The sequence below is a fragment of the Tauraco erythrolophus genome, chromosome 2 (assembly GCF_009769465.1).
Source record: "Tauraco erythrolophus isolate bTauEry1 chromosome 2, bTauEry1.pri, whole genome shotgun sequence".
Taxonomy (NCBI): Eukaryota; Metazoa; Chordata; class Aves; order Musophagiformes; family Musophagidae; genus Tauraco; species Tauraco erythrolophus.
The window spans coordinates 8,519,794-8,626,263 of NC_141466.1; the positions used below are offsets into that span (position 1 = coordinate 8,519,794).

General features: G+C 41.9%; 2 protein-coding genes across 2 annotated transcripts; one reads left to right on the forward strand and one right to left on the reverse strand.

Moving 5' to 3' along the window:
- Positions 1-8,896: 8,896 nt before the first annotated feature.
- On the forward strand, positions 8,897-10,745 carry CCN2 (cellular communication network factor 2). The gene is made up of 5 exons (XM_086632076.1): positions 8,897-8,947; positions 9,071-9,293; positions 9,408-9,659; positions 9,894-10,105; positions 10,449-10,745. The coding sequence occupies exons 1-5, from the start codon at positions 8,897-8,899 to the stop codon at positions 10,743-10,745; spliced, it is 1,035 nt and encodes a 344-aa protein (XP_086488202.1).
- Positions 10,746-33,286: 22,541 nt separating this feature from the next.
- ENPP1 (ectonucleotide pyrophosphatase/phosphodiesterase 1) lies at positions 33,287-94,462 on the reverse strand. The gene is made up of 25 exons (XM_086632077.1): positions 94,274-94,462; positions 75,498-75,570; positions 73,750-73,866; positions 71,415-71,540; positions 71,186-71,246; positions 66,136-66,233; positions 61,783-61,862; positions 60,275-60,394; positions 59,128-59,237; positions 57,093-57,158; positions 56,704-56,776; positions 54,191-54,299; positions 52,930-53,061; positions 51,344-51,375; positions 50,076-50,203; positions 48,928-48,997; positions 47,108-47,195; positions 43,826-44,001; positions 43,260-43,311; positions 40,728-40,882; positions 39,400-39,535; positions 38,156-38,236; positions 35,208-35,340; positions 34,323-34,479; positions 33,287-33,454 (listed from the first exon to the last, which is right to left on the reverse strand). The coding sequence occupies exons 1-25, from the start codon at positions 94,460-94,462 to the stop codon at positions 33,287-33,289; spliced, it is 2,730 nt and encodes a 909-aa protein (XP_086488203.1).
- Between the last annotated feature and the right edge of the window lie 12,008 nt (positions 94,463-106,470).

Consider the following 106,470-nt stretch of genomic DNA (forward strand, 5'->3'; position numbering starts at 1 on the left):
TTGTCCGGCATTAATATCTTGACACTGTACTTTGCAAAACCACTCTAACCAGGGTCCAGGCTTTTACATTCTTAGGTGCCTGCCTTTTTATTCTCTTCTTTTATAACACTTAGGCTTTATTACCAATTTCCTCAGCAAATGTTCCAGGAAAAAAGCTTTGACAAACCAAGCTGAAAGTGCTTTAGGAAGAGTGGGACAGAAGCACAGGTATCTTTAAAAGTGATTTATGTGACACTGTGAAACTGACTCTGGTCAGTGTTCTCCACATTTTTATTATTGCAAGAGTCCAGGTGAGTGCAATGAACTATGCCACAATCTTCAGTATGTTTCTTACTTTAATTCCTTCTACAACTCATGCATCATTGGAACTAAGGGAAAATTTCAAAGTTGCTCTGAATTTATTTTATTTTCTCTTTTTCTGTTTGCATTTTTACCTCCAGTTAACTCCCTGAACTTGTAACAACAGTCCCTAAGAAAAAAAAAAAAGAAACATGAGGTTTAGGCACAAGTTGGCCAAATGTATAAAAGTTCTTGCTATCTTAGATGTTTATTGTTGAACAAAACCAGCTTTACATTCCTCAAGACTTTCAATATACTTAACATAGTTCCATTCAAACCTAGATACATGACCTCCCAAAAGCATAAACAAATTCCTTATGTCTTATTTGGAAACTGGACCATCAATTCTCTTTTTTTGTGTGTATGTTAGGCACAAGATTGTGGAACAGGCATTGCATTTATCAATATACTATACACGAAGAATGTGGATTTCTCCCAGGTTCCTTCTGAAGATAGTTCAACAGTCCAGGAATCACAGATGTAAAAAAAGCACAGAAAAATTTCACCCAAAGAATCATTTTCCTTCCCATCCTTCTTTCGTGATTAAAATCAAAAGCAAAGATCTGCTTGCCATATTTTCCTTTGCATTCTCAAATAACACATTTAGCAAGCAATACACGGCGTTGTTATTTCTCCTGATAGGTTACAGAAACATAGATGTCATTTCTGCATTTCTTTTATTCTTCCTTTTTCATCACTTACTCTATCTCATTAGAGACCTGTGTACTCAGACCTGGAGGATTTTATAAAAGAAAGTGTGCCTGATTCACTCCTTTCGGCTGCTTTCCTGGTCGCTAAGTAGTTCCTGAAAATTACATCATTCTTTCACACAAAAACATTGACTAGGTTGTTCAATGATAAAACTCCCACACACAGACCCAAAAAGCAAGAAGCACGTAGTCGCTCCACCATGCCTGTTCCGAGCGCAGCGGGGCAAGGCAAAAAGCAGCCTGGCATCCGAAGGTGCTCAGGACAGGAGCACCCGGACTTCGCTGCAGACACATCTCCCCTCTTCTTCTGGCACACGAGTTCACCTGTGGTTGAACAGACCCGAGCGCTGTTTCTTGGTGGGGAGGTGGTGGGGAGGAAGCTGCCAAGCCCACCTCATCCTTGGCTGGTTCATTCACACCGCTCTCCTCACACCCCATTTCCTTCACTTCCTTCTGTGTCCTCGCCCCAACCCTTCCCACACAAACACACACGTGCACCTCTCTCTTCAGCTCTGTTTACGCTTTCCCACTCACCACCATGGCTGGTTGTCTCTGGATACAGGCTCTAACCCGGCATGTGCGTGGGAGCCTGACAGGAGGGATAAGTCACTTTCCACCCTGCAGTCATGCTGCACTAATCCAAAATCTCAGCCTGCTCCCTCTGCTCTCACACCTACCTCCCCACCTCTGCCCGCATCCCTCCTCCTCAGAACTGCTCCGCACCCATCGGCAAGGCAAGGCGGCTGACAGCCGCTGCAGACCACACACTGCAAGAGCAGCTGTGGTCAGACACGAGACCAGAGAGTAACTCCACAGCCAGGGCCAAAGCCTGAGGAACGCATCCCCTCATCCCCCCTCCTCATCCTTGCTGCATAGGACCCATAGACAGTCCAGCTATTCGTGCGTTAAGCAGACAGTGGATTTCACCAACGCTAGCAGTGCCCCAAGAACAACCCTTTCCTACCAGCAGTGCCCCAAGAACAACCCTTTCCTATCACGTTGGCAAACTTTCCTCACCGTGTCCTCTGCCTTGCAAAGATGCCTTGCCTCTGCCTAGCATTTTTTCTTTATTAGCAAATAGTCCTAACGTGGGAAAAGCCTTTCGTCAGACCGACAGGGATTTTGCAAGCACTGTACAACTCCCACATGTCATCTTCCCTCCTGAGGCAGGAAAACAATTCAGTCACATTGCCCTTACATCTGGACAGAAAAGCTGGTTGGAATGAATAAGAAAAACAGGGTGGTTTTGCGATGCAGTGAACCATTCAGCCTGTCCCAGCTGCAGAAACCTTACAGCTCCTTCCTCCAACCAGCCCTTTCATTCCTAGCACATCCACGCTTCTTTTGTGCCCATTCTTCTCCCCACAAGGGACTGGCCAGGGTAGGCACGTGGAATACAACGCTTTCATCGGTGGCTTCTTGGACAGCACGGTCCTTTCCAAACTTCTACTCCCCCCTGTGGCAGCTTGATGGCAAAAAAGAAATACAAAGCACGCTTCTCAAGTCATATACTCTACTGTCACTCTTTGCAAGTCATTTATGAAGAAAGAAAGAAAAAAAAAAAAGATATGTAAAGGCCTAGATGAGGTCTCACTAAATGTAAGACAGTAAAATAAAAAAGCTGTTCCTGGGGGAATCTGAAATTCAACACTGTATCCTGTGAGTGACATGAGGAGAAAGAAAACGATGTGGCTAGTTCATATATGCTTTTAAAACCCATCTGAAATTTTTGTATTACAAAGTTCCTAACTCACACTGGTTAGGACAGTTTTAGGATTTCCAAATACCTTGCAAATCTTAGGTAATGAAAAAAGGCAATTGATGAACTGTCTTTCCGTCCCATGTTGCAACTGAGTCTTAACTAACCATACAGATCTACTATGTTATTAAGGTTAGACTTTTCCACAAGATCCATCACAGGTAACTTCCTCACAAGAAATGCATCACAAATAACTTCATGGACTTGATCTGTATAAAGACCTCATTGTCCAAAATGGTCAAAACAAACACCTAGGTACAGTAAAAACTTAACTTTGATTTCTATTTAAAATCCTTTAATAAAAATGTTATAAATGGCATAATATGATCAGAAACACTTGCTGTTAGCGTAAGTCCTACCACTTTTACAACTTCATGCTTATTACTTAAAAGCCACTCATCACCAAGACATTTGTAGTAACATGGCTGTAAACTCTAGATTGGGGACCGTCGCCATTTAAAACAACTAATTTTCCTCAATTAGTTCCTGCAGGAAATAAAAATATCTTAGAAACGTCCCCACTTCCCTGACAATGCACCTTTCTTCGAGTATCTGCTCTTCTCGGCTCCGTGTGAAAAACAGTCCAACAGAGAATTTCCCACCGACACCGGAGAGATTAGCACTGTAAGATGGTCTCCAGACCTGGTCCGGTAGTTGCTAAATTTCACACACATCCGTGGGTCAATAAGGAAGCCACCTTGGCCATTGTAGGTTACATCCTAGTTTCCCCGTCTGCGTCAGTTGTACAGATGTATTTACACAGGCCACATACCACACATCACTTGCTGAAAAAACCGCCAGCCAAGCTGGCAACTGAACCACGGGGAACCATTTTCCTGAAAACCAAGCAATCTCTAAAATCATATGTTCATACATGGAGGTCATTGCGTTCCTTTGTAGGTCAGCTGATGCAGTGTGCTTATCAAGTCCTCCAGAGGCATTATAGACCCATACAATAACCCAATTCCTGCACTTTCTCAGGAAGGCCTGTGTAAACAGAAAAGCCCGTGCTACGTTATTCCAAGGTCAGTGAACTCGGGTTATATCAAAAAGGGGGCATTTCTACAGACAATTCTACAGACAGTGTTCTCTCTCTCTCCTCAGAGAAAATGCTCTATTCATCATTCCCTACCCTATCGGACAACATGGACAAATGTATCCTGCAAGATTCTCCACAGGGCTCTACTTCTCCACAGCAGCTACAACATAAACTAAGAGATCCCATAGTCCACAGCAGAGCAAACTGCATTTGTTAAGTCAAGTCCCTAATTTGGTCAAGTCTTAATTAAACATAGATGTCTATCAGCCCGGGGAAAAAAAAAAATGGAAAACATCAAAATTTACTCTGACAGCTCCTGAGAGAAGGGTGAAAACCTGAAAATAACACCACATGAATTTTAAAATAAGCAGATCCAATTCATTCCTCCCCGCATAAGCCATGACAGAGTGGGAGGAAGTGTTCCCCCAGCTGTTTTCCATGTGGTTCTGCTAAGAGATGGACCTCAAAGGATTTCTGGTGGATATTCTGAATCAAGTCCCTGGTCACATTTCCTCTCCAGCCAGTGACATTTTTTATGAATTGTTAACCATTTATAGGACAATTGTCAAAGGAGTGGGTAGGGACTCACTGCAGTCCTACACTAGTTAACTTACTACTGCAAGAGGTAGCAAACCTCAGTGAAATCTGAGAAATAAACAACTGGAAGTTCGTCCTTAGTCACCTTTGCGAGCTGTGGAAGGGCTGTGCGCTTCCCCACAAAAACCCAGAACATGGCCAAGCTCTGCACAGATGCAGTGAACGCTGTTCCCTACAGTGCTGATAAGACCTATGGCAATTTTTTCTGAATAAAACCAGATATACTCAACCTGAGGCTTGGAAGGTAAAGAACCTTGAACTTCATGCTACTTACAATCTCTCTTTCATACAAATAGTTTTACATATGCTCTGAATGCTCATTTAGATTATTCTACTTCCAGTAATCGCTTTGCTGCTTTAAGACCACACACATTGACAAAAAACTCCAGCTACTTTTTGAGAATGAAGCCAAGAGCTTAAAGCAGCATTCTCAGTGACTCTAGAAGTAACAAAATACTACATGTTAGAACATAAAGAACGTAATAGCAATGACTATAGAAGACAATAGAATTCAGATCTGCTAATGGGAATCACATCTGATGGTTTTGCTTTGCTCATACTGCTGAGTAGCTTTAGCTCACTGGACTTGGACTTCTCAAGTTCAAGTGCTTTGATGGCCAACAGTGCATTCAGTGAATCTGCCCAACTGATGCTAGCAGAGAATCTGACCCAGTATCTCGAGGAACTTGGACTAGGTCCACCAGTTCAGCAGCGAACATTTCCATAGGCCCTATGCCATCCACTGCACTGCTCAGCCTTCTTATTCTGGTTCGCTGTGGAGAAGGGCTAATGCCTCTCATTGGCAAGACCAGCTGACGTGAACTGTCACGGCTCCAAAGCAGAAGGCTTGTACCACGCACCTCTCTCCAACAAAGCAATACAAATGGCACAACGTGGATAACTTGCTTGACAGCTCCAGGGAAATGAAGTTTTCTGTTTCGCTTTGCCTTTGTTGATTCATGCGCTCACGTGTCCCTCCAGAAAAGGACGAGTAAAAGCCCAGCAAGTAGCCTACTTTAGAGAACATTCTATGCCTGTAGATACATAGAATAAGTTACCAGATGACTTCTAAGAACGACAAATACCAGGCAACCACATTCACGATGGAATAAATCTCTTTATTTATATTCTGTTTCTATTTCTGAGCTAGCAGAGTAAGCCTTGCTTGGAATTTGCATTTTAAGCAAAAGTCTACTAACGTAACTTTAACTAGACCTCTCAGGATTTTGAGATATATTTATTACAATTTTTAAGAAATATCCTGGTGAGCATTTTCGGAAAGGAACTAATTGGCTTACTAAACCTGAGGCAAGCCAGAAACGTCTGAAGCCAGCTGCAAGCCTATCATGAAGATAAACAGCTCAGGGTCCAGATGTCCATACATGGAAAGACTTCCTTTAAGACTGACAGTACTGTATGTGCATTGCGTATGGTTCTTGGATCAGATTCACATTCCTCGGGTATGTTTCTTTGGGAGCTTTTGATTTCCGCTTTGAGGGCTGGCTCAGACCTCCAATTGCTCTTATAAAAAAAATATCTGTGACTGAAAGTTGAAAATGTGCAAGATTCTTTCTTTAAGTACACAAACACTCCAAGTCTAGCCACTTTCCTGTAGTCTTGCCAGGTTTTCAGTATGTCTGATACCTGATCAAGTGACTTTTTGGGGGGAAGGAGGGAAAAAAAAAGAAGGAAAAACACAAGAGAGGAATGTAGCATATCCACACCTGTACATTTTACAAGACTTCACCAAAGGAACTATACCAACTGAAGCTGATGTAGACACACACATACCGTATATAGCTGTGTAAACAATCTGCAAGGCCAGTGTAGTGAATTCCTAGTTTCAGCAGAGAAAATATACTATCTTGAAAGCATGTGCTGTATAAACACCTGCATGGAAGTCAAAATTAGTGCATTTTAACCATTTTATGCATCAATGCCAAGATGTATGCTTCTCCAACCCATGAGATACTGCCATCAGGAAGGATAAGCTGCAGTGATTGGAGTCCAAGAACTGCCTTTGCTTCCAGGTTCCCTTCGTCCGTGTGCTCACATACACACGCACAGACGAGGCACCACCCGCTGAGTCACATCTAACAGCACAGAAACGAAAACGACCAAAAGGCAAACCTGATGGACTCCGATTCTGACCCACTTCCATGGGCTGGCACAACGGGTAATTCAGCGGGCTAATGCCCAATTCACAGCACTGCAAGACCAGAATTAGTTGTGAAGTCCAAATGCCTATTTAAGTCTTTTTTCTCAGGGCAGCAAGTGGATGGGGCTTGCTGTACTTGGCCCGCGGTGTGAGGACTTAGCACAGATTTATCCTTTAATTTTGGATTTCCTGGCTTTCTGGTGGTTTGTTACTTTTAAACATACTTTTTCTGTCAGTGAGATTCTTAGGTTTTGTTTAATAAAATTGTTTCTCTGAAAAAACCTCTTACATGGAAAGTTATAAAACATGTCTAGAGCCTCTCTCTCTCTGATGTTCTCCTACCATATTTAGGCATTTAAAAAAGGCATTCTGTTTACCTGGTTACATTTGCATTTTGGTATGCATGTCATACATAGTTTGGTACACATATTATTTACCCAGCACTGAGGCCATTGGAGTCCTTCAAGTAAATACAGATTTCAGGAGGTTTCATGGGTTTGGGAACATAAATTATTTACCATAAGTGTTCCTCTGGGTTATTTTTTTTCTTTCAGAGCCCATCTTACTTCTTTCAATGAAGAATTCCAAGCTGAAGAAATGACATCCAAATTATTTTACCAGCCAAAGTACAGTGCTGGCAGTATATAAATAACAGTTTTACAGTACAATATATCCTACTGGGGCTTTACATTAAAATGTTTCTTTTTCCCTCAAGAATCCTGTGCATACATATTGCTGCATCATAGCATCTTAAGTATGCTTATACACGGAGGGACAGAAAGAAGGTGGGGTATGGCAGTGGGAGAAAGCCTACACGCAAAAGATGATATCTTTTAAGGTATCCATCAGATTTCAGTTTGCCTAATACGATGCATTAATTAAGCCAGTCTCTCTCATTAAACAGTAACATACTTCCGTAGGTCAAAAGCCAAGACACTGACATTCCGTGTGTTAAAGCAGAGGTCAAACATGACATCACTGAATATTCAAATGATATGTGGGGAGGTGGGGGAAGAATCGTCCTCCTGTTTGTTTGTTTGTTTTTTAAAAAAGAAAACCATAACAGTTATCTGCAATGATTAATATAAGTCACAATGCTTTGGTCTTGGATTCGGTCAAATACAAACCACAACGTTAAGGTTTTGGCCGAGGGTGGTGGCACGCCAGTCTCTTGTTGTAATCCCTGGGTGGACCATCAGCAAGATGAGGAAGCAGGGATGCGCGAGGAACGTGTTGCTCAGAAATGACAGCTGCACACAGGCAGTGGGAAAATAATAGCCACTTCTTCCACGCTTCAGACTCCGCTGTGCCAAATATTTCAGAGTAAATAGGCACTCTCTCTATTCATAGAGAGCATCTATTAGGGAAGGAACACATTACAAATATTCGCTATGATTCAGGGGTACACAGAGTCAATTTATACCCGGTAGCGTAATTATACCTTTTTTTGGTGGCACCAAAGCGCCGGGACCGTTCGCCACCGGGCACCCCGAGGCAAGGGCCCCACCGCCCGCCCGCCCGGCCCCGGGGAGCTCGGCGGGCTCGGGTCACCCCGAAACCACCCGCCTGCCGTCCGCTCCGCCCGGGGGGGGGGGGGACGGGACGACACACGAGGGGAGAGCGGGGAGAACAGAGGACGGGAAATAACGGATTCCCCCGGCCGCCCCTGGCAACCGCCTCGCCGGCCCCCTCGCCCCTTCCCGCCGGACCCGCCGCCCGCCTCGAAATAACGCGCTGCCGGGGGCTGGGGGGGGGGCGGCCGAGAGCCGCTGGCAGCGGAGGTGACTCACATTTGAAAAACATCGGGATGAAAAATAAAACGACGTGAGGAGGCGGGGGGTGTGCGTTGAGGGGGGGGGGGGGGGGGCGCAGACGGAGGAATGCGGGAGTCAGGGGTCAGGGCCGCTCCGGGGCGGCGGCGGCGGCGCGGGGCGGGGCGGGCGGCGCGGCGCGCAGGAATGCGCGGAATGTCGCTGTTTGTCCGCGGCCCCATTCAGCCCATTGGCGACGCCGCGCCGCCGCCGCCTATAAAGGGGCGCCCGCCCCGGCACTCCGCAGTCGCACAGCCGCTCTCCCGCCGGAGTCGCAAGGAGCGGAGCAGAGTAGAGCAGCCACCCGCCGGCCCAGCTCCCACCGCCACAGGCCCGTCCGCGCAGCGCCGTGGAGGAGAATCGCCCGGCAGGAACCTCACCTCGGCTCACCTCACCTCGCTCACTGCCCCTCCGCCGGGCAGCCTGACGCCGCTGCCTGCCTGCCTGACGCCGCGCCGCCCACAAGCCGACGACCGCCGCGGGATGGCCCCTGCCAGCCTCGCCGTAGCCCTTCTCCTCGCCCTCCTCAGCCTGGTAAGTGCCGCCGCCCGCGGCGCCGCCACCCCTGCCCCGGCCGGCGCGGTGCCCGCGGCGGCCCTGACGCCTCTCTCTCTCTCTCTCTCTCTCTCTCTCTCCCTCTCCCCCCGCGGCTTGCAGGAGGCGCAGGGCCAGGAGTGCAGCGGGCAGTGCCAGTGCGGCCCGGGGCCCGGCCCCACCTGCCCCGCCGGCGTCTCCCTGGTGCCCGACGGTTGCGGCTGCTGCCGCGTCTGTGCCAAGCAGCTGGGCGAGCTCTGCACGGAGCGCGACCCCTGCGACCACCACAAGGGACTCTTCTGCGACTTCGGCTCGCCCGCCAACCGCCGGATCGGCGTCTGCACCGGTGAGTGCGGGCCGGGGGTGCCGCCAGCCGCGGGGAACGGGGACGGGGTCCCGCCGGGCTGGGGAGAGGGGAAGCCGGGGCTGGGGCTCACCGCTCGCCTCCTGCCCCTCGCAGCTCGGGACGGCGCTCCGTGCGTCTTCGGCGGCATGGTGTACCGGAGCGGCGAGTCCTTCCAGAGCAGCTGCAAGTACCAGTGCACTTGCCTGGACGGGGCGGTGGGCTGCGTGCCCCTCTGCAGCATGGACGTCCGCCTGCCGAGCCCCGACTGCCCCTACCCGCGCCGAGTGAAGCTCCCTGGAAAGTGCTGCGAGGAGTGGGTCTGCGACGAGGCCAAGGAGCAGACCGCCGTGGGACCTGCTCTTGCTGGTGAGTGGGGGGTCCCTCCACGGACAGCAGCCTGGGGGGAAGGGACACCCTGCATGGAGGTTGAAGGTAGCGGGGTGAGTTGATGAAGGGCACGCTGGCAGCTGGAGTGCAGTAGTAAGTGATGCCACTCCAGAGTTAAATGTGGCTGCCTGAATTTCTCAGGAAAGCGAAGAGAGCCTCTGGCAGGGCACGAGGGCAGACGGTGGTCTTATCCTAGCTGTCTGTCCCCTGCAGCTTACAGACTGGAAGACACGTACGGTCCAGACCCAACGATGATGCGTGACAACTGCCTGGTGCAGACCACGGAATGGAGTGCTTGCTCCAAGACCTGTGGCATGGGCATCTCAACCAGAGTCACCAATGATAATGCCTTCTGCAGACTAGAGAAGCAGAGTAGGCTGTGCATGGTCAGACCTTGTGAAGCAGACCTGGAGGAGAACATCAAGGTAAATAGTCTCATCTTTATGTGTGGTCTACTAGGATGCTTCTATGGTCTACTAGGATGCTTCCATCCACTAGCAAAAACCTAGTGTCTTACCAAAAAATGTGCAGTTCTGACAGGCAGTTTCAAGTGACTTACCTTGAAATTTAAGTATTTTCTGCAGTGGTGACTAGTTCACAATTAAATGTCATTAATTTTCTCTAGTGCTCTATTATGGCAGTATAAGACACTCTTGCCTAATGAAAGCATAATAATGACTACTGTGTCTGCATGCCCTTAGCTTGCAAACTTAGAGCTATGTGAAAGCCTGCCTTCTAAACATTTTGTATTTGCTTATATCCTAACAGAAAGGCAAAAAATGCATTCGCACCCCCAAAATCTCCAAGCCCATCAAGTTTGAGCTCTCCGGCTGCACCAGCGTGAAGACCTACAGAGCTAAGTTCTGTGGTGTCTGCACTGATGGGCGCTGCTGCACACCCCACAGAACAGCCACCCTCCCCGTGGAGTTCAAGTGCCCTGATGGCGAGATCATGAAAAGGAAAATGATGTTCATCAAGACCTGCGCGTGCCACTACAACTGCCCTGGAGACAATGACATCTTTGAGTCTCTGTACTACAGAAAGATGTACGGAGACATGGCATAAAGCCAGAAGGAGACGCTAACTAGATTCTCAACTTGAACTGATTTGCATCTCATTTTGTAAACATGATTCAATAGCACAAGGTATTTAAATCTTTTTTTTTTTTTAATTTCAACAAACTGCTCCATGTGACTTAAGACGATTTTTCTACTGACCCCAAATGGTGGTTTGAAGAAGAAGGTAAAATGGACAGCGGGACCACGGCAAGACACAGCTTCAGAACACACTGTTCATGAGGTGGTGTGATGGGGGTTAAGGGAAATAGGCAGGAAAAGCAGATTCAAGCAAATGTTCCCTTAATGTGGTACATCGTGCTTCATCTAGTAGTGCAATTGGGAAGGAGACCGTTAGCATGTTTGCTGGCACTGGTTTAACGACAGCAGTAGCTGGAATGCAAACCCTTGCCCAGCAAAGTGCGAAGCAGAAGGTGTTCTGGTAGTCAGGACAGTGATGTTTCAGCTCTGACACTCTGATTCATATGGCTTGGTCAACAAGAATCAGAATCATGTCTATTAGACTGGACAGCTTGTGGCAGTTAATTTACCTGTAACAAGCTACTTTTTATTAATATTGTAAATACTATGTGTATATATATTTGTACAGTTATCTAAATTAATTTAAAGTTTTGTGCCTTTGTTTAATGCTTTGAAATTTCAATGATAGCCTTCTTTTTTGGAACAAGATAGGTAGGATTTAAAGCTTGTTTGACAATGCATTCAAAGCATGAAATAGATACTCTAGTGGAAATTGTTCTGATAGGGCCAAATGGTGAGTTGAGATCTAGATTGTTAGGGTCGAAGTGCCTATATCCTTACAAAGCATTCATCTAGCAAAATACATTTACTTTCACTTTATTGGACCAGTGGCTTTAAGAAAAAATGGCTCTTCTGTAGCTCATCAGTCTTTCCACTCGAGCATTTGTTTCTTTCTTTGACTATGGCTCTTTTTGGACAGTTTTTTTTGTGTTGAGAAGTGTGACCAAAAGTTACATGTTTGCACCTTTTTAGTTGAAAATAAAGTATTTATATTTTTTATATAAATGGCTTGGTATTTCATTTACCTTTAGTCTTTACTGTTACTTTACATATTCCTAAAGGGCTTGGCTTTGCATTAGATGAAAATCAAGTAATGCCTGATGGGATTTTTTGTCCGGAAACACATACACTTACGAATAAGCTAATGATTAATGGTTACTTATTCTGTTACTAGTGAACCAACTGTAGTTTGTTACTCTTCTGAACTTGGAACGGAGGGCAGGGTCAGGTGTGCTTTGCTGAGCCCAATATTGCATTAGAAAGTGCAACAGGTTCCTCATGCATCACATGTGGTGGCTGAAAATGAGCCAGCTGGTCACCATAGTATTCGACTCCTGCTATAATACTCCATGCAACATACTTAATTTCCTTGAAATGTTCCACTGGTTAAGATTTGTTTACAGCTAAGGCAAGGAAAATGGTTTTTAAAGTACCTGCCATGAAAGCGGCTCCTGACTTTAGAGTCAAATCCAGAAGTCCAAAATTTAGTAAAATTCTCAGTGAGGAGCTGATGAGTTGTATCATAAAAATCACAGAATAATAACAGGTTGGAAGGGATCTCTTAAGATCTTCTGATTTAACCTTCATGCAGACTAGGGCTAACTACTTGAATTTTCAAGACCTTTAGTGTGGAATAGTGGAGAGAGCACTGAGTTCAGGTGGCAAATACCTGGGTTATCTTCCTACTTGATGACTAGGGGCAAATCATTTTATGTGATAGTTCTGTCTGGAGAGTGTCCATTGATGTAAACTCTTGCAGGCTGACAGATCAGAAGCATTGTAAGAGCTACACATTTTGATAATGATCCAAACATTCTTCTCAGATAAACAAAAAACAGTGTAAGGACAGTTGTGAGCCACTTCCCTCATCCCCCTAAAGCTAAAATGAAAGCTTCAGTCCTGTGCTAGGTCCTACATTAATAACAGACTTTTTTTGTCCCTTTGTTAAGATGAGGGGGTTCTCTGAATTTAAAATTAACCTTTGCACTAGAAGCTTTAGTTCTTGTTTTCAGAAAAAACACGTACTCTTAAACAAGAATCCTTTTCAGGCAAACAAGTTCAATCTGGAATTTCCTGGTGGCGAAGGAGTGTTAGCTTACCAAAATGGCCATCCTTCCTGAGCACCTTCCAATCCCATTGGTTTCAGCTAGTATTAGTGGCAAATCAGTATAACACCAGCTTTGACTAATGATGGACATCAGAGCCCTATACTAATGGGAAGTCAATGGGAGTCTTGCCAGTGGCCTCACCAGGCTTTGCACAAGGCCATAGAAGCATTTCCCCTTCCTCTAAAAAATACGAGGAATTCTCCTGGCATGAGGAAGTGGCTTCCTGTGTCCCATATGAAATAGTTTTGGGTAGCCTCTGGCTCTTACGCTCCCTGAGACTCTCCAGTGTTTTTTCTCTTTTTTTTTTTTTTTTTTTTTTTTTTCAGGTTATGAATATGATGCAGCCATTCAGTTCCCCCTGGAAACACTTCAAACACTCATACAACCACAGGGCTGGTTGTCCGACCGCTGCTGTGGCTCCACCCCCAAATAACAAGAGAACTGTCATTTCTAGTTCCAGCAAGGACAGGACGTACACGGACTTCGTTCCTAGCCGTCACTGCAGAAGCTCTCAGGAGCAAAACAGAAAGAAGTGCAATATACCTGGCACGCTGGGTTTAATGTCCTTAAGAGATGGCATGTGTATGATGCTGCTCGAGCCCGTTCATTAATAACTCTGCCCTGCATTCTTTTACAAATTGATATCAGTCATTATAATGAGCGGCCATTCCGTCTAACATCGGCCTCTTGAGCCTCATGACCAGCACATGAGGTTCACTCAGGTTCTATTCCCAGTCCTCTGCGGTGTGGGATATACCTCAGACACTTCAGCAGCCCAGTGCTGTGGTCTCCTCCGGCACTGCCCACCAGCTATGCCTGGCATACAAGGCTGCAGGGCCAGAGAGCAGCAGCAGTGCTCCAGTTTAGGAAGGGCCTTCTTTAATTAGACACCCAAAAAGGGGCTCCCCCAAAACAGCTCGGGACCACGACCTATCGTCTGCCTGTAATGCAACAGTGCAGCTGCTTTGCCTGCCATCTGACAAATTATTGCATTGCTTCACAGGCTGGGGGAGAAGGACAGAAGAACACATGTAGTCTTCTGACAGAAGCATGCATTTTACGCTGTTTCACAGGTCTTAGGCCTCTGAAGTTTTTGTCTCTGAAGGTAAAGAAATTTAAATGCTTCGTTGTAAGGTCTCCTAGAGGCGTAGGTAGGCATCGTACTTTGTGTAAGACTTTCTTTCAAAGGTATCCTGGGAAAAAGGAACCCTTGTGTGGAATTTATGGCATCTGACATGATGGTTAAAATGTGGACCTTTCAACCATAAAGATGTTTCCTGATTTCGTTTTTTTGTGCTGAAGATGCATAGATGCAAGAATAAAAACTTCAGTTCAAAAGTCCAAAGTCACTTGCATGGGAGAGAACATTGGTTCACATTCCTTCCAAAATACCTTGTTTTGGAAGAAGTTTGCTTTTGGATGTTTGCATCCTCAGCAAATCCTATTGGGCAGGTTTGCTGCTGTTCTTTTAAGGTACTTTATTCGTGTATGAAAGTATATTCATTCAAATGACTAGTTTGGATCTTCAGCAATACTAATAATATAGTTAGTAAAGGACCACTGTAAAGTCAATACTCAATTAATAAGTGATACTCAATTAATCATTAAACAGGAATTCAAGGTGGCTGGAGACCAGAGTATCAAGTAGTTAGTGAAGTAACTCTAAGCCATCGTATTTCAGATTTTTGTACCACAACACTTTCTCATGGATTTGCAGCTTAGCTTTCTAACACAATACAGATGTGAACAAGAGACATGGATTATAGCCCTTTCATGTGAGATAGGTTCTACTCTCCAGATGGAAATTTGTCAGATTCCTCAGAGCTATGAAACATCCAAAAGACACCAGTTAAGAAACTCTTCAAGAATGAGCCACTTTTAATGATCCATAACCACACAGGAACAAGTAAGTCTTTGAACAGTATCCAGTTGTTTGTCTCACAAAGACGGGGACTCAGCTGAGAAAACTGACTTTTGGACACCACTGGAAACAGCATACTCTAACTAGATCATTTGTATTTTTTTTCGTGTAGCATAGCTTTTTCAGACATGGCACTTGAAGAAAGCAATCGTACCATTACACTGAAAAGGACATTAAATATAAGTATTTAATATTCTTACCTAATAAGTAATACTCTTACCTAAACATATAATAATTCAGCCATTCTGACTTTGCATCCTACCACCAAAAACCTAAGTTCTTTAAAAACGGTGCTTAAATGTGGCTTTAACTGATGTTATACTGTGCCTACACATGGAAGTAGTTAGCAAGGAGAAGTTCAGATGAAATACCAGCGTACGGCTTTGCCCAAAACCCGAGAAGAATCTGAGAGAGGAAGTAGCTCAGTTAACTTATTTTTCCTCTCATTTTCCACTTTTTTTCCTCCCTGCAGTTCCTTTGATTCATGCCCATAAATGGACATACCAAAAGCCACCACATTCTCACAGTGTTTTTCAGCCTGCCTGGAACCAGGAAATACCAGGAATTTCTTCAAGGAACCTGTTCCCAAACTGTACTAAAGCCTTCAACACATTTAGTGTACGAACGGAGTTTAGCAGCGTGACTAAGGTGCCATCTCCACTGCACGACCCAGCGTTGCTCCTGCATTAAATTAAGTTGTTCTCCAGTTGGAGAACAACTGTTTTCCAGTTGGAGAACAACTGCTTGCCGTCCTTACTGCTGGCCCTGCCCTTTTCAGATGTCCTCTGTGCCAGGCCAAGCCCACGCTCCCAGGGCAGTGAATATGGGGTGATTCCGAAAAGCGTCCCCAGAAACGCTGTCTGTGTATTGTGGCAGCATTCTTCAGCTCCTGCCTGTTATTGGGGCAGTGCCAAATGCAGGGGTATTTACAGTTGCTTAATGGTAAGTAAATCCAACCCTAATAGTGTAATAGTGTTTATGCTGTGAGGAACAAAGCATTTTACAGCCTGGCCAGCAGGACCAAAAGGTTGCTAACGCAGTACTGCAGTGTAAACACAATCCAGTGGTGCCTCCATTCATTACCCGGCCCCCTTAATTGGACCGCTGAAAGAAGTGCACAATCCAAAGAAACGTTTGTTGGTTTAAATTAGTCCTATTAAAAGCAGGTATTTAGCAGCTTTCAGCAGCTACGAAATATGTTTTCCTGCTCCTGTGCTAAATACTAAGAACCAGCTTTTCAGCCAGTTTTCAGGACTTAATGTCAGCCCAGCTAATTGACGTAGCAGCAGCCACACTGGTTTAGACCTCCTGTGGCCCGAAGACCTGAGGCTGCACACAGTTAGGGGAACTGCACCGGACTGTGTGCCTGGGAGGGCTCCCAGGAGGCTGCAGGCTGGTTCCTGTGACGTTTGCTGGGCAATAAGCACGTGGAGGAGTACAAATTGCACAGGAAAGTATTACCTACTAGGGAAGTGCTAAGCCGGTGTATCTGGTAAATTAACATGATGGACTAGAATTTAAAACAGATTTGAAATATTATTCCAGCTTTAGACAATGCAACATCTGAGGTGGTTAGATACAATCTTAATACACTGTGATATTTGTTAATTATGCTTTATTAATTACATATTTCCTAAGTCTTGCAATTAAAAAAAAAAAAAAAGAAGTCTTTATTCTTAACCAAAGAAGACATTTGATGTCTGCCTGTGATCTGGCACAACACCACGCTCTGAAGGAACTTGCTTTGCCCTAACGCTCAGTCTTTGGTTACACCACGTGCGCTGAGCCGTTCGCTGCTCCAAGGCCAGGGATGCCCCAGCTGACGTCTGTAAGAGCTCTCTGCCATCACGCAGCCCCAGGTGGACAGCCTGGCAGGAGGAGAGGATTGGTAAAAAAAAATGAAAACAGATCAGCTAAACGGATGACCATCCCTCTGGGGTTCAGCTTTACAGCCAACAAGAGCAAGACAGAAAGAAAATACTGTGTGAAGCTTCCACCTTCTTATCTGTGAATCAAGAGCAAGAGAGAAATGTGTATTTGATGAAAAGCATGAGAATAGTTGAGGACCACTACATGCTGTAAAGCCAGGAAGTAGAACTACACAGTCTTAATGAGAAAATACTTATTTTCGCAAATTTCCAATTTCTGCCACCCTAAGGAAGGTCAGTGTTAGAGTTCATTGATCTCAATGGAAAAGAGTATTTGTTTTGACTTAGTTTTCAAGAACACCATGTATGCAAAGGAGCAAACATGCAGACCAATGGAAATCCATAAAAAGTCTCATTTGGCCTTTTCCATTTATACATATTTTTCTAATTCTAGGTGTGTTCTGAAGTCAAAAAGTCCAAGGTCAATAAATTGATCAAGCTTCTGAAATCTAATGTGGTAGGAGTTCATGAAGAAGTCCAGCTTATCTTATCTTGGCGACTGGCACGAGTGTTTCTCAATGGGTTTTTCCCATCAGCATCCTAGCTGTAGTTGCCCACCTGGGAGGACTCTGCTCAACTGAGGATTTTCTTCTACATGTGACTCCAAAGGTTTTTATTAGATGGCATAGAAATTAGATGGCATAGAAATTAAATGTTTCTTTACTTCCACCGATCCTTCCAGCCACAGCTACATATCCGATAAGTAGCCACTTTGGAAAGCACTACATAGATCAGAAGATACCACAGCCAGTGATCCCAGATGAATCTCAGCATTGCTAATGCCTGTGAGAAGCCTCCTGGGATCAGCGTTGCAATGAAAGGCAACGTTTGGCTTTGCTTGCTCTGGTGTAGGCTCAGCATTGCTGCTCATGCTGATGTTCCATAGCACTAATAAACAGCATTGTAGAAGTGTCATTTTATTTTACAGTTATTTGATTAGATATGCAGTAAAATGCCGTTGGAGAAGAATTGGCAATGTTACCCGCCTTAACATCCGGAGTACCAGACTCTTAGAGCTAGTCAGCACAGGATACATCTAGTGTAAGGATATCCTGTAAGGTCTAACCTGGCACACACATACGCACACACATCCCCATCGTACCTTTCTCTATTATGTAGTTATTCTCAAGAGGATGCAGTTATAATATAAATGTGTTATCTTATATAATATTGCATTCTACAAACATTGAGTGTGGTCATCTTACCCTTTGGAAAACTGTATACAACTGAGATTTTTTTAGTTCTGGCTTTTCTGACTTCTTCAAATGTATCCTGAGCATGGCAAAGCTTGGGAGTACAGCCAGCCTTTAGAGTGCAAGGGCTTTCTGGTTCAAAACTTGTTTTCTGTATGAAGAATTAGTAGACTTTCTACATGCAGAAATCAAGCAAGGCTCTTCTATCCTTAAGAGCGCTTTAATTTCATATAGTTGAAAAACAACCATTTATGCAATGTTTTCTTTGGCTCTTGCATGGCATTCTTCACAGACCTTATCACAAAACAATTTAGAAACAATAGGTACATTTGCTAGCAACCACACACAGGCATACATGATGGCCCTCACAACAAAAATCAGAGCCAAACAAGCAACCGTAATGCTGGCTGATAAAATCTCCTTGTTCTGTATAGTGACTGCTGATTGTGAGAGCCAACAGGTTCTTGTTCCAAATAGCTAACAGTTTTGTCTCAGATCTCTCTATTATTTATTGGACTTCATTAAACCAGTCTTTGAACTATTTTGTACCCCATAGATCAGCACCAGGACAACTTGTGAGCTAATAGGATTGCACAGAAACAGCCTGTACTTTAGCCTGAAAATTAAAAATTGTGCACTGGCACCTGTATTTTGTCTATCTGCTCCTCCAAAACAAGGAGGAGGAAAAAGTCGATCTGCCATTTTATTTCATGAGTGCATTTAGATAAAAATTGCTTGTTTAACGAGGCAAATTGGGAGCATGTGGTTTCTTTCACACGATGTTGCTAATAGATGGCGTAGGATGCACGGCAGTATCTTCTCATATCTAACTTAACTGGTACTGAACCTGCACTGGACTAACAACTCCTGAAACAGCAAATACACCCCGTGCTGGGTGCTACCCGGGCCCTGTGGGGTCCCAGCCGGCGTACCCAGCTGCTGGCGGCTGCCGGACCGGAGCCGGCTCCCAGGGATGAAGCCGACCGGGCTCTTCCTCTGCATCACACTGACACCGCGTGGCTGCTCGGCCACCCTGAGCTCCGGCCGCAAACTTGGCCTCCCGAGAAACGGAGATAAACGAGTTCGTTGTGCTCTTTTTGGTGGCAGGTATTTCATTTCCCACCTGAAACAATGCGTGCTATTTTGACAAGAAGGGCGGCGTGAGCCAAGCATAGACTCGATTGGAACACAGGGAATCTTATTTTCTCCTAAAGTATTAAAGTAATAGCTACACAGGTCTGCCTGAGCATCATGTGTTACTTAGACATGTGTCTATAGGCTCTGCAAATCATTGTTAGGTATATTAAAGATGCAGAAAATAAACCATCCAAGCACGCAGTTAAGACTCCTCTGGAACCAGCTGCAAGTCACAGGATGAGGTCTCACTAATCCCCCGTCTCTCCTGCTTTGGGCTGCTGCCATGTCTTGGACTGGCAGCAGGCAGCAGAACAGGAGCCCCTTGCAGAGCCCCCCTGGGCATCCTCTGACTTCCCAGTGGCACCCATACTGAAGGAACAGATCACAATAATATCTCACGATATAGCACAATAATCGCCACCAGCAGGTACCTGGAAGAATCATCAGAAAGACAGGTTTATTTGTTAAAGGCAATAATAAACAAGAGTATATTTTAAATGTCTTGTTTTTTATCTTGGATGCTTAAAAACTGATCAACCCTTCAAGTTTCAAGTTTTAGGATGAACAGAGCTTGCTTCTCCTCCTTAGGTGGGTACAGATTCATACATAGGCTTTGAGGATCTGTCAGAAATCCACGAAATACTGTCTTATGTAATTGCACCTCTTTTTTTCCAGTTGACTAATGATGTTACAATAAGCCTTTGAGTTAAATTGTTGAAAGGGAAACTCATTTCCCTCCTGACTTCTTCAACATGCATAGACAGTGAGTCGCATTCATTTTCTGTAGGTTTGGTCTGATGAATAGGACCTCGAGCCTTACGCTCTGTGTCTCATCTGAACCTACTGTAAAAAACCTCTGATCCAGCTCCTTACTTGAGACCCATTTCTGTGAAATGGGTTTGGACATACAAACAGGCAAGAGGGCTGCTGTGCCTTGTCCTCCGGATCCTCTCTGCTGCAGCCATCTCCCCAGCCAAAGTGCGGAGCAGAGTCTGGTACACGGACACCTACATTACCTAGACTCAAAAAAGTGCTAAGAAATGCCAGGTGTTTGCTAGTCACATACACTTCCTTCATAAACAAACACTTATGGAGATTTTTCACAACCACTTGCTTGACTGACACCTTTATTCAACAGTAGTGATGGACTAGCCATTTTCAGCCTCTCAGAATCAGAGATCAGAGAATCAGATTTCAGAGAATCACCTGAGATTCACTTTCATTACTCTGCTCCCTGACAGCACTGTGCACCTCATCTTCTGCCTGAACAACAAAAAGAGGCTTTTTAGAGATAAATTTCCTCAACATCATCTTTCTCAGGTGAACAAATTTCAAAAAGAGATTTTCACAGATTTTTTTTGCCTCCAACGTCTTAACTAACCTGGCTGGAAATGCTCATTAAGACTCAGACCTGACACAGGATTCAGAGGTGTCACTGGGTCAGGCAAGAGTCAGAAAACACTCCTCACTCTCCTTGCTCCAGCTTTCTTCCTGGAAAGGCTTGTGGACAGCCCAGCTTTGTGCTCACCATCAGCCTGGTCCTAACTGTGTGGACAGTCCAGCTTTGTGCTCACCATCAGCCTGGTCCTAACTGAGCAAATTCTTCAACTTCTAAATCTCTCCCAAGAGTTTCATCCTGTTAACTACCTGTTCACAAGTAGTGCTCACAAGTTTCTGGTTTGAGAATTCAGTTTAGGCAAACATTTCCTGACATAGCTTGTTTTACATAGAAATCCCTCTACCCTCTTGTTTTCATGTTAAAGGTGGTGGCTCAGCCAAGCAGGTCTAAGAACATACTGAGGTTAACTTCTCTCCCAAGCACTATATTCCTCATGTAAGTATTTTATGTCGTGATTCAGCCTTAGCACAGCTGTTTTAGCTGTTTTCAGGATGACTTTGAAATTCTCATCATCCACATGAGGCCGCAGCTGGAATATTGTGTCCAGTTTTGGGCCCCTCGCTTTAAGAGAGATATTGAGCTCCTGGAGCGAGTCCAAAGAAGGGCGACTAAACTGGTCAAGGGGCTGGAAAATAAAACTTATGAGGAGTGGCTGAGGGAGTTGGGGCTGTTTAGCCTGGAGAAGAGGAGGCTGAGGGGAGACCTGATTACAGCCTACAAATACTTGAGAAAAGATGGTGGGGAGATAGGGGAAGGGCTCTTTACATTAGTTTTGGGTGATAGAACAAGAGGAAATGGGTACAAGCTTAGTCAAGGGAGATTCAGGTTGGATGTTAGGAAGTATTTCTTCTCTGAAAGGGTTGTCAGCCACTGGAATAGGCTGCCCAGGGAGGTGGTTGAGTCCCCATCCCTGGATGTGTTTAAGAATAGGGTGGATGATCTACTTAGCGATATGGTTTAATGGGGATTAGGGATGGTTGGACTCGATGATCTCTAAGGTCTTTTCCAACCTAGAAATCTATGAATCTATGAAAACCTCTTATACCATCAAAATCTGTCATAGATACTGTATGTCTGAGAAAACCATCTTCCAAAGAGAGGGCTAAAATCAATGCATGTTCTGTTTTTGAAGAAGGGGCTTTAGGGAGGCGTTTGCCCTCTATCAAGTCTCTAAAATTTGTCTTCATATGAATAGTGCAAAATATTTCCTTTTTACATATTTATCCAAGTCTTTTGGACAAAATCAGGCTTCTGGTTAATTGCTTTTTCCTTTTTAAAGAAGTTTTGTGATTGTTCTCAACTAATAGATCCATTCTTTCCAACTCCTAAAGCACTGCCCCTCTTTTGATGCCCTCTCAGTAATGGAACAGTTGCAACCTTGCTGAAATACTGTAGCTCTGTGATTTTTGTGGATTCTGATAATAAGCTCCGCATGCCATTTTCTTGTAGGTAGATCTTTTTCTTTTAATGCTTTGGATTCATTGTCATGTCATTGACACCAAAAAATGTCCATCTTTCATAAGCTTTATTTTCGAATGGATGATGCTTTGGCAAATTGTCATTGCAAAAGATTCATTCCGGATGTTGCAGGAAACTCCACGATTTCTGTATTCAAGGAGCTACATGTCGAGAAGCTACGTGTGTTGAATGCAGCTTTCATCAGATGCTGAATCTGAACAGCTGCCACCAACTTTTTTCCCAGAGCTACAGCTGTCTATGTCCTCACCTGACAAAGCTGTGGAGTCTGCAAGTCGTTTTAACACACACACCTGATAAGGACTTAGAGTCAGCTAGTGGGTACGTCTAACCAGTGGTGCCTTCTTCCTCAAGGTGTTTTCTGATCTTCCTAAGTTTGTTTGCTTTGTCCTTTAAACATACTGAGAAGCGTCCAGTAAAGTGAAAACCCTTCTCTCCTCCATGTGAACAGTGTATCAGTCCCAATCCTGTTCTCTGGAACCTGAGATCTGCAGCCAAGTTTGTTGACTTGATCAAAATGCAGTTTTTACCACCCAATCTGTTAGCTAACTTTCCTCTAAACTCACGAGTGTTCATTGCCATAACACCGCACCACCTCTTCCGTTTGAATTAAGCTATTTTGGCTGCAACATGTTCTCGTCTTGCAGTATATGGGGGAAAGCAGTCTGGGATCATGCTTTTGCTGGTTTTGTTTTCTCTTTTTTTTTGCAGAAAGCTATGGACAACCTGGTTTATATCAGGTAAGCTCCAAGATTATATCCATAACTGCAAGATATCCCAAGAACAGTAATGTCCCGCAGCGATGTAGTTGATACAGTCACACTGCATTTCTGCTTTGTTGGACCCAGCAGTGGGAGTTAACAGTGTGCATTTTATGTTATTTGAGCTCATTTGTACAAGGAAAGAAAAGTGTTAACATCTGCAGTGTAACCAGTTCCACCGGTGTGCCTGATACACAGGATATACAGTAATTTATATGACTAAAATGTTCCTCAGTCATAAAAAGTCATAGCATAACTTTCTTCTGCAAAAGATTTTTGGTTCTTTGGACCCCAGTAATTCAGTCTTCCCAGTGCTCTTGTCTCTGAAAATTGCGGTAGGAGTGTTAGCTTAATACGAGAATGTGAAGTATTTCATAAAAAGCTTAGGAAAGCTCATTCTTTTCCAGGTGGTTTGTCTGTATTTCTACTGTCCCAGGGCCATATTTCCTTAGAAAATGTACATTGATCAAACCAGGTCTTTTCCCAGTTATCTCAGATCAGACCAGAAGAGGGCCAGATATCACCAGCAAATGCAGCTGCATTCAGTATTTGTTCGAAGTCAAATGCATCTGTACATGATTATCAAACTCTGTACCTCCCTAAACAACTTATTTTGAACAGCAGAACCAAGTGTAACTCATTCCCTTCTTCAGTCTAAAGAGGCTAGGTGCAGTTTTAAACCTAGTTACAGCACTATAACAAAAAGTGTAATTAAAATTTTGTAGTGGACTTTGCCATCTTGTGCAGCCGGCAGGTACAAGATTTAAAAGTAAGTTCACCATCCTCAAGCAGCATGCTTTCTGCCACTTAGAAACCCAAAGCTCTGGTACAGATGCAGCATGGCATAGGCGTCCAGCACAGAGAGATATGAAGAGACATAAACGAATTCTCTCTCAAGCCCCAGGCAGAGGCTGGTGCTGAAGCTCCATTTTACTGAAGTGTCGTGAACGGAGAGTCCTATATCATCTAGACTGACTTTCAGCCATGTGTACGTGCCTTATGGACATGACTAAAGGGTACTTCTGTGGTCTTCTAATCAGAGGGAGATTGGTTAGGAGCTTTGGGGTGACTCGAAATATTTCCATCCTACTGAATTCATTTTGTTTCATCAGAGAAACTAAAACCAGAAAGGACTAAACCTGCAATAAAGGGCAACACAAATTTAACACATGTTGTGGCTGAAGAGGGATAGGATAATTTGTAATGGCATCCTCTAAAATCTGTTGCCAGGCTTCCGTAATTATTGCAAGTTTGTCCATGGTCTCCATAGCAGCCTTTCCCAAGGCTTGAGGCCAGTGTGGTGACTCACAGAGGTTCAGTGAGGGACTCGGACTCCTTTCCGAGGGAGTCTGAGACACAGGATGCCAAACCTGGACTGGTTTCCTGTAATACAGAGGTTCCCGAACTATGGTAGACGTACCACTGGTGGTACACAAGCCACCTCAGTGTGGTGGTCCAACACCTCCCAGACATTGCCGCAGGGTGTAAGAGGGTAAACAGGAGACGTTGCTGCTGCTGCCACTGGCAATGGTAGTACTCAAACAAAAATATTTGGAAACTTCTGCTTCGGTCGGTTGCTGGGCTTACACTCACTCTGTCCCTGAACTCCTCAGAAGGGTAAAAACAGTTTACCACAGCACAGCACTAAAAGAGCTGAGTACAGCCCTCACTGGGAGCCTGGGACGGTTTCTTGACCTCACTAGAGGTGCTGCTGTAGGTGCAGAACTTACAGTGCAGTGTAGGTGCAGTGACCCTACTGCAGGAGAGGTCCCTCAAGATGCTGTCACCCCTGGGTATCCACTCAAGTGGTAGAATGGGCAGCTGGTCCTGGCACAGGTACCTTCTCAGCAACAGGCTTGAGCATTGTGGCAGATCTTGGAAGAAGGGGGGTCAGAAATGGAATCTTTCCTCCCAGCTGAGCACCCTAACCACAGAGCCTCAGATTTAGGCTTTCTTTTATATTTTTTTTTGCCTTCTGGTCCCCATGAATCTCATTTTCCTGGAAAAGTGAGTGCCCTCCCATGCAGCAGAAGAATACTCCTCCCAGCTTGCCAAGCTTGGTTTATAACCTTGCATTTAAAGGGATAATTTTGTACTTGAATCTCCTCAGACCAAGGAAAGGCAGAAGCCCAGGCCACCCACTCTCCGGATGAGACAGGGCAGCCTCCAGCAGGTGCTGTCAGTGGACAGCTGCCGTGCACTGGGCTGGGCACTGGTTTAGTGGATGCTTGGTGTGTCGAGAACAGAGCTGCCAGAACAGGCAGTTAGATACTGCTTCTTTCTGTTAGAACACCGTGGATCCTGAGGTAAATATGAGCAAGAAATCTGTAACACATTAGTCAAGTGAATTACCTCGCAGTTACTGAGGGAGCAGCCAGTGATGTAAATCCATACCTTCAGAGGTGTTCAGGTGGCACAACTCCATGTGCTTTTTTTTCAGCAGCAAAACCATCCTAAGATGTTGTGACGAAAAGAGACTCAACTACAATGTCCAAGCAAATGGTTTATTAGGTTTGACTAACATAGAAGGATCTGCATTAACATCCTTTTGCAATTTAGATGTTTTTACAGGCCCTTCAGTAATAGTAACCAACTGACTGATACCTTCCAGGTAGGAGTACCATTTCTGGACAGTGGGTTTTTGGGCAATTCCCTCAGGGGGAGGAGTCCCTTTTCTGACCGATTCCAGGAGAAGGAAAGGACCCCGAACAATCATATCTTGGCTCGTACAAATCCGTTCAGCCTTTTTTACTGCTCGTATTAGTGATAACATACCCTTTTCCCAATCAGTACATTGTTGCTCTGTATCATTGAATGAATGAGAAGAGAATCCTAAAGGTCTGTCAGGGCCTACTGGTCCCCGTTGATATAATTTACAGCGGGAACCATGTTCACTGAATCCGCACTCAATTTGTATAGGATCCGTCTGATGTACACATAGTACACAGACCTAAAGTCTGATATACACATAGTTCTTGAATCAGTAAATTCAAGGCCTCCTCATGCTGAGAGGTCCATTGCCACTGGGCATTCATCTTAATTAAGTTGTATAAAGGACGAGCAACTATGGAAAATCCAGGGATATGTTTTCACTAATAACCTAAAGTTCCAAGTATCTGTTGTAGTTCTTTCTTATTGTCTGGAGTTTTACCAGCCTCTGTTTTACCCAGGTATCAGCTGGCACAGCTATGGCTCCTCCTGACCACCAAACACCTAGAAATTTAACCTCTTGGCTTGGTCCCTGACATTTAGCAGCAGGGACTTCCAATCCCAGTGAAGTCAGTGTGGTCCAAACCTTACTAGACACTTCTCCAACTGTCTCTCGGTTATCCCCGCCAATTAAGATATCATCAATATATTGATAAACATTTATCCCATCTGGGACTTCTATTTCCTTCAATATTTTTGCCAGTGCGTTATGGGCAATAGTGGGGGAGTGTTTGTATCCTTGGGGAAGTCGATTAAAGGTATATAGTATTCCTGCCCAAGTGAATGCAAATTGAGGTTTATCCTCCTCTTGAAGAGGAATCATAAAAAACATATCCTTAACATCCAATGTGGACATCCATCTATGATGTTCAGCTTGGATTTGGGTGACTAAGTCAGCGATGTTCGGAACAGCAGCTGTGAGTAGCATCGTATTACTATTAAGCCTCCTACAGTCCACTGTCAGTCGCCACCTACCGTCCGGTTTACGTACTGGCCACACCGGAGAATTGTAGGGCGAGTGTGTTCTAGTTACAATGCCACGGTCTTCCAAATCTTTGATAGCCTCTCTGATCCCTGCTTTAGCAGTGGCCGGTAAAGGATATTGATTAACCTTTGTTATTTTGGAGGGAGGTAACTTAATGGCTGCCTCAAGTACCCGAACCTCACATGGTGGGGCACCAAAGCTCCACACTGTCCCATCAGGCAGTTTCCAGACTTTCTGTGCTAGGACATCAAATCCTAGTATATTACTTCGATATGGACCGATGACCACCTTTATCTTAGTCATTCGGTCCTCCCCTGGAAGCCAAACACATACTGTGCTAATTGATCTGGTTTCAGGGACTCCAGGTACTCCTATTACACTTATTTTCTTCTGGGTGAGAGCCAATCCTAACCTTTTGGCTGTTTTTTTCAGTGATAACACTTATTTGAGCTCCAGTATCAATTAGAAAATGTACAGGTGTCCGTCTGGGTCCAGTGGCTAAAATAATACATGGATCAATACACTGGTTAGGCCATCCTAAGCTGAATATTATGCGAGTGGGTCGGCCTGAAATTCCCCCTGCACTTCCTAGTTTTTTAAATCCAACAAATCCTTCCTCAGGTCTGAGAAAGGGTTGGCAGGAGCAGAAGGTTTACTTTCCTGCATTTTGGCCATATCAGTACATTCCATAACCTTGCTAATAGGCCGCTCCAACAGGTTTATTATTGTACGAATATTCTCTGTGGATTGCCCATGTAACACTGACCGGGGTATTCCGAACACTAACGCCTTTCTCCACAGTTCGTTACCCTGGGAATTAAAACGAGGATTGGTTTGTCGAGGGGGATGGAGATTATTTTTTTCAACAAACCGTGCCTGTCGGACCGGGCATTGTGCATTTGAACCTTCCTCTAACCAGCCCATCTCTCTACCATAAATCATTATTTCTTGTAGTAGTTGTCCCCATGGTAAAACAGGCTGCTGCTGGTTGGGGTTGTGGGTATTATGATCAATTGCCTGTATAATCCTTTCCTTAATATTTCGCACATAAACTTTCAAGGCATCAGGGAGACCTCTAATCAATGGTTTAAGGTGGACCAGGTCAATCGGGACAGTAAGGGGAATGCCCTGCCCCCCGTGCTCGTACATGGCTTGTATACAGGCAGCCTTTTGTACCCATTCAGCCAGCTCGGATAATCCAGCTGTTTTAATAGTCAACGGTTCACCTCGCTCTTGAAAATCTAGTCCCCCTGCCCAATAGGCAATTCTGAGTGTCAAGAGTTTTCCCCACAGGACCTCAATCAAGGAATACACCAGGACCCCAATATCCCCTAGCTTCCTCCTCACTAAGCAAGGTTCCATCTCCTCCATGCAATGAAACACGCCATAAATATTCAGTTGCACTTTCCCCAGGCTTGTGTGAAAACGTCTCTTGCATTTTTGCAAGCTCAGGTCTGGACCACGGGGTGGTTCGAGTTGTGATTAATGTTCGATTTTTTCTGTCATTCAACTGCACCTCCGTTTTAATGAGGGGTCGAACTTCAGCATCTCTTGCTCCATCGAGTTCATTATTTGAGTTGCCCCAGATATCCCCATCCCAAGTATCAGGATCGGCACACATAACTAGATTTCTGACCTGGTCAGGAGTGGGAGTTGGAACATTTGATAACAACAAATTTAATTTTTCTTGTAATTTTCTGTTCCTTTCCCTTTCAGAATCCAATTCATCTTTCAAAAACATTTTTTCAACACGTAGGGTCTCAATTATTTTTCGTTCTGCCTCTAAAGCAGTTTTGGTCTCTTCAATTTCAGTTTCTAATGCACTGATTTTTTTGGCTTCAGCGAGAGCGGCGTCACCCCTTATCTTTGCTGTCTCAGATTTCAGTGCCTCCTCCTGTGCACAAGTTAGACATGCTCCAAAGACAGTGCACAGGATACCTTTGCCTTTCCCGTTTTTTGTTTTCTTTTGTACCTTCCTACACTGCTCTACCCATTCCACCACTTTTTCCTTACTTTTCCACAACCTCTTCGCCATTTGTTTGTCTGCAGGAGAAGGTTTACAACCATGTTTCTGCAATAGTTCCTCCATTGTATCCTGCCGACTACGCCAAATTAATGTGACGAAAAGAGACTCGACTACAAGGTCCAAGCAAACGGTTTGTTTGCACTGTGCTTACAGGTTTAACAGTAAGGTCCAAGATAACAATTTACTTGAACTGCACTTGCCGATTCCATACGCCACTATTGCAGGTTTTTATGGATACAATGGAGGAATGCACTATTGCAATTTAAAAGCAAGATATGCACTATTACAATACACTATCACGGCACACAAGAGAGTCACAGAACGCACTATTGCAGCACACAGAAGAGACGACACACAAGCGCACAGACTTAAAGCTGCTAAATAATCACTCACCCCTCCAGGTAAAGGCTCTCGATCCCAGGGAAGTTCCCTTGGCCGGCGTCCCGATCAAGGGGGGAAGAATCTCCTCACAGACCAGCTGTGTAGTTGGAGAAGCAGCTCCCGATTCCCAACCCAAATCATAGGGCTTTTATCCCCAGATTTACGTGACTGTGTAGGTGCCATGCCTGAGGGGGTCTTTGGGGGTGTGACAGGGAGTTTCCCCTTATCGATCGTCGGAATACACAAAGTTGTCTGAGTACACAAAGTTGTCGGCTGAAGCAGAAACCTTCCAGCTTCCCTTTACCTTATCTCAGGCAACTGGACAACGGTTGGATTGAGACTCAGGGCATATTCTTTGTTGAGGGATTTCAAGGCTCAAATCAAGTTTGGTTCTTTGTTTAATGCAGCACAGACTCATCAGACAACTCAGGGCTGAGCATCTACACAGCTCCTGTGGGTCGTCTCTGCCTCACGGCAATACAAAGCTGGGTTGCTGCTACAGCCCCCTGTGTCACCTGTGTGCTGGGCATTGCCGAGAAACTTGATTTGGATCTATGAGCCGGATGATCCATACAGATGTCCTCTGCCCCACTGCTCCTTCCTACCTCACCATCCCAGAGCCATCAGCTTCCCAGGAATGTTAAGGCTTACCTGCCCAAAATCATTTAATGACCCATTTGTTCCTTAAGTAACTAGCCCACCCCATTGCTTAACTCATCTCACAGTTAGACAGCCCATGCCTAAACCAGATGTCATACCTAAACATGAAAGTCACAAGGACTAGATTAGCTCTAGCCGCCCTGGAACAATGTCTGTGAAGGCTCCTACCGCACCCTTCCTCAGCCATCCTTTCCTTACCCTAAGCAAACATCTTTGCTTAGGAGATGGAGACTGGTCACCACCCTCCCTATATCAGCGGGCACCAGGTGCAGCCTATAGCATCTCCTGGTGCCTTCCCTGAAACTGCCTGGTGACATAAGACACTGCTACAACACGTCCAGATCAATGACCTTTAGTCCGCCCCTCCACTGTCTTTTTTACTTTCAAGACCAGACTACCCAACAGCTGACGTTAAGAAGCAGTTACATTGAATAGTGCTGACAGTCATGGGTCGGGGCAATCCCAAGTACATGCTGGGTGGAGAATGGATTGAGATCAACCCTGAGGAAAAGGACTTGGGAGTGCTGGTGGATGAGAAGCTCAACATGAGCCAGCAATATGCACTGGCAGCCCAGAAAGCCAACTGTGTCCTGGGCTGCATCCAAAGCAGCGTGGCCAGCAGGTCGAGGGAAGTGATTCTGCCCCTCTACTCTGCTCTCGTGAGACCTCACCTGGAATACTACGTTCAGCTCTGGAGTCCCCAACACAAGAAGGACATGGAGCTGCTGGAGCGGGTCCAGAGGAGGGCCACAAAGATGATCCGAGGCCTGGAACACCTCTGCTATGAAGACAGGCTGAGAGTTGGGGCTGTTCAGCCTGGAGAAGAGAAGGCTCCGGGGTGGTCTTATAGCAGCCTTCCAGTACTTAAAGGGGGCCTACAGGAAAGCTGGAGAGGGACTTTTTACAAGGGTGTGTAGTGATAGGACAAGGGGCAATGGATTTAAACTGAAAGAGGGGAGATTTCGATTAGATATAAGGAGGAAATTTTTTACATTGAGGGTGGTGAGGCAGTGGAACAGGTTGCCCAGAGAAGTTGTGGATGCCCCATCCCTGGAAGTGTTCAAGGTCAGGTTGGATGAGGCTTTGAGCAACCTGGTGTAGTGGAGGGTGTCCCTGCCCATGGTGGGGGGTCGGAACTAGATGGTCTTTAAGGTTGCTTCTAACCCAAGCCATTCTACGACTCATGTCACAACAATGTTGCTATGACACCTTCCAGTTTCACCTACTGAGGATGCTCAGTGGAGCTCTGATACTGTACATCAGCTGAAACAGAAAAATATTTTACATCTAGATAGACAAAGATGCATTTTTTTTTTTTCAGAATTATGAGTTTGATGGAGGATGTAGCATAATCCTTGGGACCCATCAGGCTTCAAAAAAACCTACAACCCAGTATCAGCTGTCCTGGGGTATTGCCAGCCACTGGATACCATGACTAGCACCAGCATTTATTCACAATGCTCCAACACCACCATTACAATTGTTGCTAAAAGACAAAGATCAAGAAATAAAGAAGCAAAACTATTTACACTAAGAGTAAACAAGGATAGCTCTGTTCCTTCTCAAGTTGACTTGTCAATTTCTGGCAAGGCCATGTCCCAAACCTCTCTTAGCCACTACCCTCATCTTGATGACCATAATAGCTTTCAAAGCCACTTTCCCTTCCAAAATCCTCCCTAGGTCACACCAGCAGTCACCTGCTCCCTAAAACCTATCCTGTTCTGTCTTTACCCACGAGCTAGGCTCGCCCTGCCTCTTAACTGAAACTGGCATTGCTTCACTTTCTGAAAACATTAACATCTCTGCTGTTTGCATTCAAAAGACAGTAACAGTTCTTAAAAAAAAAAAAGTAAGAAAATCTTGACCATCTTCCTTCCTACCTTCCCCATCCAATAATAAATGTAAATTCAACATTCCAGTTGGAGGAGGAGCTATATTCAACTCAAAGACCAGGGATTGAAGCAACCCTCTTCCTTCCCATCCCCTGCAAAAATGGTAAATAGTGCTCTCCGTCTGCACCAGTATTTAACTGGCCAGAGCACGTGGTACAGAAAGGGTCATGGACAGCATTCTGCTTCTGATGCTTTTATTGGTCACAGGCAATGTTACAAAGCAGTTACACTGAATAATGCTGTCACAGTCATACCGTAACGTGAGGTTGCTACAACACATTGAAATTTCACACAGTGAAACTACTTTAGGAGTAGAAACACAGTGAAACTACTTTAGGAGTGAAACTACTTTAGGAGACGACGATGCTTGTAACAGAAGATCAAGAAAATACATTTGGTTAAAAGGAAAAATGGTCCCGGGATTTCAGCCCGCTTAAACTGAAGTTAATGGAAAAGCTTCCACTGAGCTCAGCAGGCTTTGAATCCAGCTTCCAACATTCCCTGACCAAGATCTAAGGTAAAATGCCTCACTGCTCAGTCACAGGCTCTTCCTTCTTCTAACATACTGTGCGTGATGTATTTTCTTCTTTTTAAATGAGAAGAACATAAATGTGTAATAGACTACGCCAAACTTTATACATAACAGAGCCAATTTTGGCTCATCAGCTTTAGAGAGAGTGGCAGAATTACAAAGGTGACAGTGTGTGTACTGGAAAAGGAGGGAGTTCCTGCACTCCTGTGTGCCTGTAGCAGCTGTTTATGTAGTCTGAAAGTTTCCAAGAAAGCTCATTACATGCTTCTTCAGAATATGCATCTGGCATTGTCTGCGTTCAAGATGGGTAACTCATATGAGCTGGAATTTGGATGATGTAGCACTGAGAACAGCTACAAATGCAGCCACAATCTGGTCATTTGCTGCCAACAGACAACTGAACGGCCTGTGGGCATTTACTTCGGTGATGAGATGTGCCATTAGAGAAGATCATCTTACCATTCTAACTGAGGCAACAATCCCAGTGCAAAATTACCTTTTCTTGACAAAAGTGGGATTTCAAAACCACAGCTGAAAAAAAAAATCACGCACCAAATGGAGAAAGACATCTTTGCTTCAAGAAAGCAAAAGCTTGTCATCAAATGTAAGTTTAATTTGAAGTGAGATCACTATTTCTGGGAGCTCAGAGATCTTCCCGAATTAATTTATTCTGATTTGCAGCTGACTTCATGCATCCTACAGCTGCTCATTCTGAGAATGCATATACAACATGCAAATTGTGCATGAAATTCTCCTTCAGTGTTGGAGACACCAGAGGGCAGCAACATACCAAGGCTTGCCAGCTAACAGAACTTTAGCCAGCCATCTTTTCCATGTTGGGGAAGTTCCAGTTACCAGCCTTACTAACCTCGGCATAGCTTCTTGTGCCATAATGCTGCATTATTACTATGAGACCCAAAGCTCAGAACGTAATTCATGCTTCAAGGAAAACTGGAGTGAGAGGTGCTGTTGTTAATACTTCAACAGTCACTAAGAATGTAGTTATTTCCCAGAATTGTATTTACTAATTATCTATATTTTGGAAGCAGAATATTGATCGTAACCCACGCTTAATAAACTTCTCCCTCTCCAGTGCATATAAGAGAGAACATTTTTGTTTGTGTCTCAGACTATGATGACCAAATACTGTTAGCATTTAATAATGGACATGGTTCTACCACATTCAAGTGGGAATGACAGGAGCTGCCATGCTGTGTTATATACATAGTCCATCAGGAGTCCCTGAGATACAAATATGGCATCCACTCTCCTCCCTACTGGCATTTTGGTCAAGAGTTCTCAATAAATGTTCCAGCTTATTTAAAAAAAAGTTTCCATTAATTAAAAACAGTCTATTTACAAATCATTTGTGAAATGGACAACAACATTCCACAGGAAAAATCAGACCATTTCAAAAGTTGGTAAATATGTTTTTAACTGTAAAATCTCAGATACTGGCTGATTTCTGTCTTGATAGAAGCTGAGTCCAGTAAGTAATTCTATATCTCTAATCCGAGCTGCATGAAACTTCATTCTCTCTTCAACCCACATGGACTCAGACTTGCCGTCCTATTGGGACAGAGGAAGGAAAAAAAGGGTTTGTAAAACATTTTTTTTTTGACAAGCATTTAATCAATTAGCAAAAGACAATTTGATGTTTTATAAAGACAGAAAGCAGTAACTGATGGAAAACATCTAACAAAAAAACACAGAGAGCACTGAATTATAGTTATAAGCTCGCTTGAATTTAGTACTTGCTGTTACTTCCTCAAGCACACAGAACTTGTAGCTGCAGCAGTGGAAGTTGGCAATAATGGGGAACAGCAGCTGAGGTTCAGCATCTATCCACTACTTCCAAGATAAAACTATTTCCGAGAGCTGTGCCTGACCTGGGCAGTGATTTATGCAATTCTTCACTGTAGGATAGGTCTGCACACTTTTGACTCTTTGTTCCGGTTTATATGGAGTGCAGCTATGTGCATTCCCATCAGAGTGCCAAGGTACCTGAACTAGAAGCAACCAACGCTCTTCAGGAATGTCTGTGTCTTCTCCTTTTGGGTATGCGTTTGGCCTAGCCCTGACCTTGCTTTGTGGATGACTCGTCTTCTCCTAGAAGCCCTTTGTCCTTCTCAGCTATCGAACGGATATTCAACGCTACAGAAACGTACGTATCACATGGATTGCCTCAACATACTCTGACTCCATCCTGCTAGCTCTAAGTTTTGCTCTTTGAACAGGGAACTTCTATTTCCACGTTTGAGCGTATATACAGACTTTAACATATTCACAAAAATATCGTCTTCTCTCTCAAGATGATTATATAGACTGTACTGTTTTTACAGTCTTTACAGTCTTTTACTAGTTCATCACTGATATCCAAGCAAAACAAGCTCAAGCCTGACTTTGGATGTTTATGGGAATTGAATGGACTACTTACTGCACAGCTTTCACTGTTGTCTTCTCTGTGAGGTACAACAAAAGACAAGGCATCTAGAGACCCTTCACACTCCAGAGGGGTTTCAGAAGTATTTTTACAACTAGTCAGCACAATGAAGAAGTGAGTTGGAACTGGAACTTCTGAATTACTGGGGTGTCTGAAACACAAAAGATCTTTCTGTAAATCCACCAAATTGTACTTGCACAAGCAATGAGTGACAGCAATCAGCTATATTCTGGCATATGAATTTTAGCAATCTACCTATTTAGCCCAAAGAAAGCTTTGGCCTGCAAGGAAAATTCCAGATTACCATTTTGCAAATCAAGTTTGGTTTGTAGGCTGATCAAAGTAACAAGTTTGATGCGGTATAATAACAACAACCTGATTTATCACAAAAATGTGTAAGAATCCAGAGTAGATGGAGACTTCAGCCTGAGCCCAGAAAACCACCTGCCTGCTAGCTTGAACCAAGTTTGCCAGCTAGTATATTTGTACTCACAACTTCTTAGTGGAACACTGCAAGCTCAGGAAGTGTCAAACATGACACCAGGGATAAGCCCCTGCTTTGCCCACTCCTAGAGGCAAATGTCACAAAATCTCAAGTTAATGGATGTTCTTCCACATGCAACACGTTCTCTTATATTTCACCTTCAGCTTTTAGGTGCGTTTTCTCTTTGTGCTTATTGCTTATTCCTTAGCTTTACACCTCTGCATCTGCTTAAGGCCATTTGACTCTCTCTCTCTCTCTCGACCTATATATAGACCAATATAACCTGCCAAGGGCCCATCTCTGCAAGATGCTTTCCTTGATAATGATGATCATCATTATTCTTTGACCACTAAAGAAGGAAAGAAACAAAGGATTAGAATGTGAAAGGTTCCTACCTTTTCACCTTTTCTGGGGTATCACAGAGCCCATCAGAATCATAATCAAACACAGGACCACTGACTACATTGACACCGTTCCTGGCTGCAGCATATTTAGGTAGCAGGGACTGATGGAAGTAGTTCCATAACACTGAAACACAGTAATGGAAGTGGGAAACAATCTCCAAGACAGAAGCAGTTAATACAACTCTGCAGAGTTTTCAGTGGAGTATAAACAGACATGGTAAGTTAGGAAAATAATAAATTATGCAGGTGTTCACAGTTTTCAAAGGCTGCATCTAACTGAGCCGCAGCACGTCCTGCAGTATCTCCTGGCATTGTGGTTTCCGTCACTCTCAACACAAACCTTACTGAGACATAGTGATGCTGCTCCCTTGTAGCCTTGGGTTTCCTTCCTTAGAAACCAAAGCATGGAGAGGCAAGAGGAGGGAAGGTGAGAAAAGACCATGCCTGCCTGTGTCTTGCCTCACTATCAAGTTGGCCTGTCTAGCTTGTACACCCACACCTTTGAGCTGGGAAGTATCTTTAAGTCCTTCAGTTTAGACGTACCTGAAACATCTTACCGATATGCTATTTTTAATTACAGTTAAGAGTTGACCACTGTTTCATTACAAAACAGGACATCTCTTTTGTCCAAAGGAAGTGTCATAGTTATCCTTTTTCATGAGGAATATGCTTAATCTCTCTCAGCCAACCATCTCATGTTCTCTCTCACCCCAGAAAGCCCAGGTCTTCATATCTTTTCTACTAGAGACATGATTATTTTACTGTTTCCTTAGTGATTGAGACCCTAAATTCCTGCCTAGAAACTCCTCTGAGTTTGGGAGATATTCCTAAACCAGAAATGAATTTAACTCATATAATTATATATGGTTATCTATGTTCTCTAGAAGATATTCAGTATAAAACCCTGTTTAGGTAGCTCCTTTTCAAACTGGCAACCTGTCACAAGTACAGTCCTCCAGGGATCAATATTGGGCTCAACGCTGTTTAATATCTTCATAAGTGGGTCAGGGCAATCGCAAGCACAAGTACAGGCTGGGCGGAGAATGGATTGAGAGCAGCACAGAGGAAAAGGACTTGGGGTGTTGGTTGATGAGAAGCTCAACATGAGCCGGCAATGTGCGCTGGCAGCCCAGAAAGCCAACGGCATCCTGGGCTGCATCAAAGAAGCGTGGCCAGCAGATCGAGGGAGGTGATTCTGCCCCTCTACTCTGCTCTTGTGAGATCTCACCTGGAATACTGCGTTCAGCTCTGGAGTCCCCAGCACAAGAAGGACATGGAGCTGCTGGAGCGAGTCCAGAGGAGGGCCACGAAGATGATCCGAAGGCTGGAGCACCTCTGCTATGAAGACAGGCTGAGAGAGTTGGGGCTGTTCAGCCTGGAGAAGAGAAGGCTCCGGGGTGATCTTATTGCAGCCTTCCAGTACTTAAAGGGGGCCTACAGGAAAGCTGGAGAGGGGCTTTTTACAAGGGCATGTAGCAATAGGACAAGGGGCAATGGATTTAAACTGAAAGAGGGCAGATTTAGATTGGCTATAAGGAAGAAATTTTTCACTCTGAGGGTGGTGAGGCACTGGAACAGGTTGCCCAGAGAAGTTGTGGCTGCCCCATCCCTGGAAGTGTTCAAGGCCAGGTTGGATGAGGCTTTGGGCAGCCTGGTGTAGTGGAGGGTTTCCCTGCCCATGGCAGGGGAGTTGGAACTAGTTGATCTTTGAGGTCCCTTCCAACCCTAACCATTCTATGATTCTAAGCGATCTGGATGACAGGATCAAGCGCACCTTGATGAAGTTTCCTGATGATATCAAAGCGAGTGGGGAAGCGAATGCTTCAGAAGGGAGAGCCATCCTGCAAGAATATCTGGATAAGTTGGAAGAGTGGGCTAACAAGAATCTTATGAAGTTCAACAGAGACAAGTGTAAGGTCTTGCACCTGGGAAAACATAATCTAGGAGTGCAGCACAGGCTGAAAGCTACCCAGTTGGGAAACAGCTCTGTGGAAAGGGACCTGAGGGTCCTGGTGGACAACAAGCTCAATATAAGTGAACAGTGTGCTGCTGTGGCAAAGAAAGCCAACAGGATGCTGGGTTGCATCATCAGCAGAGATAAAGAAGCCATTGTCTCACTCTACTCAGCCCTTGTCAGGCCACAGCTGGAATACTGTGTTCAGTTTTTGTCACAGCTATACTAAAAAGATGTAGACAGGCTGGAGAGGGTCCAGAGAAGGGCTACAAAGATGATCAAAGGACTGGGAAGCCTGCCATACACGGAAAGGCTGAGAGAACTGGGTTTGTTCAGCCTTGAGAGAAGGCAGCTTATGGGAGACCTTATCACTATGTTCCAGTATTGAAAGGGTGGCTACAAAGAAGATGGAGACTCCCTTTTTACAAAGAGTCACACGGAAAAGATGAGGGGTAATGGGTACAACTCACTCCTGGGGAGATTCTGATTGGACGCAAGAGGAAAATTTTTCACAATGAGAATCATCAGCCATTGGCATAATCTCCCCAGGGAATTGGTAGATTCCCCAACATTGGACACTTAAGATTCAGCTGGACAAAGTGCTGGGCCATCTTGTCTAGGCCGTGCTTTTGCCAAGAAAGGTTGGACCAGATGATCCTTGAGGTCCCTTCCAACCTGGTATTCTACGATTGGTAGGAAAATGCAAACAAAAATGTCAGACACTAAATGGAGACACTTATACTCTGCTCCCATGTAATGAGCCAGTTGATTAGGAATCATAAGCTCACAATGGTGGGCCTTTTTCACAAAAGTGATAATCCTACTTCAAGGAACTTTGCACTGAGGTAAGATGCCCACAGTCTGGGGAGGTCTATTTTACAGAGGCAGCTGAACCACGGATCATCTGTATGGTTTGGAAGCAAGCAAAAAATCAGCAGTCTTTCAAGTCAAGTGTGCACACAAAACATGCACACAAATAAAATACCTTTAAAGGCAGGATACATTGGCACAATGTTGCTGGTAAGCAGGGCATCATAGTGAGGTTTCTTTGCATCTGTCATCAAATCTAAGACAAAAAAGCAATTCATTACTTGGACTTGTTACTTTAAACTTACATTTTCATGCTTCTAAAGACTAGTGTATTAACATTAAGGTGGAGCTGACCTAATTTCACTTTCCAAAGCTGATGCAGGTCTAAGTGCTGCTAACTTCAGTACATGCTGGATCCCATCCAAAATAAATAATCTTAGCAGCAGCAGTAATCGCACTTGTCAGGTAAACAGTGGACAAATTTTCAGGAGATTGAAAGTCTGTTCAGATATTTTTAAAATTGTGGGAAAGGGAACAAAATTCACTTCATTGAGTGTCACACCAACTGCAGAATCTAGGCATAAAAATAGGAGCTCTATTGGCACTTTTCACATTGTACTTGACGTGGCTGTTTACATAGCCTACTACTTGGTACTTTATGCAGTAAAGTCCATGTAAAACGATTCCAAATCAAGTCAGCAACAGTTTACAAACAATTTAACCACTTGTATATAGCCAAGTATTTTATAATATGTTTGAGAATCAGAGCTACACTCTTCAGACCAATGCTGAACTGCTTCACTAAAGACCACATAAGGCACACACCAGTATATTTCAAATAGAAAATAAACTTATCAAGGCAGTTTTTTTACTTAATGATACATCCTTCAATTTTGCTTTGGATAGTTCCAACTAACACCTTTTATACGAAGTGAATTTGCAATTTACTATCTTGCCAGACTTGACTCAAGGTTTACACGTTTTTTCTATGAGATGTCACTTTAGAAACCTGACAACTTCCAAAGCTTTTGGGCAGTACTAAACCACCTTGGACAATCCAACTGCTGAAGTGCCTAAAATGTTTTTCTTTCTCACATGCTGAAGTGAACTGCAACAATTCAGCAACTCCTGCTTCGAAGTCTGATTAGTCATCAGGAACAACTACAAAAGGCTACAGGCACTGGAACAGGTTTCCCAGAGAAGTTGTAGATGCCCATCCCTGGAAGTGCTCAAGGCCAGGTTGGATGAGGCTTTGGGCAACCTGGTGTAGTGGAGGGTTTCCCTGCCCATGGCAGGGGTGTTGGAACTAGATGATCTTTGAGGTCCCTTCCAACCCTAACCATTCCATGATTCTATGATTCTACTACGTTACAAATTATTTAAATCAGGTATGCTATACTATGAAGGCAATGTACTCACTTGGAGGAGAAAGGAATCCATAAGTTAGGCGAGGATGATTGTTGTAAAACAAACATGTCTGGTTATGATTAAAAGAAACACGAACATCCTTGTGTAAACAGCTGGAGATATCTTCTGTAGCAGAAACCCATTTGTCCTATTGAACAAGAAGAAAGTATCACTGGTAAAAGGGAGAGCTGACTTATAATAATGTCTAAGGGTGGGGGAACTGCAGAACTCTAAATATTTAGCTGCAACTGCCTTTAATGGTGTAAAGGGACTGAACTAAGATGTAAATATTGTTCCTGTTTTGTCAGTGGATAATAAGCCCTCCTGTCCATTTCATATGTTTTGGAAATAAAGCGAACAGAACTGCAGCATTTTGGTTGAGTTGAGAATAACTTCTTCCAAAAGAAAACCTAGAGGTGTCCACTAAAGATAGCCTGATCTACTGTAAACACACTTGTTCATTCAGGCTAGGAATCAGAGGCAGTCAGACGCGTTGTTAGCCACTTCTCTCCACTGGGCCACTTGTTACAGTAACTGGCTGCTTCATGTCACTAACCTCAAAATATTCAGGATAAAGCAAACCTCGCCAGAGTTTAATTAAATTTACTTAGAACAGTCACTATTTAAAGCCTATGATCCCCAGATAATCAAAGGAAAAAGCAACCTCTACTGTCCTAATTCCTTTTAAGCATTATGTGGCTTCTAAGTTTTCTCTGAATGGGAAAGGCCAACTTGAAAAAACCTTTCATTCTTAAGATCAGTGCTCTGCATGAACTTGTGCATCTTAGCATAGGGTTCAGGACAGCAAAGACCAGATTTATCTCCACCGACCTCTTCTTTCCCCTCCAATCAGGATGATCTTGTGAGAGAAGGACGGGTTCAGGGCATGAACAGTTCAAGATTGTCCAGAGATTATTTTTTCAAAGAGTCCTGCCACGTTACGGACGCTGCTTTAAGACCACGAAACCTGAGTTGAGACCTGACTTTAAGGACAGCACTGGCAGACTGCTACAGCAGACCTATGCTGCCAAGCAGGAAGGCAGCGCAGACTCAGAGTGTCTATATCAACGGCAATGGGCTCCTCACTTCCTGGTGGATCTGCTCGCTCTGGAGGCAAAACTGCAGCTCACTCTGAGAAACAGGAAGGAGCCAGAGCCAATCGTTATTAATATAGGAAAGTGAAGAAAAGCTCATACAAAATTACTCTTTTTATCTCATGTGGTTCTACTTAGTTCCCTGGGAGATAATATCACAAGCAGATCTAAGTAGCATTTGGGAACAACTGACATTGAAGCTTTTTGCCTTTCAAAGTCGCTTCTTACCTTTCTGCAGATACTTACATCTTTGTTAACAGTGTATGCGCTCCACAGAGACATCCTGTAGTCCTTGCTGTACCCACTCACGTAGCGGTAATGGTAAAGGAGGCAGTAATTATGTCTCTTCTGCAGAACCTTGGGCCGTCCGTAGGGCAAATTAAGTTTCTCTGTCTTCTTAACTGCAGCAAAAATAGTGCTTGTTACATTTCAGTCAATACTCGTTGTTCAGCATCTGCCTCTTTTATACACCTAAGGTCGCCCCAACTTCCAATTGCCAAACGAATAGAGAAGTCACGGTAACGGAACAAAAAAATAAATCCTTCTATATCAAAGGTATAGTTTCTATGCTAAGGCAATAAATTAAATAACAAAACCAGTATAAAACAATTGTTTAAACTTATACTGTACAAATTAAGTTTCTATTTAAAACAAAAACATGTTGCCATTTAAAACAGGAGATGGATCTAGGTTGCAAATTTAGTCTTTGTTGACTTCATGTTTCAATTCAAATACATAATGTGGAATCTGCTTCTACGTAACATTTAGATGGGACAGTAACCAGTTGTGGTGATGTGAAATCTGCCCAGGGGACTATTTCAGGAGAAACCACAGCGTCATATGTAAAAGTGACACTTAAAGAACTAAGAAATACAGAGATCTAAATAAAGAACACAGCGAAGTACTGGTTGGATTTTCAGATGTGCAAGGACTTGCTTTATGAGTGCGACAATCACAAAAACTTCCTCCTCCAACTCTCATGGACCACGTCTCTTTAGAAAGTTTGTATGCAGAGAAAGATACGTCCAAATGTTTTATGTATGATATTGCACAGGGGTTTTGGCAGACTCGTGCCTAAGGCATTGCCTGTTTATCGGCCAACTACTGCATCCAATGGAAGAGTGGAGAATTTCCTTTAAAACTGTATCATAAAGAAGTTATGTGTCATCAGCAGAGGGTAAGTGATTAGATAGAAGCTGAAAAGTAAAGCGGAGTTAGCAACAGAATTACTTTAGAGTTAATACCAATTATCTTAAAGAAAAAACAAAGAAGTAACAAAGCAGAGTCATAAGAAACATGTGCTCTTGCAATCACCTACTGCAGTCAAATGTCAGCGGAAAGTTTCAGTTTTTAAACCCTAAAGGTAGACTTCAATTTCATCAAAACATTGAATATTTAAATTTTTTGCCAAGTGGAAACAAAAAGAGTAAGTTTTGAGTTCTCTGATGTAAAATAAAAACTGAGGAAAACTAGCATATCATGAAAGTATTTTAAAATAACAAAAACATTACTTTGCTGTTGAAAATGAAAGTATTTTTAATCATTACATGACTGGAATTATAAAGAAGGCATCAAAGTATATTTTCTATTAAATAGGTCACTAACATTCACAAAATATGCAGAACTAGAATTTCAAGTTTTCACTAGGGAAAGAACTTGAGCAATGAATGCTGCAGGTTTTTTTCCACAGTAACTCCACAACACAGAAGAAAAATGTCAAGATTATGACATTTATTTCTCCACCCATGGAGGAAAAGACAAACAAGTCACTTTTTTTTTTTTTTCATGAAACTAAAAATGCAGTTAACAGTTTGTTCTTACACGTTACATTATAGTAACTGGATTTCATCTTGTTGCTTTCATGAGTGTTACAACACAGTTATTCTAAAAGGGTTCTGAGATGCACTTAAGAAGATGCTCTGTTTTTAGTGAAAAAGATTCAAGAAAGCTCTATCCACTCTTTGTGCCAGGACACACTACACAAATCAACAGAATCCTCAAATTAGACCTGTATAAGCAGCAAGTACTGGATCCTGCCTGTAACTGGCATTTAAGTCCAGTTCTTAAGAGTGAGCTACAGTGAGTTGTCACCAAATACAGTTTATTTGCATAAGAAACAAGGTTTTATGAACACACAAGGCAAGGTCTCTATCAGCCTATTTCTCTTTCTGACAGCCTAATCACCTTGATTTCAAATTTTAAGGTATTAGCACCAACAGCTACATTTTGACTTACCGTTTTCATTATTTACTTACTGTCTTACCTGCTTCATGCTCAAAATAGTTTATTTGGTTTTATGAGTCATAAGTATGTTTACAGACTTGCAAATTAAAGGTCAAACATGGCATGTTCATGTCCAAAGAATGGAAATAAACCATAAGTAAAACAAGCAACAGCTTAAGACTCTGTAAAGTGCCCCTTATGCTTCATGAAAAGTATGCTGCCATCGTAATGTCGGTATTTGCTGGGATTTCTTAACAGATACTTCCCCATACACCATGCTTATGCTTCCCATTCTGGAATGCTCATTAGTTCAGTGCTGGAGAATTCAAAAATAGCAGATAATATATGTGCCATAAAGACACATGTATAAGGATATACATTTATTAAAGAACAAATGGTTCAGTAGGGCTGTTTTTAAAAACCTCAGAATTATAGTCCCAGAGAATTTTTACCTCCTGTCTTGAGATTTGCTCAGAAGTTTAGACACCAAACACTACATTTTTAATAATTCTTACATTTTTGTCATAATTTTATATTACTATCTAAAGTTCTTACCTTGTACTTCAGTGAGATTTAAACGCTGATGAAAGTCCCTTATTGGCAAGTCCTATAATTACAAAACAAAACCAGTGAGATTCTACAAAGCATACTATGAACCACAACTACACTTAAAGTAGTAAATGTAACACCTGTCTTGCAAGTTATCGCTACACAGAACTCACTGACAGCCACTGGAGAGGGGCCATGGAGAATTTGCAGAAACAAACTGGTTTTGCCACAAGCAAATCTACAGCCTTGAAAAACCACAGCCCAAACACATAACACTCACAGAAGGGAAATTTCAACATAATTAAGTGAAGCAAGCAAGAAATTAATTCTTTCCCCATCAAAACTTGTTTCTGTGGCATCTTCCAGGCTCTTCAGAGCTGAATATGTCTTTACCTAAGCAAACTGCAAAAAACAAATGCACCCACTAACCCCAGGCAAGATTTGATTTTGAAATCAATAGTAGGGGACTGCAAAACTAGTGGGTAAAGATAAATGCTGGAGAATCCAGAGTTTCACTCTTTGAATACAACACAGATATCTGCCTCCACAACTTTAACCATTTCAGTACTTACTGCTGTCCTGCAGGAGCAACCAAGGCTCACTGAAAAAGCTCTTTGTCCCACCACAGAGCATTCAGAAGGGTGGCTTGTTTCTTTGGGATGGTGGGGGGTGTAAACAGGGTTCCTTAAAAGATGGTTTAGGCGTCCATGAGTTCCATTGTTTGGGGCTGGTTTCAAATCAAGTAAATCTATGAGAGAATTCAAATGATATTAACAGGATGAGAAAGACTAATTCACTGCTGCTTGTCTTGTGATTACAAGTATGAGTGAGTCTATAAAGCTGCACTGCTTGTTGCTCGTAACACCCAAAAGGGAAAGCAACGTAACCCTTTCAAAGGAAGCACACATGTTCTTAGCCAGGACTCAGGATGGTATTAGTGTGCTTGAAAAGAAGGACAGAACAAGCACAAAAAACGACAGAGGCTTACATCTGAGGGGAAGTGAACTTGCAGCATCCAAACTTGCAGCGGGGGACAATGGGAATCTCAAATACATGAAGCTAGTGAGCACATAACATTGAAGCTTTAGGGAATAAGTTTGAAGGCTTTTTGTTTTGTTGATTTTTTTTTTTTGGTGGTGGGTTTTTTTTTAATTATCTGAAAATTAAATACATAAGCTTCAGTTAACAAGCATCACTAAAGGGTAAAGCCATGAAAGAATCTAGACAGAACATAAGTTCTGCTTGTCACTTAGGTCTAAAATGTTAAGCTTCAAAATTATCAAAGTAGTCTAACCACAAAAACCATCTCTATCCCACAAACACCTGAATCTCTGCCATTAAAGTAACTCAAACAACTAAAAACTGCTTGCAACCAATGCTCAGAGAGACTTCAGATACCTTCAAAATATTGAATAGAACAAGTCCTACTTCATGCTTAATCCTTGCTAGCATTTACAGATTTGTTGTTCTTCCAATGAACTTATACTCAATTTATGAAATGTTTTCAAAACATAGCAGGTGATGAGACACACTTGTATCAAAAACTTTGGTATCTACATCACACACCTAGAGCACAAGAGTTCAGAGCCAAACTTCCCTTCCTACATGCAGGAACTGAACACATCTCTTCTTGCACTGTGCCACTCATATGATAAAGTAATTTCCTCCAGATGCAGCTGTTTTGCCTCAGAAAGAAGAATAAAACAACCCTTCTGATCCTAGCAGTCCCTGCTCCAATGAATACATCACACGAAGCAGTGAAAAATCAAATCAGAACCAGTTGTGGAACTCAGGTCCCCACTTCAACAACTAAAGTACATTGTTATGTTTCTATGATTTCAAGTGGAGCATCCAGGAATTCACAAAGCCCCAGAAATCCTTAAGTCTGGCAAACAGGAGTTGAAATTCCCTAATTCAGATAAGACAATTAGTTGTACATGTCTGGTGCTCATGCTTTAAGTGCTGAGATATTGGACAAATCAAAGACAGTATCTCTTCTTTGGCTGCACCTTGCAAGAAGGTGCAGTCAGGCACCTCCAAGAGAAACCCTAGAGCTCCAAACGACCAGTGAAAGAAGATGCCTTTATGCAGTCTAGAAAGCACCTAAGTCCTGGGCAACAAAAAGGATGAGTAAGTCACCTCACTTAATTTTCCATCTGAAAGTTAATGTGCTGCCTTTTGCACATCTTACGCTTCTAATTCTTTCAATACAGGATGGAGGAAATCTAGACCTCAATGACTTCACTTAAAACGTCTGGTCTGTCACTGGACTTGCTTCACTGAGATGCCAATAAGGACTCTATCCCTCCAATGCAGGATACATAGAACGGATCGGAGGGCACAAGAAGGTGGTTAAAGGTCAACCATGACATGAGAAGACAGCAATGCATACAAGGGTGAGAGATACAGCTCCTGACAATGGCCTGTTTCCTATTCCAGCAAGGAACTTAAACACGTGGTATAAATGTGGTATACCTGAATATTGCCACTGATCTCAAGCATGTGCAGTGCTCCCATGAAGTGTTTTCTGGATCAAACCCTTTGGTAGTACTTTGTCTCTCACAGAAGCAGATGTTAGAGCAAGTATAGATCCTGGCAAGAGAGAGGAGGAGGCAGGAAATAATGGAAAACAGGTGAAGACCTCAAGGAGAATAAATGAACAGGAAGTGGTAGAACTAGTGACAGACTTCTGGAGAAATCATGAAATACAGAACAAGGGAAAAGGGACAAAGGAACAAGGAGTCACAGTAACATTGTGTTTCAAAGATGGAAAAAAGCACGGCCACAAGGTGTCTAACTTTCAGAAAGAAACACCACTTCTCTGGTGCAGTGTAACGCATGGTGTCAGAAAATAAAGCGAAGAATATCTGTATATGGAGTGCGTGTCTGCGATCCTCAGATACAGAAGCAGACTGCATGGAACAGATACCAATCATGAATTATAGAGTGACACCAGAGAGGAATAAGAAATGGGAAACCAGACTTTTGCTGCTATGCAACTGACAAGGCAACTAGCTCTAGAGCGAGACTCCAAAGCCATGGGACTACAGACTAACAAGACAGTTGCAGTCCATAAAAAGACAAAAAAAAAAGTGCATTTGAAATAGCTGTCATATTAGACAATGAGAAAGGGCAGGGAAACATCCAAACTTAGTATTAAAAGATACAATACATAAATTGAACAAGTGACACATACAATGATGCCTTTGGGAGGCTGTTCATCATATAAATCAAGTAAACGAAAATTATAAAATCTAAATTTTATCTGAATTAAAAACCTATTTAAATCGAGTAACTAAAATTAAAAATACGGTAAAGGAAAACAACAAATAAGAAAACACATGACAAAATACAAGGAATTGTATTATAAAAAGCAGAGGGAGTGAGTGACTCAGGCTTTCTGGAAACGAGCTGCCTGGCAGCTGCACCCATACCCATTACCATGCTTGTTATTTATTGTTCTGCCCGGATAAGGATACGTGAGTGATTAATCTGATAAAATGTCCAGTTAGATATGACAGAGAAATATCCCTTCTTCTTGACAGTGGAGAGATGGCGAAGCAGTCAGTTTTAGTAGCAGTGAGTCAAAGCACCAGCTCAGGAGCAGCCAGAGACAAGTGGAAAGCAGAGATACAAGGTGGCTTGACTGGGAGATCCTAAATAGCCACTTGTCACTTAGGAGCTGGACCCTCCGCAGAAAAAAAATCAAACAGCTTTTTATTAGTGAAAATCAGCAGCAAGTCTTCAGGACAAAATTCTAAGGACACTTAAAAAACCTGTTATTAGAAGATTTACAATGCCCCAAAGGTATTATATTTAACTGAATAAATATGACCCCTATCAACTGTACTTACCACACATTAAATTATATACTTCAATGTTTTCAAATGGATCAACTTGAGTATGAAACTTGAATCCTGGTCCAAACCCAATAAAGATAGCCTAGGATTTACAGAGAAAAGTAAAGTGGAACTCTGTTTAAGACAAGTCGAAATGGAAAATATCTTCATACTCAGAGAGCATTTACTTCCAAGAACTTAATCTTTACTTTACCAACATAGTATGGATCAAGTCAAGAGCAAGTTTTTTCTTTAAAAAACTAAATGTATAAGAACAATTTTAAAAAGTAATGAAAGAGTATTAGAAAACCCGATTCTGTCTCGTTGCCTTTAAAAAGTTGCCTTCAGCCATTTATGAAGTCCCTTGCTCTTCCCTGCTTTTGAAGAAGTTAAATTCATTTTCTTGAATGCCTTAAGAAATTTAATGGAAATGTTGAGCCAAAACAACCATCACTTCTCACACCCTGTAAACGATTTGGAAGCTTTTAACTTAAGGCTGTAGGAACCTCGGTTGGTAGCAATGTTTTAAATGGTTTAAGCAACAGCAAGATCCCAGGCTTCTACGCCTGGTTTGCAGCTGTTCATTCTTCTTCCCGCACCACTTCCGGAGCTGTACTGGCACAAGCCATTGTGCAGCCATACAGCGAAACTGACCCAGGAACCCAGCCAGCTCAAAAAACTTTTATTTTCCTGCTGGCTCTTTTCCTTCTGGTTCAGCTCCTCGACCTACTTAACTCCACAGCCATGTGAAGCTTACGCTATCACAGAGCAGGGTTCGCTGCAGGAGTAAGAAATAGGAGGCAAGGGCAGCAAATATTCAAACTGAAGTGCTGAAAAACAGATTGCTTTTAAACTTGTCCTGAGATATTCGACTTATTTTTAATTAAACGAAACAGACTGCACCCATCTGTAGCATCAAGATATTGAATGAGTGATGAATGCTTTGCGCTCTGTATAGCATTTTCCTAGGTAAGATCTCAAACTCTTCACAAACAATGCAATTGTCTCAGATTTCATAGCCGTGTGGCAAAAATAGGGGCTAAAACCTCAACTCTAACGTCTTTTTTGAGATTAAAGCAGAAGGTAGGCTGTCATTCTGCAACTGTTGATACTAAAATCTCTAGGCTAATAATTTACTTAACAAGCTTAATTTGAACCAGATGAGGCAAGAACATACTGCTTCCATCCTGCTGAACTAGGTCCTTACACAGTATGACATTTATGCTGCTGTAACACTAACTACAAAAAAAAAATTATATCTGTTTTAAGATCAATCAAGGATGCTATGAACTAGTTGACAATTCCAAATCTGGCAAAAAGTTTGAATAGAGTCAACCTACTGAAAAAAATTTACACAGTCAAACTGTAGCAGAGAGAGAATACACTAAGCTGGCATCTGGCATGGTGTGGCCTTGCTGGTTGTAACCCATTACAAGGTACCCTATCAACACATTTTCCATCATCAAATTGGGGAAGAAAAGTAGGCCTGGAAGGGTAAACCAAGACAGGATTTGATGAGATTAGTTTTATCTTTTCCTGCTTTTGAATGTTACAACAAAACAACTCGGCACAACTTTATGCTCTTCCCAACACAGTGAACTCTCCAGGGTTAGTCCTGTTGGATTTTTGCTCAACTCTTGTGACAATAGAATCCCACCCTGTGTGGGTTACCCAGCATGTCACAGTAACAACCATAAAAATGCTTGATTTTTTTAATTGCAGACGGAACAGTGTCACAGATCTTAAAAAAAAGAACTAATCTCAACACCCAGCAAACACAACATTCAGAAATAGAAGGAGCTAAAAATAAGAGCTAGCATAAGTTTAAGTCTCACCTGCATACTGGGGAAGCGATTGTCTGAGCCATGGAATCCACCTTTGCAGCTTTTAATCTCAAGCTGTTTCCTAGTAAAAATTCACAGTTTATATAACTCACACTTTACAAATCATATCAGTATAAAATACATTCATCGATGCATTGTTTACTTCTCTATTTAAAGACTTTTAGAGGCTTGTCCATGGGAATAGAAAGTCTTTAAGCTCTGGAGGAGAATGCCTTTAAAATCAGAATGATAGTTTTCTCTGCAAACGTTATCCCTGTGGAATTCTCAAGAGTCCATCACAGTAATTTAAAGTCAAACATCAGATGACATATAAACAAGATGTTTGTTCTCAGAATAATAGATTTTCACTTCACTATCATTTGGGTAACAAAACTTTACAGTACTTAATATAAGTAATTTCTTAAGATATTTATTTGTTTTTTAATAAAAACTGTAAATTTGGAGCATTCAGCTGGTTATCTTAGTTTAATAAAAACAAGTCTCCAACATATGCCAGGTCCATACACACCATTTTAATGTGCACAGTTCTGGCAACCCAAACTTGATTTGCATGACTTGCACACGCATACAGTGTTATACAACAGGACTTACTGAATAGACAGACTGAAAAATCCTTGGAGTATCACAGAAGTGTTCAAAATTATATTATTATAGCAGATGCGACTATTCTGGGAGTTGTAAACCCATTGATCAGAACATGCAAGGTAATTAACAGTAGCGGGCTCAGTAAATTCAAGGTATGCCAGTCATAGAATCAGTCTTGAGCAATCCACTAAGTTATGCACATACTTAGCTGTCATGAATCACTTTGGAAATCCCTAAAGCATGCCAAGATGTGCTCAAGTATCTGACAAAGTGGACCTTAGTTTCTAACGCTCACATCACTAAGCCTGCCACTACCTGCATACTCAGCAGAGAGCGTATCTGTAGCTGCCAGTTCAGAAACGAGCCTCCTCAGGCCAGAAAAAAACTGTAGAGAAACACGTGCACTGCTTCTTTGCAACGTCTCTTTTCTATCACAAACAAGAATACCACGCTCCAATAGCTATCATTGAGCTCTAAGCATCTGGAAGAGAAAAGCTATGAGAAAACAAGAAATTATTTGCTATATAATCAAGTACTGAACAACTGTAACTTACCTAGCAAGCTGCCATTGGGAGTTTAAGTAAAAGTGCAATGGTTCAATCCGATCGTTATAGGAATAATGGAAACGCTTGGGTAGCAGCTGTTTCATATAAGCTTTGAAAGGCTGATTTGGTTCTATGCACTGAAATGTTTAAATTAAAAATAAAATGTACATTTCACCAAACTTTTGCTTATGTCATGCACAGTTCTTATAAAGCTCTTCTATTCCAAAGGGTCTTCAATAACTTCCACTAAGGACAACAGGACTCCATCAGGTTTGGAGTTATATGGTCTGGGACATAAATATTAATAACTATTTAAATAACAAATACTGACTGTTTTTGCACTTGATAATCATTAGAAGAATATTTATATCGCATTATGGACATAACTTACTCTTTTTTTCCTTACAGCCTACAATGGTACAGAAACAAACAATACTGCTTAGAATTAATAAAGAATTACCCTGAGACATGAACATCATGATACCTTCACAAGTGATATGAGACTATCCTGTGCAATAATTCTATAGCTCTCTAATACAGAAAGTAACAGACATTCAAAGAGTTTTTAGATTGGTCATTCAGGGACAACTAGATTTTTCCACCAACTAAAATCCATTAATGCTTAAAAAAACCAACCACAAACAACAACAAACAACCTAACAAAACACCCCTCTGCTGTAACACTGCAATTTTTGAATAGTGAAGTCATCTATACTAACAGCATAGCTCTCACCAACACTGGTGTCTGCACAACTAAGAGGCAAACAGATTATGGTGCAGGGATAAGAACAGAAGTCAGGTACAGAGCAGAAAAGCAAATTCCTTAAGCTGGAACTGATACAAAAAAATAATTAATTTATATCCTCTCTCAAAGCTGTTTATCAAAAAGGTGTGAGAAAGAAAATCTTATGCTTGTCCAGAAAATGGAGCTGAGCTTTACACTGACTTGGCCCTCAGCCAGCATGGTCCAGGTACACAAGTTCTTCAGTTAGAAAAGCAACATGATACAGTGCTAGATAAGAGTTAGTGAAAAGAAACAAAACCAAAACCTTAGTTAATGCACAACCACAGACAGCCATATGATACCTTACTCAACTTTGACCACCCCTTCCCCTGCATGGAACTACTCTTGTTGTTGTCAACTGTATAGCATATGGAAAGTTACTGATTCAAAGTCCAGATGCTATGCAAGCAGCCCAGCAAACAGCTGATGCAATGAAATGCCAGTAAATGCCAGTAGAAATTAAGCTAGAACAAACAGGTAAGATGACACTTACCGTGAGGTTTCTGACAATGCCTTCGTAATTAACTGGAAGAATCATATGTAAGAATTAGTCACCTAAGTTAAAAAAAAAAAAAAAAAAAGACGTAAAATGAAAGCATTCCCATCATGTAATATAATTACCTTTGTTTCAAAAAGTTCCTGGACATAAGAAATTAATTTTTCCACAATGAAAACCATAGGGAACAAAACAATCACTAAACTGTCAAGCTATTGCTTTTATGAAATTTTAGTTCAGTCTCTCCTCATCTTGCTTACTTATTTAAAGCTTTAAAATTTTAAAGTATATTAGCCACAGTTAGAAAGATAATCCAATAAGTAAGTTTTCACAAAAGAGGCAGTTGAATGCTGTGCTAATCAAGCTGGATTCTTCCTGCTTTCTAATTAACTTCTAAGGAAAAAGAAACAAATACAACAATCAGGACAGCAGTTTTATTTGGCAAAGCATCCTTAGAAAGGCAGCCAAGTGCAAGCTGGCTAAGGTTCAGATGCTTAGACTCAAGCCAAAAGGGACCATTACATCATTTAGTTTGACATCTTGTGTAACAGGCCCATTACATTTCACACAGTTATTCTGTCCGGAGTCTGATATCCAGTACTTGACTAAAGCACACAAAGGATTACACTGGCAAGGGAACCATTAATAATTCCTGCAGAGATACAGGTATATGCAGCCCTACTAAGACAGCTATACTACTTCATAAAAAACAGTGCACGTATCAAAAGCAGGAGATAATCTGCTTTTCTTCTTCCTGAATTTGTTTATCCAGGGAGAACCTGGAATGGCATTTAACTCCCATGTTCTCCAAGGAAACATTTAAACCAGTTTAGAATAGCATCAAGCAATGACGTAAACAGGACAAAGTCACTCGGGTTGAGGCCTACAAGTTATACAGGGCATGGAGAACAATAATCTAGATAGGAAAAAAAAAAACACACAACTATGAAACATGAAGAAAACACCTTCATTCAACATTAAAAAGTACCAAAAACTGCAGGCATTAAGTGTTCACCTAAAATGAGACTGCATAATGAATCAAAGTTTAAAACATTGATTCTTACTAAGTATCATCTTATTTATTTTTATTTGCAGTTTACTCAACTGCTGTCAGGCCATTTGGCCATTTTTTTAGTAACTAGGAAATATATTAATACCCATGAAATAATATGTAAAACATATTAACAATCTCACATTCTTTTAAGACAAAAATATTGCATGTTTATACATAAACTGGTAAATCAGGAAATGAGGTGAGACATGAGGGGGGGATTTTTGGGCTATGCTGAGCACCAAAGACCTGGTTCAAAGAAACGCCATTCTCAAAGCAAGAGAATGTGCAGCTGGTCACTCTGAGGCAGCTTGCAAAAGCAATCTGTAGGATTCAAACACACTTTCAGACCTGCAAACAGTCTTTAAAAGCACAGGTGTGCTACTCAGTACTTCCTCTTCATCATTATCCAGGTTGTCCCCAGTTGACCTTCACTCGAGTTTAGCAATGGAATATGTGGATCCTAAGTTTGTATTCATAAAGTATGAAAGCATATAACTGAGTAACAAAAATTAGTTTAGCAATTACATACAAGAGAAATACTCATCTGGAACATTATTAGGTCTTAGGCGAGCTGCAGGACCAGGCACTACTATGAAATCTTGAACATCATCCAGATAGCTGTTCAGATACGCTGTCTTTCTGCAGCTCCCTGCTTCCATCCCTGCAAAGGAAGTAAATTGTATTTCAAAATGCGAATATCAATGTAGAGTCGCCTTGCTGAGGAGACATGTAACTTAAATTGTAGAAGTCAGAAATGTAATTTCTCAGGTCTTTCTCAGCAATCCCAAGACATCTGATCCAAGGAAACAACAATACTTACGTGTGGAAGAAAATAAAACATTACATAGATACACACAATCAGCCATTTCCTCAGCCGAGAAAGACACTCCAATTGAGTAAAAAGGCAAATTTTGTTTTCTGAAGGGAAAGAAAACTTATGAGCCTAAGAACATGGTCAGACCAAATATTCACATAGCCCAATATCCTACCTAACAGTGTTCAGATGTCTAGAGAAATACCCAGAAACACAGCACTTATGGACTGATCTTTCTCCCGATGTTCCTTATCAGTTTCCAGAAGTCAAAGGAACTTCAAGTTGCATATTGCACTTGAAGTTTTACTTTTAATACTTCGTGACAGGTTTACCCTCCATTAATTTCATAAATATTTTTTAACCTGTATAGATATTTAGCTTGGATCATTCCTGGTGGCAATGAGTTCTGCAAGTCAGTTCTGTGCTGCATAGAAGTGTGCTTATATCTTATTTGTCAGGAAAAGCAGAAAAAAGTTACTGGTAAAATATACAACTTACTATAGAAAAACTATTACAGAAATAAATCAAAGTTTCATGTTCACAGCCTTCTAATAATGGATATGGGAACTGATAACTGAAGAAGATATGACTTGTATTTTCACTTCTTCAGCAAGTCACGAAGTATTGCTGTGTAGTGTAGTTAAAAGACAGAATAAAATGACATCTACTTTTTACAATTCACACTTTTTTATTCTATTTCTTTTATCATCTGGTAATGATCACAAGAGGAATGAGGAATAAAATATGAAAATTATTTAATCCCTCCCTATGTTCTCCACTCCTTGTCCCCCATAAAATAGTCTCATTCTCACCTACACTGGTTATCTATCAAAACATCTTGATATTATAAAAACATAATCTCTAGGTATTAGCTGCTTCGTTAACCTTGCCAGAAACATGAAAGTATAAATTCAGAATATTATTTTATAAAAACAGCTCTTCAAAATGGTGATATATTTTATAAAATCCAATTTACCATGATCTGATATAAAAATAATGTTCAGGCATTTATGCAAGTTCATTTGCTTGAGACCATCCATCAGCATCCCTACTATGTTGTCTACTCTCTGCAATGCCATAATGACCTGCAGGACGAAAACAAGAACGTAAAGTAAGTGTTCAATCACTTCAATTAAAAAACTAAATCTACTCACTATCCCTAGAAATAAATTTAACTGTAACAGTATATGCTAATAAAGAATAAGGAGCTCTTCTCATAGACCATTCAAGGCTAGACGCAGTCCTGTGCACCAGGGACCTAAACCAGTGCAGTAATCCCCAAACTCATGGCAGGGAACACACATAGGGCACACTGAGAAGACAGGAGACTTACAGCATTCTCAACACCCTGTTACACCTGCTTTTTGCTATTCCTACTTCTCTCAGTTGTACACCCTTTAGATGCATAGTCTTTACTTCTTCTGAGAACAGAAGTACACACCTGTACTGCTAAATCAAAATGGGAGCCTGCAGACTGCCTAGCACCTGCACTGCTCAGGGCTGCCTCCATCTACAGAAGACTGGCTATATCCACACTACACAACTCTTGGCCCCAAGTATTTCTGGGCCCCACACCGTAATTAAAACACAGCTATACATTCTTACCTGTTATTTCAGCTGAAGATGCTTAAAAAAACAAAACAAACATCCCACAAAAGAAAACCAACCCAGATTATAGTCAGTAAGGAAGGTTTTAAAGTATGGAATGGAGGATGTTTGTTGCATTACAAGGTGCACGACCAAGGACAACAGGGAATATCAAGGAGAGCAGATGCTGATGGAAAAATACTAGAGGACTGAAGAGAATAGAGGGAGCCAGGCCTGCAGCGCTCTTCCTCAAAATCCCTGTTGTAAGAGACCCTGGAACAAACTGTCCTTGAAATTGTGACTGGATATTAGTCTCAGAGGAAACTAGTTTAAAAGGGACCTTCTAGTAGCCTTCCAGTACCTAAAGGGGGCCTACAGAAAAGCTGGAGAGGGACTTTTTACAAGGGCGTGTAGTGATAGGACAAGGGGCAATGGATTTACGCTGAGAGGAGGAGGAGATTTAGATTAAATTGAAGGAAGAAATTCTTCCCTCTGAGGGTGGCAAGGCACTGGAAGAGGTTGCCCAGAGGAGTTGTGGATGCCCCATCCCTGGAGATGTTCAAGGCCAGGTTGGATGGGGCTTTGAGCAACCTGATGTAGGGGAAGGTGTCCCTGTCTGTGGTAGTAGGTTTGGAACTAGATGAGCTTTAAGGTCCCTTCCAACCCAAACCATTCTGTGATTCTATGAAAAAGTCAAAGAACAAGCTAAGAGTCTTAACACTGTTCATGATCAGGGGTCCGGTGTTCAAGCTCACTTGTGTAGGTACAGCTGCTGGGTCTACTTTTGAATACTTGCCAAGTAAACAAAACGAAGTATTTTTAAATCAAGTCATTCTGTTACCTCATTGACCTATTTGTATAAGCTATCTTGCTTTGTGTGAACAAAGATGAGAAGCTCCTGAGGAGATTACGTACAAACCCTCAGAGTCTTCCTCTCCAGGGCATTCCTGACATATAGAACTTCGGATCCACTTATTAACCAAAGAAAAGGATAACCAATTTAAACACATTCCCTGTACTGCAGTTCCAATTAGTTGTCTGCTACTTCACTGGGCACTTACATTCATCTTACAGCTCCTTACAGGAACAGTAACTGCTCATACCTCAAGAGAAATTGGCAATAGCTTTTTACTGTTGTCACCGCTGAGGTTAAATACCCAGTTAAGGCATCCAAACTTCCTGACCATTGAAGACAGGAGAGTTTTACAATGTCCCTGAATTTCCAAGGGCTTTTTCTTTTGTCTTTTTCACTTTGGTTTGTTAAAATGTAAAGCTATTTAGTACTTTTGAAAGCAGCAGCAGTCCCAAGGACTTATTTATACAATAGGTACACCACAGACTGTGATGGGGTGAATGTCCCTTTTATCACTCTCTTTCCAAGAAGACATAAAAATTTAATAGCAGGGAGATAAGACCAATATTCATTTAACCTTTGCACAGAGACTGGTGGAAAATGAATGATAATTATAACATGAATACCTAACCACCAAAACTTGGACTATTGTTATAAAAATGTCTGTTCTTGCTAAGTTGAAAGTATACAAACTTTCTGTCCCTCTCTCCTCCTCCTAAAATCAACACAAAGAACTGCTAGGAGCAGACAAACAACATACAAGACATATCCAAACACGCTTTGGCAATTTAGAAGTTATTGAAACAAAGAAAATAAAAATCAGACTTAGTAAACAGACTGTTTATTACATGCTTTGTATCAATGTCAATGATGGATGGGCTGTCTAGTCACAATTTTTTTTTTCCCCCCTAATAAGCATACTGAACATGGTCTTGGTTAATCTAAAGTGAATGATGGAAGTTTATTATAGAGTCAGAGCAAAGCTTCAAATAAAAAAAAAAGAAAGAAAAAGAGAAGAAAAAAAAAGAATAAACTACAAGACTACTTACTCCGCTGCTTACTGGTCCAAACTTATGGCCTGAGGAATCAGGTTCTTCTAAATACAGAGTGTAAAAGTGTGGTCTATATCAAACAGTACCAAAAATGTAATATTTTATATACACGTTGAGACAGTTTGAAGAGATTATATTATTTCAACAATGGGTATCAAATATTGGAAATAATGCTATCATTCAAAGGAAGGACACATAAAAGGGAAATAGATAAACGTAACTTAATTAAAAAAGATTTCAGTCATAGAAACAGGCTTGCATTAAATAATATTTTAACATTGTTAGAATAATGCGTAAGATGTTGTTTAAAACAGAAATCATATTGCCAAAGTAATTAATTTCAATACCACTCAAACAGGAACTTACACTTGCAATTGTATACCTACCTTTCATCTTCAGGTAACTGCAGCCAGCGAAGGACAGTCACCACCCTTTCTTCAAAGGGGATTGAGCTGTATCAGAACAATAAAAGATCAACCAACCATGTATTTTCAAGAGCTAAAAAAACTTTAGTCACACATTACAAAATCAACATACTTCAGCAGCGAAAAATCGAATTCAACTGGACACCAATAATGGCTATTTAGTAGGATGCAAGTTTATCTATGCTAATTGCCTGTGACTCTTCAGGAGTTAATGGCCTGATGTAAAGTTCCCTTGAGTATTGACGCCATTGATTGTGATGTGATTAGAATACAGCTCCCAGTATTATAGAATCATAGAATCATAGAATGGTTAGGGTTGGAAGGGACCTCAAAGATTATCTAGTTCCAACCCCCCTGCCATGGGCAGGGAAACCCTCCACTACACCAGGTTGCCCAAAGCCTCATCCAGCCTGGCCTTGAAAACTTCCAGGGATGGGGCATCCACAACTTCTCTGGGCAACCTGTTCCAGTACCTCACCACCCTCAATGTAAAGAATTTCTTCTATCTAACCTAAATCTGCCCTCTTTCAGTTTAAATCCGTTGCCCCTTGTCCTATCACTACACACCCTTGTAAAAAGTCCCTCTCCAGCTTTCCTGTAGGCCCCCTTTAGGTACTGGAAGGCTGTGATAAGATCACCCCAGAGCCTTCTCTTCTCCAGGCTGAACAGCCCCAACTCTCTCAGCCTATCTTCATAACAGAAGAAGAACACATTGCTTGTGTTTATTATACAAAGACAATAATTGGCTTTGATGTGCAAAAATCACATGCAGGTTTTCATTCCTTATTAAGTTTTGAAAAAGTTTTGGGTGGGAGGGGCTGCTTTTTTTTTTTTCCCCTAAGCGTTTAAACAGTTTGTACAAGTTCCCGTACAAGTTGCAAAGTAGATACTTTGTCAATTACTGAAGTAGACCAACGATAAGCATATTGACCTGTAACAACATGAGGCACCAATGAAATTAGTAATTCAGCTACGTAACACAAGTTAAGTAACAACGTACAAGGTCCTAGAGAAAAAATGTAGGTAGCAAGTCAAGAATCAGAACTTCCATGTGCTATGAAGGGTGTAGGAAGAGAAAATTATCTTAGGAAGATGGAAATGACAAGTCTGATTTCTTGAGCAGGATTTGAGATTATTTAATAAACTGGTGATAAACAGATTTATGTAGAATTTTCATCAGGCAGAAAACATTTCACTGCAGCGAAGAATCATAGAATCATAGAATGGTTAGGGCTGGAAGGGACCTTCAAAGGTCATCTAGTTCAACCCCCCTGCAACAAACAGGGATATCTCCAACTAGATCAGGTTGCTCAGGGCCTCGTCCAACCTGGCCTTGAATGTCTGCAGGGATGGAGCATCCACCACCTCTCTGGGCAACCTGTTCCAGTGTTCTACCACTCTCATGGTAAAAAATTTTTTCCTAATATCCAACCTGAATCTACCTCCATCTATTTTAAAACCATTACCCCTTGTCCTATCACAACAGGTCCTCCTGAACAGCCTCTCCCCATAAAAGAAAGAAAGAACTATTACTGACTGAAATGTGACTGCCTTCATGTGAAATATTTTCAGAATTTGCAATGAAAATGGTTTTATATCGGAACAATTCACCACAGTCAACAGTAAAACTTTAGTTTTCATGGACAGTATCACATCAAGACCTGATCCTTTCACCATATAAGAGGTTTGGATTGAATAACTCCAAACACAGTCACAAAAAGATTTTTTTAAATAGAAACAGAAAAGCACTAAAGCTTCAAAGCTGGCTGCTCTTAAAGTTGATTTTTCACATCTTTCCTGTAAAACGTTTGCTGAGGAATGACAAAATGATTAGAAAAAGAATCTACATTATACTGAAACAAAATGAATTGGATCCTATCTTTTTACATGTTATGTACAGTTATTCAGAAAAGCAGGAAGAAAATCTTACAGTTTCTCTGGCATCTGTCCCATTGCAACAATTCAACATTTATCCCAGGCACAGGAGTTCACATACCTGTTGTACTTTTTATAGAGGTTTGGAAAGGTTCCATTAACTGCTACGTCTGACCCCGGCCAAAAGAACGTACCCGCTTTCAGACCTTGGTACATAGCCGTTAGCCATATCTGCAGGAGAACAATCGCCATCATTAGCACAGGCCACTGAACTAGCTGAGCAACTGCCAGACCCACTACCACCCCCACCAGCTCCGCACCTTTCAGCAAGAATCAAAAACTGAAAACGTAAGTGGAGCCCTCTGGACAGCCAATCTCACGTGTCATCGCTATCTGCGGTCCAGATACACCTTGCAGCCCGATTCCTTGTGGCAAACACTCGCATCCCTTCTGCCACTACACCAGGGGAGCCAGGACAGAAGTCAGAATCATTAGCTCCCATGGAGGGCACCGTAACGGGATGGTAGAACAATGGCAGAACACCAGGAAGGGGAAGCGTCTCAAGAACAGTGAAGCAAGAAGGGGTGGGAATGTTCAAAGGACCTATGCCTCACATACTCTGAAACATGGGAGCAAGAGTTTGTTCAACTCTTCTGATGTTCCTGCTGATCTCATGATTTGCAGATTTCTGTCTGCCTTCTGTGTGTTTTCCTGCCTGACTTGCACACCACTTTCTACTCATTGGCCTGTAAAGTCTACACTTGTGTATTTTCCTAAAAAAAAAAGAAAAAAAAAAAGCAGTCCTCCCCATATTACTACACTTTCCCATGTCACTTTATTTTGATGACACATTTGCCATAACTGTATGATTGAACTGAGACATTTTCTTTTAAAACCACATCTTTAGACTTAGTAGTAATTTGGGCAGAGTGTAGACCTTTAATACTGCTTATTACTAAAACTAACTGGTCTGTCAATTTCAAGCCCACTTCATATTAAAAACAGAACAAAATCTGGTATCTCTATTAGTTATTTTCAACTGGTTTTCTCCTCAGAGAAAATTACATTTAAGTTCAACAAAATCTGTTACACTGTTTCATTTGTCATTTTGCAGCTCTAGTATGGCAATTCCTAATCACGCTGAGTAATGCTTCTTGGCTGACTTAGAAGTACCCTCTGTACTCTTTCCACATCACTATGCATCCAAACGATATTAAGTAACATAACAACACGCTGATGTACATTCTCAGCAGTGTATTCATACTCACAGGCTGTCCTTGGTACCACTGTGGATTAAACTTCTCTTCACTTTTAAGGGTGAAGGATACATTTCTTTTGGGGTCGTACATCTTGTTATCAATTACACCATGAGATTCAGGATACAGCCCCTGGAATCGACATATACCTTGTCACAAAGTTATAAAGAAAAAGAACCTTCACAAGCAGATGTCAGTTAGATAAATGTGTCCAGTGAATGTGACTTTTACTTCACCAGTACCTCAAGTCCCAAATTTAACAGTATCACACTTACTGTTGCTACCAAGCTCTACCTTCCAATTTTTAATGGTTTCTCACTGAGATTAAAAATATAAAACAGCAACTTGCTCTGGGATCAACTGAAAGACACCACCTCAGTTCACACACGTGTTATACCTTTAGTACCAGTAACCTATCCCGGACCTCCACCACATGATCAAAAATCAGGGTCTTCAAAGGAGAATTGTCTATCAGCAGGTGAAAGCTCTAGATCTACTTGAGGCTAACCATTACATAAGCAGTGAAAGAAGTGCTCAGAGGCACCAGAAGTTCAGTAGTTTTTAACAGACTTTGTGCTCTGCCTTCAAGCAGGCTAGCTCCTTTTTACACTAAAGGATATAACACCACCACCACCATTAGGACCCTGATAAACACCAAGGTCTGCTACTTTTCACAAGAATGGGGAGCTGAGACAAAGATCTATACTGTATTTAGGGACACTCTCATACGGTTGCAGGGCATGATTAATGCCTCTTAGTTGCATACTCAGTCATGGATATTCAGGAGGATTACACAATTAAACGTATAATTCCTGAACCTGTGCTCCTCACTTACCAAAAGACAGTCCTGACAAACTGGGAAAATAAGAAAGAAGGTGCAGATCCTCAAGTATTTGATTGAATTTTAGTTCTGATATGATGAAACTGAAAAGGATCTGCTGGATTCCAATCCTGCATTAGGTGTTGAAAACCTCCGTTTTTCTTTTTTCCTCCTATACGCAGGAGGTGATAAATTTACAAGATCAGTTCTGTGACGTTTCTACCCGGGTTTGGGTACAGTCCGTCACAGAGTCACTGTCATTGTTATGTTCAAACCTTTCTTTTTATTTCATGCTCTTCTTTGCATCATGTCAAGCTACCTTAAAGTGGAACAAGGCTGGCGGTTTAAAGGAGCCAGGCTGCTCTCACTCCAAGAGAGAGAGTTGCAATTTAGTGGAAATATTTACTCAAATGAGGAGTTGCAGATTGATGTGACTTTCCACCTATATGGGAATTCTTGCAGCTACTCCTGGAAGGACTGGATTGCTTAATCAGATTAGATCTGACCACTTAGCTGTAGTGTTATATAATGACTGTCAATCTAAATTAGATAAAGAGTATAATACATACATTTTCATATTCTCAAGGGAAATCCTATTATTTTAATAAAGCATCGAAGAAATATACTATTCCCTTGGAGATAACTTCATAATGAACAGTTTCTTCAGTAGTGGAGACATAGAATATACAGGAATTCTTACTGTGACGATGGAGTAATGATTGGGAAAGGTTTTTGAAGGATACACTGGTCTCATACTGGAAGTGTATGTTCCACATTTCTCTAGAGAGAGGAAGAAAGAAAAAAATCAGCAAAATTACAGAAATAAAATCTCTTGCAAATTTCCCTCATGAAGACATACACGTATAAAAAAGAAAAAAAACACACCACAAAAAACCCCCAAAAACACACCAGAAAAGAGAAAACCAAAAGACATATCCAGACATAGATAGATAGATAGATATAAAAACCCAAAAGATATATCCTTTTCAGTCTTCAAAATTCTGAAATGAATACTTTATTTTTCTTCCCATGTTTATTCACAGGTTGAATAAATGGCTATTAATACAGATTTTATGTATTCCTAATGACTGACAAAATCTTTTTTTTTTTTTTTTTTATGAAAAGCATGCATAGATAAGAATGAATAATCAAAGAAATCACACCCTCCAAATCTGCCCTGGTGTGTGGTAGACACATTAAGTCTGCAGCTTAAGACCAACTAGCTACTTCACTCTGGGTGCTCCCAGAGATGAAGCGGCCACGGGCACAGTGGTGCCCTGGCTTTCAGTCACCTGTTAAATCACTATTTATTTTGCAGCCTCCTTTTTGTTTGTTTGGGGTTTTTTTTGGTTGTTTTTTTGTGTGTGTGTGTTTTGTTGTTTGCTTTTTAACTTAAAAATGTATTTTTTAATCAAAAAAAACAACAACAACCAAAAAGCCATAAGCTTTTACTCTAGGCTGAATCTCATAGATTTCATAGATTTCTAGGTTGGAAAAGACCTTAGAGATCATCCAGTCCAACCATCCCTAATCCCCATTAAACCATATCACTAAGTAGATCATCCACCCTATTCTTAAACACATCCAGGGATGGGGACTCAACCACCTCCCTGGGCAGCCTATTCCAGTGGCTGACAACCCTTTCAGAGAAGAAATACTTCCTAACATCCAACCTGAATCTCCCCTGACTAAGCTTATACCCATTTCCTCTTGTTCTATCACCCATCACTAATGTAAAGAGCCCTTCCCCCACCTCCCCACCATCTTTTCTCAAGTATTTGTAGGCTGTAATCAGGTCTCCCCTCAGCCTCCTCTTCTCCAGGCTAAACAGCCCCAACTCCCTCAGCCGCTCCTCATAAGTTTTATTTTCCAGCCCCTTGACCAGTTTAGTCGCCCTTCTTTGGACTCGCTCCAGGAGCTCAATATCTCTCTTAAAGCGAGGGGCCCAAAACTGGACACAATATTCCAGGTGCGGCCATCTCAAAGTTTTCTTTATCTTGATATAAAAATGATAGGTTTTTAACAGGATTAGTGCACAGTATTTACTAGTATGCAAAGTCATTAGCCAGGCCAAAGCACTCAAGCAAACTTTACTTAAGTGAGGTACCTAAATTTCCTCAGGCAGATGTAAGGGCCCTGATTTTCAGAAATAAAACAAAAAATGCTTTAAAAAAAAATCCTTCATTAACAACTTAAAAAATACTATGTGATAACCAAAACCACTTCAACTGATGCTAAATAGACAAAAGTGATGACCCTATAGAAAGACCACCACTGGGCTGTCTGGGTCATTATATATATTAGAAATAAAATAGAAATAAAGTTTTGATAAGAAGTGTAGTATCAAGGCACTTTGAACTCATTGGATTGGGGCTTTGGATTAGATCACAGTTGAAATAATCAATTTCAGCTAACTGAGATAAAAAGAAGCCAAGCCAGAAAAACAAATCCTCTCAAGTTACACAGACATTCTCTCCCACATTTGTGTTCTGTAGTAACAAATCATCACTTGTACCCTTTTTGCTACTGCACCACACTTGACATATTTCAGTCACTTCCCAATTTGTTGTTGATGCTGTTTTCCAAAATTGTAATTTTTTTGTGGGGGTGGGGAGGTTAGGGTTTTTCTGTTTTGTTTGTAAAGTAAGAGAAAAACACACTTAATGCTTTTGTATTGTCCGAAATCTTAGGGGGTTTTGCTGGGACTTTCCATAAGAGCTATCTTTCTTCTTTTTGGCTTGTTGCCTTAGTTAGTCAAAGGCTAAAGAAATCCTCCTTTTGGATTAAATAGAAACTATGATATCACAACATACAAGTATGTGAAAATGTCTTCTCAGAAGCCCATGTGCACACATTGTGGCTATGCCTGGGTTCACCGAAAACCCTCAGCTCCATGCTGAATTACCCACCTTCCAGCGGGCAGCAGAGAGCGAGCATGTAATAAAATCTGCTAAAAGTGAAATTGTGATATTGTCTTACAGGTATCTACTCTAACAGATTTCTCCAAGGAGACATCAAAATTTCATTGTAGACATGGCGGAATTAACAGGACTAGATAATGGGAATATTTTTATCTAACAGAATGCTGCACTTGTTATCAAGTGTTTTAAAGAGGAAACTCCAGAGATTTAGCATGGTTCTAATTGAATAGACAACTGGGCAGTCCAGTAAGTTACTTAATGCAAGTAACTGTTCACTGCTTTGTAAATGTTGTCATTAATAACTCTCTCTTTTTTGAACATTTACTAGTCCTACAAATGGATAACTATGAACTTCAAAAAAATCCAATACAGTTCTTCAGCAATACATAATATTCAAGCAATTTATCCATTATTGTTACTTGTCTGCCACAGAGGAACAGATTTCATTACCCTTGTCTGCAGAGTAAAATACTGTAGCAGTATTTACACACTCATGGAAATATTTATCTTTACAATACGACTGCTTCCACCATTTTCAGTGTCTAGACACATGGGACATGATGCACATGGAGATTTGAAGCCACAGGCCCTTAGAGTGTCACATGATATACTCTCCAGTGACACCAGTTTTCATTCATGAGACTGTTTTTCTCTTACTGAAGAACATTTGCCTTATCTGAGCTTTTCACCCACCATTTTACTATGATAAAAAAACCCCACATCTAGAAAACAAGAGCTTGTAACTAGAGAAAGCTGAAGATCCTGTAGTATATCGTATCATAAAAGTCTTCTATCATACTACCAAAAAAATGCTCCAGAATAATGTAGAATTCTAGACATAACGCAGAAATAATATTTTTCACTCAGACTGTTACTTATTTTACTGTGTCTAAAACATGTACTATTAGACATTCTGCTTTTAGAATCCTTTAAAAACATAAGTTTTGACCATCAAAAACTCCATGGTTCTGAATAAGTGAAGTGACATTGATGAACATACTAAGATATTTGTATTTCTTAGTGGTCAGAATTTGTCATGGGCTCAGTGAAAAGAGAAACACAAGTTTATTAAGAATTCAATGAGAGAAGTTGTGCTGTAGACTATCCAGATGAAAGAATGAAGAAACTTTACTTGTCGAAGTGGATGTCACAGTCTGGAAGTCCTACAGCTGCTCTGTGGCACCATTATCCTTTATCTCACTCAGAGCTGTAACCATTTGTAACAGCCAGCCTCTCCTCATGATGCCCAAGAAGTTTGCTTCAGTCAGAATTTTTTATAACTGCATCTAATGAAATTCTTTCAAATGCCTCATTTTATTCTAACATGGAAAAGGAACAAAAAAGCTAAAACCTCAAATACATCTGTGAATTGTTATCCTCTGGAACAGATCAAGTTGTAACAACCACTGTACAAAAAAGCAAGTATTTTTACTGATTTATTTTTAGTCAAACTGAAACCAGCCACCCCAGGTAGTAATTTATGAATGACAAGAAGATTGGTATATTTTTCAGACAAGAAATGTCATCGGTTCTTTACAGACCACAGCCAAAATAGAGACAGGAAAAGTAACTAAAGTTACTTAGACACTACAAGGCTCAAGAAAGTACATATTTTTTCCCTAGCTTTTGTAGTGTCTTACAAGGCTCTCATTTCTTCTGAAAATGTTTGCTAAATGAAGGTTTTCACAGATTCAGCACATTCCTACCAGCCCTTCTATATCACCTGTTCCTAATCTCTCTCTTCTCTTTTTTTTTCAAATATAATCAAATGCTTTCTACCTTGCTTTCCATTTTCCAAAGCCATTCCACCTTAATGAGACAATATGCAATATAGAGTAGGTCTACTTTTATTTCAAAGAAATAAAGTAAGCTCACAGAAAAACACATCCACCTCCTAAATATAGGAAGGGTTACTTACTAATTTTTAAGGTTTCACTGAAAACCCAAAGGGCACTTTCCTCACGTCCTCCTTCTCTTTGCCCTTCCATCGTCCTACACTGCAAGTTCTCTGTGCACAGTTGTTATTTAGGCCAACAACTTCAATTTCCACGGAAGAAGAGTGAGGATTTTAAAGGGTAAGCATAGTTTCAGGTAAGACATCACAATGTTGTTTAGACAAAGAAACTACTCACGTAATTTGCTAATAACAGGTAGAAGTCCACCCCAAGTCTGCAAATATTCTGCTCTGAAGCCGTCCAATGAAAATAGTAACACTGGAGACTTGGTAAATCTGAACAAACAGAAATCGAAGTATTAAAAGACATACTCTGAGAAATAATTTCCTATCACTTATTTCAAGAAAGTTTCCCCCGCATCATGGGGATGGTCATTATGGGACTATAAACCAGGCCAAGCAGGTAAGTCCTCCTAAGCAGGTGGGCCTGCAGGCTGGTGCAGCGGTGAGCAGACCAGCCATCTGGTCCCTCTGCTCGTAGTTGGGCACAGCAATCCTGCCCAAAGAGGCTGAGGATTGCAGTAGGACGTGCACAGGGAAATCGTGACAAGGCCTGATTTCACAAACACCCATAAAACACAAGAACAAGACACAATGCTCTTGTAATCCATATGGTGAGTTTGGTACTCCTTATCTTGAGATCAGTCTCACTGGAGCAACACTCAGCCCTTCCAACTCCCCCACTCCCCCATTCTGAGTTAAGAGCAGCAAAAGAAGAAAGGCAGTGTGAAGCCATGGCTTTCCTTTATTCACTTTGCTTCTGAACAACTTGTAATCTACCTCAAAAAAATAAATTTATATTTTTACATATACGGTGCACAAAACTGTAAGAAAGTCTAATGTACAGGATATGTTAAACCAGCAACTATGACACACGTTTTTCCTCTCCTCTTAAGGATTACTTAACAAAGAAGAACTTGGTTACTGTACCAGAAGTACTACGAATCTCCAAACTGAAAAATGTTGCCCTATGACTAGAACACTGTAACAGTATTTCTGCTTGGAACTTGACAGATAAATTAAGAAACTGATTTCACTGGAACTAGCAAAAATAAATTCTCGCCTTCTAGTCTCCACAGGACCTACGTTTTCCAGCCTTGACTTGTTGCCAGCTTCAGCCCTGTTCAAACAATTTCTCTTCAACTCTAAGTACTTAAAACACTGCATCACAGACGGGATTAGTCATCAGTAACTTCTTCCTTGAAGAAAAAATATCCTATGTTTGACCTATAGATATGAGGACATGAGAGACTGCAAAAGATCACTGCAGTGCAGCAGCCACCACTGAAAATACAGATTCGCATAAAAGAATTGAATATATTTTACATGCCAGTTGCAAGTTTATTTCTCCTTTCTATGTCTACAACTTGCAAAATGAAAATGTTGTGTTTTTTTAAAAAAAAACACTTTCTTGCACTTTAGTTTCCCAAATGAAACAGTGAGGATAGAAGGCAAATATTTTTTATAAAGTGTTGACCATTTCTTCAGTGAGGTACCCCACAAAAAAATCCAAAAGTCATTTTCAAGTGAAACACTTATAAGCCTTGTTTCAGTCAAACAAACATGACTATATTAAATTGAAGATTAGTCAGGCAACTAAAACACGTCTACCTTAAAATTTTAATCAACAATTTGGACACCAGTTCAGCCACAGAACTATTATATAGCTTACCCTACATCCCAGACGGAATAAAACATTACGAAGTATTTGTAAGATGTGTGTTTGTGGTCTGGTTTTTTTTTATTTATATAGTATATTTAATACCATCTTTTGAATATCTTAGTAGGTGCAGTTAGTTGGGCACAAGAAGTGAGTGATCTTCAGACCAAGACTGAAGTCCTTTGGCAGAACAGAGTAGGGGAAACTTCATGTACTACCTTTGCCTGTATTAAAAGGATTTTTTTTTTTGCACCACAGATTCTGATCTCTGCAACTTTTGCAAGTAAGTACCTTCTCTGCCTCCCCCAACAAACTGACTCACTCCAATGCAGAGGTATAAAAATCTTAACTGCAAAGTTTCCTGCGATAAAATATGAATTTTGACGCAAAGACTGTTCAATGTTACTTACCAACAAGTCTAACTTAAAAAAAAAAACACCAACAAACCAAACCAAATAACCAAACCAAATTTAAACCAACTCCTTAGAAAGGGACTTTACGCAACCGTTTCTGGTTTGGCATTTACAAGTAAACCAACTGTTAAGTACATGTTTTGGTTGTCTGCAAATCCAGCTACGGAACCCCTTGCACATGTAAAATTAAACTTGGCAAAACAGACCATTGCCACAACTAGGGAGGCTGGCCATTTCACTTCTTGTATACTCTACGCATGCTGAAACTCATATAGTTAGTGATCCACCCTGTGCTCAGGGAAGCAAAGCATGATAGACCATCTTAAACTGCACTCTTTGGAACAGCTCCAGTAAAATCCCCAGACAAACCAACCTGAGCTCAGTTCTGAGATATCCATGACTTCTTGCTGTTGGTAGCCAAGGTTACACTTGCTACTTTAAAAGCGTGCTACCATAAGCAAGCAAGTCTGGGAGGCTCAAGTTCTGGGCCTGCCAGTGATTCATGCTGGCTGTGCCCAAACAGCATGACAAGGGTGTTTCACAGCTCTTGGATAAATACATATGCCACAGTCACATCCTGACTCCAAACCGAAGGAAATGCAGTGGTAATTATCCCCTCCTTTAAACTGGCTTCTATGGAAACATAACGCAGGCAACATAGGCTTGCCATGGTCTAGCAGGTTCACCACTCTGGATGATCAAGAGCCCAGCTGACCTGCCCCACACAGATAAGTTAGAACACAATTAAAAGGAAAAAAAAAAAAAAGAATTAAAAAACTAAATTAAAAAAAAAAATAAAAAAAGAAAGAAAGAAAAGGAAAAAAGAAAATAAAATCTCCTTGAAAAGCTAAACATACTACACGGAAAACTTCCTAAACTCCCACCTCACCCCCACACTACTGCCTATATACAGCCATAAAGCATAGGAAGTAAAGCTTTCTTTATGCTAAATGTACATAAAGCCTCAACGAGACGCATAATAGTGATCTTCAAATATACAGGAGAGGTCTGCAAAGGGGAAAGGAATCAGCTGCTCTTCCAGCTCAACAAAGATAGAGCAAATAGTAACAGGCTTAAAGTACAGTAAAAGATACTACAACACTAGGAAAACCATCTAGCTAAGCACCACGATAAATTGCTTAAGCAGTATTATTTCAGTCCTAAAACAGTGGGAAGGACTAGATCACTCCTGTAATCCTATATCTCATTAACTTTATAATCCTATTAAATAACACAGAATCTAGTCTTGGAAGGACTTAGATGTGTACTTAATTTGAAACATTTGATCAGTCTCATTGAAATCAGTAAGATTTCTCAGATGAAGCACCTCATTGAACACTGTGTTGCCTTTTGCCTATTCTGCACCACAAAAGCAAATCCAACTAAAACCAAAATAGAATAAAAATAGCTATCTGAACCCACAAAACATGCTATATTAATATGTAAACAATCAGAATTGATATCCCGAAGTCTCAAAGCAAGCAGTGAGTTAAGTCACCTGCACTCCTGCCTACCCCACCATAGGAAGACGTGGATTGTTTACAGAGTTGTTAGTTTTGGGAGAGGCTTGCGTGCTAATAGTCTGAGATGAGCTTCAGTCAACAGTGTTTGATTCAACTTTGACCACACATCACCCTTTCCTGGGCTGGGTTTTATTGCCGCATTTCTGGTTTTGCCAGGATAAAAACAATTTTAGCAGATTAACTACACATCCCTTTCATTCACTGAACAGAAATAACAAAAAACCCTAAAAACAAGTTAACCAACAGGAGTTGCCCTGCAGCATTTCCATCATTAACTTTGACTGTGGATCTGTACAAGGCTCTTGCTTGTTTATCCACCCATACGGGTAATACTTCCTAATTTGTGTTAGTGAAATCGGCATCCTAGAGTCAGTTCCCAGCACACAGTCCTGAATGGCCTTTGATCTCAGAACAGGAGTTAATGACAAAAGCTTCCAGAACCACCTGGCTACAACCCTCCTAAATGGAGGCTCATCAGGGACTTGGACTCCAAGCTGGACAGAAGCTCCAATTTCCATCTTGATGAAGTTTCTGAAGCGTCAGCATTTGTTATTGCTCTGAATCAGCACATAAAGTACTCGCTTGGTATAAAAATATTCCAAAATGAAAGGTATTTTGTTTGACAGTATTCTAACTCCAGTGAATAAATATAGCACAATATAAGTATCTGAACATAAGTCACAAAAAGTAGTAAAATAAGAACAAAATGAAATGGTTTCACTTTACTAGAAATATCGCCAGCACACTCTAATTTCAAAATCAGCAAAATGAAAATAGTTTTGATTTTTTTTATACTTTTCAGACAAGAGCATAACTGAATTCACACATATTTACAAGCTATTTTCCAGTGGAACTCTTTTAAATCAATAATGATTAAGTCACTTCTGTTAATAACTTTATTCATGCAACCGTAGTTTGCAGTCAACTTTAGCTTTAAAGTTAATTTGAAGATCCCACAGCAAAAACATTACAAGAAATGCAGGCTTTTTTCATGACTGGGAACTTTGCTGTACTATTTGAGCTTGAGTGCTGATGCCATAAACTAGATGAGTCATTTCTCACACAGTGTATACACAGCTTGCAGGAGCAGGCCCAACACAGAGCTGAGCCAGAGAATACAACGATCCCATGCCATTTTACACCTTTTAAAGAAAGCAGTTCAGACAGCTTGCAAATAATGCTGTCCCACTGCTGGTGAAACTGGGACAGTGATCCGCCCGCGTTTTGCAGGTCTGGGGCTGAAATAGGCAAGGAAGTGGAAAGGTTTTTAAAAGTGACTGAGGAGACAGGCAGTCTTAGGAGATTGCTGGGTGGGTCCCAAAACACCGGGGACAGCAGGTACTGGAGCACACTTAGGACAATAATGTGGCTGGCCCAAGGCAGAGCATACACACCTGTGAGAGACAGTAAGGTTCAGGAATAGGCATATCTTGCAAGCCAAGCAAGTGCTGGGATACAGCAACCTGATCTGTTAGTAAGCACTACCAAATGTTGCGTCCTTCTCTGTCTGGCAGCTGCTCTTACTGTGGATAAGAAAGGCAAGCAGGTCCCAGGAAGGCACAGCAGGGAAAATAATCTCAAAAATGAAACGTAAGCAAAGAGCAGAGCTATGCAAACATACAATATCCTCACCCTTTTGGACACTGAGGTTCAGTAATGTCCTCACATTCTTCTTCAACCCAGCTTGCCTCTCCTTAAAACAAATGAGTGCAATTTATTTTTTAGACAGTACATTCTTATTGATAAATGCAAGTTTTTAAACTTTATTGGATGCTTTTAAGACGATATTATATCGTTGCTCCTTTCATAGAAATACGGGTACACGTAAGAGAGACTGTAGGAATCCATTGAGGTTATTTACCTTTACAAATGGCATGATAATTGACACAGCAGTCTTTCTTTTCCACACAGTCATCTGAACAGGAACAATGATATTCTGGTCGCCTCTTCTCTCCACACCTGAATTTATTGCAGATCCATATATGGGCTAAAAAGCAGACAAGAGAAGGACAGTATAATGATTAATACCAGTGTAAGTGCAGAATTACTAAACTGAGTGTTAAGTTCTGTCTCAAATAAGTACTCACTGAAAAGCAGTCCTGAGGTATCTCATGCATGCATAATATTGTAAGCTTTAGTACTTTGGAAAATAGAAACACCAATGGTTAAATAAATCCAAGTGCATAGCCATCTGAATACAATTATGCAGCGTACGATTATAAATATCACAGATCAGAAGAGGTCAACAGAAAGAATCATTTTTACAGACCTCCTTAAACATGGTAGTTTACGTGGGTTTAATCTGGGAAATACATACTATAAAGAAGCTCTCAAACAACTGCCCCAGAGAAACTCTAAACTTGAGTCTGAACTTGGAATGCCTAAAAAACCCTGAACAGCAGTAACTTATTCCGACTTACATTGAAGTCACAATGGCTTTTACCAGTCACCATCAAGCACTCCAGCTTCTTTCAGCACCTCTTAGTCATAGGCATAACTCTGCTGCTATTTGAGACTATACACATAAGCTCACAGGAAGACCTACTGACTTTGGCTTCACTGCTTAGCAGAGATTCTTCTTTCCTGAATCATATTGATTTTTCTGAACAGAATATTCCAATACATCATATCATTTGAAGACGATCATTTCGTTATCAGTTGTAAACACAAGTAGATCATTTGCAGTCATTGAGGATTAACATGAATGAATTTACTGAGTGAATACTTAAGGTCTTAACAGAGACTGGAAGCCAAATCTAAATGTTTGAGTAGAGGACTGTTAGTACGTGATCATGACTAGCAATTAGAAACCCCTAAAAGCATTCTCAGGAGGTTAATCTCACTTTCGTTCACCAATGTCAGTAGATCTTTACTTCTCCGAGAGACAGAAGAATCTATTACGGTTCTAGTTACACGACACTATTTGGAAATAAGAATTTGATTTTCTAATGATGTTAAGGCTAATTCATTTAAAAAAAAAACACCACCAAGCAACAAATTCCCATTCTTAGTGCCAAAACAGACTCTCCAGTTTTTAAAGAATGCTTTAAATTGAGGGAGAGTGGTGTAATGAAACAAAGTGGAGAGTAAATTCCATGCAACTATTCTATAAGCAAAAAGCTTTATGCCATTTAGAGGACTTTTCAATAACAGTCAGTTGAAACAGGGATCTGAGCTTAGTTTAACTTGGTTTTAAAAGGCAACGTTGGAATTTTTAATTTCACGGTGAGACTACATTGATAAATCTTACGAACATGTGAAGAGGAGTGAGAAGAAAAATAGTTAACTGAAAAGAACGCTGCATATGAAGCAATAAGACAAAACCAAAGTTAAGTTCTGTTCTTAGTTACTGCCCACACTAACATCTTGCCCTGTCAAATTTCTCCATGGTACTTCACACACCTTTGCCTATATGACTCTTGCGTTCTGGCAAATTGAGAACTGCTTCTCACTCTGCAATCATTCTTCATCAGTGCAATCTGTTTTGTCATCCTGCCTTGTCCCAAAGGCCAGCACATGAGCCTCACTTCACACTCAAGCTGGAAAGTAACAGGGCAGAGGGCCTCAGTAGTTGCGTAGGGAGAGACAGCAGCTTTCACAGAGCTGCTCTGTCCTTCCTTTTTTTCGTGCAAGAGATGACAGAAAGAGAATGCACTTCTATTCCTGGCTTGCCTGAGAATGTGGGAGCTCTCCCTGACGCTAGGGACAATGCAGGTCACTGTTCTCTCACCCCCCAGACAGAGAACAAAAGGTTGGCTGAGACCTCGAGTTGCAGTCATTCCTCCTCTTTCCAAGGGGGGAGGGCAGCAGCACAGTTCCTTACAGCCTCTCTCCCCACAGGAGCTATGGGAAAGCCAGCCTACTGGCTATGTCAGCTCCCGTGTAGTCCAGCTGGGTGAAATAGAAGCTTTGTTTGTGTATAACAGCTGCACCAGAGCCCTGAAGTTTCCACAGGAGTCCTCAGTACTGCCATCACCACTGCAGCTCCACCCGTGGTTGCAAGGGAGGGAGCACGAAGAGGGGAAGACCACTGGCACCAGAACCACCCTGCTGTTCAGTAGCCCATCTCTTGCACACACAGCCCATCTGAAAGAAGTCAGGGGTTACAGCCACCTGACCACAGCAGTACTCACATAGGCAGAGCTGTCCCACGTCACAGAATAGATTTTACCCCCACAGCTTTTTTCCATCCTTACCTGGTTGTATACATGCTTCCTGGTAATCTAAGCAGCAGTTTCCAAGCTTGACACAATCTCTATCACAACGGCAGCTTCCAAAGGTCCTTTCAAAGCAACGACCTTTGCAGGTTTTCACTGTAATATTGGATAGTGTTAGATGTCAGTGGCTGAGCCCAAATCAGTCAACATGCAAAAGAAACTAATAAGGTCGGCATGTGGAATGACACAGCTGGTCACTCCACAATTTACTGGGTGGCTGCGAAAACAGTGACAGCCAAAGGAAAAGGAAAGTCTTGATCCAACTGAATGTTTATTTTCTCGTATTGAACAAAAATACTTTTTCATCTTATTGCACAAAGGGTGCTGTTTCCTTTTAGCAGGAACATGGTGTTTCATTATTGGCAGAAACAAGTGAAAAAAAAAGACTACAATTCTAGTTGTCACTGTCCCTGCCTGCTGTATCACCAGAAGCTATAAGTATAGTCATTCAGAATATGGAAGATCTCTACTGGAGGAAACCTGAACCTAGGTTTTCAATAAGGGTGCCCTAAACAGCAAAACGCTTTTGCAAAGAACACTGGTCATCATTTTTGCATCTGACAATGTTCCACTTCTATAAATAATTAAACATTAATTAATTAATTACGCCAGCAACTCTCCCATGCTCGTGCCTGTTTGAATGACTGTCTTCACACAAACCAGAGGAACTGAAGAAGCCCCGGTTCCACGTCCCACTGTACCATGGTTAGGACATGGGAAGGGCTGTTCCAAACCAGACACAGGGCATATGAACTTGAGTGTACTGCTCACTGGATTAATTTTTGTTCAGTTTTAATGTAAAAAAGGCATAGCATTCTTTCACTAGACTGGGGTTGCCTGAAAAAGAAAGAAACTGGTGATGTGAAGCATTAACAACACTTAAGTAGCTGGTCAGCCTGTTTCATCCTGTGTGATCACCAGGAGGGAGTGAGGTGAATCCTTCATTCATTTGGCACCTCTTCTCAAGAATCTTGAGGTATGTGGTATTAGGAAAATGAGATAATAATGAGTCAATATGGCAAAGCTGTAATAAATAAAGAAAAAAAAATACACCTAAACAGATTCTAGTGGGAAATTAATAATCTGAATTTTGGTTAAAAATAATTGCAGAACTATTTGTTGAACAGATCAACTTTCAAAATATTCTAGATAGTTGTTCCCAAATGAAAAGTTTGCTTTCTTAAAATATATTTCGTAACCTTCTACCTGAAGAAACTTCACCATTGAAAAAACCACATATTTTTCAGGACAGAAAACAGCCTGAGGAATTCCACAAAGAACGTTTTCAGACTACAATTCTAACCAGTAAAAAAAATAACTTTTTTTTTCCCCCCATAATTGACTGGAAAAGATGAAAAACAAATGTTCCAGGACAACATGAAATAGAAAATGTTGGGTTTTTCTTTTTTAATAGTGAACTGAGAAAAGCCAGCCATGTGACATCACCACAGTGACAGTTGGGATACACGGAAGCTGCCAGAACAGACAATGAGTGCCAGGGATCAGTTTGCCTCTCAAGTGAGTACACACAAGTACTGAGTACACCTGAGGTTTATTTCCCACTATTTTCATTCCCCTTTAAATGAAAATACTTGAGGCAATGCATCCAGTCCTCCTCCTGCAGCAAGAAAGGATGGCATTCTGATAATATCAAAATTAATTCAGAAAAAGAAAAAAAAGGAAGAAAGGAATTGCTTAGAAATATTACTAAATAAAAGGCTTATTACCATCTTTTGAACAGCTAGGCTTCAGGCCAAATATACATCCTAGGATTGTTGTTAACATGCAGACACAGAGTACCTGTGGGACAGGAAGGAAAAGAAAGTAATCTTAAATCCACTGAATGGTTTTGAAAGCCCTCATTTTCTCTATAGTGCTATACAGTTGTACTGAAATTGATAGACATACAGATTAGGAGGCTGATTGCACTGCTTTCACAAGCAGTTTTCACTCACACAAGTAGTTACATTGCTTGCAATTAATTACTGGTGCATGAACATGCATATTCTCAAGACTGGGCCCGTTTCTTATCAATTTATTTAATGTAGACATTCTTCTTCCTTCCTCCTAGGTTGTTCTAAGAAGGTGAAGTGAGGTTTTGCCACTGACCACAGACTACAAACAGAAGGCATGGCCCTTGTGATACCTATAATTTTCTTAGGCAGGAAAACCTTTCCCCACTTCCCAGTATCTAGTTCATACTAGATGTTGGTCCATACCATGGTAAGCAACTGTGGGATGTCACATTAGACTGACCACAGTGTCTTACACTGACCCGAAACTATGGCCATGTTTATTTTGGATTCTGAATGCATTTAAGTTATTACACAAGCTCCATATTGCCTTTACCCAGGATTTTAGGGCAAGATCTAATGCCTGCTCAAACACAGGAGGAGATTCCTTTTAACTTCATTAAGTATTGGATTTGGTTCATAAACTCTTTAGGAAAAATGTGTATATATTATCATTGCATCTACACTAATCAAAGAGTCCAGGAGAGCCAACAATGCACTTATGACTGCTATTCTATTCAAGTCTGGAATGTAATACGGTAGTTTGCCAAAGTCCTGAAAGAGAAGGCACTTGAATAATGCAGTCTATCTTTTCCAGAAGAATTTGGGGAGGTATGGGTAGGAGAAAATGTACGTCACCTTTCCAGTCATTGTTTTCTGAGGAAAAATTGTTTTCAGGCAATATTTCAATAACTTTATATACATGCCTACACAAAGTCTCTCCCTTTTTTCCTCCTCCTCCTCAGCAAAAGCTGCCGAGTCAGCCTTTTGAGTATGATGCTTGAATCATGTTGTGATGTTGCAAAAATTCACCCTATAATAAAATACATCTAATTATTTCTCACGCTTATTTCTTTTAAAGACTGTGATCACTTGAGTAAATAAAAACTATTTATGTTGTTTTTAACAAATATAGAGTTCACTACACAATTCTCTTCACTAAATAGTTAAAGACAGTAAGAAAGCAATTTCTACAATGTGTATCAGAGCACTTTCCTTTTTTTTTTAAAAAAAAAAAAACACACACAAAAAAAACCACAACAGAAAACAAACAACATACTAACATAGAATCATAGAAAGGCTTGGGTTGGAAGGGACCTTAAAGATCATACAGTTCCAACCCCCCTGCCATGGGCAGGGAAACCCTCCACTACACCAGGTTGCCCAAAGCCTCATCCAGCCTGGCCTTGAACACTTCCAGGGATGGGACATCCACAACTTCTCTGGGTAACCTGTTCTTCCTTGTATCTAATTGAAATCTGCCCTCTTTCAGTTTAAAGCCGCTGCCACTTGTCCTGTCTCTACATGCTCTTGCAAAAAGTCCCTCTCCAACTTTCTTGTAGGCCCCTTTAAGTACTGGAAGGCTGCTAGAAGGTCTCCCCGGAGTCTTCTCTTTTCCAGGCTGAACAGCCCCAACTCTCTCAGCCTGTCTTCATAGCAGAGGTGTTCCAGCCCTCGGATCATCTTCGTGGCCCTCCTCTGGACTCGTTCCAGTAAGTGCATGTCCTTCTTATGTTGGGGACTCCAGAGCTGAACACAGTATTCTAGGTGGGGTCTCACGAGAGAAGAGTAGAGGGGCAAAATCACTTCCCTCGACCTGCTGGCCACACTTCTTTGCATGCAGCCCAGGATACGGTTGTCTTTCTGGGCTTCCAGCGCACATTGCTGGCTCATGTTGAGCTTCTCATTCACCAGCACTCCCAAGTCCTTTTCCTCAGGGCTGCTCTCAATCCCTTCTCTGCCCAGCCTGTTCTTGCACTTGGGTTTGTCCCCGACCCATGTGCAGGACCTTGCACTTAGCCTTGTTGAACTTCATGAAGTTCACATGAGTCCTTCTCTCAAGCCTGTCAAGGTTCCTCTGGATGGCATCCCTTCCCTCCAGCATGTCCACAACACCACACAGCTTGGTGTCATCTGCAAACTTGCTGAGGGTGCACTCGATCCCACTGTCCATGTCGCCAATAAAAACGTTAAACAGCACCGGCCCCAGTACTGACCCCTGAGGAACACCACTCGTCATTGGTCTCCACTGGGACATTGGACCGTTGACCACAACTCTGAGTGCAACCATCCAGCCAATTCCTTATCCACTGAGTGGTCCATCCGTCAAAAACATGTCTCTCCAATTTGGAGATAAGGATGTCGTGTTGGACAGCGTCAAATACTTTGGACAAGTCCAGGCAGACGATGTCAGTTGCTCTTCCCTTATGCACCAATGCTGGAACCTCATTGTAGAAGGCCACCAAATTTGTCAGGCACGACTTGCCCTTAGTGAAGCCATGTTGGCTGTCACTAATCACTCTCTTATTTTTCATGTGCCTTAGCATAGTTGCTAGAAGGATCTGCTCTATGATCTTGCCGGGCACAGAGCAGGCCTGTAGTTCCCTGGGTCTTCTTTTTTCCCCTTTTTAAAGATGGGGGCTATATTTCCCCTTTTCCAGTCAGTGGGAACGCCATCAGACTGCCACGAATTCTTAAATATGATGGATAACGGCTTAGCAACTTATTCTGCCAGTTCCCTCAGGATCCATGGATGCATCTCATCAGGTCCCATGGATTTGTGCACCTTCAGGTTCCTTAGATGGTCTCAGACCTGATCTTCTACAGTGGGCAGTTGTTCATTCTCCCAGTTCCTGCCTTTGCCTTCTGTGACTTGGGCAGTACTGCTAGAACACTTGCCAGTGAAGAATGAGTCAAAGAAGTCATTGAGTACCTCAGCCTTCTCCATATCCTGAGTAACCAGGTGTCCCATTTCCTTCTGGAGAGGGCCCACATTTTCCCTAGTCCTCCTTTGGACACGTGCAGTATCAATGACATTTTCTTTTAAGTCAGTTTCAACAGTATTATCTTCCACACAAGTTGTTCCGGATCTTTGAAATTTTCCATATGAAATATTACCTAGATAAGAGCACATGCACAGCTAGGGAAGTAGCACGTCAGATGCAAGATTTCATAGATTTCATAGATTTCTAGGTTGGAAAAGACCTTAGAGATCATCCAGTCCAACCGTCCCTAATCCCCATTAAACCATATCCCTAAGTAGATCATCCACCCTATTCTTAAACACATCCAGGGATGGGGACTCAACCACCTCCCTGGGCAGCCTATTCCAGGGGCTGACAACCCTTTCAGAGAAGAAATACTTCCTAACATCCAACCTGAATCTCCCCTGACTGAGCTTACACCCATTTCCTCTTGTTTTATCACCCATCACTAATGTAAAGAGCCCTTCCCCCACCTCCCCACCATCCCTTCTCAAGTATTTGTAGGCTGTAATCAGGTCTCCCCTCAGCCTCCTCTTCTCCAGGCTAAACAGCCCCAACTCCCTCAGCCGCTCCTCATAAGTTTTATTTTCCAGCCCCTTGACCAGTTTAGTCGCCCTTCTTTGGACTCGCTCCAGGAGCTCAATATCTCTCTTAAAGCGAGGGGCCCAAAACTGGACACAATATTCCAGGTGCGGCCTCACCAGTGCCGAGTACAGGGGCAGGATCACTTCCCTGCTCCTGCTGGTTACACTATTCTTGATACACGCCAGTATCCCATTGGCCTTTTTGGCCACCTGGGCACACTGCTGGCTCATATCAAGCCGGTAGTCAACCAACACCCCCAGGTCCTTCTCCGCCAGGCAGCTCTCCAGCCACTTCGACTAAGATGTCGAAGCCCAGCAAAATAAGTGGAGAGAGCAAAACCTATTATTGTTCTTTTAACTTATATATTATTATTTAGAAATAAGAAGATGATTCATTTGTTTTTAAAGAGTCAAACTGAGAATATTTTATTTCAGGGTGAAGATATATCGCTTCTCTACTCCCACCAGGCCCTGCTACTGAGATCAAAGATTAGAACATCCTCTGACATGTAGCCACAGATGTGCTTTAAAACAAACAAAAAGCCTCTACACCTACTCTATTTGTAAGAGTTTTATTCCTTTATCTGCAAATAGCTATATGGCCTATGGGACTTATGCAACCTAAGGCATCCTCGTAATGAAAACCCATTGCAGTGCCACTAAATGGACTATTAATATTCCCTTATTGAGCTTCAGTGTAGGTAACGCATGCTTAAAAGCCAGGAATTTAATTATGACACCAAATCAATGCACAAATAAAATCTAAACAAAACCCACTCCAAAGTGGTAGCGTTATAATACTTATCAAGTAAAATTGGTAAATCCTCACTAAAGTTCTCCAAATAATTCCTGAGATTTTGGCACCCAATGTTACAAAGTTACAGTTTTGCATTGTATTCCAGATTTTCAGTTTCACACTTGCATGAACATAACTGATTCCAACAAGCAAAAACATTAAAGTATTATGTTCGCTGAGGCATACGAATGTTCTTTTGGGTAGGAAATACTACAAAATGATAACCCTACTTGATGCAATAGTGCAACTTATATTTCCTGCAAGCAACACTTGGGAAACCTCATGGCATCACAAATCACGGCATACTACAAATGCTCTCTGCATCTCTACAACAGCCCAGTTCTGCTCTCAAATTTCTTCTATATGCACAAGGGAAAAAACATGGTTCAGGCCCTTACCTGGTATACTGGTATACTATGTCCATCTATAATAAACGAAGATATAAGAACTTCTAGCAACTCATTACATTGAAGTGTTTTCCTTCTTAACATTAGTCTCGTTAACTTAAATGTTGATCTTAAAATATTTCACTGCAAAATATTAAAGCTTCCTCCCCATCTTTTTTTTTTCCCTCCTTTCTTTAATGCTTAATAAAGAAGCTTCACAAAAACAGTAAGCTTGGAAGTAAAGCATTTGACAGTGTTCTAGGACAGCCAACTCTAATCTAGTGGATCATACCATGTAATTGCAGCTTAGTGTTTAATGCTTTGAATCAAAGCTTTATCTTGAGCCTGAATTACTTCAGTCATGTGGATATTATCCACGCAAATGGCACAAGTGTTCAGTTGGAACAACATGGAGCAAGTAACACCGGCCAACAGCAGCAGTAGTCCTGACTAGGCACAGCAAGAGGTATTACACTAGTAGTTGACCTATTGTCAGTGGGAAGGCTCGAAGATTATCAGCTCTGCAGATGATGAGGAATATTAAAGCTAGCTTTAAAGGTCACCCAGGTACAGAAAGTGATTTCATAGATTTCTAGGTTGGAAAAGACCTTAGAGATCATCCAGTCCAACCGTCCCTAATCCTCCATTAAACCATATCCCTAAGTAGTGCATTCACCCTTTGCTTAAACACATCCAGGGATGGGGACTCAACCACCTCTCTGGGCAGCCTATTCCAGTGGCTGACAACCCTTTCAGAGAAGAAATACTTCCTAACATCCAACCTGAATCTGCCCTGACTAAGCTTATATCCATTTCCTCTTGTTCTATCACCCATCACTAATGTAAAGAGTCCTTCCCCTACCTCCCCACCATCCCTTCTCAAGTATTTGTAGGCTGTAATCAGGTCTCCCCTCAGCCTCCTCTTCTCCAGGCTAAACAGCCCCAACTCCCTCAGCCGCTCCCCATAAGTTTTATTTTCCAGCCCCTTGACCAGTTTAGTCGCCCTTCTTTGGACTCGCTCCAGGAGCTCAATATCTCTCTTAAAGCGAGGGGCCCAAAACTGGACACAATATTCCAGGTGCGGCCTCACCAGTGCCGAGTACAGGGGCAGGATCACTTCCCTATTCCTGCTGGTCACACTATTCTTGATACACGCCAGTATCCCATTGGCCTTTTTGGCCACCTGGGCACACTGCTGGCTCATATCAAGCCGGTAGTCAACCAACACCCCCAGGTCCTTCTCCGCCAGGCAGCTCTCCAGCCACTCTTCCCCAAGCCTATAGCGATGCTTGGGGTTTTTATACCCCAAGTGAAGGACTCTGCACTTGGCCTTATTAAAGCTCATGCCATTGGCCTCAGCCCAACGATCCAGTCTGTTCAAATCCCTCTGAAGGGCCTCCCTACCCTCGAGCAGATTGACACAGCCTCCCAGCTTGGTGTCGTCCACAAATTTACTGAGGGTACATTCAAGCCCCTCATCCAGGTCATTGATAAAGAAAATTATGTCACTGCCACAGCCCAAATGCTGACTAACTTACTTTGCTTCTTGCTAAATGAGACCTCACTGCAGCAGGTAGGTCACTAATATTACCTGAGCCATTTTGCATGCAGCTAGCTTAGGTTTGGGATGCTGCAGACTGCTTTGTAAAGACTATATTTTTTTTTTTAACCTATGTAAAGACAAGTAGCTGCATATGTAGTTTAAGATTTACTATCAAGAACCTTATTTAAACCCTGCAGCATCCTGCTGCAAGCCGCAGACTTAAATCTCTAGCTATCACCACACTGTCAACCTAACACCTGCCCTAAAATTTTAATGTCTTTTTAAACAAAAGAAGAAAACCTTATCTCTTTTCTCCATCTCTCCCACATATTCTTCCCCCAAAAAGAGAAAACAAGAATTGAGAATAAAGTGCAACTAAGAAAGAATATGGGAATCCAACATTTATTAGGAAGGCAAATAAAATTAAAGAACATAGCCTTGTTACACACAAAAGTACCACATGAACTTTTTATGATCTGTAACTTGAGAGATTGCTAGGACAAAATATCATATTAAAACCAAATCTGACATCTGAGAAAAGTTTTTAAATCAACACAGTAACAACTGCAGAGAAGAAAGTGTCCTTCTTGGTTTTAAAAATATTTTTGAGAAAGTTTGTTTTGGAATCAAAAAACATTGTCATCTAGGGATGAATCTCTGTCCCATTACTGCTTCCTTTACGTGGGAGGAAGCAATAAAAGCTTTGCTTTGTAAACATTATGGCGGTTGGGAATAGGTAGTTGAGTGTCTGGAAATCTGCAATCCCCAAAACATTTCAAAAGCCTTTTATTTTAAGCCGGGCAGATGGAAATATAACAACATGGTTAGAGAGCAGGATCATTTCCGTCACTCATCTCTAGAGCTGCAGCTGAAGAGACTCTCAGCAGTGATTTCAGGGAGCTGGTGGAAGAGCTGAAGAGATCAGTCAACTTAGTAACAGACAGAAATCTCTCACCAGCCTTAGCTACTTTCACCTTTCCTTCGCTACAGTATTTTACTCTTCCTTTACATAGTAAATGCTACTGTCCCTTTCTCTTCACTCTTCCCTAGCTCTGGTCATCTCCCCTACTCCCCCTCTACTCTTCTATTCCACATTTTTTTTGGCAAAGAATGTGCTGATACTTCTTTTAAGAAAAAAAACATTCTAAGTTCTTTCCTGTGTTGACCTTCCCTACTCTTTGCCTACCATGTACTCAGTTGCTTTCCATCTTCCTTTCTTATCCAAAGATTGTTTGTGGATGTTGCTGGAGTTGCTGGAGCGAGTCCAGAGGAGGGCCACAAAGATGATCTGAGGGCTGGAACACCTCTCCTATGAAGACAGGCTGAGAGAGTTGGGGCTGTTCAGCCTGGAGATGAGAAGGCTCCGGGGTGATCTTATAGCAGCCTTCCAGTACCTAAAGGGGGCCTACAGGAAAGCTGGAGAGGGACTTTCTACAAGGGTGTGTAGTGATAGGACAAGGGGCAATGGATTTAAACTGAAAGAGGGCAGATTTAGGTTAGATACAAGAAATAAATTTTTCACTCTGAGAGCGGTGAGGCAGTGGAACAGGTTGCCCAGAGAAGCTGTGGCTGCCCCATCCCTGGCAGTGTTCAAGGTCAGGTTGGACGAGGCTTTGGGCAACCTGGTGTAGTGGAGGGTTTCCCTGCCCATGGCAGGGGGGTTGGAACTAGATGATCTTTAAGGTCCCTTCCAACCCAAACCATTCTATGATTCTATCTGCAAACACATAAAGAACACAGTAATAAATAATGAATTTCAAGTTACTGCGTCACCTTCTGTCTTTAAAAAGGCATTGTTAAGACTGAAGAAAGCATACTGTACAGAGAAAAAACTTGATCTATAATTGCTGGAGCAGTGGAACAACTACTTATGCTTATAAAAGTTATTTTTAAAAAGGGATAATCCTCCAACAACTTGTTGGTTTGTTGTTGTTGTTTGGGTTTTTTTTTTTTTGTTGCTGGTTTAGGGGGTTTTTTCTTTTTCAAAAGCAGGGGTTACTTAACAAAATTTACTAAACTGAAAGGAGAGGGATACTTCACTCACAGCAGCACAGCCACATAGTTAAATAAATCACCTAAAAAATAAAGTTATCAGCACTGAAACAAGTGCACCACCCATCTCTTCTTTCCATTTTTGTAAATATTTTTTATGCATTTCAAAGACTTGCTTCTGTTGATCCACATTCCTCACCTAGAGCTCATGAGGGGGAGGAGGGCCACTGCAGCTCTTATGTCCTGATTGTCCTGAAACACTGAAGGTGACTGAATTACCCAGAAGTCAGTGAATGGAAAAGGTGGAGCTTACACCCAAAACCTTTTCAGAGCTAAGATTTATTCTAAAAATGTATAGGGATTATTGTTTTTCTTCTTAAAGGAGCACACAGAAGGTCTACTCTCACTGTTTCTACTGAACACGCTCAAGACTTATTACATGCTATTGCAATCTAAGGTCATTCAAGGGACAAATGTTTTAAAGGTAGCTAGAGACACTGTAAGATATTACAAAAAGCCTTTGTAGAGCTTACCAAAGAGTAACAACTGTTCATTCAGCAGGAAGCTATCAGCAGAAGACATTATCATTCTATAGCTCTCTAAATATTTTCCAAAACTACTCAAGCATCTGGTTTTTAACAAGAAAGAAACAAAAGATAGAACAGAGTCAGCATCCGTCATCTGGGATCTGCAATATTTTTATTTATTGCTTGTCCAACTGTATGGGTACATATTCTCCTGGAAGGCATTAACACATGAGCTGTTATCAAAGCACACACATTTTATTATACACTAGTTGTTTGTTTTTTCCAATGCATTTTTTGCCATGGGAGAGTTCAGAGAGAAACTAAACTGCAACTATATGCTAGCCAAAAAGCAGAGGCAATATAACTTCTCCATAAATTCCCAGAAAACAGATAGCAGCTGACTCTGCTATTTAATGAGCAGGTTTTTGTAAAAACCTAAAGGTAAATAGGACTGAAAAATTATGTTGATTTATGAGTAAAAAAGATAAATACTGGACTTCAAATACAATTCTTTTATTTAGCACAGCAGACTAAGAACAAAGACCACCCATACCATCTCCTTTAGTGGCAACCACATATGAATGCACGGTTACACAGAAAGAGAAGAAACTGTCACTATTATGCCAGCTAAAAACTGTTGTCCAAACAAGCTGCACTTGACCCATGAATAAAAGCAAAACTGGAGAAGAAAATACAGCCTTGAGTCATCTTCATGCTCTTCCTATTCCAATTCCTTTTCAAGAACAAAGCTAAAGCTGCACTAATTTGTAGTAGTCATGAGAGTCATAACAAGAACAGTGCAAAAAGGGAGCTGCTTCTACTGGATACTGATAATACCACCAAACATACCAAGTAAACTCATATTCAACTCCATTTTTCCATGGCAGATATTGTTGCTATTGCCATTGTGACAGCAACATCAGGTTGAGAAGGAAGATACAGTGACCCTAAAGAGCAAGAAATCCTATAAAACACCTGAAGAATGTAAGGAGTGTCAAAAATTGCAGAACCACAAAGCAGTACGGGAAGAAGACCGGACAAATAAGGTTTCAAAGCTATTCACTATGGGTCTTTGCTAACACTGATATTGATCACAGGAACATCTTTAGCCCTGACTCATTTGGCCGTTTTCCTAAAATGAAGGCCAGGGCTGACAGAGAGGCCAGTATTTACCTCTGCATCTTTTGAACACAGCCCCTCAAAAAACAGAAGGCAGACTTTCACATTTTGATGCTTCACAACATGGAAACGTTGCATTTCAGCCAGAAGAGGACTCAAGAACTGGCCTACTTGATGATGGCAGAGATAAACAGCACGATGGAAGATAAATGGCTGGGTTTGACAATTGACTTTTGCGTAAACAGCTACAAGAGCATTTCACTTTCTGTTATTCTGTGAACAATCAACAAACAAAAAACCTTTAACACAAACTTGTACCAAACACTACCGCTTACTGACAGGCATTTATATAGGTTATATGCCTATATGCCACTACACAGAAGTAGGACAAGGTTCACACTTACCTGAGTTTCTCCAGTAATACAAATCTTTCATCTTTTCCCATTACTTCCCTTTTCTCCTCAGCCAACTTATTCACTCAGTGCTGCACAGTTAAATAGCTTATTTGGCTAAAGTCCTTTCTTAGACTACTTTCCTTTATCCTCCACCACATTCCATTTATAATCAATTCCACTGATGACTTGTAAGTACCCTTAAAGGAAACTTTTTATATAGCTGATCTATGCAACACTTATGCCAAAAAGGAAAGTATTTTTTTGCTTTCCAGTGCAGAAAGTATATTTTTCTGTTATTTTGATATATTTCCTGTCCTATTTTCAAAATACCATTCCAATATTGATCATTACAAAATAGCTTCTCTGAAAATTGTATATATCATTCCAACGGAACACTACTGTGATACACACTACTGTGCATATTGCCACATTCTGTCAGACAGAATATCCTTTAAAACAAGTATTTATTCATTACCCATAACATATAGTCACAGTGATGTTTGCTAATATATTAATTTCTAATACCAGCTTCAAGGAGAGAAACTTTTCAAGCTTTTCATGTTTTCAAAGCCTTTAAATTTTCTCCACTCCTCCTTTCATCTGAAAGCAACAGAAACGTAACTTCCCTGGTATGTCAAATCAGAACAATTCACTCCTTGTATAATTCTACTGATATTAGTGAAAGAATGCCAAGGAAAAATTTTGAAGAGCAGGAGTTGAAAGGAAGCCTTGCGTAATTTTTAGATCTTTGGCCTTGTCAGAGATCTAAGTTTTAATTCAGAACAATTTAGTTGCTGTGCTAAAGTTAATAATTATCTTTACAGAAAGTCTATCAATTTAAACTATTAATGTGGGCCTTACTACTTTATTACCCGAAAGCCTTGCAGAACTATGGAGGTAGAGTCCAAACCAGAAGCACACTCCCCCACTGCCAGGAGTTTGGCTGCCTGTGCTTAGGGCCAGTTCTCAAATACCGTTTCAGCTGTTGAGAGCACTGTTTGGGGAACCTCAACCAGCCTTGAAGACAGCTCTTCAGCAAAAAAGCAGAGAAAGCCTCAACAGAGTCTCCTCCCACCTTGTTTCAGCCAGCTCTTGGCTCTGTCCCCACCTGAGCTGTGTTACAGCCACACTGCAGTCACGTTCATCCTGGCCAAACACTCTATTGACCCTAACCCTAACTCACAGACTTCACTTCCCTCCTTGACCTTGGACCTGACATATCGCTATATACTCATCTGGCAGCCAAGGCTATTGGCTGAACCTGGTTAGCATCCCCAAACCTGTTTTGCTCACCTCACTCAGTCAGAAACGGTGAGACTGTCCCCGTTCAATGAGGCCACTGCCCGTATCTGCAGTGGTGTCACATCTGGATACAGATCCACCTTCTCTTTCAGCATGACCTGCCTTGAATGGTCCCTGACAGGTAGACAAAGGCTATTACTGCAAAATTAAAGAAAGGTAACGAAAACCCTAAGGCCTGGATTGAGTCAGAGCTCTCAATGCTCGAGCAGAAAGTCTGAGCACACACAGCACCAATCACTTATTTCTGTGGTCTGAATGGACCGAACGGCTGATCCTAGCACACTACAGCCTAATCCATCAGCAAATAGCCTACAGTCAAATTCCTGGGCACAGTATGGACGTTTTCAAGCAGGCAATCAGCCAGCAATGTTGACAGAAGCATGCAAGTCATGCAGCTGGGTATACTTCAGCCTGTTCCAAGCTTTGCACTGCAGATGGAGTCAAGGAAGCCAGAAGCATTCACACACTGCACTTTGAGGTGTCACTGAAGCCTCCCAGATGGCTTAAAATCCTCCAGCTCAGCTACATAAGAGAGTATCTTTCAGCCTGTCCTCCACTCTACACTGTTTTCTCTACGCTGAAAGCAATACCTATACTATTCACCTTAAAGTGAGCTGAAGTATGCTAAGCAAAGTCACACTTACACCTTTGACTGTGGCATAGCTGCACTCAAACTCAATCCAGTTTAGCAATAAAATTTAAAATTAATTCTGAATACAATTATAAACAAAGGCAGTCCCTATTCTCCCTTGGTGAAGATTGTTTTATGAGTGTTGAGAGTTTGATTTGGTTTGTTTTTTAAACACTGACAAAGCCTCAATTCTTGCAAGCGTTTCTTTGGACAGTATTTTTCATTTCATTTCAGCTTCTGTCATCTAGGACAGAGTATGCTGACCAGGTCTGTGAAGTAAAGTGCAAGTAAAACAAGAAAACAAGTTAACCTTGGAAATCCTCCAGAGTTAGAACGGCTAAATATTTCTTAGCTTTTTACTGTATGAGACCAAGATTATGATTTTTGTCTTCAATACCCAGCATAAAGGTACTCACTTCAAGAAGAATAAAGCAATTGTGAGTTTACAGTTCTCTGTATGTAGTGAGAATTATTTGCAAAGCCTTCGTTGAAAAACGAGAACACTCAAGAGTAACATTAAAAATTACAATGATCTTCACATTTGCCACAATTTAAGCTTTCTTTTGATGGATTAAATTGGGTAACAATTGTTGTATTTTTTGTATGTATTTATGGTTGCAATTGTATTGTAGTCAGATGCATTTAAGCAACATCAACAGCAAATGCAATAAGAAAACTTCTGTTAAACACCGGTTTTTACTTCATCTTTAGAATTCAAAACAAACTACCAATGGAGATGGAGAGCTGTAATGTTGATGGAAGACAGGCATAACACTTACTGTAAACCCCCTTGTTTCCAAACACTGAAATGGAGTTTCCTACAACATATTAAAACATTGGAGACTGGCCAAGAGCTGCTTTAATATTTCTGAACCAAAAGCACTGCAAAGTCTCGTCAAACTACGGTCATCCTGTCACTGTCATTTTTGACTTCTTATTTCACCAGAGAATGTTTAACACTAAAAAATTAAATTGCGTAACAGTCAACCACTTTTGGATTATAGTTAAGCTGTGTGGAGTTTCTTGGAACACAAAAGCCCCACCTGAGCTCAATCCAACACTCTCACAGGAACAAGTAATGTCAGTATGGACTACTTTACTGAAAAAGGGAGAAAAAAGAAAGACAAGGTGCATAAAGTAAAACTGTACAGAAAAGGCTGAAATGGAATAATTTGCTGAAGCCCAAAAAGATTAGACGAAAGAATGAATGTGGTGCTCAGGTGTCCCAAATTCAGGCACAAAGTACAGCGTCCTTGAATCCAGTGACAAATAACTGACTGATAACCTTAAAAATAGCCACACCAATGTCTGCTGAAGTCAAAAAACATGTTCCAAATCACAAGGTTAGGTCTTGAACACTTTTTTTTCATTGTCTTTCCTCTCCTGAGTTATGTTAAATCTAACGCTGTACAAAGAGCACAAAGGGAAAATCCCTGAGTTTGGAACCAGATTTATATATAGTCCTTCCCCTAGGAATCAAGACCACATTGCAGTGACACAGCAAAGACAGAGAAAAGGAGTTCATCCAGTGATCACATCCCTTTCAGGAGCTAGAACTTGAGAGCTGAACAAGCTTTTGAAGGGTCTGGGCCAACACACTACTTCTCAACAAGCCCAACTCATTTCCCATCTGCTTTCTCACTAACTCCTCCCCAACCTTTCTTCTCCAACAATAGATGTAGAAGAGAACATAGCAATGCATTTTTCCAAAAAAGTGCTGGCCTATACGAAGGTTTAGGTGCCCTCAGACATGTTTAGGAGGAAAACAATCAGCATTAGAACAATCAAGCAGGCATGCAATCTTCTAGACACCTACATAAGAAAAGGTTATTTCCACACCTTCACCACCATGGGGGATCTAAAAAACAAAACACGCAAAAACCCAAACAAGCCTATAGCTGTCTTCAAAATCCTGACACAGTGCACCCATCCTTCCCCGTATGAGCACAAAGTCAGCAGCTAAGGGTTACTTCGGAAGGAAGCGGTGAAAAACTTTCAGGATTCATAAAATACCTTGGTAGCCAACAGAGATCACTTCTATAGTTAGAGTCTCTCCTGACTGCAGCAATGGCAGACATTAATTGACAAGAGATACTCTCCCTTGGGCCGAGACTGTCTCGCTTATGATTCATGGGGGTTCATGATGCAGATTTTACACACTAAACTCAATATAGAGACCAAAGGACAACTGTAAACAGATTTATAAAATCATCAGGCTAGAAGCGACCTCAAGAGGTTTTTAGTCCAGTCTCCTGCCCAAAGTTGTGTTAAAACTGAATTCAGACCTGGCTGCCCAGGGCTTTATCCTGTTGAGTCTTGAAAAAACCTCCAAGGGTGGAGACAACACAAGTTCTGTGCAACCTGTTCTAACACTTATCTATCTTTAAGGTGATTTTCCCCTTATATTTTGTTTCAATTTATGGCTATTGTCTCATTCTTTCACTGCACACATCAGTACAGAGCCCAGTTCTATCTTCTTGATAACATCCTAGGAAATATGGGATGGCTGCTGTTAGGTGTTCCTCACCCAAGCCACCTCTTCCTCACGTTGAACAAGTCCAGGTCCCTCAGCCTTTCTGCACAAGATGAGCTCCAGCCTCAATTCACTTTGGTGGCACTCTGCTGAACTTGATCCAGTTGAATTGATCTTTCCCATAACCGAGGGCCCCAGCCTGGGCACAGTAATTCCAGGTGGGGTCTAAAGAGCACTGAGTACAAGGAAAGAAGAAACTTCTCTTGGTTTACCAGTCCCTGGATACAGGCCAGTACTCTTAACTTTCACTGCCAGACAAAAAGACAACAATCAAGACCAGCGCAGAGGCTCCCAAGGATGCCATCTTAATCATGGTATCCTTCACTGGCTTCAGTCCACAGATGATTACAAGACCATGTCCCACGCACTGCCTTAGTCTGATCCTCAGGCTGATAAAGAGTTCACTAACCATCCACAAGAAAAAGTAACCAAACCTACAGGAGTGCAGTCACATATCCTGGATTGCTTCTCACTGCATCTGCAATCAGCCCTAAAACACAGAGCAGCTTTCTGGGAGCACGCACCAGGAGCTATACTGTCTCATTTGTTAAGTAAAACTGTTCTAATTCACAGGTTCCCACTACCCTCTCAGTGAGTTGCAGAAGGCCATCAAATAAAAGAATTTCAGAAGACAGTTAAGTGTTTGGCACACACGAAACACTAGACTCAGAAAGACTGAACTGCCTTAATGAAAAAAGTACAAGGAAAAAATAATTCCAGGCTTACAAAGTATTTTTAAGTGTATTCCCACCATATTTTTTAAAACTTCAATATTTGTTATCTTTATGCACTCTGAAATGCTTGAGCTACTCTTTAGAGGAGACTAACACACTTTCAATGTCTCAGTCTGGATCTTACCTGGACTTTTTTGATAATTTTTTTTCTAAGCAGGAATTCTCAAGCTGCAAAAACTCCTTAAGAAATTTTCTAACAAAAGCATCAGTTTAAATGAGTTTTCCAGTTCTGACAAAGAAAGCCTGAAACCATCGAAAAGAAACATTGTCTATTTTGTAACTTTTTTCTTCAATGTTTCAGCTGTTATAAACCCATGGAAATATTTATTTTAATGGAATGAGTGAATCAGACCAAAATGCAATGCCCAAGAGTCACTGGCAAGCTGGAATACAAAACCTCAAATCCAAGCAAGAGTTACACTACTCTTGGGCGGCAGCAGCAGGTGAGCCTGGAGAGACGACAGACAGGCAGACAGCTCGTTGGGCTTTGAGGGACAAAGGTAAGAGCTCAGAAAGTTTGCAAGACACTAAATGAAAACGTGTGCACAGAAATTATACCAATGGATAAAAGGATCACCATCTTTCACCATTCCTCAAAGCTGGATGTTTTCATTCCGTTGCCTTAAGGAAGCACCATGAGTTAGTAATTCCCTATGGGCCTGTCTCACCATTTGTGTAATCCTCCCTGTGCAGCAAAACCTACAGATGAACTCAAATTATGCCTGCCAAAACAGGCTCTGCTAGAAGTGGAGATGACACTTCCCTTATCTACCTATATTGTCCCTCAACCAACATGCACTCAGTTAACAACTAAGCACTGCCATGTACCACGGAGGCTTCTGGAGCAACCAACAAAACCCATGGGTAGAGCCCACACAGTACAACTTTTTGAACACATGAACTCCACAGTTCTTCTGTAATAGGGTGAGGTTGGCTCACAGACAGAAGCAGGGAACATCAAGGCTGTGTTCACAAACTGTACAGACGTCTACAGGTGACGGGCACATGGACAGGAAGAGGGGAAAGCAAGCAAGCCTGTGCTTTCCAGAAAAACGAAAAAAGTAATTCAAACATTCTCTAATCACCAGAAATGCACTCATCAGTTTACAAAAAAAATCAACATAAAATTACCTGAAACCAGACTTTTTTTATCTACTCAAATAAAGGAAGCAACGATGGGTGCAACTAGGGTAGAGGCAGGCAAAGAGAGCTTATCTACGTCTAATTTGTGCAGTGTCACTTTTATAGTTTCACACTGCCCAACCCAAAACACCAAGAATATAAGCCTGCTCACGTCTTTCTTACATCAGGATGGTATCATCAATGTATTGTAAATGTATTGGCTTGTGAGAAAGAACAAACTTGCATTTCCGACTCCAGTTTTCCATTTTTTAACATGGTATTTAGGTTAACTATATTCTTGTTTTACTCAACTCAAGTCACCTGCAGTATTTAGGAAGTTTTTCAGGTACTCTCTGAATATTCTAAACTATCTCAGTGTCTGCAATGAAAAAAGTGAAAACTATAGTGCATGGCCATTTATATTTAGAGGTTTTACATTATTTCTGCATAGATGACACATACTTCACTTTGACACATTAGCACAGGATGAATGTTTTGCCAATTCTCAGGGAACAGCTATGGTTTTGGAAAAAAAGGACATAGTTCAGAAGAATAAGTACCTGCAAACATTTTAACTTGTGCTCAACTCCAGTCTTTAAGTGATTATGTCTCTCTAATCATTTTGTTGCATTAGACCCTAAAAAGCTCAGAGCAACTACATTAGATTTTGAGTCTAAAAACTGGAAATATGACTATTTTCCACTATTACTACCTATTTCTAAGCTAGGAAAAACTTGAGCTGTTTTCACTATCCAACTGCAATGGCTTTTACGGCACAACGCAACCTCCCCAGAAGACGACAAAGCAATGAAATGAGCTACAAACTGCTACCTCTATTTAGGCGGACTTTTCATTGGAATAGCTGCCAAAAAAAAATTCTACATGGAAACTACCATAGACCCTTACATGAATTTTGATATTTTTGTTATAATGTTCTGACAAACTTGGAAATGCAACTTACCAGCCATTATGTCAGAAAACACAACAAATATGTAGTTGCTATGATATGGTGGATGGTTTGTTTGAAATAGTAACCAGATTACTAAACTATAGGTAAGTTTGGAAAAGCATCCTGATCCTTATGGTTTAATATGCTGAAAGAAGATTGCTTATGGAGATATATATATATATACGTAATAAAGACTGCTGCAGTTCCACTTAAGCTTCCTTCCAAGAATGCCGCAGTTCTTTCACCTTGATAATGATTTTAGCCTCATAATGATCACTCTAGGCAGCCTGGAAGGTCTTATTTTCACATCTCTACGGGGAGGATAATTACAACACAGCAGCTGGGCTAAAACTGGAAACTGACCTACCTGCTAACAATGGCTTTGGCCATCGGGGCCTCCGAACCGGGGCTGAAAGTGGCTCCAAACAGTGCTTGGAGACAAACTTTCAATCCACAGTATTTGAAACTCAGTGAAAAGCAAGTTTTTATACTTCCTCCATCCTTTCAGCTCTTGAACTCTTTGTAGCTTTTCCAGTCGTGTTTTCCTGGTTTTAACCTTTGTCTTCCTTGGTGTGTCCCCTACACCGAACAGCTAAAACCGCACGAGGAAAACGGGATATTCATTAATACTACAACGGAATTGAGACGAGTCAACCCTGTGCGCTGTCAGGAGAATAACATAAGTCAACCGAAAAACGACAGATCCCTTTTTTCCGACAGGTTGCTGCCTGTAAGCGACAACGTACACGCAAGCGCCACGCTCCTGCCCGAAGCTGACTGCTGAGGCGGGAAGGAGGGCGCCGTCCCGCAGCACCGCTGCCCCGCGCATCCCGACGAGCCGCCGGTGCCGAGCGCGGTTCCCCGCTCCCGACGCCGCTCCGGACCGGCGGGCCAGACCCCGCGGGGGGCTCTGAAGCGTCTCCCCGGCCCTTGGGGACGGGGGAGGAGCCCGCGGCGGCTGCAGGGTCCGTCCCCAGCCCCACGGGGCGAACCACCTGCCCTCGGCCGCACCACGGCCGCTTCCCCGCACACCCTCCGGCACGGCCAACCTCGGGGAGGGCCGCCTGCCCGTCCCCCGACCGCCGCCGGCCCCTGCGGCGCCCCGGCCCTTACCAAGGAGAGCACTTTGTAGGTGTTGGGGTCCTTGCTCTTGCCGCCCGGAGCCTTCTCCGGCTCCTCGGCCACCTCCATAGCCGGCAGCATGGGCACGGCCGCAGCCTGCAGCTCGCCGTCGGCCGCCCCCACCCCACCGAGGTCCTGGCGGCCCTTCCCCGCCACCGCCTGCTGCCCGTTGCCCTGCATGCTCCCCGCGGCTCTGCCCTCCGCTCGCCGCGGCCCCGGCTATTAATAGCGTGCCGGCCCCGTCCCGCCCCGCCCCGCCTGGAGCGCGGCCCGCGGCGGTCGGCGGCCCCCCGCTCACCCGCCGGCACCCCGCGGGGAGCGCGCTGTTCGCCTCCCCCGGCCCCTCCGCCTCCCCCGGCCTCGCCGCCAGCACGGGCGCGCCGCCGCCCCTCGCTGCAGGTGAGGGCCGGCCGCGGGCGCCGCTGCCGGCGGGCCGGGCCGGGCAGAGCCGAACCGAGCCGCGGGGCCCGGGCTGGGCGGCGGTGCCGCGGCAGCTCGCCGTGACATCACGCCGCTCCAAAATAGCCGCCGGGGGAGGGCGCCGGGCCGTGTTTACGAGGGAGCGCGGAGAAAGTTTCCGCTGCCCGAGCCCCGTCGCGGGAAGCGGGCGGGGGCGCGGCCTTCCCCGAAGCCGCCCGGCGGCCCCGGCGGCGGCGCAGGTGTGCGCGGCGGCGGGGGGTGCCGGTGTCGGTGCCGCCGGAGGCACGCAGCCGGCCCCGGTGCGGGTTTGCAACCCGAGCTCTGCTGGCTCCTCTCCCTGGTCTCCTCCGCGGGCTGAAGGTGCTTCTCTCTCTCCCTGGCAAATAGTCTTCGCCCACACCCGGGGAGAGTTTCCCTCCCGTCACCGAGGGCCCGCCGGGCGCCCACGGAACCCCCCACGCGGGACAGCGGGCCGGCCGGGGGCCCGCACAGCCTGAGCGGGAGCTCAGCCGGCGGCTTCGGTGCCCTCCCCGGGGACGTTTCTTCTCTTTTGGGGTGGCTTCGGGTTAGTGCCTCCAGGCCAGGCCGTGCTCAGAGCGTTAGGGTGAAATCCATATTGGGGTGCCCTTCTGGGGCTGGTGTTTGGACAGGCACCGCCTTGCTCCATGGTATGGCCTCCCACCGAGCCTCACTAAATTCCGCCCTACTGTTCGGCAAGGGAGAGGTGGGCTGTTCGCTTTTTTACTGACCCTGTCTGTCTGTGGGGAAAGCCAGTTGGGTCCGGGTGCTGGGTTGGGACCGTGTGGCTGTTGCGCAGGGACTGAGCCTACTGCAGGCCGGCGGGCTCCCGGGGAAAACGTTCCTCTTCATTTCTCTAAGAGATGTGGGAGTGTTCGGTGGCATCAAGACTTGCAAAGTATGCTTAAGCATAAAAGTATCTCATGTTCTGTTATTTCTTAAGTTATTATAGTGTGTATAATTATGTACATTTACATTAGACTTGTCTTTCTGTTCCAATGTGATGATGGTTTTCATTTCTTAGGGCTTGAGGAGTCTATGGTAGGTTTATTTTAACTGTCAATGTACTCAGAAAGGAGCGGCGCTTGCATAGTTTCTGACAAAAATCCATGTTTTCTGAAAAATAGCTGTGGTGAAATGAAAATTTCCTTTGGAAGCTGTTTTGATCCCTGTCAAAATGTTGTTGCTCTGTTTTCTGTTTCAGTGGAGTTGCACCATAAAGCTGCCACTCTAATTGTCCTTTAAAAATAATTGCAAAGATACAACATTCCCGTGGCTGCTGGTGTAGTGCTACTGCAGCTCACAGCATATTGAAGGTTACTGCAGAGATGCCTGTTGTCATCTAATGAGGTTCCATAGGTGCAGGCTTGAGAATTTCTACTCTAATGTTTCACTCGATCACAAAGAAAAGAAAAAGGCAACAGAAACTCTGAGGACTGAGCTCTTGAGTCTGCGGTAAGAGTCTCCTTAATTCCATTAATGCAGCGTTTCAGACAACTGTCCAGCTGAGCAGCCGACTTCTTTCGAAAGATATTTTCTGATTAATTTTAGGAATAAGTCAAATAGAAATCTCCTTTCTTGTCCTGTGTAAGTCATCCACTCAGAAGTTGGAATAGCATATGCTGTGTACTGATGATTCAATGGAAATTATGTATCACTACATTGCAGACAAAAATGTCTATATTTTTCCGTAGAAAGAAAGGATATTCTGCAGCTGGAGCTAACCTCTGAGTTGTTCATTCAGTAACTATTCATTAATGGTTACTTTCCTATGTACAAATATTCATGAAACACCCTCAATTTTATAATTTCTTTCTGTGTCCATACAAACTGTTAAGGTGCTTCAGGCTAAGTGTGGAAAATAATTAACCTACAAGAAAGAAGTATTCTCATTTCAGCTGACTGACAGTGTGTCAAGGTACTCTAAACAAGACAAGAATGGAAAACCAGAAAGGACTAAATTTGACACTGAAGAAATCAGGTGAAAAGTCTTTTCTGTTGAAAGAGATGAAACATTTCCAATGTTAAATCTTTGGAAATCTACAGCTGCTTAATCTCTTTCGGAGGAGACTGTTAAATAGCAGTCAATGCCATTTTAACAAATCTATGACAAAAGTCATCATTGTGCAATGAATTAATTGCACGGATTACTGAGGTTGCAAATCCGAATTCCAAAGAATTGGCCGTGGGCGTTTCAATAAAGACGGAGGAAGCTTTTGAGGAAGCCAGGACTGCTGCCAGCACAGCTGCCAGCTCCAGCTGTGACTGAATCAAGCTGCCTAGCCAAATGCCAAGGGAGAACGGCAGCACCACCAGCTTTGTGTTTCTGGGCCTTGTCTGTAAAGGGAGTCATCAGAGATTATCAATTTTAATTTGTCATTCAGCTGTTAGGGGCTGCAGGGAAGACAAATGCACATAAGTGATGTAGTAGGAGAGAAAGGTAAACAGGGAGTTTTCCACGTTGCTACATCTCAGAGCTTGTGACACTTGTCACTTGCATTTTTTTTACCTGAATAAAATCTCCACCAAATGTCTGTTTCTTGGGAACTCTGGAGCAAACAGCAAGTACCTGTATAACCCTCGTCTGATCCCAGTTTGTGAGGTGGCTATGGCACAAATAGGAACTATGGGCTAGTGGCAAAGGGTATGAATTGCAGCTTGTTGCATGAGTAGACTTCTTCCAGTACCTGAAGAGGGCCTACAAGAAAGCTGGAGAGAGACTTTTTACAAGGGTGTGTAGTGATTGGACAAGGGGCAATGGCTTTAAACTGAAAGAGGGTGGATTTACATTAGATGTAAGGAAGAAATCTTTTACAATGAGGGTGGTGAGGCACTGGAACAGGTTACCCAGAGGAGCCGTGGCTGCCCCATCCCTGGAGGTGTTCAAGGCCAAGTTGGATGAGGCTTTGGGTAACCTGGTGTAGTGGAAGGTATCCCTGCTTGTGGCAGGAGGGTTGGAACTAGATGATCTTTAAGGTCCCTTCCAACCCAAACCATTCTGTGGCTACTGGCTCACTCCAGCCAGAGTGTGGGGGCCCTTGCTGCTCTTGCAGCAGGGGAGCAGACTGAACTTGCAGGCAAAGGAATACCATCCTGCGAGGCTTCCTGTGACAATCAGCTCCAGGCTGGCTGGGTCTTGATCCTTAAGTTGCAGCATAAACCTTCTCCTGGTGATTGTGGCAGCTGCTTTATGTTGCATTGTCTCTAATCCTTAGCAAAATTTCTGCAGCCATAGAAAAGGCCAGGAGCTCCAGACTAAAAGCCTGAAGCTGCTTATTGGAGAATGTTGCTGCTCAGTGTAATATTGACTCTCCACCTCATGCGAGCTAACAAAGCTCTGTTTCTAAGCTCCTGCTGTGAGGACTTCTCTGGCGTTGCTACATGAGAGCTGCATTGTAAACTATTTTTAAAATCAATGAAAAAATACCAATTATGTTAGTTTCTGAGGTATCCTTACAGGGTGTTTTATTTAGCACTTGAAGTATGTCTAAAACTTCACCAAAATGGAAGAAATCCTTAATAAAAGGCATAAATAATAGTGGAGGTGTATCTGAAACTGTTCTGTTGTGTCTGGCAGTAATGCCTAAGGTGAAGCTGGAAATCCTATGGCATTTATGGGCATATCAAACTGTATGGACTGAACTGTTTTTCAGATTTGTATCTGTAAAACCAGCATCAAGAAATGGTGCACAGCTGAGCAAAGATCCAAGACACAAGGGCCAGGTAAAGTTTCAATGACACACATTGCAAGACTCGGGTTCTGAACTTTCCATCACGATGTCTCTTTGTCAGGAAAAAATGAGTTAGTCCTTTATAGCTACTTGTTTCAGAATCTGTTAATTTTACTTGCCAACACACCTCCTTTTTGATAAGTACACAAAGAAAATTGTTTTTGCAAAGAATTAACCATTTTTTGGCTGTTTTACTGGTCTTCAAGAAAAATATGATCTAAGGATAATAAACCGATCACGTAGTATTTCCTGTATCTTTGAAAAATGGCATAATTCTGACTGCTTTCAGTCTTCTTTTGGCAAATATTCTTGTAAATTTAATAACTGTTAATCTAACAGTTGTTATATTGCTGGCAACAATACGAGCAAAGTATGAAAAGCTTTTATTTTAGCAATAGGAAATACTTGCTTGGCAGCGATTGCCTGTCTCTCTAAGCTATTTAAAAATGCCTTTCTTTGATTTCAGAAAAAATGCCTAAACACCTTCAAACTGTAAAATCCTGACATGATGACAATGTATTGGCAGTATTTGCTGAGAAGCACCTTATAAGATGTTCAAATACTTTAATGCTTCCCAAGCAGACATTGATTATGCTGTTATCAGTGTAATCTCTCTAGCAAACACAGTTTTAATACCTAATTTGCTGTAATTGTGGTCTGCACAAGCAAGTCCATTACCAGAAAGAATACTTTTATACCTATGGTGGAAAAATTGAAGGATGTTTACCAACAAGAGGGGAAAAAAAAGGAAATATGCTGTATTAGAGTAACTAGCCCAGCCTCACCACCCTAAATCATATTGAGAAATCCCTTACATCTCATTGATTTTTGACGACTGGACGTGAACAAGATTCAATACAAACAGGGATGGGGAAAAAAAAAGATTTTGAAAATACATGTTAACTGGGGGCAGAGATTTGAAAAAATGCCTAAGGAATTTAGCAATGCACATCCTGCATCTCCAGACAGATTTATATTCCTAAATCATATGAATGCTTTTGAAATCCACATTTATTTCTTGCCCAAGAGTACAACATCTGCTGTATTAAATCAGGTTAAACAGCAATCAGAGATATGCAGCTGAGATGGTTTTTGAGCCAGAGGGAAGGTCTCCTGCTAAATATTGTTTGAGATAATTTTTCATCCTATCTAACCACTTTTTAGACACACACACACACTTTTAGCATCTACCCCGTTTTGCAGTAGGAAGTTTTGCAGTGTAATTCTTGGTGCCTGAAGAAATATCTCTTTAAATTTTAGTATTTATCATCATCATGTAAAATATGTAGGGCAATGTAATTTGAGGATTTCCGGTGCCCTGTATAGTAGTGTTGCCATTCAGATGCTGCGTGTCTCCTTTTCAACAGCTACAGGCATTGGCATTCCCTACCTTTTTACTGGAAGCAAGTGCATGGAATGCCAAGTTTTTATTTCACTGCTGGAACATCTATTTCATATGAACATATCTCATGGTTTAACTCCAGCTGGCAACTAAGCCCCACCCGGCTGCTGACTCACTCTCCCCAGCAGCGATGGGGAAGAGAATCAGAAGGGTTAAAGTCAGAAAACTCGTGGGTTGAGATAAAGACAGTTTAATAGATAAAGCAAATGCCCAGCACACAAGCAAAGCAAAACAAGGAATTCATTCACTGCTTCCCATGGGTAGGCAGGTGTTCAGCCATCCCCAGGAAAGCAGGGCTCCATCATGCAGTTGCTTGAGAAGTCAAACACCAAGTCCTCCCCTTCCTCTTCTTCCCTCAGTTTTCTATGCTGAGCATGACGTCATATGGTATGGAATATCCCTTTGGTCAGATGGGGTCAGCTGTCCCAGCTGTGTCCCCTCCCAACTCCTTGTGTACCCCCAGCCTACTCGCTGGTGGGGTGGGGTGAGAAGCAGAAGAGCCCTTGACTCTGTGTGAGCCCTGCTCAGCAGCAACTAGAACATCCCTGTGTTGTCAACACCATTTTCAGCACAAATCCAAAACACAGCCCCATACCAGTTACTATGAAGAAAATTAGCTCTATCCCAGTAAAAAACAGCACAACATAATAAAATGTCATCAAAATAAGATTCTAGAAAATTGATTTTGAAAAGTACCCAGAATGATGCTTTAAGACTGGCTGCACTGAACTGTCATAAGAAAAAAAAAATATCGTGATTTTCACAATGCGAGTTGTTTCTTTCAGTGTTTTAACAGACCACAAATGATCCAGGAACTTCTTGCACATTTAAAGAAACATCTGGTATTGTGAAATATGATATTACTCAATAAAATCCACATGAAATTAAAATACTATGTGCAGGGATATTGAGAGAAGTACCATTTGATATTCCTTTCAGAAAAAAAACTAAGGAAGGGATAAGACAGGAGTTTAAACATTATTAACATCAATATTAACATTATTAACATTAACATTATACTTGACAAGTATAATGTTAAGACCAACTGGAACACTCAAGAGATAAGACTCAAAGATCTCCAGAAGGGAAAGAGAGGAGAAGAGTGCCTGGGAGGAAAGAGAGGGGAAATTCCGTCTTTGGCTTTCAATGCTGCAGCTGCCATTTCTCATTCACCAGTGCTGTACATGCAAGCATTGTAAATTTAGGAGATGATCAGATCCAAGAGAACAAAACACCTAATGAAAACGTTTTGTTGTTTGGATCAAATTTCCCCTCTGTGAAAGGACATCTAAGTAATTTGAATAGCTGTGGCATTTCTGTGCTTCACAGTAATGACAACAACAAACGCTCCCTGTTCCTGGAGTCTCGACTATCACAGCCTTCACCAAACATCTGGTTTTGCAATCCTGACCGGTCTGTGCACAAACCCTTTTGAAAGCTTAAACGCTGTTTGAGAACAACATCTGTATATAAATTTTCATCAACCATGAATTTTAGAGCTCTCTAATAATCTCTAAGTAAGCTGACTAGAATCGTGTTTTCCAAGGAATACTATAACTCTTTTCCAGCGGAAACAGCTATCTAACATTAGAGTGTTACATGTTGTTACTGTCAAGAATAAATCCCTGTCCTTGTACTGCCACGCCAGCCTGTGCCCAACATCCTCACTGGTGCACATCTCCTGGTCACCCGTTCTGCTTCTGTGCTTCTTCTGGCTTGATGCAATCATGCACGTACAAAAAAAATTACCAAGCAGGGAAACTCTGTCTTCCTGGTAGATGTTAGCATTCTCATCTCCAAACAGTGTGAGTGGATGTGACCAGCATCTGAGCTCATCTCAGTCCCACATCAACTCTAGAGTCCTCAATTCTGCTCTGTCACCCAGCTAACCTGTGCCGCTTTCTCTTAGACTCCTATAACAAAAAACTGCACAGGGAAATGCCAGGAGAACATTTTAGTATTATTCTTTTGGGGTGCATAGTTTGACTCCTCTCATTTAGGAAAACAGATCTTTAGAAATATTTATAAAAGTACAAGAGGATGCACAACATTGCTTCTGGTAAAACATTGCTGCAGCGTGATAAAATGAAACCGTTTTCTGGGACATGGCCCAGGCAAGAAGCCCATCAGGAAAAGGAAACAATGCATGTTTATATAATTGGTGTTTTGTTTTGTTTTGTTTTGTTTTGTTTTGTTTTGTTTTGTTTTGTTTTGTTTTAAAAAATCCTTCAGGATGTCATCTCAAGATGTTTTTTGAGAACCAGCATGAAGTCTTTAGCAGAGTGTCTACTGCTGAATCCCTGCTGCTTTACAGCCTGGGTGTATTACGCCTGATGTGGGCAGCATCAAAAGACTGTCCAGAGATTCACCAGAGCTAGGTGTCGGGAAGAACAGGTAATTCAGACTGTGGGGAATACCGGGAAGTATGTTCTTCCAAGTTTAATTCAAGGTCTATACAAGGTGCCCTAGGCATGATCCTTAGGAGCCCAGAAGATCATAAGGGATATCTTGCCATCCAAACTTAACCCACTGCCCTACTTCTAGAGCAGAATTTGAGTATGTTGTTATGAGTCATAATATTGTTGGTGCACAGAGAGATGCTGGATGCTGGACAAAGAGAACTGAAGTCTTCAGGTAAGGCTGACAGACTCCATCTAGGGAACACGTGCTAGATCAATACTAAAGGGATGCATGGTGTGTTAGTCAATACTGGCTCCACAATCAGTATAAAGGAATAGTAAAGACATAAGTCTTCCAGTCTCTACTATTCTTTCATACCTTCCTGTAGCCCGTAGGAGAAGTGGAAGGCAATACTCCTGAATCTACTCAGGAAGCAGAATGACAAAAAGCAGGTCTTTTCCAAAGAGAGCAGCCACTCCTCTGCTGACTCTAAGCCTGCACTGGGTATTTCAGGCAGCAGACCCTCAGCCCATTCACTACTCAATCCTCTCTTTGTTCCAGCTTAATTTGCACATGCATCTTCTGAGGAGCAGAGTTAAGCATCCTTTATAAAACTCCCAAATCATTTATGTCAAGTTTGTTAACATACTTTTTTTTGCAGGTGTCTACACTGACCTAAATCAGCAATTCCCTTATATGGACATGCTGCAAACAGATTATCTTCAGATGTCAGAGACAGATCTGCTCATTCCATATTTGCTTCCTTGGCCTAAACTGCTTTATCTGCAGTTTCTCAGTAGTCCATCACTTACGAGAAAGTCTGAATTCCTCGGTCTGTATTACTCAGCAAATCTTGACTAAGCATCGCTCACTGTGGGATATGTAATGCAGACTGTGCAAGTGTTGCCTTCTCATATGAGCTCTTCCTGCTAGGATTAAGAAGCTGGAAAAAAAGAAAATATCTCAAAAAGCAGGTGTACGAAATTTACCTGACAAAGAACTCCTCCAGAGAAAAGCTTAAAAGCTCATTTTTTTTCTATTAATTTTTCTATTTGTCTTTTTCTAAGAAGATATGAAGAAGAAAAAACACACACTTTTATCGTAAGCTCTCGCAGAGATGTTTCTTTAGACTGTCACCATTTAAAAACTATTATGTTCAACTAAAGCCAACTATGTATTTTAAGAGAGGTTGAATTGACTCCACCAGGATGTTAGTGGTATCTAAAAGTCATTTTACCCTCATTCCAGAAAGAAACATGATGTATTTTTAGTGAATGTTTATTTTTATCTGGGGTTCCTTTTTCATGGAAAGTTCCAAGAGCTCTGTGTACCAGCTATCTTGGCCACATAGTTTACAAGTTATTGGTAAATCAGCTTGTCTCAGACTAGCCATTTAAGCTTCTGAAGGATTACTTGTCTATGGAAGGTATCTTCCTATAACACTTTCAGGGTGTTAACTCACCACGGAGCTGCTGCATGTAGTCACCCTGGTACTTACTTTTATCTTGTGAATTGCTGCATAATTCACAGAGAAATCATCTGAACAGTAGTGATAGCTGACATTTTGAAGATGGCAAAGCATTTGTGCTAAGGCACTTCTTTGTAGTTACCCCTTTAGACTTGTTTGGTGTCAATAATCATGATAGCATTCACTGACAGCAAGTTGATTCATAGCAATGCCCTGTGACACACGTTGAGACCTGTGAATCAAACAAATAGACCAGATCTTCTTACATTTTGAATCTCAAACCATGGTTTTAATCTAGTCTATTTAGAAAAAGGTCCAGAATTTCCTCGGAATTGCTCTCCATGGAGGAGAAGGGTAAGGCAAGCAGTTCCTTAAGATGAAGTAATGATGTGCTTTAATTGACAGTCAAAAGTCATTGCCCATGTTCTTCTGGCTTAGCAATCCACCATGCCCCATGGGCTTTCAGAGCATGTACAAACAATTATGAAACGAGGAAAACTTTGGGCATAGCTCCATGTTCTTCTTGGCATTCTTAGAAAGCAATGGGAGTGTCTAAGAGGATTCCGTAAATGCAGATTAACTTTTCCACAGAAAGAACACAGACTAGTTCCTCATGTAGACAAGCTATAGTTTCTTTGCCAGATGCCTCTCAGAGATGTTTCCTCTGGCTTTTGTCACAGCCCTCTTTGCTGGCACAATTTATAGCACAGGAGCCTCAAGTCTGTCTGTTGCCACCTCTGAGATCACTCAGGAAGACCAACTTGATAAGAATGCCTACTTGCACAGCATCAACACCTGGGACTCCCACCATGACCTAGTCTCTCACCACAATCACCAGTCTCAAAAAAGAACTAGTCAGTTGGCACTAGGTAATAAGGGGGGATGAATCCTGAACACTGGTGGCCAGTCCCAGCAGCATCACTGCCCTTGTACTCTGTTCAGTCAGTACTTTGTTTATAAACAAAAGCCTACATGTTAGCAAATATTATTATTGTTTAGCTTTTCCACTAGTTATTTGTAGATAAATATTAATGGAATGAGTTTTGAGGATTTAAGGAAAATATTACTCTACTCCTTTCTGTGTGTGAACTTAAAGTCTCAAAGTAGATGCCAGACAGCTATCTTTTTATAAGTTTTATATGAAGAGCAGAGATGAGTAAGCATTAATTGTACCCTATGAACTACATAAACACTGAATCCTTGCAAGGCTTACACGAAAAGTATTTGGAATAACCTTTTTATAAAAGCTAAAAGGCAGTAAATCTGCTCATTCTTCCCTTTATGGTATAAAAATCCAAAGCTCCAGCATATCAGTTTTAGCTCATGCATCAGCTCAAGCATATAAACCAATTTCCCTCTGATCTTCTTTCTGAGGTTATTTCTTATACATTGTGTGTCCCCTAGATAATTGAAAGTTGGACAGAAAGGTAGAATTTTTTTTTTTTTCCAACTACTCTGGAAGTCTCCATGCAATAATACAGGCAGGTCTTTCCACTGTCCAGCATCCTAGGCTATCAGCTGAGTAGTCTTCTGTCTCTAATGAAATAATCACACTAATGAATAGTGATCAACAGCTACATCCTGTATCTAAAACAATAAAGAGGCAGAGACCCAGCTATTTTGATAGTTGTATAATAGTGACTCAGTCAATCAGCTCTCACATCTAGATAATTTAATACATTTAATTGCCTTTGGGCTCCTGCATTTCTTCTCCATCTTCTGACTGACTGGTCTCAATGGATATAAATGGGAATGACCTGCAGGCAGCTTCTCTGCAGTGAAAGCTTCTGAGCAGACCCACTAACTACCACGTTCTCCATCATGTGTCTGGGCTCTTTTTAGCCAGGCTGCCTTGCCCCAGTCTCTGTATTTGTTCCAGCTAAAATTCACGTCTTTTTATTACGAGAAGCTGGAATAGGATTTTGGCAAAGAAAGCAAGGGCAACAGCCTGGGTTTTGGATGTGCTGAAGAGAGTCATGGGAGAAATGCTGTGCTGGAAAAAATTTCCTGTCCTTGTGGAATTTTTAGGACTTCAGAAACTCACATTCTGCACCAAGTCAGAGCCGTCTTTCAGATGGGGAGAGCAGTCAGACAGAAAGACAATAAAACAAGTAGCAGTTTGGTTGTTAAGGCACTCAAGTTGTACAAAATCCCACATGAAGCTTGTGCCTGCAAGCTGCTCCAGCTATGGATTTTATCAGCTCAGTCAGCCACGGAGCAATAAGGCTGTCAGCCATGACCCAATGAGTTCAGGTTGTTTGTCAGCTCAGGAGAAGCCTGAAAAAAAAAGTCATGGAGGTGATATCTTGGCATTTAACCTTGTTCTGAAAATTGTTTGGCTGACAAGGTTGTGTTGGGACACCACTGAAAGAAAATTCAGACTGCAAAATTATTTCATTTCGGTGAGCTGACTTATTCATACCAAAATAAAAAACCCCAACCAAAAACGCCAGGTAAGTTTTATTAAGATTTTTCTGACCAACTCTATCCATGCCCTTTTTAACCTAACTAGTCAAAGGCACTTTGTAAAGACATTTTCTGGCTCAGCATGACATGTCCTGTCATTGCATTTCAGAGAGACTCTCTTGCACATTCTTGCGGATACTGTGCAAAGCAGCAAGTCAAGAAAGTCAATGCAGGAAGAAGGTATTGATGAGTTGCATTAAAACTCCACCCTTGGAAAAAAAGACCCCTCCACACCCCAACCAACTTTTCCTTCAGTCATCCACACACATACTTCCCAACCTCA

Coding starts and splice junctions, on each gene's coding strand:
- CCN2 (XM_086632076.1), top strand. CDS start 8,897: ATGGCCCCTGCCAGCCTCGCCGTAGCCCTTCTCCTCGCCCTCCTCAGC. Junction 9,294..9,407: donor CCGGATCGGCGTCTGCACCG/GTGAGTGCGGGC, acceptor TGCCCCTCGCAG/CTCGGGACGGCGCTCCGTGC. Junction 9,660..9,893: donor CGTGGGACCTGCTCTTGCTG/GTGAGTGGGGGG, acceptor TGTCCCCTGCAG/CTTACAGACTGGAAGACACG.
- ENPP1 (XM_086632077.1), bottom strand. CDS start 94,462: ATGCAGGGCAACGGGCAGCAGGCGGTGGCGGGGAAGGGCCGCCAGGAC. Junction 54,300..56,703: donor TTGGACCAGTAAGCAGCGGA/GTAAGTAGTCTT, acceptor TTCGTCCTGCAG/GTCATTATGGCATTGCAGAG. Junction 43,312..43,825: donor GTTGCTCCTGCAGGACAGCA/GTAAGTACTGAA, acceptor TTGTAATTATAG/GACTTGCCAATAAGGGACTT.